Source organism: Doryrhamphus excisus, linkage group LG13 (genome assembly GCF_037039965.1).
Source record: "Doryrhamphus excisus strain RoL-2023G ecotype Guam linkage group LG13, RoL_Dexc_Guam_v1.1, whole genome shotgun sequence".
In the NCBI taxonomy this organism is placed as follows: domain Eukaryota; kingdom Metazoa; phylum Chordata; class Actinopteri; order Syngnathiformes; family Syngnathidae; genus Doryrhamphus; species Doryrhamphus excisus.
The window spans coordinates 5,184,487-5,328,665 of record NC_136369.1 but is presented as its reverse complement, the minus strand read 5'-3'; the positions used below and the strand labels follow the sequence as shown (position 1 = coordinate 5,328,665).

The 144,179-nt window shown below is 39.8% G+C and overlaps 5 protein-coding genes across 8 annotated transcripts; 1 reads left to right on the top strand and 4 right to left on the bottom strand.

Annotated features, from left to right (window-relative positions):
• Positions 1–294: 294 nt before the first annotated feature.
• On the top strand, positions 295–30,051 carry lmo7b (LIM domain 7b). 2 transcript variants are annotated; one of them, XM_058089718.2, is made up of 27 exons: positions 295–466; positions 556–627; positions 4,719–4,789; positions 5,294–5,363; positions 6,447–6,553; positions 6,909–6,939; positions 8,918–9,031; positions 9,106–9,247; positions 9,827–9,968; positions 12,737–12,887; positions 13,445–13,590; positions 13,797–13,980; positions 16,490–17,035; positions 17,518–17,814; positions 21,257–21,371; positions 21,910–22,071; positions 24,921–24,946; positions 25,023–25,130; positions 25,223–25,297; positions 26,344–26,471; positions 26,655–26,699; positions 26,820–26,872; positions 26,938–27,109; positions 27,187–27,366; positions 27,459–27,567; positions 28,309–28,411; positions 29,194–30,051. In XM_058089718.2, the coding sequence occupies exons 2-27, from the start codon at positions 559–561 to the stop codon at positions 29,214–29,216; spliced, it is 3,369 nt and encodes a 1,122-aa protein (XP_057945701.2). In that variant the 5' UTR covers positions 295–466; positions 556–558; the 3' UTR covers positions 29,217–30,051. The 2 variants fall into 2 exon arrangements, with proteins under 2 accessions (XP_057945701.2, XP_057945702.2); XM_058089719.2 differs by lacking the exon at positions 27,459–27,567.
• An 11,874-nt stretch (positions 30,052–41,925) lies between these two features.
• LOC131139404 (BTB/POZ domain-containing protein KCTD12-like) lies at positions 41,926–44,983 on the bottom strand. The gene has a single exon (XM_058089019.2). The coding sequence runs from the start codon at positions 44,867–44,869 to the stop codon at positions 44,078–44,080; it is 792 nt and encodes a 263-aa protein (XP_057945002.2). The 5' UTR covers positions 44,870–44,983; the 3' UTR covers positions 41,926–44,077.
• A 9,784-nt stretch (positions 44,984–54,767) lies between these two features.
• LOC131139395 (high-affinity choline transporter 1) lies at positions 54,768–65,758 on the bottom strand. Of its 2 annotated transcripts, none has more exons than XM_058088997.2 (9): positions 65,519–65,758; positions 64,967–65,169; positions 64,495–64,608; positions 63,531–63,686; positions 63,296–63,444; positions 59,165–59,308; positions 58,865–59,018; positions 57,626–57,843; positions 54,768–57,542 (listed from the first exon to the last, which is right to left on the bottom strand). In XM_058088997.2, the coding sequence occupies exons 2-9, from the start codon at positions 65,148–65,150 to the stop codon at positions 56,868–56,870; spliced, it is 1,794 nt and encodes a 597-aa protein (XP_057944980.2). In that variant the 5' UTR covers positions 65,151–65,169; positions 65,519–65,758; the 3' UTR covers positions 54,768–56,867. The 2 variants fall into 2 exon arrangements, with proteins under 2 accessions (XP_057944980.2, XP_057944979.2); XM_058088996.2 differs by having other exon boundaries at positions 64,967–65,193; positions 65,519–65,757.
• Positions 65,759–67,809: 2,051 nt separating this feature from the next.
• Positions 67,810–72,940, bottom strand: arl6 (ARF like GTPase 6). Its single transcript, XM_058088554.2, has 8 exons — positions 72,795–72,940; positions 71,948–72,095; positions 71,638–71,699; positions 71,498–71,566; positions 71,319–71,413; positions 70,431–70,560; positions 70,262–70,317; positions 67,810–70,112 (listed from the first exon to the last, which is right to left on the bottom strand). The coding sequence occupies exons 2-8, from the start codon at positions 72,065–72,067 to the stop codon at positions 70,087–70,089; spliced, it is 558 nt and encodes a 185-aa protein (XP_057944537.1). The 5' UTR covers positions 72,068–72,095; positions 72,795–72,940; the 3' UTR covers positions 67,810–70,086.
• A 798-nt stretch (positions 72,941–73,738) lies between these two features.
• LOC131139204 (ephrin type-A receptor 6-like) lies at positions 73,739–135,327 on the bottom strand. Of its 2 annotated transcripts, none has more exons than XM_058088551.2 (20): positions 134,821–135,327; positions 122,833–122,897; positions 112,444–112,572; positions 111,878–112,027; positions 111,630–111,791; positions 111,317–111,545; positions 97,693–97,848; positions 96,316–96,657; positions 83,125–83,249; positions 81,241–81,403; positions 80,243–80,348; positions 78,292–78,362; positions 77,365–77,490; positions 76,658–76,843; positions 76,532–76,593; positions 76,230–76,445; positions 75,991–76,158; positions 75,724–75,917; positions 74,605–74,754; positions 73,739–74,442 (listed from the first exon to the last, which is right to left on the bottom strand). In XM_058088551.2, exons 1-20 carry the CDS (start codon positions 134,900–134,902, stop codon positions 74,328–74,330), a joined length of 2,997 nt encoding a protein of 998 aa, XP_057944534.2. In that variant the 5' UTR covers positions 134,903–135,327; the 3' UTR covers positions 73,739–74,327. The 2 variants fall into 2 exon arrangements, with proteins under 2 accessions (XP_057944534.2, XP_057944535.2); XM_058088552.2 differs by having other exon boundaries at positions 75,991–76,140; positions 134,821–135,326.
• Between the last annotated feature and the right edge of the window lie 8,852 nt (positions 135,328–144,179).

Here is a 144,179-nt window from a genome sequence, read left to right as displayed (position 1 = left end):
TAGTATGATAACTACATTGAAATTATATCAAACATATATCAAACAGAAATACTTTAGAATTTTAATTCTCATTTGATTATAACACCAATAATGTATAATGTATTTTTAGAGTAGGAGGACATGTTACAGATTTCAAGCAAATCTTGAAGCAGAGGTAGCGTTTACATTTCTCTTTTGATGTTTTGAACGCACCACTGTGTTATTCCCCTTAAAACCTCTAGGGGGTGACGTCATGTGTTCACTTTCTAAACTTTTTTTCAGCGATTTTTTTTAAAGTGGGCGGAGACCTTAACTTCCAAACATCACATTTAAACGGGACTTGACAGTGACGAAAAGTTTGATGTTCGAACGCTTCCGTGGTGGCCATTGGGACGCCAATTAGTAGGGGAACAGCCCTTGTTAGCTAAAAAAAACATTTGGATGCAGCTTGCATAATTTCACATCACATTGATCGGCATCTATTGAAGTAGGTGATTTCATGCGTAAACGTATTTGTGGCGTGTTTGTCTTGTGTGCTCCAGTGTGTTGTATTGCTTTCATCGTTCTGATCCACAGCAAATGGAGTGGCGCCAGCAAAGCACTTTCAGCTGTGCAAATGCCTTCAATGAAGCTCAGCGTTGGATAGAGGTAAGGTTTTCATGTTTGTGATTTGTGGTTCAAATACTTGAAAACGTGCTTATGGTTGTGTTTGAAATTGCTTGAATTAATGTCAGGTTTTTAGAGACGAACATGTACAGTAAGACAGGTGTGTGGAACAATCATTCATTTCCTTAAAAGAACAACTTGAAACAGTTTTATCACAACAGAGTCATGCAGCCAGTGTGTTTGTGAAGGATGTGGTTGAAAGCATATGTTCTCATGAGTTGGCTGCTGTCCAAGCATTGCGCATTTTGCAAACATTAGACTATGACAAATCAATTCAAATTAACCCTGAATGTCGACTAAGTCTATATGGGATGTGAGTTTTGTCCGAGTGGCTCATAATGAGACTGTGTCCAGTGTTGGCAGTAAGCCTATGCCAATCTTGCATGTTTCCACCTCCTGTCACAAACAAGCATGGATGGTCTGTGCTTGTGGTAGAGGCAGGAAGCATATTGTTTCAAATGATTTGGTAAATGTTACTGTTAAGCAGGGATGTCCAAACCTTTTCTACACAGGCACCACAGGGCTCTACATTAAAAACAAAAATTACTTGCCCGTGGGGAATCCTTAAGGTGAGAACTACTTGCCTGAACTTGCCTCATGTAAAATGAAAAGACTGCCATAATGATATCATCTAATTTTTGTGGCATCACATGAGAATATCAAATAAAGATAAATGATTATCATTTCTTGTGGTTGTTTTCCTACATAGATCATGACGTTGCATGGAAATCTATTTTAAATATTTAAATTATCATTTATCAGTGTTTAATATATTTAGCATTAATATACATATGTTGATAATGGGCGGCACGGCAGTCTAGTGGTTAGCGCGCAGACCTCACAGCTAGGAGACCTGGGTTCAATTCCCACCCTGTGTGGAGTTTGCATGTTCTCCCCGTGCACGCGTGGGTACTCCGGTTTCCTCCCACATTCCAAAAAACATGCTAGGTTAATTGTCCATAGGTATGAATGTGAGTGTGAATGGTTGTTTGTCTATATGTGCCCTGTGATTGGCTGGCGACCAGTCCAGGGTGTACCCCGCCTCTCGCCCGAAGACAGCTGGGGCGACACCCCCCGCGACCCTCGTGAGGAAAAAGCGGTAGAAAATGAATGAATGAATATGTTGAATATGTTGTTAATTAATCAGATAATAGTACTGATGCATTGTATTTGGAGGAATGTCTGAAACGTATGTTAACATACATACATACACAATGAAACATTATTGAATAGACACATTTGTGTACTAGTAAAGTGTTTTTAAATCCAGAAAAAAATGCTCAATGGTCAAACAATAATTTTTGAAGCAAAGGTGAGAAAAATACACAGAGAAATGGAAGCGCTAGATTTTGTAGCTTGTGCAAAATCAGCACTTGGTATTGGATCTAATCGGTGGTGTTTCATTGTGACCACTTCAAATTGTCACAGCAATGTGATTCACTCACCTGTGCCATCATTTGATTTGCTGCCGCTAATAAAATACTTGTTTAGGAGGCACTGGTTCATCACTTGCTGTTTTCCTTCACAAGTTGTTGAAGAATTAGACCATGTTGGCAGGGACGCCATGATAGATGTTTTCCTAGTCAAACCATCGCTGATTGGTTGATCGTAAACAAGAACGGGTGTGGGTAAAACGGGGACTGTGGACAGCGGAACGCGGTCTAAATAAACTATTCTGATTGGTCCATTTCAAGATACATCGTTATTGTCGAGCCCTGCCCCACATACTGAAAAATGAAGGGATAGAAATTTGATATAATGTAAATGAACACATGTAGATACGGGATGTAACAAAAAGTTATATATTTCAAGAAAAAAAACTGCATCTCAGCATTGTGTAGTACAGTGGTTCTCAGTTATTTTCTACCATGCCCCCCCCATTTAGAAATACTATTGAAACTGATACAACCTATATGTTGATCTGTACTGTACAGTTTGAACTTAAAACTGAAACCAGACAAAATGGAGAGCAGAGAAGCAAGGAAGCTTATCGTATTATTTCCTGCTTAACTTGCAGCAGTTTACACGAAATAAACGAAACTAAAACATTTTAAATAGCAGGACACGACTAATATTACAGTCAGTTTGTATAATGTTTTAAAACTGGGCCATCTCTTGAAGGTTTATCATTTTTTTAATAATACATTTTCAGTTTCACTGTATAATGTACATCATGGCTGATGACACTGACAACATTCTTGAAGCCAAACTGCACAAAACTAATTGTGATCGTGGATTCCTGGAGGAACTAATTAGGGAGAAGAATAGGCTTTTGAGGCCCTCTGTTAGTTGCGGGGCTGAACCTTAATAACCTCATTTTTGTGTCCTCATTACTAAGACCCCCTCGCCTTGTGTATATATTATATGGCTCATGTTGAATTATTTCAGTTTAATTTGGACTTACACTTCTTGTCCACATGCATCCTTTTATGAAAGACTCGGACAGAGACAGTATATAAGGATATGTCAGCAGGAATTCTATAACTTGCAGTAGTTTACTCATTTTATTTAGTATTTAGTAATATTTTAGCACTTGGTAAATGCTCTTGTGTTACATCAAATTTTTGCACACAAAGTTCATGATTTGGTACTGGTGTGGTACAGTGCCTTTTGTCTAATTAATATTCTACAATATTTAGCTTTTGCTTCTCTCTTTGTGATAATTTAGATGCAGTAATTTTAATCAATTTGAGAAGTTTTAATCTTAAAGTGCAACTGCCCCTTTTTTTTTTTATTTTACCCATCATTCACAATCTTTGTGAAACATATATTTCTTTCCCTTTACTGTGCATTATAACACAAGAAAATTAATTTCAGCTAGCTTATCGTATTGTTATAATGATAACAGATGAAATTTCTAAACTCTACAAGAAGCAATGAAGTCTGTAAAATTAAATAATTAAAAATAAAAAATAAAAAATCACAAAATTTTTAACTATAATGATGAAAATGGTAATATTAATGATGATTATAATGATGGTAATAATGATAAAGATTATAACAATGATAATGATAATAATAATATTACAATGATAATAATAACAGGGGAAACAAGACAGTGGCATGAACATGATTATATCTTGCAAAAAGGGGTAGGCATTTATAAGCTTTTGCTTCAGCCTACTCCTTTTGGGCTTGGGATCAGATAGTTGAATACAAATGTAAATAATGGAAAGTTATATTTTGATTGATGTAAGAAATGCACTGTTATGATTCATATATTTGCCCAAATAAAGGAAAAAAATGCTGTCATTGGGATACACCTATTTTGACTCTGAAGCCCTGTAAAAAAACAAACAAAAAAAAACTACCAACGTTGCATGGTTTGATATACATGCTGTGATCATGCATTAACAGTACACTGACGATAACATGTAATAGTTGCAGTATCTTGTCGTATTTTATGATTTAAAACACTACCTAAGCGTCATTTCTCTGTGCATTGATAGACATTTAAAACCATGCATGTACGTATCTGTGTTGACATCTGCCTTTTGACTGTAGAAAGTTGCCTGTTGCTTTATTGAAGCAACATCCTCTTCTCCACCTGTTATCAGCTGTCCTGCCATAATGCCTGTGTGTAATATGGAACCCAGTCATAATCACATTGTTTATGTGCTGTTCCAAATCTTCATTCTTTATTATTTACACTTTATTTTCCATATGATGTGAGCCTTTTCATTTGTCTTTCTGTCGGCAAATTGATCATTCTTCACTCCGTTAATGTGTTTGAACTACTTAATGTCATTGTGCTTTTCATATCATTCCATTCAACCTTTTTTTCCGACATCATTATTAATTCTCGGGGACTACTTGGTTCCTGGCCCTCTTCCACGTCCTCTGCATCCACTATGACAAAACCTTTTTCTGCCCATTTTTTTGATTGCAATCAGTGCACAGCTCTTTGAGTCTACATAAAAGAATGCACTGTAAAATATGTGACATTTTCACTAAAGCTGGTTAGACATGTGTTGAATGTTAAATGCACACTGATCTCTAAATCTCACATGATATTCTCTTTGCCACAAGTTGAATTACTGTATTTCTGCTACACATCTCTTTTTGTGTTTTAGGAGGTGACTGGAAAACCTTTTGGCTGCAGCGATTTTCGAGCTGCTCTTGAGAATGGAGTCCTGCTTTGCGAGTAAGTCATGAAGATATGTGTAATCGAAGACAATTTGTCAAACTCTGAGAGTTTCTATGTCAATTTTGAGAAAACTAGGACCACTAGGGTCAACTGCAGGGTTGGCATAAAACTACCAAGGCCTGTCACAATAACAGATCTTTATGAATAATAATTGTCCACATTTTTGGTGGCGGACAGATGAAAAGAGGGTTCACTCTCTGTTCATTCCACAGTATCACCAATGCACACCAGCAGCTGCAGAGTGAACCCTCTTGTCATTCAGCCTGAAAGAAAGATGAGGCGACAAATGATCAACTTTGTTTCGTTTTTATCGTTTGATTTATCGATTATTGTGACAGCCCTAACACTGAGACTGAAACTGGTTCTTTGCATTGATTTGATCCTGCTCATATTTGTATACATTGATCAGTCATGTCATCTTTCCTCAGCAAGTCTTTCCATCATGCCATATAGTTGTATATTATTGAATTTATATCTTCAGCTATTTCATTTTTTCCACAGCTTGATCAACCAGTTAAAACCTGGCATCATTAAGAAACTGAATCGACATTCTACTCCTATTGCTGGCCTGGTAAATATTGGAGTTTTACATGGAAGAATGTATTTAGCACGCTTATTTGCCGTGATGTACAGTTGCTGGGTTTTATAATGTAATTAGGACAGTAAGGTCAAATTGTGCTTGGACAAAAATCAAATTAATGTCGAGTAGAAATGGGTCCAGTTATGTCTGGCTGGCCAATCTTAGACCATCTTGACCTTCACTATCAAACTTTGATGTAGAGGCTCCTACTGAAGAATTTGCCAATTTCTTGTGATTTGGAAGGTAATGGCAATGTTGCCATCCATTCTGCAGATCTCTTGCTCACCCCCATACTGGTTGTAACCGCGAGCCATGATATTTCTCCACCAAACTTGACTGTTTTCTGGGTGAATCTTGGGTTCACGCAGGTTCCAACAAGTTTTTTGCAGTATTTGTGGTGATTGGGATGCAGTTTAATGTCCATCCTCTCTACAAGCTGTGCAACACCATTGTTTAGTTCTGTCCAAATTCTTATTGGCCATTACCTTCCAAATTACAAGACAGGGCAAATTCTTCAGCAGGATGTCACTCCTTCTCAGACCCCAGCTTCCACATCAAAGTTCCTAATGGTGAAGAAGGTCAAGATGCTTCAGGATTTTTTGGCCAGTCTCCAGACATGAACATAACTGAGCATGTTTGGGGTTAGATGATGGAAGAAATCTCCATGAAGTCTAGGAGTGGTGCAAGACCTCTTTCTTTGCCATTCCAGATGATTTTATAAATTGATCATTAGTGTCATTGCTGGGATATGGGCAGAGTCCTACAAGCTCTTGGGAATCTACGGTACGTTATTTTGGCATACAAGACTTTTGTCAAAGCACAACTGTACTGTAGTACCTGCTCACCAGGAAGGTCAGGCATTTCCCCTCTAAAACATTCATTTTGATATAAAAAAAATTTCTGGGTGACAACCAAACTGTACCATTGCACCCGAGTGTATGCACAGGACTTCAATTGTTAAAATGTTCTCTTCACCTATAGAACATGACCACCTGCTCATGTCAACCATTAAATGGACTTGACGGCCTGATGTATTGGGGGGAAAACTAGTGTCTTTTGGGTTTCAATCCACAGGATAACGTCAACGTGTTTCTTAAAGCTTGCGAGAAATTGGGACTGAACGAGTCTCAGCTTTTCCACCCAGGAGACCTGCAGGACCTGTCAACTCGAGCAACACTCAGGTGCAGTTGTCTGTAAACGATGCCTTTTTATAAAAAAATAAAATAAAATCCTAGTGTGTATGTATGCTGCCTCATGCAATGCACAACATTTGTATTTCCAGCACCTTGGTACATTGTTATACAGCCTTGTTTTTTTACTTGTGATATAAAATATGTTGTAAAAAATGCCTTTGCAGCAGGGGTGCAAAAATACACAAAAGCTTTGACACGCTGAAGTTTTGTCATACTTCAGTAATAGAACTGTATTACAATGATGTTTATGTGAAGTGTATTTAAGATCATTGATTTGATGATTAGTATTTCAGATACTAATTACAGAAAGTCATTTTTTTCTTTTTCCCCCTTTTTATTGCAGGAGAAATGAAGGCAATCGAAGACTTAAAAATGTAAGTAATGGTTAGACTTGGTTATGCTCCGATTAGTCTCGTGCTGACGATTTTGATACCGATCATCCATGAGTGAAATCTGCCAATACCCATCACATGGATTATTTAAATAAAAAGAGGAGCCCCAAAAGTTACACGTTGTATTTTTTTCATCTTTATTTTTTTCTCCTTTAACTCACTCAATTCCAAAGACCTATTTATAAGTTTTTATAATCTCAAATGCGGATCCCAACAACATATTTACTGTATGTCTTTCAAATTCTAAATAGTTAATGGTGTAATTCTTAAATTGTTATTTTGATGTGGTGTTTTATGTTGAGTTTGTTTAGATATTTCAGCTGTCACAAAAGTAAAAGAATATTTACGTCAAAGTGAAACTTAAGCTTGAAATGTATCTTTTCACAAAAAGCTGTTTTGTCCTTTTTTTTAGTTAGGAACTGATATTTTACTGAAATTTGCCTATGTTCTAATGCTGATTACTGAACAAGCGGGAAAAGGTAGACACGACCCTTTTTTGACGAAAGACGGGAGTCTGATGTTTCTTACAGACTATATTCTATGTGCCTTGAAAGATCAGTCAAAATTGTCTGGCCGGTACTGGAGGGGGTGTTTTGAAAAATGTCTGGGAGGGAGTTAAGGAGCTCTGACAGGACATCTAGGTTGCTGGGCTCCAAATGAACGATCAAGTGTTTTCTCTAGCTGTCATTTGGAAAACTTGCCATCCTCAAGTGTTTCTTCTTCAAATGCCATATTAAATTAAAGCTTTTTAACATGCTATCCGCAGGACATATTTTGCATGGTATATGTTGCTCGGTGCACATCACTCTCACAAATGGCATGTAAGTACTACAAGGCACACGTTTGTTTGGAGTCACATGCCTATGCAGTGTGATGGAAAGGCAGAGGGCGATGCTATGACAGTACACAAAGAGAATGCTGCAATGATTCAATAGTGCGAGACACAGGTGATTGGTGTTCAAAGACATTTGATTGGAGCATCCCTACTAAACATCTGTCAAAGCTTAATTTAGTCATGGTTTTAAAGCCACACATTTTGTCTCCAATCTGCAACTGATAAATCACCAACAGGGCCCACAATGTGTGCCAGCCATCATTTGCCTTTTTGAAGTAGCTTTCTTTCACAGTTGTAACACGTGAGCTTTTGATTGTGGGGCGCATATGGGTGGACGTGCTGGTATGCATGCACTGTTATTATTTTACATGTTTCAGAGGTTGCATCAGAAGCCTCATTTAAATTCACACAATACTTGGCCACATGCACACAGTAATGAGGCTGTTTGTTAGTGCTCTGTCGTTCTTTGAAATGGCTGTTCTTTTTTTCTTTATTAAACAATTAGGGTCAATTTGTATCCATTGAATTCCAGTTTTATGAAGCTCTTTCGTGGGGCTTTGTTTGCAATTTACACTCTATTTCTTTAATACTACCGAGATTTTAAACTCTGGCAACTACAAAACAAAGGGATGGTCCATTTTTTAATTAAGATAATTCAAAAAGTCAGCTTTTTTCTTTGCAAAAATATGCCCAAAACATGCACATATATTACAGGGATTTACTTTTCCTTTGTAATAGGTGTCTGGTGTATATCAGAGTGTCAGCAGTGTTCAGTACTCCTGGATTGCTGATCAATATTCACACATTTTCCTTTATTCACACATGTCAACAATAATCTTATATATTGGTCTTTCTTGGAAATAAAACAGCACAGCACTTTCTAAGGTCTTTTTCAAGCATTCTTTGTTTTCGTCAAACCTACAACCTTAAGTGACATACAAAATGTCACCTTTAACTGCTGCTTTTAGTTTTGTTTACTGCATGAAGATAAGTTATATAGTAGCGGTTACTACTTTTTTATTTTTTTTTCTTACATCTTTGCAATCTTATTAAAATACTAAATATTTGTAATTCTATGTAATTTGTCATTTGATTCCATATGTATTTGCTCCTTCTGTATTACAGGTTCTGATCACAGTCTACTGGTTAGGTCGTAAGTCCCACCTAGATGAGTTCTACAGTGGTCCTCAGCTCAACTTCAAAGCCTTTGAAGGACTATTAGGATTGGCTCTGTCCAAGGTCTGATTCTTTTCTTTATTTACATCAACGTTTCTCTGGTCCAGAATGACATTAACCCTCCTCTCTTACTTCAGGCGCTAGATGAAGGCACCAATGTTTTTGTGAAAGATGGCATCTACAGTTGTCATCCAGGGAAATGGCCAAGCTATAAGAGGGAGAATTCAGTGGACAGCATCGACTCTGCAGAATCCCGAGCCATCCATACAAACAGTGAAGGTGCTTTTCTTTATGTAATGGAATAGTCTGTGGTCCTCGTGCTAGCCAAGTTGTCCTTACACAACCTGCCTGAAATGAGAATTTCTGGTTTATCCGTTGAGCACACAGTCATCTTGTGAAGCTTCCTTTCTGATCTCCACTACAATATGTCCTTTGGCTCTGACTAAGATGTCGGTTTTCAAAGTGCATTCTGGAAACTGTGGCATTCCCAAAGGTCTTTGTTAGGATGCCTTGATGACAAGTGCACTGATATGAGTTTTATTGGAATTATCTCCTTGCTTCATATACTGTATATTATGATCCTTAAACTCAACAACAAACGTGTTTAATCTGAAGTCACTTTTCCCTAATTGGTCTGTCAGGGTGTATCCTTATTTGGCAAAGATAGAACCCACTGGAGAAAATTACCACTTAACATTGTATGCACACAGAGCTTCCATCAGCGGGATTCAAGCTTTTGTCAGATTTTGTTGAATTTTGTGTCTGAGTCTGGTGTTTTTTTTTTTTTTTGTTTGTTTCATTACTTCAGCTAACTAGCAGAAGATAACCCCTGAACTGAAAATATATTGTCTTCTCCAGGTTGTGGAAGTGATGCAGAGGCTGAACAGGTATTTAGGATGGAGACCACACAACAGTTGGCCAAAGGCCATATCCCAACTCCACTCTTACAGAGGAAACGAGGAGAGGAAAGTGGAAAAGGCTGCTCTACTTCATTTATCAGGTGCAAAATCAGTCCTCCCTACAAAATGTGTGAAACTGTCTTCTTTTCAAGTTTTTGTTCAATATTTGCGTCTAATATCAGCGTTGAAATGCAAATGTAAACCTTATTCATTCAGATACTGTATATTATGGAAGATTCATGTTAAAATACAGGGTTGTTGTTGACAGAATGGTAACATTCCTGGTAGGCTTTATAAACCCAGAGCTCTGTGATAGAATGTTGTAAATTGGGAAGAAATTTAGTTTTTGAGCAGCCTTTCAGTAGCATGACCAGATATGTTGTTGCAAACTTGCTGACTTTGTTGCTAAATTTGGCAACATTTCGAACCTTCTTGGCGACATAATTTCTCAAAGAAAATAGCGACAAATGGAGGACTTTTTCTGGCATCTGAGAGTTTTCTGGACTTAAAAGTGAAAGCATGCACTATTCTACAGTTTCTGTTCTCACCGAGTAGCAGGGGATGCTGCTGATTCTCTTGTGGCCTGGTAGCAATTGGCCAATGAACTGCTTTGCTGGGAATAATGCATTTAGTATGCATTCTGTTTCTTTGTCTAGAATTGTATTTTCATATGTTCATGTACAGTATATATATCCTGTGTGTATCAAGGCTGTTTTTTTTCATATATTGGATATCTGCTTTTTTAGCCCCTGATATCAGTATCTGCATCAGACCCCAAATCCCATATCAGCCGGGATCTAATTTATCATCCCGGGCCGAGTGCCCACAAGTATTTTGTTGTTTTGAACGACAAATCTTGTCAAGGTTTAATGAATTAAATGTACCTGGAGTCGGGTGTAAAATCTGAAGCGGCAGTATGATTAATTGATGTTTCATCACAATTTGACTTGGCAGAATCATGTCTAAGTTAATATGCGTCATAACGATATCTCAGAATTTCACAGTCTGTGAAAAGATGAACATGACTACACAAATATTGGCGACATTTAGGTACCTGACTGTGCCCTTTACTGAAGTTTGAATTGCAGCTGGTCATTCATTTAAACTAAATGTTATACAAAACTGTGGTGAGACCAGCCATGTTGTTTGGTCTAGAGACGCTGCCACTGAGGAAAAGGCAGGAAGCAGAACTGGAGGTAGCAGAGATGAGGATGCTGAAGTTCTCATTGGGAGTAACCAGGATGGATAGGATCGGGAAGGAGTACATCAGAGGCACATTACATGTTAGAGGCCTTGGAGATGAAGTCACAGAGGTCAGACTGAGATAGTTTGGACATGTCCAAAGGAGAGCTAGTGAATATATTGACAGAAGGATGCTGCCAGGTAGGAGGCATAAAGGAAGACCAAAGAGGAGGTTTATGGATGTAGTGAAGGAGGACATGAGGGTAGTTGGTGATGACTGATGCAGAAGACAGGGTTGGATGGAGGAGATTGATTTGCTGTGGTGACCCCTGAAGGGAAAAGCCGAGAGAGAAAGAAGAATTCAGGCATGCAACCAACATATACAGTGCATCCGGAAAGTATTCACAGCGCTTCACTTTTTCTACATTTTATTGAGCGATCGGGGAAGAAGGGCCTTAGTCAGGGAGGTGACCAAGGCCCCGATGGTCACTCTGTCAGAGCTCCAGCGTTCCTCTGTGGAGAGAGGAGAGCCTTCCAGAAGGACAACCATCTCTGCAGCAATCCACCAATCAGGCCTGTATGGTAGAGTGGCCAGACGAAAGCCATCAGACCAGAGAATTTTGTTTCTCATGGTCTGAGAGTCATTCAGGTGCTTTTTGGCAAATTCCAGACGGGCTGCCATGTTCCATTGGGGCCTTGGTCACCTCCCTGATTAAGGCCCTTCTTCCCCGATCGCTCAGTTTTGAAGGCCGGCCAGCTCTAGCAAGAGTCCTGGTGGTTCCAAACGTCTTCCATTTACGAATAATGGAGGCCACTGTGCTTATGTAAATGTGATTTTTTTGTTTTCTATTTTTAATAAATTCAAAAAAAGTAAAAAAAAAAACCTTTTTCACATTGTCATAATGGAGTATTTTGTGTAGAATTTTGAGGTAAGAGATTAATTTAATACAGTTTGGAATGAGGCTGTAACATGACAAAATGTAGAAAAAGTGAAGCGCTGTGAATACTTTCCGGATGCACTGTATATGTGCTTTTTTGTAAACCACCTTGATGTCACCTAGCTTCAAGCACTATGCGCCACCTCTAATATTTCAACACTTTTACACATCTTTCACAATTTTTGTAGAGACTTTCAAATCAACCCTGGCTGGATTTGGTAAGTTTTAAAGTGCAAAGGTGTTATTGCTGTTGTGCATCAATTGTTTGTCTTATTTGATTTTGCTTGCTTCGTTGTGTTTGCTTGACAACAAAAGGAATAATGCTGCAATTACCATACAGTAATTACTTTTTTCTTTATTTTGAAGACTTGTCAGATGATTCTGTGACAAATGACAGGATTGTTTGAGTCAGAATTGTATTCCTCCCTTCAAGAGGTTTGCCGAGCCACCTGTTCAATGCTACTGGGAGAAAACAGACTGCATCTGTTGAACTGTGGCTTCTATGACTCTTATGCAGCTGTACTGCTTGTGCTTGGTAAAGAATGTTGTCATTTGGATTTGCTATTGCTTGTGTATGTATGGAATGCTTGCATCAAAACCCATACACTAGTTGTCAGTGTACAGTGGCGTATCTGCTCGAGTTAGCTTGCCAATTCTGCGTTGCGCAAAAGGGTCATCTTATTGTGTTTACTTGCTGGCTTTATATCCTACGTCAAATTTCATGTTTTTTTTATTTTCATTCCGAATAGGAGCAAATCATTGAGTGATATTCCAATGGTGTATCCTGCACGTAAAGTTTCTGAAGACGATAACCTTGTGGAAGAGCGCGAGCACAATAACAGAGACAAGACATTGAAGAGCCATGTTCCTGCCAGAGACAGTGAGGCTCACTGGCAAGATGTAAGTTCGCTGCAAACAATTAGTGCATTAACATGTTTCCAGGAAAAAAAAAAAACTAATGTTTTTTACTGAAAGTGGACCTATGATACTAGAGTCTGAGATGATCTTTAGTATCCCTGCAGATCCTTAAGTGTCTTAAATATATGAAAAATGCCTATAAAAGGCAGAAACTGAGGTATTGCTTGTGTCCATTCGGTTTCGTTTGTTTTCTTAACCGCAATTTTATAAGGGACTTGCGGGCCTTTATTCCGGAGAAGCTTTAAGTTTTTTCATAAAGAAAAATGAGAAGGCTACCTGAGGAAGGTTGGCAGTTGCAGAGGGAGGTAGCGTGAAATGTGAGCGTGAGAAAGTTGGTAAGGATCACAGTCTACATTGGGCTCATCTTATTAAGTTAATATTTCTAATTAAATTTGTGCTTGAAAATGTGCAGCTAATCTGATCTTTAATGGTTTAGTAGTGGTACTTTTAACAGGACGGAACACGGCTTATAAATGTAACCGCTACACTATTTCATGTGCATTGAACATTTATTTTTAACTGAATTTGTCCTTATTTAGGACTTGACAAAGTGGAAGAACCGTCGCAGGAGCACAAATTCTGATGTGCGTAGGAAGTCGCTTGACCGAGAACACGTCATTAACAAAATGACCAACGGATCTGCGAATGACCATGAAGAGAAGGGAAACCGCATGCAGCTGAAAAGGTAGTCTGCTGTTACAGATGCACTAAAAAAAAAAAGTGCAAACTTATTCTGCAATGTCTGCTATATGTTTTATAACTAATATGAAAAGGCTGCTGACCTCACTTGTCTGTTATGCCACAGTGAACTAGACTAATGTGACACATCCTCCATCTTTTCTGCTGCCTTCATTACTCTGACTCTTCTTCCATTACATACCAATTCTCCAGAGACCAGCTGTCACCACAGAGGCACAGCCTTGCCCCACGCACTCACTCCACTTCTCCTCCATCAAAGTGCTCAGGTTCTTTTTTCCGGCCACATGCTCGAGCTCCTTTGGCTCGAAGTTATGCCACTGAGGTGCCTCTTGGCAGTGCCTCTTCTCATAGCCACCAGAACTTTTCCTCCACACAGGTATGTTTATGTTTCTGTTTTGTTTACTCTTCACTTCAATAATTTACAATGAGTATATTGTACAAACACACCTCACTGATTCTGCGTTCACATTTATTTTCTAATGGTATGGGTTATTTAGGAATTACCATCGTTAATAACAATCAGGAATGGCTTGTTAACATGAACGATGGGAACCAAGTTACAGCTGCCAACTGTTTTCTGGAGATACAGCGCTGATCCACTCTATACTGATATTAACGATATGGTTGGTTTTGATATCGTGCTTAAAGTAAATATTGGTATTTTAAAAATATATATCGTCCAGGCAAAATAACCATGTTAATTCCACCCCCCCCATCACCCAATTGATAAATGAATAAGAGAAAATGCTCCTATTTACTGAGTTGGATAAAGTGGTTGAAATCATCCTAGGGGACTATTATTATTACCTAACAAGTGAATCACTTCAAGGTTTTTTCTATAAGAACATTAAGCAACCTTTGAAATGGTTTGCCGCTGTAATAAACCCACATCTTTGAAAAGTGCCACTCTCACTTCATCTCAAGACTCTGCATTCTCCTTGTTTGACACTGACAGTAGCGGTGCTGCTGTATTCTTATCTATGTTTCTTGTCACTGTGAAAAAGGTTGACACGACGGTGGAGTGATATTTTTTTCTATACCGGTATAGAGTCTTCCAAGTTGATAAGAAAATGAATTATACCGGTATAAATGATATAAATGCAAACAAGTCAAGTCCCCCCCACGGGGGGACTTTGATACATAAGGTGACAGACGATGCTGTCATTGTGAGAAGGAACGTTCGTGTGGGGAAGTATATACACGGCGGACTGTTCTCACTCTTAACACTAAACCACCTCCTACCGAGCTAAGCATTGGGCATTTGGAGTGAGCCTTGAAAGAAGTTTGGGATGGCTCAAAGTGCTCAGTTTCAAAAATCGTGGAATAACTGCCCCTTTGTGATGTCACAGAGGGGTGGACTTCCTTATATGGGCGTGGCTGTAAGCCCGATAAACTCTCTGCTCTCCCCCAAACTCTGCTACTTACTTACTCTGCTGTTTACGGACAAGCTCAGGCAGATATTATATTTATGATTCCAAGCAAGAGAAATATATTTTCATCTGTCAAAGGCATTTCATATGAGACTTTATTTTTTTTTTTTGGGGAGCATGAATGTGAAATATCCGCCAAACTGTTGCTGGTGCCAGAAGCAACACGCTCTCACCGGGAAAGGTACATTAATTTCACCTCACGTCTGGCTTCAGAGCGCCACCGCCTCAATGGTTAAATCTAAAGTTTTCTGTGCTGGTTATTGTGTCTAGCTGCTCTATAGAAATTCAATACTCAATAGAACTCAATACAAAGGGTTGAAACATGAGCATAATGGGTGCCCTTTAATCACAAGCACAGGTATTAGTTTGTTGAAGATTTTGTAGATTATGTGTGCATAGGCTGACATCCTGTTCGAGAAGTTTAAACAGCCACTTTAACTATAAGTAAATGTGCTTTACAAATTGAGTGTATTTCATTATATGGGTTAAGGTTTGTAACATTTTATGTTAATTCTGCTGAATTAAATTTTATATCGCCCAACCCTAGTTGACACCTTTGATAGTTTTTTATTTTTAAGAATTTTTTTTTTCCATTTGCCCTTTGCAACAATTTTGCGTCACTCCCTTTCTTCTAGACACAAGCACTAACATGAAATAGTCGTTTGCATAAGGGAGGGGCAACGGTCGAAAAACTTATGAAGGCTTTTGCATTTTGAAATAATTTTCAGCACATGATGGGTCAGATTTTTTGACATGTTGTATGATACCCCCATAAGCAGTGACTCACGCCCCACACAGTGTCCTGAGCCAGGAAAACGATGGAATTTATAAGGAAACACTTTGTTGTTGTCATAGCCCAGATAATTACAAGTATGTACTATTTTTTTTTTTTTTTTTTTTAATTGATCGCAATGAGTGCGTCTCCACACTGAAAAACATGCACACAACAATGGACAGGCGGGAGCTCGAAGTGATACGGTGGCAGAGAAAGGAACTCCAAGCTATTTTGTGATGTCTGATCTTTTTCCGAGATTTTTTCTGATTCAAATGTATTATACTTTTGAACGCATAATGTTTTTAGAAGCTAAATTCTTTACTTAACTACTTTCCTCAGCACTGAAATTCGAGCAGAACTCTGCTCAGGACACTGAGTCGCTGTTGACTTCACTGCTTATGGGGATGTCAACAACTTCATGTCAAAAAACACGTCTTAGCCCTCCTTGTCCAAGAGCAAAATCAGGTGGGGCACAATGGACACCACAGATCACAGATCTAAATTGGAGTTTGTGTTTGCAAAAAAAAAACCTTTGGGGCATATTTTCACAGATAAAGGGTTCAAACCTGTACACTCTGTACAACATGTATTAAATGGAGTGACTGATGAATTAAGAGCGTCACCACAATTTAAATCCATTTTTGTCGCGTAATGTCTGTTTTCTTGTTGTTCATCATTAGGCATCCTCAGTTGGCACCATGCCTGACTCTAATGGAAACATCGTGGGGGAAGAGACCCATTTTTCATCTTTGGCACTAAATGGAACAACAGTAACCACTCCCACTCAAAACGACCCTTTCAGCTCCCAAACCCAGTTCAAATCCCAAGGAATTCCAGTGCCCTTCCATCCTACAACACATATGACTCAGGCGGAGAATTCAACATCCCAAATGTCTTCTTCAATCACAACAATGCTTCCAAATGAAAAAGAATCATCTCGCACAATGGATTTGTCTGACACGTTGGGAGAGCTCTCTGACAACAGGCATAAGTTCGAAAGAGAGAGCCACAGTTTCCCTCGGGAAAACGCAGAAGACACAAGTAAATCCCAGCCAGCTTCAGGCACCAGGAAGTATTTGGCAAGAGCTGCTTCTTGGTCATGCTCAGCCAGTCTTCCACGTGGTTTCAGGCGATCTGAAGGATCATGTCTCCTCTCGTCCGTCATCACAGCCAGGCCCTTTGGGACCAGCCAGTCCAGGACATCCACGTTACCAAGACTATCTGATGTGAGTTATGGACAATGGTTTGTTTTCCCTTTTATGTTTAATGAGAATGCATTTTACAATGCATAATGTGTGCAATTGTGCACATATTTGGGGTTACCATGAAACCTGTTTCAGTATGTGTTAGAAACGCATATTTCAAACTGAAATGGTAAGTAAAAAAAGCACTAACCTGGCAATTTATTTCACTTTTAAATGTTTGGGTGGATGTTTCATGTTTCACTCATTGAGGTTAAGTGCCCATGTGGTTGCTAAGGCAAGTTAACATAATGAGGGCATTTCCTGTGCGTGCAGATGGCCTGCTTTTGTGATGCTCGTGTGGCTTACCTATTGTTTTCCCTCGTTAATAATATATGCAGCTGCATCCTTGTGAAACTCTTTTGTCTCTTGTGTAGTGTTCTCTCTCAATGGTGACTGGTTAATGCAATTGTCCTGCGTTTTTTTAAATGTAGCTTTCTAAACTTGTACTTGTTTTTGTCACTCAGGTGAAAAGTCTAACAGAGAATCAGGGTCCAACATCGATCAGTGAAAGAGGGGGATGTGTTCCCGTACCCACTAGTTCTTTGCTCAAAAGACAGACAGCCACGGCCTATCTAAGAAGTTGGCACCAGGATCCAATGCAGACCACCAACCAGACCGTTTTAGCAAAGGGAGCATGGAATAGTCTACCTGACCAGACCTTCCAGACCAATGGCTTTCAGCATCAGTCACAAACATATTTGAACATGCAGCCCCGACATAGCCAACTCGAATCTCTTCCACGTAATGTCGACATTCCAAAGGTATGTTTTTCATCAATGCAAAATTTTACTTCTTTAAGTAAAAAAAATATCACTTTTGAATGCAATTACAGGTGTATCTAAAAAAAATTTATATATTATTTTTTGTCACTGAATTCAGAAATTGAAACCCTTATCCAATATTGTTTCACTACACAGAATGAAATAATTCTAGCCTTATTTCTTGCAATTTTGATGATTGTGGTTTATAGATAAAACCAATATTTCAGAAAATTAGGACATTGTGAAAAAGCTCAATATTGGCCGCACGGTGGCCTAGTAATTAGCATGTTGACCATACAGTCAAGAGATGCAAGTCTCAGTGTGGAGTTTGCACATTCTCAGGTTTTCTGCAGGTACTCCAGCTTCCTCCCACATTCCCAAAAAATGTGTTGGAGACTATAAAATATAGGTGTGAATGTGAGTGTAAGTGGTTTTTATTTCCCCTGTGATTGGCCAGTGACCACCCTCGGGTTTACCCCGCCTCCCGGCCGAAGTTCAACTTACACATGATCACATCCTATCAGCCATTTAACTTGAAACACCTGCACACGTTTCCTGAGCCATTAAATGGTCTCTGTCTGGGTCAGTAGGCCACACAATTATTTGGGGGAGCTTCAAAAGGAGTGGACTGAGGCTGAGGCACATCAAGAGGCAGCACTCACGGACAAATTCCACAAATGTCACTAATGTTAAGCCACTCCTGAACCAGAGTCAGAAGCGTCTTACCTGCACTGTGTAGATAAAGAACTGGACTAGGTACAGTGCATCCGGAAAGTATTCACAGTGCTTCACTTTTTCTACATTTTGTCATGTTACAGCCTCATTCCAAATTGTATTAAATTAATCTCTTACCTCAAAATTCTACACAAAATACTCCATTATGACAATGTGAAAAAAGGTTTTTTTGACATGTTTTGAATTTATTAAAAATAGAAAACAAAAAAATCACATTTACACAAGTATTCACAGCCTTTGCCATGAAGCTCAAAATTGAGCTCAGGTGCATCTTTTTTCCACTGATCATCCTTGAGATCTTTCTACAGCTTAATTGGAGTCCACCTGCAGTAAATTCAGTTGATTGGACATGATTTGGAAATATAATAACTGTCTATATAAGGTCCCACAGTTGACTGTGCATGTCAGAGCACAAACACCAAGCATGAAGTCAAAAGAACTGTCTGTAGACCTGCGAGACAGGATTGTCTTGAGGCACAAATCTGGGGAAGGATACAGAAAAATTTCTGCTGCTTTGAAGGTCCCAATGAGCACAGTGGCCTCCATTATTCGTAAATGGAAGACGTTTGGAACCACCAGAACTCTTCCTAGAGCTGGCCGGCCTTCTAAACTGAGCGATCGGGGAAGAAGGGCCTTAGTCAGGGAGGTGACCAAGGCCCCGATGGTCACTCTGTCAGAGCTCCAGCGTTCCTCTGTGGAGAGAGGAGAGCCTTCCAGAAGGACAACCATCTCTGCAGCAATCCACCAATCAGGCCTGTATGGTAGAGTGGCCAGACGAAAGCCACTCCTTAGTAAAAGGAACATGGCAGCCCGTCTGGAATTTGCCAAAAAGCACCTGAATGACTCTCAGACCATGAGAAACAAAATTCTCTGGTCTGATGGCTTTCGTCTGGCCACTCTACCATACAGGCCTGATTGGTGGATTGCTGCAGAGATGGTTGTCCTGGAATGAGGCTGTAACATGACAAAATGTAGAAAAAGTGAGGCGCTGTGAATACTTTCCGGATGCACTGTATCTCTCTGTCCCTTTTTCAGCTAAAAGTACATTTTGCATGTAATTTGGAAATCAACTACAGTTGGCTCAGAACAAGTCCTTGGGTGTACCCCAAGGTTCCAGAGTCTTGGCGCAACACCAAATCCATGTTGCTTGAAGTCCAGTTTCCACACGTAGTCACAGTCATTAATGCCAGAGGTGCGAAAAACTGGTTCTTTGACCATGGTGTTACTGTGCTTGATTGGCCAGCAAACTCACCCGATCTGAACCCTAAAGAGAATCTATGTGGTATTGTCAAGAAGAAAATGAAGACACTAGACCCAACAATGCAGACTGACCTGAGGGCTACTATTAAAGCAACCCGGGCTTCCATTATTCCTGAGCAGTGCCACAGGCTGACCGCCTTCATACCACTCTGTATTGATGCAGTTATTCATGCAAAGGAGACTCAACCAGGTATTGAGTGCAAAGAAATGAGCATACGTTTGTTTGTTTTTTTTATTGATCTTATGTTATATTGTAATGTTCTGAGATGCTGAATTTTGGGATTACATTACCTATAAGTAATGAAGGTAATAATGGTGTAATGGTTTTATTTCATTTGAACATGCATCAGATTCCAATTGAGTGCATCACATAATCAGTTCAGTTCCACATGTCCAAAAGGAGTAGGAAGAAGCAAAGCTTATTAAATCCTACCCCTCCATCTGGTACTTTTACAATCAGTAACTGTTACATTTGTTCACTTCCTGCTTTCATAATACAGTTTAAGGTTTTTTTTTTGATAGTTTGATTCCACATACTGAAATGCTATGGCTTTTTAACGTAGTCCTAGCATATGTGTTTCAGATTTAGTTCTTCCCTGAGATCATATTGTTCCTCTCTTGTAGAGAAGTATGGGATGACATTTTTAGCTAATTGGTTGTTTTTAGCCTTATGCATTATTTTAGCTGTTTGAAGATGAACTATATCAGCAAGTTTAAGTATTTGTGATTTTAGAAATAAGGAGTTAGTATGTTCTCTGTAGGCGGCATTATGAATTATCCTTACTGGCCTTTTTTGCAGTACATTTAGCGAGTGAAGATTGCTTTTATAGTTATTAGCCCATATTTCCACACAATAAGTAAGATATGGTAGAACCAGAGAGCAATAAAGAGTGTGGAGTGATTTCTGATTGAGAACAAATTTTGCTTTGTTCAATACTGAAATATTTCTGGCCACCTTACCCTAAAAGGTAAAATAAATGTGTTCCACTGTGTCAAATATAGAAGATGTACCGGTATATTATTTCAAATATTTTTAATGTAGTTTTAACCACAAATATGACGACTAAAATAAAACTAAGAGTATTTTTTTTTTTTTATGAGCTGTTTTGGGTGCCCTGGAAATATTAGGCCCATTGAGCAAATTAGTTGACCTTGAATAAATCCCCACTGAGAGGGAGCAGTAGAGCAAATGGCTAAGGAGCTTAAATGATTGTATTGTAATTGCAAGTGAGTTTTGTTGACTGCATCTCACCCCCACCATTGCAGCTTCGTACTGTGAGAGATATTCTCCCACCCTCTAGAACATGAGGTGTCCTGCTGAAAGTATTTAGTTTCCACCAGGAAGAGCTTGACATCAGATCAGTGGGTGTCAGCTTTATGTGTGTGTGTGTGTGTGTGTGTGTGTGTGTGTGTGTGTGTGTGTGTGTGTGTGTGTGTTGTTTTTCAGGTGGACTGTAGCTACATGAGTGTGAGTCTTGCTCTTAAACCGAACAGTCCACATGACTTTGGTTTCCAGCCTCATTGGGATGCTACTGGAGCAAGAATAAAATATATTCAGCCAGGTAAAGCATTTATGACGGCATAAAAATGGTTGCTGCTTTTGTACTGTTTTGATCTGAATAAGATAACATTTTAAGAAGGGTAACGCCAGGTGGACGCAAAGTAACTTTTGTTTATTTCGTAATTTCGTAGACTAATCTGAGGCAAATTATTAAAATTAATTTATTTCAGTTGATTAAGACTATGGTTCTCAACATGCACATATGTACGTATATTTTAACAAATGTTTGAGTGGTCTGTGTTGTGGTAGTTGAAGACTGCTTTATTGTGGAGGAATTTAGGAACAACATGGGCACATCAGCGGTACAAACAATCCACCCACAAACACTTTGTGGAAAAGTTTATGGGTGACACACTTTCAGGCGTAGAGGCAACTGCTGGGAATTTGGAACATTAAAATTTGGAGCAGCAACCTTGTCTCCAGCTTGTTTCTCCTTTTTGGTTTGAGCAAATCAGTTCTGAAGCGGGAACCTTGTTTGTGTTGTGCTGTCTGCGCCCTTATCTGTCTTATTTTCTTGACGGCTGTCCCTCCCTCGGCAGGCGGCCCAGCAGAGCTCTGCCAGCTGTGTGTAGACGATGAGATCGTGACTGTTGATGGAGTTGCTGCAGCACACATGAGCTCCGGTGTGTGGGAGGAAAAAATGGCATCTGCCTTGCAATCTGGCACTCTTACCATGGATATTTGTCGCTATGTAAACAAGGGTAAGCTACTGTTTGAAGAAATTTGAGTTTTCGTTGAGCACCTGTGAATCAGTGAAACTCTAATCTTCATCGAGAACCTGTGATTCAGGGGATATGTAGTCCTTGTTAAAGGGGACCTATTTTGCTTTTTCCACTTTTCTGACTTATAAACATAGTTAGGATGTTGTATTTTCTTTTTAAACGATGCCAACATTTCAGATAATGAGGTTTGTGCATTTGGAAGTGAGCCCTAAAAGAAGTTTGGGATGGCTCAAAAAGCTAATTATTAAAAAGCTTGGTAACACTGCCCCTTTGTGATGTCACAGAGGGGCAGACTTCCTTATATGGGCGCGTCTGTAAGCAGATAAGCACCCTGCCCTCCCCTCTGTTAACGTGCTAGCAAAGCCACGTTTGTTTACAATTCCTAACACCACAACCCAACATTAAAACAGACCGTTTTCACGGGAACCACAAAATCCAAAGAAATACAGATGAATAGGTGCAGATTCTGGAAGACCTGTATAAAGCTTTGTGTGCTGGTTATCGTGTGTAGCTGCTCTATAGGAGTCCACAACTCAATACTGTAAAATGAGTATAATAGATCCCCTTTAATACACCTCATATACGTATGCACATAAAAAATGTCTCGGTTGACCCAAAACACATCTGTTCATCAATAAAGATATTAGATGATGATGGTGCACTCTGGCGTTTTGCGTCACAACCAGTTATGCAAATTCGACTATTATAGTCATCCCTCATTTATAGCGGTTAATTTGTTCCAGACTGCGCTAAATTAATTTTCATTAAATTGAATATTTCATAGTTGGAGCTTAGAAAACTGTTTGACTGTCTAAATATGGATTCTAACATTTATTAGAGCCCAGTAGACATGAAGCAACACCCCAGAGTCACCATTACACTCCTACTTCTTTACAATTCTTTGTTTACACCACATTACACAACTCTCTCAACTGCAGGGACTGGAGACAGCCGCAAGCCAGTGAGCTAACTAGTTAGCTTCGAATTTATTAATTCTAAATTTACTAAGCCAAAAACGTACCACTTCCACACAGACTGTGGGGAGAACTTGTTTTTACTTCATCATGTTGGATATGCCATTGCTGACTCCATGCAGCATTAATGTAATGTAATGTACTGTCTCATTAGTGTTTTGTTTTTACTGCCACTTAGTGACCAGAGTACTTATCATTTATTTTAATATGTTTTGACTAATAAAATGCCATAGTCTACCACAAAATGGAGAGAATTTATTTCTGAAAAGCCACAATATAGTGAGGGAGTGATCATCGAAACGCAATATAAACGCTGTATTTCATCCAGCCCTCCTCTTGCCACACAGCCCTAACAGACTGCAGTCTTGTGGGAAACTGGGAAACACGTTTACATGCAGTCAATGTTCCGCTTTCTGAAACATTCGGAATAATCTGTTTACATGCTTTGGCAAACAGGGTTATTCCTGTATACATGGTAATTTTAAACAACTGGGATATCACGATCAAAACAGCGACGCACGGAGAGCATCATGATGCAATCTGCATCATTTCCACTTCTTCTTGTATATAAAAACAATAACATTGACAAGGCGTCTATAAAACGTCTATAAAGGACTAAAAGTTTTTTGTCTTTCACCACATTAATGAGATGGTTAGTTTTCTCCTCGCTCCAAAAATTGGCAGTTTTGCATGCTGACATGTTTTCAAATTCAATACTTCCTGTCAAAGACCCAAGATTCCTCTTGAATGGAACACAAATCAATATTCCTTTTGCTGGGAATATCCCAATGTGTGTATACGTGACATATTATTCAGGTTAGAAAAGGAGTAACCCTGGTGGAATATCCAGGTTTTTAAAAACTGCAATATGAGTAATTTCGGGTTTTTCAAAAGGGTTATTGGTGTTTACATGGCCGTGCGCAACCTGGTTATTGCTAATATTCCGGTTATGATATGATTATTTGACTGCATGTAAACGTAGCCACAGGGGGGTTTGATCAAGTAAAAAGAATATGGTAAAAAAAAACTCTTGGCATGGGTCAGATTTTTTTACTATATGTAGTTCCATCAGGCCAAATGCAAAAAAAATGCATTCATGTTAACCTTTTTTCTAACATCATACAATTGTTTTTTTGTGCGTGTGTTTGTCGACTGCTACGATGGATTCTCCCCATTAAGGCTCTGCAGGTTTCAGCTCATGGGTTTACTTATGTGGTAATTGCTTGCAGTGTGTGAAAAAGCTTTTAAGAATTCTACACTTTTGATGTTAAAACTTTATCATTTTGCTGTGGAGTGCAGCGAATGCTTGAGTAAATCCAATTTCTGTTCATTCACGACAGCACAACAGTTTATTTGAAATGTCATTCCTTGCCGTACCATTCAAACTGGGAGGTATACAGTATTAGCAGATTAGTGTGCCAGTTTATACACTGATTTTCCAAATCCTGACATCTTAATCCCGTCAGTGGCAGATTCAGTCATCGGGCTGTCTACGGTGTTTTAGCCATGGTGATTGGGGTGTTGATACCTTGAACTCGCCTGCTTCCAATTTGACCTGTTTGTAGACCAACCGGATATGGGAGACCTTTTTCTTATTTGTTTTTTTTTAAATGTTGCACTCATTGCTGCATGCTACAGGACAGGGTAGGATATCCAAAATTAAGGAAGGACAAGTTTCTGTTCAAAGATGTTCTGTTTCAAATTGAAAGATGCCCAGAAGACTGGAGGCTGTTATAGCTGCAAGGAATGTTGCCTATATAGTGTATTGACTGCGTGTGGTGTTGAGAGCCGACAGTGATTGTAAGGCTTTTTTTTTTTTTTTTTTTTACACTGACACTTTGCTTTCTCACACAGGTGGTTCAGAATCGGCAATATCTGATGTGAGTTTCCACCATTTCATCAAGTGTGTATGAGTGTTGCTTGATGATCATGTTCAATCTGCCTGTGCATCTCCAGCTCCAGGTGCCATCCATCAGCCCCTCCTCATCCAGCTGGTCGTGGGACCGTGAAGACCACCGCAGGCGTCAAGAGAAGTGGCAGAAAGAGCAGGAGCGCCTCCTACAGGTGAAGACCAGCACTTTGGAGAGTGGCGGAAGGAAAAACATCATCGTATTTGACATGTACTGCATTTACTTCCATGTATTTGCATTGATTAGGAGCAATATGAGCAGGATCAGCAGAGGCTGGATACAGAATGGCAGAAGGCGCAACATGCTGCAGTGGAGGGGGAGGTGTGTAGCCGGCTGAGATTGATATTGAAGCTGCACTTAATATGTATGGCATTTACTTCTGTACCTCTAACATGCTTGTGTATTGTACAGCTTGTAAGGCTTATTTTATTATCATCGGGACTGGTTTAATATGAATATAAATTGAGTTCGGCTGCACGGTGAAGAAGTGGTTAACACGCAGGCCTCACAGCTAGGAGACCAGAGTTCCATTCCACCCTCTGCCATCTCTGTGTGGAGTTTGCATGTTCTCCCGTGCATGCGTGGGTTTTCCGGGCACTCCGGTTTCCTCCAAAACATGCTAGGTTAATCTGTGACTCCAAATTGTCCAGAGGTATGAATGTGAGTGTGAATCCCAGCTGGGATAGGCTCCAGCACCCCCGTGACCGTCGTGAGGATAAGCGGTAGAAAATGAATGAATGATTAAATAAATTGGGTTCCTGCCAATATAAGCAAGTTCATTATTGTACCTATAAAACCAAAAAACACTAAACTCATCACACAGTAACTTAAAATATACTAAAAATATACAAAGAAGTACCAATATGAGTTTTGAAGTTTCCCATTCTGCATTGTGTCTGAGCAAAGCAGTTCATTGGAGGACATGCGGCATAGAAAGTGGTTAGTGCGCAGGCCACACAGTTAGAAGACCCGAGTTCAATCCCACCCTCAGCCATCTTTGTGTGGAGTTCTCCCTGTGTATGCGTGGGTTTTCTCCAGGTACTCCGGTTTCCTCCCACATTCCAAAAACATGCTAGGTTAATTGGCGACTCCAAATTGTCCATAGGTATAATGTGAGTGTGAATGGTTGTTTGTCTATATGTGCCTTGTGATTGGCTGCCGACCAGTCCAGGGTGTACCCCGCCTCTCACCCGAAGACAGGTGGGATAGGCTCCAGCACCCCTGTGTCGTGAGGATAAGCGGTAGAAAATGAATGAATGAGTTCCTGCCAATTTAAGCAAGTTCATTAATTATGGTTCCTATACATTGGAGTTCATTTTAACACCTGGCTCATATGGTTCTGTAAAATAGCATTTCATTGGTTTCAGAATAACATGGAGATTATCACAGGGGTCCATGTGAATGGTTTGACAAACGCTGAAGAGCAGAGGCCTCAAGAACTAAGCACTCATGATGGCTCAAAGAAAGATCAGAATGGAAAGCTCAAGGAAGACTGGTAAAACCTTTATTTTTGTGTTGCTCAAATATATTGCACATAAACTTCATGTCAAATGACTGCACTACATGTAGTGTGTTCAAGGACGTTTACAATGGCTGCCCACTTGCCTGCTACTAACTCTTTTTTTTTTTTTGCTTTTCTTTTTTTCTGCAACTTGCTGCTGCTAATGTGACACCTCAGGGCTGAAGGCTTCTCTGACTTTGCACCGCTTTCTCCTGCACACAGGTCAGAACAAGCCCTGACAGAGTGACTTATCAGCCCACGTATTATTGCTCTTGATATGTTGTTGTGCTCAAATATTTTAGGCAAATGCACAAAAATATTCACCTTCTGCCTCTCCCATAGGACAAAGTCCTTATCTACACCAGCATTAGGTGGTCCACAAAAACAACAAAAAGGTTAGATAGCCTTGTTTCTATCCTATTATGTTATGCTTATGCTGAATATGTTTTGTTTTGTTCAGGTGATGCAAAAACAAGGAAAGGGGAGGCAGTTTCGAAGGCCGAGCAGGAGAGGCAGCAGATCTTGGAGGAGATGAAGAAGAGGACTCAGCTTCTGACCGACAACAGCTGGATACGTCAGCGCAGCAGCAGTTTTTACAAGGAACCCATCTACATCGGGATGCCTCTGAAGAGGTTGGGTCAGTCTGTTGCTTGGCCGTGTGGTGACTGTTGTGCTCTGTCTATTGCCTCTATAACTCCATCGCTCACAGGTATGAGTCTTTGGACATCCTTGAAACGTCACAATCGACCTCCATGGCTGGTTATCCCCGACCACACTCTGCTGCTGCCAGTTATTGTGGTCCAATTAGGAACTCCTCCTCCTCCTCCCGCTACACTACTGGATCCATGGCATCCCAGAGAAATACATCCACAGTCTTGCACCCTGGCAGGTAATCAACACAAACAGTTCAGTTTTTTTTCCAACTGCGTCATGTATTATTTTGCCACTCGGGCCTTACACTATTAACATGTGCTGCCTCAGGATGGTCAGTGGCAGGAGAACTTGCTGTTTGTGTGAAGGCAACCTGAATAACGGGGCAGCCATGGTTATTGAGGCCCTTAGCCTCTACTTCCATTTTGCCTGTTTCCAGGTGAGATGTCGATGACAGCGGGTCATGGTGTGCTCACATAATATTCACTTGGGCTCAAGTGCCACTTGGTTCAGTCTCACCTCTTTACCACTGTAGCGGTGTTCGTCCACATGGTCGTGTATTTCTAGATTAGCATTTTGGACCTGTATTATTTTGCACTGAAGACTACAACCACAATAATAAACATCCATCCATCCATTCTCTATGCCGTTTAGCCTCACTTGGGTCACAGGTATGCTGGAGCCTATCCCAGCTGTCTTCGTGCGAGCGGCGGGGTTCACTCTGGACTGCTCCGCCAGCCAATCACAGATAATAAACATACAGTATTGTTAAATAAATACTGACACTTTGATGTTATTGAACGTAAAATAAGGCTTGTATGACCTGTAATCTGTTTTTTCGGAGGGTGGCATTCAACAGCTGAAGCCTTTTACCCCTTTTGATTGGTGAGGAGCAAAGGGGCTGTGTCTCCTGTCAAGTTTCTTTTTCAATGCCTATTGTGAAAGTGTCACTAGGCAATTGCTTCCAATTTTAGCTGGCCGGAGTTAATTAGTATGTAGACGCAAATATGCATCCACCCTTATATGGCCTGCAGGTGATTTCCTCCAGCAACCACTGGGGCACCCGTGCTATGAGTGCTATTGTAAAGCATCTCTGATTTAAAACTATTACTAGAAATATTAAAAGTAAAGGCACATTATTTGTTGCATTGTACTTTTCTCACTTTTCTTTCCATCTCAGTGTGTGGGCTGCCAACAGTGTCTGGGAAAAACAGAGAATGGTGTCCAGGTTCGCGTCCGACACAAGAAGCCATACTGTGAGCCCTGCTATTTCCAGCTTAAGTGTGAGTATTACATTGGCGGATTTTCACAGTCGCATTTTTGTAGTTGCTGTTTGGTTGACTGTATTTTTCACTTCACACTAAACCATGGGTGTCCAAAGTGCAGCGCAGGGGTCGTGTTTGGCCCATGGCTTGTTTTTCTTTTTAATGGTTTGCATCATAATATACACATTAAAAGGTGGAATGGAATGGGAAAAATAAAAGTAAAAATAACAATGTAACAAGAAAAAGCTGAAAAGTTGACACCAGGGGTGTAATGTAACACCAGATCTTGTGAGATTAAAATGTGACGATATTTCTCATTTAGAGAAAAAATATCTTTAGATAAAAAATATCAGAAGTCTACCAGACTGTGCGCTATGACATTGCTACATTGAATAATAATACACATAATATGAAAGTGATTGGAAATATTCATAAAGCACTTGATGTGTACTATCCTAGATAATCCTTGCAATCGTACCTGCACTCAGTGTTCCCAGCATGATGCTTTTACAACATGACTTTTTTTTTGTTGCCGTTCAATGCTGCCACTGTTAAATGTCCTGCAGCTGCAGTAATTTTACACTTGACCAAAATTACTAGTGAGAACAAAGTGCATATAACTTCTGTCAAAATGTGAGAGTCCAATTTAAAACTACTTCCTGCTTCCACATTTGTGTGTGTGTGTGTGTGTGTGTGGACTCTTTGAATGTCTTCCATTGCAGACTAGATGAAATAATATAATTTTGGTGTGTTTTTTTAAGCAAAAACAACAATTATCTTTATCTTTAACAACATTTTAGCGTCCGGTTCCCCATCCATGTGACCAAGAGAAGGTACTCATGATAGCGGACTAAACTAATGAATGAGACCGTCAGCACTGCCGGAATTACACCTGTCATTCTGAATTGTGGTCACCAGTTGTTCACTTGGAAAATGGATCCTGGCATTCATTTGATCAACTTGGATTAAGTATATAGAATAAATAAATATGTTTAATACGATGTTATTTTATTTGTCACTTGGATGTTTAAATGTGTTATGGAAGATTGCAGATATACTGTCATTGTCTTGATATAGTCCTTGTTTGGAAACGCATGTACTAGAGCACTTTTGCCCCCTCCTAATATAATCTCACTATGTGCACATTGGTATTAATCAATGTTATGACACGCTTTTATCATTAGATGGGCATCTTTACTGCAATGGCCTCCTGTGCACTGTTTTAAGGGTTTTTGCTATTCATATTTTTTGCCACAGGGGGGCAGAATTTCTCCTAAATTTAAAGAGTTACTTAGTGTAAATATCACATATTGGTCTGTGGCATGGGTTTCAACACATTGAATCCGGTAATAACCAAATTGCAATGCAAGTACTGGCTGAAAGAGTCAAAAGTTGTACTTGTAGACTATACTTGTTTGCATTTAACTTGGAAAAAAACATCAATAACCAAAGTAAAGCGACCCACTGTGTTCTCATTTTGGCTGTCTTGCTTCTTTGACCATAATGAAGCAATTGAGGGAATTCAGCTGTTTTGTTTTTTTGTGTGTAATGTGAATTTATTTTGCTTATGTGAGATTCAAAAGTGAATTAAACTGATTTTACTAGCTTTCTTATTGAATGAAATAAGTCCATGATTAAATGCTACTAAATTCTTGGAATATCTTTTGCACTTTATTTTGTCTTTTGTCACACTAATGGTGTGTTCTTAATTTGTCTTGAGTTTTACAGCACCATTATTGACATACACATACAGACCCAAAGCTGGACATTTTGTCGGAATAAAGTCCATGCTATAGATTGCTTTTATAGCCTATAACCTATATCACATGGTTTGTCTGGTATCATGCCCCCAAGTGCCAGTATCAGCTTGAGACCAAAGATGTCAATACATTCCAATATGTACCTTGCAATCTTTAACTTGTTTCATAAAATACAGTGAGCACGATCGTGCATCAGTCACTGACCGTTTATTTTTTTCTTTCATCTGATTGCTTGCTGGTGATACAAAGACAGTTGGAAAACTGCTTGTAGTACTGAACTTTGTACTTTTTGAGAAAAATACAGTCGACAAGGCTGACGGATTATTTCCCTTTTTGCCACATTATCAGAGTGTCTTTAAATGTCTTCCTAATGTTTTTATGCATTATAATTCATGTCGCCATTTTTATACCTGAAATGCTCAAATTTAGGTAAAAAATATGTACAAATTGCTTCTATATATATATATATATATATATCATTGGCCATATTCAGCCATGAAACGGCGTCATTTAATATATTTTGGAAAACATTTGATGGTGAAGCTGCAAATCCTTCACCGAGTGGTACTGTATTTTCAAGACTGTGTACACTTTGTCTGTATAGAAATATTGTGAGTACTGAAGGTAGTTGTAATGCTCAAGTTATTTCCACTTGACTGTGTATTAACTCTAATAATGTTCATATCTTTTGTGGGTGGGTGTTATCAGTGTTTGCAAGCTGCCGAAGCTGTTAACAACAGGGTAGGCAATCCTGCTGGGCCTAACAAGAATAATTAAAGTCATTTGTGTAAAATCGCATCTAGGTTTTGATAAACTTTTCATTTCCAAGAAACAATCCCACACGCTAGAATGCATTCATTATATTACAAGAGCAAACTGTACATGTCATTTGATTCTATTGTTGGAACAAGTCAGATGCTTTGGTGAAGTTTTAGATGAACTACAGGATATGAAGCAAGGCCTGTCGCGTACAAATGGGGAAGTGCTGCTCTTGAGCAGTTTCAGTTCACAATGTGTTGTAGAATTTCATGCTCACTGTGAAACAGCGGTAATTATCAGTCTTTGTGAGCTGTAATGGAAACCTCAAATATTCAGAAGGCTTATGCCGCAAGACCTCGATACACACAACTGTTTGTTTGCTTAGAGTTCAATGCTCATGTTAATATTTTGTACTATGACAATGGTACATGTCATTCTAATAGTCTTATTTGCGACTCTTGATTGATGATATCCAGGTGTAACTTTTTATTAACCAGACCAGTGACATTATTTTTAGCCATCGCTTATGGAGAAACAGTTAAGAGATGGATGACCGGTTACAAGGAAATATTTTTAGTTCTACCAAATAGAGCATCTGATTCCCTAAAGGTAGATGTGTTTGGTTTCTTATATGCTCCATATGATCGGATAACTAGGACCCGATGCAAGGGTGCTACTTACCACCAGACAAGATGGACAACTTCTTGGGGCTCCAGTCCAATTGGGGTGCTATTTAAATTTTTTGCATATTTAAAAATGGCCTCTGGACCTAAGCATGATGCAGGGAGAGAAGCAGTCGTTCTAACGAAATGACAACTTTGCAGATTCCTGATGGGGTTGTGCTGGAACCATGAAGTCTATTGTATTAGTCGTCATGGGAGCCCGCCTCATCCATTCAGTAACCACTGGGATTTTTATTTGGGCTCACTGTCAAACTTGAACAACTGGAACCAATCTAGATGTTGGTTTGAGGTTATTGAATAGTTTAGAGAGTCCATATTTTCCATTGGCATTGTGCAATGCACCCCCATTTAGAAGTTGGTGTACTTCTTGTTTACTACCTATTGTGGTCAAAGAGACTGCTAAACCTCCCCGAAGTCCTTTTGATAACCTTCACTAAGGAAAACTTCGACTAACCTTCAATTCTTCCCCAACTGTACAAATGGTCATCATTGACTATGTCATGTGATCTAATTTTGTTAGTGCTACATGTTCATCTTGTTCATCATGTGTTGGCATCTACACTGAATATTATTATTTGGCAAGTGAGTACTTTCAGACTCCCAAGCAAAATAACTTGTATGCTTATTAGACTTATTAGGATAATACATAAGGTGACGTGTGGAAGGGTGTGGCCAAAGTAGATCAACATCCTGTCATCGGTGTGCATAATTTTTAGGTTTTATAAGGTTTTTTGTATATATATTTTTTTCTCAGCCAAATAGACAGAAACATCAATATTGTAAAATACAATACAGACTCACAGAACCATGGAATGTTTTTAAATCAACAGAAGGAAGTATTCTCCGGTGCTGTCGTTCTAGGACTGCAAACTCCCAGCAGTGGTCACAAGTACAAGATGTTGACTTCTTGAAGGCTCAGAGACCACCAACACTGAACCAGACAAAAGTTGACTATCAGAAGACCGAGTTTATAAATGTTTTATGGACTGATTATAGTATAAGAGTGACATGTGAGGACCAGATGGATGAACTGGCACAGAGCTCTACTTCCAATTTCCATTCAGATGACAGTAAGGTAGAGGTTAGCGATTGGAATAGACTTCAATCAGGGGTGTCTCTTCTAAATTTTGTTAACGTCAATATATTGACATCCAGATAGACAGAGGATGGACTCTGGTTTCATTGTTGCATAGAACATTGGCATGAACAGAGTGAGCCCTTTTGTCAGATACATTTTTGCTGTGTCGGTGAGTGGAGGCGGGGCTGGAGGATCGACCGATACATCAGCTGGCCGATATATCGGGCTGATATTTGCGTTTTTCCCTTGAATTGGTATCGGCCGATACGCACGTGGGTTCACTGATATATTTTTCCACCGCATGATTTACAGTCACGCGTCACGTTGCGTCACATCGATGCTAGATATGCTTAAACTACGACAGAAATGTTTTTCACATGGTTGAGTATTTACTCCTTTTAAAGTTGATAATGCCGTTTAAAGGAGTGTTTAAGAAAGCTGAATCCTACTGAGTTCAGTGTTTACATTTAAATAAATATTTGTTTAAACATTCATTCATTCATTTTCTACCGCTTTTCCTCACAAGGGTTGCGGGGGTGCTGGAGCCTATCCCAGCTGTCTTCGGGCGAGAGGCGGGGTACACCCTGGACTGGTCGCCAGCCAATCACAGGGCACATGTAGACAAACAACCATTCACACTCACATTCATACCTATGGACAATTTGGAGTCTCCAATTAACCCAGCATGTTTTTGGAATGTGGAGAACATGCAAAATCCACACAGAGATGGCAGAGTGTGGAATTGAACCCTGGTCTCCTAGCTGTGAGGTCTGCGCGCTAACCACTTCTTCACCGTGCCACTCTTCTTTAAACATGAGACTTGTAAATTGAGGGATCAAAAGCAGTATCGGCCACAAATATCGGCCCAAGCAAAATCGTCCATCGGCTAAGGGTGATGGAAGAAAATAGGTATCGGCATCGGCCCCAAAAAAAACATACTGGTCGATCCCTAATAGAGAGTGCAGAGTAACACAGTAATTAGTGAATTTGAATATATTTTAATTTGTGCTTTTCTTAAAAGTAATGTTCAAAACTCATCTTTTTCTCGCAGACCCAATCTCATTATATATATATATATATATGTATATTAGTTTTGTGAACTGTCTTGTGACACGTAACCCTAACCCAATGGGGGAAAAAATGGGGAGGGTAGGTCTTTTGAAATACAACGCAGCCATCGCTTCCCATCCCTTTACTTCCCGGGGCTACTTTGGTTGTTTTGATTTATAACTGTAGAGCGGAAAATCCTGACCTTTTTGTTTTTGGCAAAATATGCTGAGAATTTTTAAGGCTTCTGCTAGCTCCCTTGCGTATATTGTCAATACGTTTGATGTTTTGTTTTTTTTTATTCATGGGAGAGGCCATAAAGCTGTTTACTGTAATATAGTTAGGACTCTTCAGTTCAAAGTCTCTTTTTTTCTTTAGAAAACCACTAATTCTGAGTTTCCTTAAAGGGTTTTCCACTATGAAGTTTACCATAATCAGTTTACTCACCCCTTCCTGCCCCAGCCTCACTTTTTAAAACTGACATATCTTTACAAATGTTTGAATTTTCATCAGGATACTATTTATCTCGTGTTCTGGAGTCGCATTTTACGCAGTAGAAATTCAGTTTCCAGCACACAGCACATCAGACATTCAGATGCTGGCAAAGTGACACACATTGAAATTTGAGTAACAGGAAATACTACAAAATGACGAAACGGTTATGTTAAAATAAGCTTTTAAAAGTCTCCTGTGGTTAAGTGTCAGTCTTGTCAGCACAGTGTGTCAAACTCACATCTTCTTTTTGAATGTGGAGGACACAGGAAGCAGATATCTCTCTGCACAGTGCCCACGCAGGGGAACATCTCTCCTAAACATTTTCCAGAAACTCTTCAGAGTACACGTTTAGATGTGACGGGATGGCAGAGTTGTACTTGTGTGGCATTAAGACTTCATTGTTGCGTGCAAATTATAATATTGACATCACAAACCGCATAATAGCTCCATTATCACTAATGGTAATGGTAATGGTTTTATTTCATTTGAACATGCATCAGATTACAATTGAGTGCATCCCATAATCAGTTCACAGTTCCACATGTCCAAAAGGAGTAGGAAGAAGCAAAGCTTATTAAATCCTACACCTCCATCTGGTACTTTTACAATCAGTAACTGTTATATTTGTTCACTTCCTGCTTTCCATAATAGTTTTTTTTTTGTTTGTTTTAATAATGCACCTCATACCGAAGTACAAGGTGATATGAGCATCCAATGACATAATGGGTACCATAGTAAGTGTCAATATAGTGATATATATAGCACATCATGACTGGTTCAAGACTCTTCATCCTTGTATTTAGCAAACATCAACTGCTTGTATTGTTTCTTGAATTGGCTCATCGTTGTGCATTGTTTGAGGTCCTTACTCAATCCATTCCATAGTTTGATTCCACATACTGAAATGCTATGGCTTTTTAACGTAGTCCTAGCATATAAGTGTTTCAAATGTAGTTCTTCCCTGAGATCATATTTCTCCTCTCTTGTAGAGAAGTATTGGATGACATTTTTAGGTAATTGGTTGTTTTTAGCCTTATGCATTATTTTAGCTGTTTGAAGATTAACTGTATCAGCAAGTTAAAGTATTTGTGATTTTAGAAATAAGGAGTTAGTATGTTCTCTGTAGGCGGCATTATGAATTATCCTTACTGACCTTTTTTGCAGTACATTTAGCGAGTGAAGATTTCTTTTATAGTTATTACCCCATATTTCCACACAATAAGTAAGATATGGTAGAACCAGAGAGTAACTTAAGTAGTGCTTTTGTATGATATGAGATGAATCATCTGTATCAAAACAAAGGTAGTAGTTCACAGGGCACAACTCAAAGTGCTTCTGCCACCAAAAAAATAAAATAAAAGTACTCATTAAAACATTTTTGTTATACTGCTGTTTATAGATAAACTGTGACGTTGCACCCTTACAGCAGTGATAGCGGGAATCTGTTATCTGGGCTAACATGCTAAAACATAAACTAAAAAACAACACACAATAAACAGGAATGTTATTTTGCTAGCAGTGATTGCTATAGAGATAAATGCAGACTATAAGTTGCAAGACCAGTGAGCAGTGATGAGAAAAACTAATGACTTCTCTTTCGGCTTTTCCCTTCGGGGGTCGCCACAGCAAATCGATCTTCTGCATCACACCAACTACCCTCGTGCTCCTTCACTACATCCATAAACCTCCTCTTTGGTCTTCCTCTACGCTTCCTACCTGGCAGCTCTAAACGCAGCATCCTTCTACCAACATATTTACTATCTCTATCATGTCCCAACCATCTCAGTCTGGCCTCTCTGACTTTATCTCCAAGGCCTCTAACATTTAATGACCTTTTGATGTACTCCTTCCTGATCCTATCCATCCCGGTCACTCCCAATGAGAACTTTAGCATCCTCATCTCTGCTGCCTCCTGTTCTGCTTCCTGTGTCTCTAGACCAAACAACATGGCTTTGTGTGCTAGTATTAAAATTTGACATGAAAACATTCTAAGATCGGTAGAATATATCCCGGTCACTGTCACCTTGCCGTGTTGTTCTACAGTTGAACGTCTTCTGGGTTTTTTACTTTTTGTATTGCCGTCTGCGTCAGTATTGTGTTTGCACTCACACCTGGTCTAGGTCTCAGTCCAAAACTTTCTTTTAACTGGGAAATAGTATCCAAAAAATTGTCCTGAAAGTGTGCAGAGCAAAATACAGACAAATCTGACAGTGTCTGTTTTCCTCACGTTTGTTGTACTCGCCTAGGTCCGTTGATCTTGGCAAATTGGGTCTTTTGGAAAGGTGAAGGCGCTTACTCTTGCTGCTCCAGTGTTTGAGCTAAAGCCTGCTACTCAACGCTCAGCATAATATCAAATATGTATAACAATCACAGAAATTCAACCGGATGTGACGTTAATTCTGCATTCTGCTTCAGACTCTGGAAAGAGGGATGAAACAAGTCAACATTCAAGCAAATATTAAACATGGAAAGTAAAAATGCACGTCTTTTGGTGTCATGAGCCATTTAAACGCAGATGGAACACAACTGGTGGCTGACATTGTTGAAGGCGATTATTATTGATTATGATTATTACCATTTATGTCAACCCTGCAGTGTGTAATCTGTATGTAGCAACTGCCAGAGGTAGAAATTCATGATATCATTTTGACTACCTTGGATAATGAACTCCTGAGCAACAAATGTTCTTCTACCAAACCAAGTAACTAAGATTGATATTATTATTGATATTATTGAGTTTCCTACCTGGAAATGCTTTACCAAGCCTTGCTGCAGTTTCACTTGGGACATCGTTTGGGGGTCTTGCTTGTTGCCTTCAACCTTTCTGGAAAATCATGCTCTATAAAAATGAAGTTAGATATTTTTGTGCAGTATGTTTTAAGGTTATTACCCATCTGCACAAGGCAGTGGTGTCCAATCATGATAGTATAAGCCTATACACCTCACAATTAATTGTGTGCGTGTTCTATCCGCAGTCACATCATCAGTAAACACCAGTGAAGCTGTGATCAGTTATACAATACACCCATAACACTGCCTGAATGATAAAAGGATGAAATGAATGAATCTCTGCAAAACAACATATACAACAAATAAATCATTATAACATCAATTAACAAGCCATCAAGTCTGAGAAAGAGGCCAGATAAGATGGTTCTTTCATAGAGAGCTGACAGTAAGTGGGTGTACACTTGGTGTAAAAAGGAACCCATGCAGCCACAGCAGGGAAGGAGGATGTCTCCTCTCTTCCTCTCTGTTGCATGCCGCTGACTGATGCTGGCAGCCTTTTAGCTCTTAGTTTACCAGCACAATGCAATCCTCCGCTTTGTCACTGGGAGCTGTACCAATCTCCGGTTTGCTGCTGTGTGCTGAGAGCAGCTCAGTGGAGGCTGGCGACATTTACACCCCTCCTGTCGTAAAGTAAATGCCACACAATGCAGATTTGAGAATTTGAGAGACTAGCTGTGGGCAAGGCATTGTTTTACAGTCTTGTTTATGAAAATTACACCACTAAATTTTACAGTACCTGGTATAGAAGACATCTTTTGAAAGCTTGCACAAAATGTTCATATAAATGTCTAAGTGGATTTTACTCTGTGGACTCGCTACTAATTTATCACTTCTGTCAGTGAAGAGGAAACTAAGCAAAATGAAGTGGTTGTCCATTACGACAGCATTACAACTGTCAGATCAGTCAGTAACATTTACCATCTTCCGCTTTATTTTACAACAAGGGAGTCCAAAGTCTAGACCAAGGGGATTTGTTTATTTTTTTATTGGGCAGCAGCACATTTAAAAAATTAAACAAAAAAAAATCAGTAAAAATGCAAAAAAAATTGCAGTAATTTTACAAACAAAAAAGTAAAAATATAAAGAAAAAAGTTGTTCCAAAAATAAACATAACATGATTTTAGTGGCTTTGAGATATTTAAAAAGACTCGCAATGTTGTGAGGAACAAACAAACCAACAAAGTTGTAGTTTTTGAAAAACTAAATTGTAGAAAAAGTTATGTTGCGAGAATAAATAAAATAAATAAGTCATAATTACATGAAAAAAAAATTACAAACAAAAAAGTAAAAATATAAAGAAAAAAGGTTGTTTCAAAAATAAAAATAACATGATTTTAGTGGCTTTGAGATATTTAAAAAGACTTTTAGAATCAATATATTCTGAGGAACAAACAAAACAACAAAGTTGTAGTTTTTGAAAAAACAAAATTGTAGAAAAAGTTATGTTGCGAGAATAAGTAGTAAAAATAAATAAGTCATAATTACATGAAAAAAATTACAAGAAAGTTGAAAGAGCTGGAAAATAAATTTTAAAAAAGCAGATGCAATTTTATGAGAATAAAGTCAAAATATTAAAAGTTTTTTGTAATAACAAAGAACGAAAAGAAGAATAAAAGTAGTTGATCATTTATTTATTTATTGACAATGGAATTAAATATAAGATAATTACACATACGGTAATTCCTCAATAGTTATACATAACCTACTAAGTAGTATGTTTCAATGATATTGCTCATACAAAAGACACTTAAGCCAAAGTCAAAGCATGATATTAAATAAGGTTCCAGCAATGGGGACGTTTTCCACTTAATCATGAAATAATATTTTCACAAACCGAAGTGTAGAAAACACACTTCTCTATAGTGGAGTTGAAGACCCGAAGCATAGCCTTCAAACAATTCACTTTTCCTCAAAATAACTAGTGAACGGATAACTTTTGTTACAGAAATAGACATCTTACTGCTGGGTTATTTTATCCATAATCGTAAAGATGAAAATTGCCAAGAGAAAGACCTCCTTCTTTGTGTAGCTTGCGATGTACAGTATGTTCACCACTAAGTCTTCGCCAACAGCCACTCAGGAGGGGAGCTTAATGTCAGCTGACCGTCACATGACATCTACAGAGCTGATTATGCAATTGACCCACACTACCTTTGTGGTCAAGTAGCTGTAACGGGCACACCTAAGGCTCTATTGTAAAGCAGGATATGTCAATGGATGCTGCACGCAGGACGAGTGACTAGCATGCAGGTCTCACAGCTAGGAGACCCGAGTTCGATTCCACCCACAGGAATCTCTGCGTGGAGTTTGCATGTTCTCCCCGTGCATGTGTGGGTTTTCTCCGGGTACTCCGGTTTCCTCCCACATTCCAAAAACATGCTACGTTAATTGGCGACTCCAAATTGTCCATAGGTATGAATGTGAGTGTGAATGGTTGTTTGTCTATATGTGCCCTGTGATTGGCTGGCGACCAATCCAGGGTGTACCCTGCCTCTCGCCCGAAGACAGCTGGGATAGGCTCCAGCATACCCATTTTGTAGTTTTCACTTGTCTGCTGAATAACTTCAGCTAGAGAGCCTGGCTGCTTGGCCTGCAAACAGTATTTAGTCTTGTATGAACATCCTTAAAAACAGTGAGAGTGAATGAGACATTTCAGTTAAGTGTCTACATAGCTAGCTTTTGTGTATAGTTTTAGCAAAGAACTCTAATGAAGGAGCGACAGTACGTGCAGTATATCAGAGGCAATTCAGAAGCTATGAAACAGAATCAGAGACATGCAGGTCACAGTTAGCTTGCAGCAGAGCCTGTGAGAGAAGTGTGAAAGATTTAGTCCTTGCAAGCTCATATGAAGGATGCCAGCATGGTGGCGTTGACTCAAAATCTGTAAATGGACTCAGATGGCTGGCTTTTTTTTTCCCTCCTCCCTCATTGAGTGCTTTGCTTTGTGTGTGTGTGTGTGTGTTTCCAGCTTGTAGCTGACAGTTTTCTTGTTTCTGTCTTGAAATAATTTTGCACAAACAATATTCCAAATATTACAGTGATCACAAAAACAACAGACATGCATTTAATTTGCTTCAATGTTATAACTTTTTAATTAAGAAGATTAGTTTTGTTTATTACAGCCTGTACTTTTTAATGTTGTACCCTTCCAGTTGTGGAGTGTAGTGGTTCTACATCAAGCACCACCTCCTTCTTTCAAAAGTCACAGTCGTCCTGCCTATTTCCAGTCCAGATGGTACGATCAGTCAATAGCAGATTTGAGGTCTCTTGTGTAGATACTGTGTGTGTTTGTGTAGGAGGAAGCTGTGGGTATTGGACGGACATTATAGATTGGATTTTGTGCAAATTGCAAGGGAGTGTTTAGTGAACATTGGGGATTGTTTAAAAAATGTGTCCTGTGAAAATACTTTTTCATATAGAATGTAAACAGAATATAAACAGTTTATGGTACATACATATACACAGAAGTTTTGCAAAAAGAAATATTCTCCTCTCTCCTCCGTCAAGCTCTGGTGCCAAGGGGAGATAACGGAACATCTCTGTGCTGCAGAAACAGTCCAGGAAGAGACCTAGGAAGTCGTTTGTTTTGTTACAATGGTTTAAAATCTGCTCTGCATAGATAGATCCTTGTGACTGTACAACAGTGTAACACATCTGGTCCACCCAGCCCAAGCCTGGGGCTCGAACCAGCGTCCACTGAATCATAGTTGAGCAACAGCCAGTGGTGGTTCAAACTAGGGTTGGGCAATATGGACCAAAAACTCATATCCCAATATATTTAGGTTGATATGATATATATCCCGATATTTTTTCTGCAAAGTGAGTTTAGACAAAATCAAAGCCAAATGTCAAGTTCAAATTAAGGAACCTTTTTAGTTCTTCCAGAATCTGCACCTATTCCTGACGTATTTCTTTGGGTTGGTTCACCCAGCCTGGGGCTCAAACCAGGGTCCACTGAATCATAGTTGAGCGATAGCCAGTGGTGGTTCAAGCTAGGGTTGGGCAATATGGACCAAAAATTCATATCCCAATATAGTATTTAGGTTGATATGATATATGATATATATTCCGATATTTTTTCCGCAAAGTGAGTTTAGACAAAATCAAAGCCAAATGTCAAGTTCAAATTAAAATAAATACTTAACATTTGATTTTTTTAATATATCTAAAATTAGCAGCTACAATAAAGTGGGCTTTTTGAAATAAATAGAAAAAGTCTAATATAATCTCTTGTGCTCATTTTTCAACCCTTTGTATTGAGTTGTGGACTGCTATAGAGCAGCTACACACAATAACCAGCACAGGAACCTTTTTAGTTCTTCCAGAATCTGCACCTATTCCTGACGTATTTCTTTGGGTTCCGTGCTTCCCGTGGAAACAGCCTGCTTTATTTTATTCCACCCACGACCCACCTCCAGCTGTGGTTGATCACACTCCCAAGTGCTTAGAAGGACTTCCAGTCTGACATTCATTTGCTTGTTAAGTGTTTTAGTTAAACATAAGTACATTCAATTCAATAAAGCTCTTGAATCCTTGAACATACTACAATATATTATAGCCTACATACCCAAGTTATTCAAAATAATGTGATTATTTACAGTATGTGTATGTGTGATACTGCAACTAACACGTGTCCACTCACCTCCCTTGCTGGGCTTCAATTCCGATGGACTGAATTAGAATGTGTCTGCTTGGCAGAGGATCAGGTAATGTGGCAACTAACTTGGCTTTACTTTATTACTTTTGGCTGTATTTAGGAATACAGTTAATGGAAGCAACACCACTGATACTTCAGAAAAACACTATAATGGGGAAAAGTATCCCAAGTTGGTGTACTCAGAGATGAACTTATTGTAATATACTTTGGTCTGACAAATAACAGAGACACAGATAACAGTTGTGGCAGTGTGTGTTGAGATTGAGGGATGGAGGCTCTGGGGAGTTGTATATTTATTGTATGTTTTTTTAAATAAAGCAGTGTTTTGAAAGAAAAACTAAGTGTGAGAATTTGTTGCGTGTCCGTCCGTCTGCCCAGGGAGCCATGACTCTTTAGTCATCACAGAGTGAGTTGCTTTTTTTTTTTGCACAGATAATAGGCACACAGTAGCATCCCCCCCCCCCCCCCCCCCAATATCCACACTTTAATATTGTTAAGTATTTAAATATCATTTATTATATCAATTATTGTACTACCTTTCAATATGGTTCATAGTGTGACAAAAGTTTTTAATACTTTTTCATACATTTCAGAAGTGAGTATGCCAATTCTAACAATATTAAGCAATGTACTTGATTCACAGATACTTATTGGTAATTTATTTGGTATTTCCATTCAGCATTTCTATTGTATATGTACATATAACACATTTCTGTGAGATTTACAGTCCCGTTTAATTTTTCATTACTCTATTTACTTTAACTTATTTCATTCATTCATTCATTCTTTTTCTACCGCTTATCCTCACTAGGGTCGCAGGGGGCGCTGGAGCCTATCCCAGCTGTTTTTGGGCGAGAGGCGGGGTACACCCTGGATTGGTCGCCAGCCAATCACAGGGCACATATAGACAAACAACCATTCACACTCACATTAATACTTATGGACAATTTGGAGTCGTCAATTAGCCTAGCATGTTTTTGGAATGTGGGAGGAAACCGGAGTACCCGGAGAAAACCCACGCATGCACGGGGAGAACATGCAAACTCCACACAGAGATGACCAAGGGTGGAATTGAACCCTCTCCTAGCTGTGAGGTCTGCGCACTAACCACTCAACCGCCGTGCAGCCTAACTTATTTCATTTTTAATTAATTATTAATTCACACTTATCACATGTATTTTGTTATTATGAAACTTGTTTTTATCTTTACTTTTCATTTATTATTGCACAAGCTCTGTACATGTTTTTCTACTCCCATATTTGGTTTAGAACACAGTGTCACCTAAATACAGGAAGTGAACAAACCATTTAATGACAAAACATAATAACACAAGACATGTTAAACATATTGTGTGAATTATCAATAATAGACATGGAGAAGGGGTAGGATTAAATAAGCTATGCTTCCCCTTACTCCTTTTCATAATAAAACATAACCATGTGATGTTTCTTAATGTAACTAGTTTAACATGTCCCAATCAAATAAACTAGGGGCGTCCAAAGTGTGGTCTGGTGCAATTTGTGGCCTGAGGTTTGTTTATTATTGGCCTGGGCCACCCTGTAGAAACCAAGATTAATGTATATGTGGCCCGCAAAGTCCAAGTTAAGTCAAAGTTACTTACAGGATGCAAGCATAAGCTACCACTGAACTAAGAGAAATGAATAGGAGGTCACTAGACTAGAACAGTACCTACAATGGCGGTGTTAATACACACACAAATGACAGCACAAAATGAAACAGGTAAGTAAATAGACATAGGAAACTTATACTGCGGGTAATAATAAACAACTCTAAAAATGTAACTTCAGCAACTTTTTGTGACAAAATATCTACATATCCAACTAATATAAAAAATAATATAGCTTTATAGTCAAGACACTTAAACGTACTAAAGCAGCTTTGCTGCTTGCATTCTGCAAAAATTCCACCCATTTTCTGTACCACTTATCCTTATTGGGTCACGGGTAATATGGACCCTATGGCTGCCGAATACTACAAAAATGAAATTATTTCTTTATTTGGTTCACCCGATCACCGTGTCGAGATATTGTTATTGTGATCCATGTATCGCATGGTAAATTGAGATCCCCGGTGTAGTATTATTACAAAATTTAAAATGATACATTACATAGAATATCACGATGGGCCCTGCATCTTCTGATTTTTTCAGTTTGCATCCCTCAGTGGAAAAAGTTTGGACCCCCCTTAACAAACCATAACACACTCATCAATCACAAATACAGCCTTAACTAATAGCACTATAAAGCCTATTACATACATTAGATGTTGCATGTAAACCTTAAACTGCAGTATATATTTATTTACATAGCATGACCAATTTGAGTTATTGGAGCCATAGATTCTCCTCCAGATCCTCCAAATTGCAAACTGCCACTTTGGGTCTAATCATGCAGTCACCGGCTGAAAACATACTCGGTGTAGCTGGTCCACATCTTGTCCTCTCCTGGGTCACTGCTGCCATACGAGCACGTCCCTGTCGAGTTGCAGGCCACCATGTGAAAGCCAGCTTCGGCCAGCCGGTCGAAAGCCTGCTCCAGGAAGTTGTACTTGAGGTAGTACCTGGACGTGTACTTGTCCGGAGGTCGGTCCGGGTCTCGGCTCTCGTTCAGAGTGTCCCCAAAGACTTCTTTGGCAAGAGAGATCTTGCTGCACACTGTGATCCTAGCCACTCTGCGGAATTTAACGTCGGCTTGGATGTCTCTTCCGATGGTGTAGCTGCCCCTGTAGCCCACCGTGATGTACCCGGAAGTGGACCCGGGCGAGCGTAGGGTTCTATCCGAGGAAGAGGGCGTAGTGGCCGGACTGGGGATCTCAGTCTCCTCCGGATCCCCATTGTCCTCCGTGTATGAGCCGTCGTTGCCGAGGCGCCTCGACAGTTCTGGCAGCTGGAAGAAGTCAGCCTCCTTCTGCAGCCTCCTTCTTTCTTTGAAGAACTCCGGTAGGAAGAGCTCCGAGTCCCGCAAGAAGTCCAGAATGTAACGGAACAGAAAGCCGTCGCGGTCGAAAAAAAAGCGACCTTTACCGTCTTTTGGTAGGTCTTCGGGGGAATTTTGGCTGAACTTGGCCCACAGTAGAGAGTCGGGTACCGCTGTGAGAGTTTCTAGCCGGGTCACATACACCTGGCCGCCCACGTTCAGCTCCACGATGTCAGGGAAAGTTGAGCTTTGGTTGTCTGTGTGCGCCATCTCTGCTGTTTTTTTGGGCAAGAGAAAAGCCCTGTTACTCTGGACAAATGTTTATATGGCTTCGGGTGAGTGGGAGGAGAAGTAATGACGGCCAACTCGGCTTTAACTGTTCAGTGGGAGACTTGGACTCTTTAAGAAACTCCTTCTATTCAAACTGTTGCTTTACGCCTATATTTATTTATGTTGACCATTGTCATTCAGAAAGATTTATTATAATGGCTGGAGTTTGCATTTGTGATATAGAATGTAAAATAATTAGCAAAAAGAGCATTCTATACTAGGAGTGTAAAAAGTGCGGCCCCGGGGCCATAGCCAGCACACAGCATATTTTTGTTGACCCGGGGCACATTGTAGAATTGCAAATAAGCCTAAAAACAAGCACAAAAATAAATAAATTAAACAAAACCACACATATTTAAGAGAAAAGGCTTAAATGTTGTATAATGTATATTTTTTTAGCCTTTATACAACATGACAAAATATATTAAAATATAAAAGTCACCCCTGGCATCCTTTGATTTTTCAGTATACATACGTAGGTGGTAAAACTTTAATAACTGTTTTATACTACTTTTACCTTAAATAAACCACATGTTGAACCGAATGAAGTTCATGCTGTGTGTTCTCTTGTAATTCTTGTATTACAGTGGCATCTAGTGGACACTAGACGGAGGTGCAGCTGGGGTACTAAGAATATAATACTGTATGTGAAAAACAGTATATACAGTTTATAGTGAAAGTGAGCCACAAAATTGCTTTGCCACTAAATACAATTTCAGTTGTCTGTTCTGCAAGTTTCTGCAATAATATAATGCTGCTTCTCTTTGTCTACCTCTCACAAATAGACACACACACACACAAGTTCTATTAAGCCGAAGTGTCCATTTCATTTCAGTTAAAGGTCAGCTTTTTTTTTTCTCATTCTGGCAGAAGATAATTGGACGAATGAGGTACTGTACAGCTCACCAATTACAATACTGAGGTTAAAAGAAATGACAAGTCACACAAAGATATTTTGGCCAGTGTCTCTTTTCCTTGTAGACCACTTCAACTGAGGGCTGCATACCGAAACGTCAAACATTATTGATCAAACTGCCTTTCTGACCATGAAATTACAATCTAGTCAATGGCACACAAAGAATCAGATATGAGTTCAGCATCAATAAAAAAAAAAAACTACTTAAGATAACACTCTATTTTAATGTTATTTCCATTTAGTAAGCAACTTTCCTCCTCTTCTTCACACCATCCCATGTGGTGCCTACTGTGGATCTGTTTAGACTCTATTTGGGTACAGCCCTCCTCTATACGAAACAAAAGTTATCGTACCTTTAACATAACAAATTGTCATGCAGCTTTTTAGTGGCTCATTCACAATTACCCTGTGATTGACAGGCCATTAATCCAGGGTGGTCGCCCTTTCTTCCTAAGTTAACTGCAATTAGCTCCAGACCTCCACAACCCTGAACAGGATACGTGGTTAGGATGGATGGATTCTATAAAGATGACATGCAGTATTTACTACTATGAGAGAATGACAACAAGGTATGTCACCTCAAGGAAAACAAAACACAGGTCAGTAAACAGACCAAAGTGTACAAGTACTCGTTGGTAACTCTTCTTTTATAGTTCTGCAATGAAGTTCTATTTGTTAAAGCTTTTGTTGTGTACTTTTTTTGTGTATTCATGATTTGAGCCTTCCTGTGACCCCTCCTCCCTTCTGATGTGACACCCAGTCAAACACTGTCAGTCTGCAGTGTACTGGAGTGTGAGTTTTCCACGCTGCCTCTGTGATCTTTCCCCTTCTTGCTCCATCATCTGAGTGATGTTTCCCTTCTCTCGGCCTTAAAGGGGACATATAATGTTCTCATCTCAGTGTTGGAAATGAAGACTAAACATCAAGCTAAACTTCATCCACAATGAAGACATGAGTCGTCGTTGTAGAGTCTGGTACTTTTACTGGACCCATCATTATGGTTAAGTGAAAACTGTCAATAGTAAAAAAAATACACACAATCAATTGCCTGTGCACCTTTTAACCTGACAATGCATAAACCCAATGCAGCTTGTATTAGCATGTCCCATTTTAGCAATAGCGATTTTAGCATATTTTTTATAACATAACTTGAACAGTTTTTGTGAAATAACAATTAAACATTATCTACTCATGTATTAATTACAGCTACTTACGACATTGATATGTTAGTCTGAACACCAGAGGCAAACAGATGTCTGTAGCTTTTTTTGTTTGTTTTTTGTTTTTCTTTAGCTAAAACAGGATGTGATGTAACGGTCCTGAACCTAGCTTTATTGACAACAAGAACGTTACAAAAATAGCATAGCTGAACTAAAGGCAGCTTTTAACATTGTAATTTGCTGGGGTACTAAGTATATAATACTGTATGAGAAGTACATTATATACAGTTTATAGTAAGCTACAAAATTACTTTTACCACTAAATGCAATTTCAATTGTCTTTTTAGCAAGTCTCTGCAATAATAAAAACGCCGCCTCTCTCTTTCTACCTCTCACAGATAAGCTGTAGTGTCCTATACACTTTTTCTGTCATTATGTCTATTATTTTCAGTAATATGTGTGTAAAGGTGATATAGGGTTGTCATTTTATGTCTAGAGGGCTCAAATGTTAAAAAAAAACATATTTAGAAGGATGTAAACAGGTATTCTATCCTCTTGCTATATAAAACTATTCAATTTATAAATTGCTTATTACAGTCAGGTCTGGAACTAGTTTACAATATTAAATAAGGGATGACGGTACTGTATGTGTATGCGCCGGTGGTGTTTGCTGGTCTTCAAAGCTCATTGGGGTCTGACGTACATCTAATATGATTTTAGCAACACTGTCTGCTGCCATTTTGCCTGGGGGTAAGTAGTGATACGAACGATATGAGCAAAACTCAATAACGCATGGATTATGTATTTACTTATAATGTTGTACAAAATGATAAAGTAGCTGTGGAATTAAAACGCTGTGAAATAATTCACCCCGGAGATGAGTCTCCACTTCTGCACCAATGTCAACCCCCCCTTGGAATGTGTTTAACTGGGAAAAGGTGACACTCCCACTCCCAGTGAAGCCAGCTTTCCCAGGAAGTGAAATTTTTTATGTCTAGCCAATCAGTGTCTTACTTTCACTGTGTGCTTCCATGTGCTGAAGCCACTGCTTCAATGGAGATTGGCCATCATATTCTAGTGTACTTTTAATGCAATTTGAAGTCAACACATGTAACAGTCAATTATTTTATCAAATTTAAAGGGGAATTTAGGCTTCCCTTGCCGACAATGAGCAATCAGGGTGCATCAAAAAACACCATTATTGAATTTTGATATGGCTGGGTACTAAAAGTGTTCCAATATATGTAGAAACAACACATACTAAATATTTTTCCAATACATGATTATTTAGGGGTGCCACCATACATCTGTTTTTGTGGAATAAAGTGGTGAACAGTTCAATGGTCTCCATGGAGATTTGAGGTTACCAAAGACTGCAGCTCAAGAACTCTGAGGTGATCTTTATGTTTTTGTTGGTATTTATACTCCTATTACATATTACTAGCAAATTTGTGGTTTTGTCTTTGTAATTTGAATGATTTGTAGTCATATTTATAGGTATTTAGTGCTCATTGCCTCTACTGTAGCTCACATTAGCTAGCTACAGTTTGCTAATGACAGTTAGCTAATAGCTGAGCAAGCATAACATCAACAACAGTAATATAGAGTAGACAGTATTGCTGATGCTTCATATTTATGTTGGTATTTATACTCCTATTACATATTACTAGCAAATTTGTGGTTTTGTCTTTGTAATTTGAAAGATTTGTAGTCATATTTATAGGTATTTAGTGCTCATTGCTTCTACTGTAGCTAACATTAGCTAGCTACAGTTTGCTAATGACAGCTAGCTAATAGCTGAGCAAGCATAACATCAACAACAGTAATATAGAGTAGACAGTATTACTGATGCCTCATATTGCCTACATAATCTGATATACACTTGTCCGTTTATTATTTTAGGCACTGTGCAGCACAACCCACCAGCTCTCCTAAGATGCTGCCCTCAACAACTAGTTCCTTTCAGACTAGCAGTCGCAGCTTGGTCTTTGGTCTGGGCCCCCATTGATAGCCCTATAGGAAATGATGCTGTAGAAGTTCATTGTACTCAACATTTCCAGGTCAACTTTTTGGCAATTAGACTAGAAATTGCACATTTTCCGAAATTTTACAAAAGTTTATGTGTGAGGTGGCATCCCTAAATCTCAATGGATTTCCTCAAAACTTTGCAAAAAACATTTTTATGATCATTAATTTAAAATTTCCCATTCAAATTTGATGCACCTTAATGTACGTATGTACATTATATATTGCTGCTTGAATAAAAAAAGCTTAAAAAAAGCTTTAAAAAAAAGCTTAATAAAAAGCTTTATTCGTCACCTATGAGGCTTGACTCAGTGTATGTGTGTGTGTGTGGTCACCGTCACCTTCTCTCAGGGTTATGTCCTGTACCCTTGTGCTCTTCAATCAGCTCTAATGGATCCTCTGGCTCAGATTCAGCTGGGGCACTGATTATGATACTAAAGACACACACACACACGCAGAGCAGGGTGTGGTGGGTGGCCGATGTGCGTCGTGATGGGTATGACGACCCTCCCAACATCCCTCCCATTTTTCATCCTGTTTGCTGCAGTCATGTCAGCAGCGTAAAATGATGTCAATTCACTAAATAATTCAATACAACTTTAAAAAATATAAATACAACAAAAGTGCTTTATCATCATATTATTGTGTGCACATGAATGTGGAGAGTTCACATGGGTCCCATCCATCGTGCTTCTCTCAGCCACTTCATTCGAGAGTGAACTGGTCCCCAGGGGCTAATGTGTGCTATTGTATGTGTGTGTGTGTGGTCTCTACATTATTCTCCCCAGTGCATTTCTATGGGCTGGGAAAAAAGGCTCTGTGTCGTTTTTGTCTCTATAAAAGCACTGCGCTGTGAGCAAGATGGCAGACCCTTCATCCGATGGATAAAACACACAGTCAGAGAAGCAGGTCTACTGAAATTGCCTCACAGTTTTACTACTTCAGGTCAGCAAAATACTTAGTTGGACAACAGCTTAAATACCTGCACCAGGAAAATGTTACAACAAGATGTGCAATCATACTGTCTGAATATTTGATTTTAATACTATAATAAATAGCAATATGGTCGACGGTGTCAGCGTATTCACCAGACGTCATCATATCATCGAATCAGTCTCAACTAAATTAAGGGGTATCCAGTGAGAGAAATTGGGACACAGCTTTTTCAAATTAAAAATTGAGCAACAAATTCTGTTAATATAAACCTTCAAATAAATCTGGGTATTATGTTATTCTTGTAAAAGTACAACTTTCTTTCTCAGTTGTCTATTTTTGCTGTTGGTTCTTTTTTTTTGTTAAATAATATTTTTAGAATATGGCATAGGCAGCAAATGAACCTCAGTTTGAACACCCTCGAAATGACGGAAAAACATACAGGAAATGAAATGAAAAACAACAGGAACTGCTGTGGCTGTAATGACATATAAGCTCATCGATCAGCTTGCGCTCCCACACATGTAAACATTTTCTGTGAGATTTCTATATTTATAAATAATGGCAACTTTGATTTGAAATCAGAGAAAATGATCCCTGACTTGTCTCGCTGATTGTATAGCGATTGTCTTTTTCCTGCTCTGAGCTCCAATCGGTCTACCTGCAGCCGGTCTGAGAGGTTCTGAGACCGGTTCTATAATTAGGTTCTCTTGGTTGATTCAATTAGAGAAGCCGCTCCATTCATTTAGCTCACGATTCTCCTCAGCTGCTTGGAGAGGCTAATGGACAAGATGGAGAGATATATGGGAAGCAATAAGACATGGCAGTATCTTATGTTGTGATACAGGCAATGCTATTTAACATTTTTATGCTCATGGGTCTAAAACCCTGTATTGTTAGCTAAAACTTTTAACATTTATCCCTCCTATCATTTCATGACATCTGCATATGTCATCATCTTGCTGTGTTTCCAAGTACTGACTTGCAATTACATTACGGGGGACATTACTTAGGAAGGACATAAATAGTGGTCAGTCATCATGGTAGTGGAGTGGAAGAGGAGATATAGACAGAATCTCTTTTATCAAGAAAACACTCAATAATGTTCATGTGTATTCTCAAGGATATACTGAGAAATGTTTACAAAAGGGCATTCCACATACAGTATAGGCTGACATATGTAACGACATAATTTCTGTTCAAAGGAAAGAGAATCAATCTGTCCATACTGCTTATAGCAGGGTTGTCCAAATGTTTTACACCGAGGGCCACATAGTGAAAAATGAAAGGATGGGGTGAAAGTCCAGGGTGAACCCTGCCTCTTGCCGGAAGAGAGCTGGGATTGGCTCCAGCATACCTACCCTAGTGAGGACAAACTGTATAGAAAATGTGTTTCTCATAATACAACTATTACATCAGATTATGATTATTTTTTGCTCATTATAATATTAATTCATTCATTTTCTACTGCTTTTCCTCACAAGGGTCGTGGGGGTGCTGGAGCCTATCCCAGCTGTCTTCGGGCAAGAAGCGGGGTACATCCTGGACTGGTCGCCAGCCAATCACAGGGCACATATAGACAAACAACCATTCACACTCGCATTCATACCAATGGACAATTTGGAGTCGTTAATTAACCTAGCATGTTTTTGGAATGTGGGAAGAAACCGGAATACCCGGAGAAAACCCACGCAAACTCCACACAGAGATGGCCGAGGGTGGAATTGAACCCTGGTCTCCTAGCTGTGAGGTCTGCGCGCTAACCATTCGACCGCCGTGCAGCCCTCATTATATTATGAAATTCTTTATTCTTGTTCATTCGTGTATTCTTGATGAAGTCGCTTGTTTGGGTAGTGGCTAGTTAGTAGCTACATTTCAATAGACCCGGCTACTCTTAGTCCTTTCTGGTCTCTCAATCGATCCATCTGCCTTTGTAAGGCTTTGTTGTGATTCATATCACAGTCACAGCTAACAGATTTAACCACCATATCCATCATTACAGACAGCTATTAGGCCGCATTGAACCGCTGCTGCTGTTTTACGAATTCTGCAATACACCAATGCAGTGGATAATCCAAATAGCACCAGACCTGTTATCATGGTTCCGAATAGGTAGATGCATTCAATGTCCTCCACAGAAAGGCAGTCACATGACACTACTTCCCACAACTGGCCATCATGTACCCATCGAAAAGATCTTGTCAAATGCGTTGAGCGACCAGTCAATCAATTCCATGATTTAGTTTTAAAGAACATTGCAGAGAGAGGCTCTTAAAAGTATGAGACAAGACTAAAACGAGACGTAGAAGCAAAGCAGGGAAGATAAGGGAGGAGAGGGGAAAGATGCAACCTCCTTTGTTGAGAGGCAAAATAGGAAGCATTATAATTATCTGTCTTTCCAAGAAACTCTGATGCAAAAGTCAATTTCAGCTACCGTGCATGAAATTTCTTGACAAGCTTTTTGTACACTTCCAAGAGAGAGATTTCTGCAAATAAAAACAAAACATTTTGGGCACTAATTTTGTGATGCAGCGCAAGGTGGCACAGGGTGGTGTAGCATGGGGTACCCCACCAGGGGTAATTCAGTCCAGTGCACCACTGTATGCAGCCAATTTGGTAGACTAGACTGCGCCGAAATGGGCGTGGCGGCACACCATGGGAGGTGTCCACATTTTCCGCTTGGCGCAGTGAGAATTTTGTGACAAAATAGCTCACCAAAGGTTAATATAACTGTCATGAACAGATGATGCGTCTCATGAGGTGAATGATGGCCTCTGATACGCAGTCCAGTCCAGTGCATTTAAAGGCAATGAGAGGCGTTCATTTGATTGGTTAAGATAACACTCGGCTGTGTTAAACCCTCTCATGCCCTCTCTCCTCTGTCGTTGCCACTGGTGGGAGGCATGGGTGCGCGGCGCAGTCCTGCTCACGAACATTGCAAAGTTGGCCTTCAGTCACGCCTACACTTGGTCTTCAAAATTAGAGCCCCACATGTCAAAACTCTAGACATATGAAAATGAATGTATTGGAATGTGCAGACAGGCTTTCAAATAGAAATACTTGCTTGTAGACACATTGGACGTTATGATAAACTACCATTTTTGCCTTGTATTTGCCTCTTGCCATTATGAGCTGAAATATGGAGGTCTCTTTTAAAAACCTTAACAGTCTGTGGGGACTTCAGGTGATCGGGGAGGAGAGAAGGCCCGGTCGCTCATAGTGTGGAGCTTAGTCCTGGGAAATTTTTTGGTTTTGGAGTGGAGGGTGTCTGGAGAATAGTTCCTTGAGGTTTTCGAGGGCATGTGAAGCCCATGTATTAGATTCTAAATGGGACAGGAGGCCAGTGAAGAGATATCAGAATTGGGATGATGTGATCGTATTTATCCTCATCAGGATCCTGGCAGTGCTGTTCTGGATGTATGTGGTCTCTCGCCATGGATCCCGATGAGTGCATTGCAGTAGTCCAGCCTGGAGAAGACAAAGTCATGGACAAGCTTTTCTGCATCAGCCAGGGTGAGTAGTGGACGATGTTTGGCGATGTTTCTGAGGTGGTTACAGGAGGTCTGGCAGAGTCTTGCAGTCATACCAAATCATTTGTACTTGGTCTGAATTGAAAATAGACTGAAGGGTGGATGTGAGAGTCTTCAGTTTGCATCATGGTCAAAATCTGTAAAATCAACCTTTTTAGACATGGTTGGAATATGAGTGAGTCGAAGCGAAGAAAGGCGAAACTTCATATAAATGTCAAACCATTTGTTGATGACTTCAAATTTAAGACAAAAATCTGCTTCAGCCAAATTATCAATGACTTTTGTAAAGACAACGTAGGGCATTCTAAAAATACCCAGTCGTTGTCAATGAATGACTTGTTTTGGTTCAGGTCCAAATGTTCCCTTCCTGAGAGTCCTACGCAAAAACCCTCCCCCAACCATCTCCTCGTTGTCCGTAAAGCACTAAATAAATGGATTGACTCGGGCAAGCGACAGTTTTCCTTCATAATTGTTAATTATGGAGAGTGCTCAGTGAGGCACTCGCCATGAATGGATATGAGATGCTCTTTCTTCCCCCACCCTCTCCCCTGTCTATTTTATGGGATTGGTCCTACTTCTCAAGGACGCCAAAAAGGACACTTATGATGAAGGAGGAGGTGCAGAGAATGGGTTGGGTAGCTGCGTCATACTTGTACATTACCATTGGTGGATTTTATGACAACAGGCGCCAGCATGCTACACCCCTCCCATCCGAGTGCCTCATAGCTGACCACCAGCAGCCCCGCACAAACCCGAGTGGCTCCTGCTCGGGTCCAAGACGAGAGTACAGCACTTAAGATAATGTAAATAACCAAGGAGAGCTATTTTAAGACACCGTCTTTCACTATGGCCATGAACGGGGGACAAAGATGCAACCCAAGCGATCGTAATTTCACTCACGTTTTCAGACATGTTCTCTGTCTGCCATACAACTGGCCGAAGAGCCGTCACAAAAGAAAGCTCTAACATAACCACTTTTAAAGTCAAATTAAAAATGATAGAGCCTCAAAATTAGACAATGAGCCATTTCAAGATTCCCGACATGCCTCCAAAAATGCAGTATTACTCAAGTGCATAAAACAAGGGAATATATTTTTATATATCAATAATTTGTCTAAAAAGACCATACTGCATTTCTGATTGCACTAAAACAATTAAGAAATAAACAAAAATCAGGCGCATAACGACAATAATATTTTAGATAATATGGAATAACAATATCACACTATACCAAAGTATATTAATATATATTTTTTGCCATTGTAATGGTACACTTTTATTGTTACATGACATCAAAAATAAATAAACATTTAGATAACATCCCTCCATCTTATCTGAATAATGCTAAAGAGCAATTTGTTATCGCTACATCTTTCCCTCCATATTTATACAAACATACACCTCACAGAGAAAATAATCTGTACAAGTCTGTGAACAACACACACATTACACAATGATAACCCAAAACAGCATTATTCTGCCACCATTTGGCTATTTGCAAAATAAAATACACAAACAGCAATTACATTTCTTGAGACAATAAGATGATTGGCGGTTACATTCATATTTAAATGGTCTTTCACTGCAATTTGACCAAATAAACATATCTGTTCACATGATTTACATTAAGGCAGTTGAATAAACACTCTTTTTTTTAAACATGTCATGGACATTTTTACATTGATGCTTAAAGAGAACTAGTCGACTATTTTTACTATTGCTTGTATAATGTAGGTTCTATTCAGCTTGACTGATGAGTTGATCCAGTCATGGTGTGTTTATTTTATCTTATCTTATACTTATATCAGAAATGTACATGCCCGTGCCTGTCACTCTGTATCGAAAGCCATGTCCTCACAAGCACTGATTTTTCAAACGCGTACATTTCTCCGCTACTCTGTTAGAAAAATGTCCGTCCACAAGTGCATCTCTCAAAATAAAAACACATTCAGTGGCTGGCTTGGACATTTTGACCTAACAAAAAGCTGGAAGAAGCAACAACAGCTGACATGGTCTCTCTAAAATCACTGCTCATGTTCAAGGCGCCCAGAAAATATCCCAATTTTTTTTGGTATCACCGCTGAACAAAATGAAACCCACAATTCAAGAACTTTTTGTTGTTAAACAATAGGTTTAAAAACGTGAGATCAGGGAATACATTTTTTATGCTGAAGCAGTTCCCCAAAGAATCTGTTTCTAAGGACAAAAACCTATGTTTGCATGTGTAGGAGAGGCCAGAATACACCTGAAAATATGCGTTTTTAAAATATCTGTATTCGTGTGGACATGGCCTAACATAAGCAGTCAGCAAAGTTACATTTCTTTTTATGGCATCACAATCCATTTCATGTTAAAACCATATTTGCTCCTGGTTCTAACTTCAGTATCCTTGAGTAATAATACTCACGGTTATCATTGTGAACGTGACCCCACATCACCCCACAGTAGAGCAACCCAATATCTAACTAGTTTCCTCACCACATCGGTTCCCCTGTTGCACATCTGATTTTCCTTTGGGAGTTTTGCAAAGGTGTATTTTTCCAACTTGCAAACTATTGTTTGTGCTCTGTCAAACTTAAACTGCTTCATCTCGTCTTTATACTTGTGCAGGTTGATATCATCTGATTGTTGTCTGAGACAAAATTATGATAATAAAATTGACCGCATCTTTGAAAAAGATGGTTATATTACTGAATATCTATTTGAGCGTCTGTAGGAGTGTTTATGGTATTCTCCAGAGAGAGAACCTCATATGCATCAATAAGCTGTTACACTATGTATCCTGATGAGCCTGTTCTCACTAGAATTTAGTACCATTTTGTACAAAAAGTATTGCAAAGAATGATGAATTTTGATTATTCAAAGACAAAAAGCAATAGTAATGTTATTAAAACAATTTTATATAATCATATGCCTTAATTTCCTTTGTCGTCTGCTTTATTGTTAATTATTTTCAAGAATATATTACATATGTGGGATATTGCTTTGTCATTAGACAATTTTTACCACTGCAGAAGATGGTGCATGTGTATGAAGCAGATGTCCAGTTCATGTCCAATTTCCTACCATATACACCAAAGAGGTTTATGGATGTAGTGAAGGAGGACATGAGGGTAGTTGGTGTGAGAGCGATAGATGCAGAAGACAGGGTTGGATGGAAGTGATTGATTTGCTGAAGGGAAAAGCCGAAAAAGAAAGAAGAGGAAGATTAGTGAGACGGTATTACTCCTGAAAAGCCACCCGTATCCCAGTCACCACCAGTCAGTGTGGTACTTCACTGTCCCGTGAGAGGATGTTGGCTCATTGTCTTCTTTTTGTGATTGACAGCTTGACCAGATTTCTTACAGTCTCCTAAAAATCACATCCTGAGGCTTTTATTCTTCATCGTGATGGGAGGAGTCGGGGCTTGACTCCTCCTCTTCCTCTTCCACCGTTTCTTTTGGCAGCGTGTCACGGCGCGTGAAGGCGGCCGCCAAGGTCACACTCAGCCGCGGTTTGACAGGCGCCATCTCAGACAGCCCGATATTGTTGCCACGAGTCACAAGCGTCGTCTTATCCATGATCTCACCGCTGTGCTTGGACACCACTGCGTCGAGAAAGTCGTACTTGTGCGACAGTTTGCCGCTTTCAAACAGGTACTTGGCCAAATATGAGAATGCTACGTTACCAAGAAAGGAGGCAAGCATAGAGGCTGTCTTAAACGGAAACTTTTGGATGACTACATCCTCCATTTCTCCCGTGACGTGGTGCTCGCGTTGCTCGATGGTCCAACCGGGGTAATAAATAAAAGGGGGCAGCTGCAGGTAGGGCTCGCCTCCGCCTATACGCAGCACCATGCCAAACAAGTAAGCAGCCACTGAGCCGTACGTGTTGGTGCCTTTCACAAAGAGCACACTGAGGAGCTGGGGGAAGATGATGACATAAACCAAGTCGGAGCTGAGGTACCATAGTCCGTAAACTGTCCCCGTAACTAGTGCCATCAATGTGGCGAGGCCGCCAAACACAAAGATGGTGACGCGCATCACCCACACGATCTCACGATCTGATGCCTGTGGAGAAAAAGGAGTGAGACACGTATTTAAATCAAAATCATGACGTATGAATGTGTGTGTTTTTCCTCATAAACACTGACCGACTGTCTGAAGGCCAGTTGGTAGATGTTCCTTGCAAACATGGAGCTGGCTGACAGGATGGACGAGTCTGCAGATGACATGACGGCAGCAGACACGGCACCGAGGCCGAAAAAAGAGACAAACGGCGGACAGAGGTGCTGGAGAACAATGGGCAGAATCATATCCGCCTCTTCTTTGTCTTTAGGAGGAATGGCGCCATATGTTGTTTGGTTCCAGTCTGAGTGCGAGAGATGAATCAGCACAATTAAGGTTGAATTACTATGCTTATTAATTCATTCATTTTCTACCGCTTTTTCTTAACGAGGGTCGCGGGGATGCTGGAGCCTATCCCAGCTTTCTTCGGGCGAGAGACGGGGTACACCCTGGACTGGTCGCCAGCCAATCACAGGGCACATATAGACAAACAACCATTCACACTCACATTCATAACTATGGACAATTTGGAGTCGCAAATTAACCTAGCATGTTTTTGGAACGTGGGAGAAACCGAAGTACCCGGAGTAAACCCACGGGGGAGAACATGCAAACTCCACACAGAGATAGCCGAGGGTGGAATTGAACCCTGGTCTCCTAGCTATGAGGTCTGCGTGCTAACCACTCGACCTGCTTACTAAATGATAATAAAAAACAAAAAAAATACAAAAGTATTTGCTTGAAATCCGTGCAAATTCCACACAGAGATGCCAAGTGGAGAATCAAACCCAGGTCTTCCCGATCTCCTGACTGTGCAGCCCATTTTGAATAAATATAGTAAAAATATGTATTTTCTATATTTATAGGATGCAGTAAATTGGGCCTTGGTCAGTTTAAAAGTAGCCAGCACTTCACAAACATTAAAGGTTAATGTAATATGTGCATGTAATATAATAATTTTACTATTTAAAATGTGATTGTAAGTCTAGGAGCTACTTAAAAAAAGCCACTAGTTGAAGAATATAAGATAATACGCAAAGATACAGTATATATATATACTGTATATATATTCAAGTGTCCAGGTGTACACATACAAAGCTGACACTGAGAAATCTGTAGATCAATCCACTAATTTGGTCCCTAGCCTCCTTCTGATGTAATATTTAAAATGGATTTCTGCTACATAATGAATGAGGTGAAGCAGCTGCTATTTACCCGGCTCTCTCAGATCTGTGGGCGACATGGATCCATCCTGAGCGACACAAACCACACAAATACACAAACATATTTCATGCACATGCCAGCTTGTGTAAGAACTTCCAAACCTGTTGAGGCTCCGATGGCTCCAATAAGAACAGAGGGGACGGCCATGACCAGACATCCGAAAGCCGCCAGGAAGGAGAGGACTTGTGCGTATGTAGCAGAGGAAGCAGACAGGACTCTTTGGAAATACACTTGCCAAGGAATACCTCCAAGCATCTGGATTAAAATGACACTCCAATTAGATACATTTGTGAACAGAATTTTAACTCACATGGAAGTAAACTAGCAAACCATCAACAATAGTCAATTCCACAATATGATTTTCATTAAAAAAAAAAAAAAAATGAGAAAGATCACGGTACCAGAAGACAAAAATTGTCAATCCAGACCCAGGTGTCACTGCTGTTGACACTGCCTCTCCATGGCGACTGGTACACTTGCTTGACAGCGGTCACTGTGATGTCTGACACAGCCATGTTGGTCAACGCAAACGGTACACTGATCCACTGCAGGCGGACACCAACAAGTAAAATGAATGCAAGTTAACACGCATTTACCTGCTCTCACAATGCAATGATACATGCTCGATAACACGGCTTATCACATACTACAGTATTAATTAGCCCTGTACCCTAGAAGCCGCCCATGAATGATACGGGAAAAGGCCGAAATGATACTGTGTCAAAGCCCAGGGCAGTGATACTGATAAAATATAGAGTTTAACCATGTCCAGTATCAGCCCCCGTAGCTGTCCACTCAGAGCGCGCTGCTCTAGTATCGTGCCCGTGAAACAACCAATCAGAGAACAGCGCATGAGCGTGAACACACAGTTTACACTGTTTAGATATAATACATGTAATAAACTGAATTTTTTCTGGAAACAAAATGGTCTTTTGATTAAATAGTACGTGATAATAAGCTCATGATTAAATAGTATGTGATAATAAGATCCATATCATGCCCCCGCGTGCCAGTATCAGCCCGAGACCGAAGGTTTGCTGATACAGACAAACCATGTGATAACCTATAATTCTCAACTAGATAGAGGGGAGGAACACACTTTCAAAATGGGCCAAGATATGTGCTGTCCTGTTATGCTCACTTGACATGAGTAGATGGATGGATGGATGGATGGACGGACTTTCTTTATTGTCATTGCACAATAACACAGCAGTGAAATTGCCAACAAAATGTCATTGCCTGGCTCCCGTATAATAATAAATAATAAATAATATGTGGAGAATAAATAGATGACATCAAATATGAACAATGTACAGCGTTAACAGTAATTTGTACAAATAATTTAAATAATTTAGAATAAATAATAATAATATAAGATTTTGGTTGTAACCACACTTTGAATGCTTTGATTATATATAAACTATCATAAATGGCATTCCACATATATTGTGTTTTAACATGTTCGTGACACCAAAATAAGATTTGAAGAAAACAATAACAAAATGAAAGCACTCACTTAATAACACATTTTTTTTATCATATTTCTGTCATAGATAAATAAACAACAATGAAATCTGAGTGAAATGAATCTGTGATTTTGATACGATTTTGACATGGCCAAATAACACCAATAACACTATAATTGCATGATGAGTATGATATAACACTGTCGGTAAGTGACAGCACATTGCAAAATAGTGAGCAGCAGATGACCGTTACTTGAAACCCCCTACTACTATTCTAAGATTTATAGAATATTAATAATAATAATAAATATGGATTTACTTACTGAAACTTTAGGACGAGTGACAGTGAGCAATTTGACATGAAAATGCATATTTTCATCCCAATGTTTGTCGTGAAGCTGCAATCAAACACGATTTATTGTTGCACGCTACAACAGATACCATGTTAGACGCCTTGTGTATCATAAGCTGGTTACGAATTAACACTTTGTTAGCACTACGCATTCTACTACAGAGGATATAAAATGTGTATTAATATACTGTCACATTGTCATATTTCAACGGTCAAACGTTGACTTATTTCAGTCTGCGGAGGCAATATCAAAACTATTGTTGTTTGCTGAAATGCTGACGCATCTGATGCAGTGAATAGCGTCTTTTGTCCAGAACTGGAGCACAACAAGTGAGAATGCATTGACGTGAATATAATTTCTGGGTGGTATCTTCTGGGGTAAATAATGTCACTTGATGCTCCTTCTGCAGACTCAAGACACAAGAAGTGACAGAAACTGTTCCATTCCATTCTCCTCCCCTTATACAGGTCTAGGTTGCGGGGGCATCAGTCTCAGTAGGGAAGCCCAGACTACCTGGTCCTGGACACCTCGTCCAGCTCCACTGGGAGGACACCAAGGGGTTCCCAGGCCAGCTGTGATACATAATCCCTCCAGCATGTCCTTCTCTTGGCTCGGCAGACCCAGAAAAACCTCACCAGGGAAGTGTCTGGGAGGCATCCAGACCAGATGCCCTAGCTGACTCAAATGGCTCCTGTCGATGTGAAGAAGAAGCGGCTCTACTCTGGGCCCCTCCCGGAGGACTGAGCTCCTCACCCGATCCCTAGGGTGACTGCAGCTACCCTATGGTGGAAACTCAGGCGCTTGTATTCACAATCTTGTTCTTTCGGACAGCACCCAAAGGTGGGAACATAGATCGGGAGCATAGAATAGAGTTTTGCTTCCGTCTCAGCTGTCTTTTCAACATTCCGGTACAGCGTCTGAATTACAAGAGACGCTGCACCGATCCGCCTATCGACCTCACACGCTCACATTCCCTCTCTCGTGAACAAGACCCTGAGAAACTTAAACTCCTCCACCTGGGGCAGGACCTTATTTCCAACATGGAGGGTCCACTGCACCCTTTTCCGACTGAGAACCAGGGCCTCTGGTTTGGAGTCTCATCCTAGAAGCCTCACACTCAGATGCAAGCCGTCGCAGTAAACGTTAAGGTCACAATTCGAAGATGCCACCAGGACCACATTGTCGAACTGGACTTCCTTGATGATTTGGTTGTGCCTCGAAATTCTGTCCATAAAAATAAAAAAAAAAACATCCAGCACCCTCGCGAGGGTGTAGAGCTGGTCCAGAAACCGCATTGAACCTCTGAGGTTTGTACCCTTATTCTCTCCAGCACCATGGAATAGAATTTCCCAGGGAGGCTGAGGAGTGTGATCCCCCTATATTTGGAACACACCATCCGGTGACCCTTCTTAAAAAGGCGGACCACCACTCCGGCCTGTCAATCCAAGGGTACTCTTGCTGACTTTCATTAAATGTTGAAGAGATGTGTCAGCTTAGAGCAGGGGTCGGGAACCTTTTTGGCTAAGAGAGCCATGAAGGCCAGATATTTTAAAATGTGTATCTGTGAGAGCCATATACATTTTTTACATTTTTTTTTTGAATGCAATAAAATGTGTGCATTTTTATGTAAGACCAACAGTTTTAGATAATGGGCTCTTATTGTGTAGACCAGGCACACTACTGCACGCCAATGGGGTGTGGCCAGCACACTTTCGTGAGCAGCGCAGTGTCTAATAATAAATCAAATACTTGTTGCCATTAATACAACTTCTGCTGCTGCATAATTTTGCACCGTACTCAGTATATTTCATTCTTTTGGCCATCTTTGCCAGAAGGCTTGGTTCTGCAGCTGGCTCCCGAGCCATAGGTTCCCTACCTCTGGCTTAGAGAGACCCTCATCAACAGAAAAGTTGACGGAAATTGTTAAAAAAAAAAAAAAAAAAGTAAATATTTCACTTTAAACAAACCTCTCTTAGTATCACAGCAAAGCAACAGTATTTTGTACACATAAAACAAAAATGTATCAAATAAAAATGATTAAAAATTATTTTTTGTATAAAATTGTACACTTCTCTGTGCCTGCATTCAAAATGAGTGGAAGGACTGCATTAAAGTTTTGCTGTTTCGTCTGATAGTGCCTCCACAGGTTATACGTATTATTTCGAAACAGCATTTACTTATTTACTTTTGAGTTGATCGCATTATATTTGTTTACCCTTGTGAGGATAAGTGGTAGAAAATAAATGAATGAATAAATGTGAACAATCTTCTTCTACTGCTTCCTCACTGTGACACGTACGCCTCACTGCTGCCCCATGAAGAGCGGAGGAAGTACTGCATGAATAAGCACTTCTCTAGTTAGACTTATTATTTGGGTGATGTTTAATATCTAATATCCATCCAAGAGCATTCTTTTAATTATGATAGTGCTTATCCTGTTCATGGTCATGGGTGAGCTGGAGCCTATCCCAGCTGACAATGGAATGACCCTGGAATAGTTGGCAGTCAAACACAATGCTGGGCAATTTAGAGTTTCCAATTAACCAAACATTCACATTTTGGACAGTTGGAGGAAGGAAACCAGAGTACATAGATAAACCCAACATAAGCACAAAGGGAAAAAGCAAACTCCCTCAAAAAAGCGACATGAATTCAAGTTTGGCCAAATAAGCAATAATTGCATATTACTCAAAAATTGTCAGCATTGACCTACCAGACCCACAAAGATGCAGAAGAGCTGCACAACGTCAGTGTAGGCCACTGAGTAAAGTCCTCCTACCAGTGTGTAAAAGATGGCAATGAGAGCCGAGATGACCACTGACATTTTGATGTTGATGTCCACGATGACACTGAGAGTGGCACCTAAGGTCACAACGGACACAGATGACGTCACTCAGAGACACAGACAGTGACTTTCATGAACTACACTTAGACAGTAGTAAACTTACCGAGAGCGGACAAGATGGCGGCAGACCAGAAAATCTCTCCCATCAATGCAGGTATAAAGAGAAGGCCGCCCATGCGTTTCCCATAGAGCTGCTGGAACGGGTCTAACATGGTTACATAACCTCTTGAGCGCATGGGCTTAGCGAAAAAAAGTCCACCTATGAGACAATGAATGGACATGGTAATGGTAATGGTTTTATTTCATTTGAACATGCATCCGATTACAATTGAATGCATCCCATAATCAGTTCACAGTTCCACATGTCCAAAAGGAGTAGGAAGAAGCAAAGCTTATTAAATCCTACCCCTCCATCTGGTACTTTTACAATCAGTAACTGTTACATTTGTTCACTTCCTGCTTTCCATAATACAGTTTATGACGTTCAATTATTACCTTAACATTTGAATGAATAGGGAAAGTCAATAAATATGTACACAAAAACATAAGCAATTCTCAAATGTGCTGCTTGTGCTTTCACTGTTAAGCCCTGAAACAAAATTGAAAATCTAGAACAGAATATTATCATACTCACTCATACTTTTCTCAGTGTTTGCATTTATTTGCTGCCAGATTTATCATGAATTGATGTCTTAGTTGCAAGACATGAATATATGTACACTAATTGGACACTTTAGGTACACTGTAATGCTGTGTCAAATAATGTCTTGACACTGTCACAAATGCACTTTTTTGATTGGGACTGTATCAATGCATAGCCAAACAATTTATTTATGATATTTTAAAATATCATGGTATGATGCAGTGCATTTTGTACACCACTGCAAACTGTAAGTTAATAAATATGATCTATACAATTCAGCGGCTATTGATTTGGGGCTCAGGAGAGGGTCACGAAATAAAATATTGACAAATGAATTAAAGACACAAGCCAATACATTCCTGTGAGTCTAAACTGGTAAAAACATGCACAAATGGTGTAACTGATAGCAACAAGCATCACTCACCAAGAACAAGACTGAGGGCATATCCAAAGGGAGCTTGTGCCCAAGCCAAACCTTTATCTGGGAGATACACATACTCAGCGGTTCCATTAATATATCCTCCTCCAACCCAGGTTGCTGAAAATAGTTTGAAAAAGACAACAAATTAAGCACATTTTCCAAGTATAGCTTTCCATGTCATTTTCTTGTAATGTCAATTGCAGGTTTTTTGTTGGTCTTGTTTGTGATTAAATAAGACCTGATGGTATTACTAACCACTCCAGTAGTCACTTAGCTATAGTTTGCGGTACTGTATAAGTACATGCATCAAACAAACATGAAACATAAAAAATAAACATTCCTGATGACTGATTTGATACAGTTGGAATTGATCTACTTGCTGGTGTACCTAATGCAATGGCCAGTGAGTACTGTATAACAGAATAACTTAAAAAAAACAGTAACTTCAGTACTACTGAAAACTATAACCAGTTACCTGTCATTGTAAATCCCCCGACGAATAATCCAATATCTCTGCCTCCAACCATGATGGTTTCGCTGCGGTCGGTTCCCTCGGCCTCACCGGAGTGTTTGTTCTTCCATGCCGCCCAGATGCCCACGAATAGGATGAGGAGGTAGAAGACCGCGATAGCCACAAGTCCTTCTGCATGGATGGTCATGGTCGCGCCGGGTCTTGCGCTAAGAACAAGGACGCATGGAGACCTGTCGTGCGCGCACAGAAACAGAGACTCGTGTGCCAAGAATATTTATGCCCCTTTTTTTTAAGCACACTGTATTAAAGTAGTGTCAAAAGCGTATCGGAGCGAATACGTATTCAAATAAAAAACATAATAATAAGCCTAAAAGGCAACACTGGCTCCAATACACGTCAATTACATTTTTTGCTTTATTCTAGTTAACTGTCTGTGCGTAATTTGGCGCATTACGCACGAAAAACGACTTCCACGGCTCATGTTAATTTCAGAAAAAAAATATGCAAACTAACTGACCGTGTCTCTAAACTACTAGAAGAGCATTTTCAACCTACTTGAGAAGCTTCTAGAGGCATGTGCTGGCCACCTTAGACGGTTCCGTCAAGAGCCTGTGAGGAACGCTCCAATGAGACAACAGACAGCGGAGCTCTCCCGGGTGACTTTGTGGGCTTTTGATAGGGGTAGGTGCCGTCAGAGGAATGGTAACACACGTCAGAAGAACCGTAAGTCCCCCCCTCCTCCCCTCAATGGGCACCTTGCACCGAGACACGTCACGCAATGCTGAGATCCACACTTACTTCAAAGGAGAATGAATGGGCTTACAAATGTAACTTTTTTTTTTTTTTACATGTCATTTGAAGACAAAACACAATTTTAAGCCATTTGAGCAAATCTGTCATGCATTTGTCTATGCTCAAAGTCTATTATGTTTTTCTAGCAATTAGCTGACTCACTGGAACCTTTTTTTGAAAAATGAAAAGAAGCCCGGAGAGTCTGCTGGAGGACACATGTAGTTCATAAATGTGACATTTTATAATTTCTTAAGATCATACAGTACATTTTCTATGGATTACTAATATTGGGCATTATCAGAAATTTATTCATAGAACAATGTGATGTGTTTCTACTGTCATATGTTGTGTTGTAAACTCTAACACAAAAGTGCAGTTTTTTTTTTATTAAAAAAACAGCCCAAGGGGCTGAGAAGAAGGCCCAAGCCTTTTTAAATATATATTTTTAATATATTTAAATATATTTTTCCTCATGAGGGTCACAGGGTGCTGGTGCCTATCCCAGCTGTCTTTGGGCGAAAGGCGGGGTACACCCTGGACTGGTCACCAGCCAATCACAGGGCACATATAGACAAACAACCATTCACACTCACATTCATACCTATGGACAATTTGGAGTCGCCAATTATTATTATTTATATTATTATTATTAACCTAGCATGTTTTTGGAATGTGGGAGGAAACCGGAGTACCCGGAGAAAACCCACGCGTGCACAGGGAGAACATGCAAACTCCACACAGAGATGGCAGAGGGTGGAATCGAACCCAAGTCTCCTAGCTGTGAGGTCTGCGCGCTAACCACTCCATCACCGTGCCACCCCTTCATAAATATACTTAATCTAGTATATGCATGCATTTAGATTGTATGTCAAAATATTTTCTTTGGTCCAGTATACATTTATATATAATCTTTCTATTTTCTATATCTACTCTCAATATTGCATTTTCGAAATCCATTATTTCTTCTTTTTCCTTGAACATTACATTACAAAAGCGACCTACTGTCGTTTAAAGAAAACAACTTTCAAACAGCTTTTCCTCAACTTCATCAATGCATTATTTATCTATACAGTTATTATTTCTCTTTAAATAACAACATGGTCAACACAGGATGAGCAGACTTTAAATGACAAAACCCATACTACTATAAAAGCAATGTTCTTTGTCAATGTTTTGTACAGCGTTTGTATTGGATCTCTCTCAATTATGCAGTAAGAGAAGTAAGAATGAATACCCCCACCTAAGCAATTGCCAATCCATCAATTTTCTATGCTGCTTATCCTCACAAGGTTTGCGAGTATGCTGGAGCCTATCCCAGCTGTCTTCGAGAGAGAGGCAGGGTACACCCTGAACTGGTCGCCAGCCAATCACAGGGCACATATAGACAAACAACCATTCACACTCAACATTCAAACCTATGGACAATTTGGAGTCGCCAATTGTAAAATGTTTAAAAGTAGCACCACTGTCACTTTGCCTTCATACAGAATACATGAGCAAGTGGAGCTCCTTAATGTCGTCTTGCATGCAATGTGGGGTAGTGGTGTGAATGCTGACAGATACCCAATTAGGATGAATCCTGGAGAGCAGCAAGGAGAGAAATCTAATGACACATCTGACTTTAAAGTCTTCCTGGCACACACATGAGGGTTGCCTGCCAAGTACAGATGAACACAAACAGGACCATATTGCTGCTCTCAAGGCTAATTGAAAGAAGAGGAGACGAGCACATAAGTGTAGAACAGCTTTAGCACCCACACTGCCACCTGCTGGTAAAACACAGGAATACTGCGATTCAGCACCATGAACAGTTACACCCTTTGCAGAATGTCAAGTCTTATGTATTCAAGTTGAAAATATCTACATAAATGAATATTATTGGGCCTGCTCACACACCAAAATCGCCTTTAAATGTTATTTGAAACAAGTAAATGCATTAATAAAGATATATTTTGACATCTGGTGCAGGCAGCTGCAAAGGTTTGCTGATGCATGTTGACAGATGGATACCACATGAGCCCAATTTGGGAAGGTAGCACACAACCTGTTTTTGGTTTAACAAAGACAATGTACATATATTTTCACTTTTGAGCACAACTTAGAGCAAAAGAGCTGTTGAAGGCCCAGTGGCCGGACATTTAATGAGCAGCTGACGCTGGCAGGGCTGAAGATGTCGGATTGGAGAGTGAGCGAGAACCAAGAGACAAGACATGCACACATTTATCAAATTAACATGACATAGTGAGAGATGACAGGGTAATCATGTCCAAAATAAAACCGCATTTATTCTTTGAAAATGCTCACCGTACACTGACATGAACAAAACACACACAGCTCATCTGATGTTCTAATATTCAACTAATATTGTGCTTACGTGGTTATTGTAATGTCATTTACAAATAAATAAAAGCTATTTAACAAACAATTTGCTGTCCTGTAAGCCACTAAGTGTATCATGTACAAGTGTGTATTTTAATAATGGTGCATTATGCAAAATGTTATACATTTTTATCTTTTTTATGTAATAACACTGCATTTTGTAATAATCTTTGCTGCATTCTGTAGTAACTTGTTACATTTTGCAAAGGTTGTTACAAAATGTAAATGCTGCACTTATTTTATTACAGAATATGGCAAGGTTTATTTAAAATAGTAACAAAATTTAAACAAATGCAATATTATTCTATAACTATAATGAGTATATGTGTAAGTATATATGTATAATATAATGCACCGTTATTACTTAATGTGGTGCTACAAGGTGGTCCTCGGTTTAGGGCGTTCTGAGTTTTTCATGTAAAATTGATTAAAAACTTAATTTTGGTGTGAAAACATGACACTGAACTAGGTACACACCAAAACAACGTCAGCAAAATGACCATATTTATGACCTTTATGACCATATTTAATGCCCTCCATGTGTTCTGTATACAGTGTGAGTGACTTAGGTCATTTAGCTATAAGTTCCGATTTACTTCCATCACAGCTTAGAAACGGAACTCATGTGTAACCCGAGGACCACATGTACTGTGTAAGACTTTGTGCTGCCTAGTGATATGTTGAGAATAACCTGAAAGCAATACGTAATTTGCAACAATTACTGATGATGTATAGTGTATTAACATTACCACATCAGATTTTTTTGTCATTAAACATAGTAATTGCTCAAAAAAAAAAAACATTGTGTGTCTGAAGTGAAAGGGGACTGGATTTAACTAAACACAGAAAATCAAATTTGACTCACTGACAACATTCAGGGTTTAAACACCCACAGCCAAAAACAAAATAACATCATGAAACACATTTACAACTACCCAGATACATTATTGCCATGTGTCCATATTTAATCAGCCTTGTAAAGCCTTGCTGATTGTTAAGAGAAGCTTTCAGTTGAGCCATCAAATAAGGCAAAAACATAAAGCTGTAGTTATTTACAAAACACACATTTAACAACCTAATTATTAACAAATTCTGTCACGTTAAAATACATATAATTAAATGTGGTGGAACTGGGGTGGAAAAAAAATACATTCAGTCAAACATGGTCAAGCTTTTCAAAAATGAAGTAAAACAAATATTAAAAGAGCAGAGCTGCACAAGTATAGCTGTAATGAACAAAACAGTAATAAATATTGCTATGATGCCTTGCAACTGGGTTAACTGTCAGTGAAATATCAATCAGCCGAGTTACATTTAAATAATGTACAAAACTAAATGACGCCAAATAGTGTTAATCTTTTTCACATTGGAAGTGAATACAATATGCAAACATATGCACTCAAATGGTTAAGGGATCATAGAACGTAGAATGTACACGCTGTGCATGATTGGTGTCTTTACTAGATTACAGCAGCTCTATGTTTCTCTGAAAAATAAATGTCCATATGGAAGCTATTGAAGGAACACAATTATATTGGCACAACTTGTTACATTGCTGGTGCATTGTTATTCCAGTTGATTCCTTTATACAGGATGTACACTTCACTGTGTGGCATTGTTTTAGGTCGATGATCTGTTTTGGACGTTTGGGTCTTTTTATTACATTACAAAACAGAATTACACACAGAAGCCAATAATTGATTTATGATAATCTTTGTAATGATTATTAAAATAATAATTAAAATAGAAGCAAATAAGAAAGAAGTAAAATTGCTCAAAATATTGAACAGGTTATGAACCTTGCTGACTTAGCACAATTGGTGTCTGCATTGTTCCGTTCTCACTAGTATTTGAGAATCAAAACTGCATTCCGATTTCAAGTAAACCAAACAAAATGTTTTTGGTACCTTCTTCTGTCAAAGACTTACACAGTCAGTCATCAGTCTTCACACTCATGTTCTCATTGATTTGATTTGATCTAGAAAGAAAATTCAAAGTTATTAAATCTGATCAAAATATATACATATGGTTTGAATTATTATTGGAATGACTTTGAAATACAATACATTTTACTAGTATTGCAATTGTACAACTGAATACACATTGCAAATAAACACTGAAGTTTACCTTGTAACCATTCCACGCCCTCCTGTAAACCTTCTCCTTTTAGGGCATCAGTGGCACTGAAACAAAGAAACACCAACATCGATATTATATTTTTAGGGCTGTCAATTAAAAAAAATAAAGTCACAATTTTAAATTTAAGTTAGACTTAATGGAAATACTATGTTCATACCAGATATGCCAAGGTTTGTCCTTGATATTTTCCAAGCAGAGCAGCTGGGAGACTTTCACTGAAGACAAAGCGTCTCGGACATCCATCTTGTTAGCTAAGAACAGGATGGGAATTCGCCTGTGCTTGATGTCTGTTGTGACAGAAAAGAATGTTGTAAGACCGATGGTATTCATAAATATAATTTAGCAGTACCATTTAGGGGAGCACCGATTGCAATTTTCTGCCCAATCACAAAAAAGCTTCACGTGCTGTTTTCAAATTGGGTTGATATGCTGTAGATTTTTTTTTCAAAAAATAGCTGACAGCATACACCTTCAATATTCTAGTCTTATTCTGTTGAAAAACAAGTACCCCTAAAACAGTGCAATCCTATTTAAATTTCCTATTTAAAAACAATTTAATCCTATTTAAAACCAAAATTTCACATTTTAAAAAGAAACGTTTACAACAGGTTTCATTACAGATCGGATTTGAACCTCTTCCCAAAAATAAAGTATACAGCGACTAAAAATGGCTGATTGTCCAATACCATAAACTCCATAATTTTGTTCCTCTACTGCTCATAAGCGCCAACATAGGCTCTTTGCTCCAGCTAGCATGGCTTTAGTCTTAGCTTGATTGCTAGCTGTCAGACTGGCAGAGCAAAAGGGAACAGCGGCTGACTTTCTGAGCTTTACCCAAATAGTGGATAAGATTGGTTTCATATGTAAGGATCATATGTAATACCTTTCCATTATGGAGATACTTTCAGGGTAAAATGACACAGGCAAACATGAAAATATTAAAGGAATGTGTGTGCCGACAGCCTGTTAATGCCACCAAACATAAGAAAAATCAATCAGCACCCTCACGTCTTTGCTCCACTTACCAGGATAATGAAAAACTTACCAGGATGATTTAATAATGTGTCCAGTTCTTCTTTGGCCACAACCATCCTCAGCTTATCTGCACTATCAATGACAAATATGACAGCCTGGCCCTCCCTAATAACGCAAAAATGTCAGCAACATTAGTTAACACATCAATAATATACACTGCATAAAGTAAAGAGAGTGTTCTGTACAGACTTGTAGTAGTGCTCCCAAAGGTTTCTGTATCTCCCTTGGCCAGACATGTCAAAGACTGTAAAGGAAAGACTACACAAAGACAAGGAAATTCAATTTGAAGCAGTATTGAATTAACAAGTTGTGCTATTTTGAAAAGCTACCTGGATGTCTTGAACTTCTCTATGCTGAAACCAATGGTCGGGACAATGTCTTGTGCCTGGGACTGGGAGACGGTTACAAATTTTGTTATTGACAAGACTTTCATAGTGTGTAGAGTAGAGTTTTACTTTAATCAGAAGGTGCTAGGGTGCTAAATCATTAATATTTGTTAAAACTACATGCCAGCCCAGTCGTAAGTATTTCAATATTAGTCGTAATTGTAAGTGAAATCAAATAACTTTTGCAGTGCATTCTAATTTATTGACATGCATCCGTATCTCTCACTCATACAAACCCAAGAGGTGAACCTACGTTGGATGGCTTGAGTTTGTTGATGATGGTAGTTTTCCCGCTGTTGTCGAGGCCGAGGCAGAGCACATTCACCTCCTTCTTGAAGCCCAGCCATCCTGCCAACTTGTCAAAAAGCCCCATTGGCAGCAACCATCCGTTGTTGTCGGCTCTACAGAAAAATGGAGAATCTCACTGTGTGAACTCTGTAATGTTAGTGCAGGGTCTCAATAGGTATGTGGTTTTAGATCATTTCTGTGTTTTCTGCCACCATACTTCAACACGATAAAAGGAGCAATGCAGTATAAGAAGAAACATACAGATTGCTGTTCATAAGGGACAGCTATTAGAAAGGTATAACAGTAAAGTTCTTAAAGTGACATTTATCCCTCCTTGTATTTGTACTTCCGCTCTGTAAGTGTTATTATCAGCTTCACCTCACAGTCTGTAATAGTAGCAAACTTAATGTTTATTTATGTTAGCCAGGTGTTAAATACAGACAGCAGTGTGAGTATCAACACGAACTCGTGCTTCATTAGCTCGTTATCCGCTAACCGGCTAAAGCGATTGTAGCGTAGCTAACAGTCGCAGTTCCATTTGGTTAATCTTCTATACATGCCACTACATAGGTTAGCATTGAGCTAACGCTTTAGTAGGAACGCTATGACGTCACTTTTTAGTTTAGAATGCTTTTATGCGCAGCGCGGTTAAATGCGTTTTCAAGTCAAAACGCAAAAAAACTTCTGTTGTTGTGAAATCGTTGTCGAAGTATGCAATTAGCGGCACATAAACAGCTAGCTACGCTAACGTTAGCATACAACCTGTAACTCTTACCGACACGCCCGTACTGTTCGGATGCCGTAGATTTTACCTGTGATTGAATCCGTGTTCTTGATGTTAATGTGCACAGAACCGTGGTCTGGACAAGTTTATTCCATCAGCAGCGAATCCAGCGTTTCATTCATGGCTTGTGTTGTCTTTCATGGTGACCATGATACACTCTTACTTATGCTGCATTCAATTGCACTGGTGAGTGTGGGTTTTACAGCTTCAAATCAGTTTACAGAAAGCGGGATTGCCCCCCTCAACTACTTCCGATTTGCGTACTCAGTTTTCAAATTTACACAAAAAACTCCTTAAATGAACAATAAAATGTAAATGTTTTGTAACTACTTTGTTTTGGTGTAGATAAGCAGACTTACCTCAATTTGTTAGCTCGGACTCGTAGGGGTGAAAGGTTTGTAATAAATTGCTCAATGCGGTCAGCTCTGTCTTCATAAATAAATGTGAATTATTTGACTCTTTAATGTATTGACGTCGATGTACGTGTTTCCTCGACTTCGTTGCGGATTCTCAAAGAACTCAATTTTCCTTGGGTCCTTAAAACACACAGTTGTGTTGCTAGGTGACCACAGCGCTTCCATTCAAGCCTGCCACCTGCAGGCCAAATAAAGCTACTTCAACGCTATTCATTGCTCTCATGCAGTGATTCTCAATTATTTCCTGTTATTATTTAAATGATCTTTAAATGTTTTGCATACTATTTTGTGGTCATTAATGTGATACACTGAATGATACAGTCGGTTCAATAAACACATAAATATGTAACATCAAAACAATGTATTCATGCCCGTTGTGTAATAATAATACACACAGTAAGCACTGACAAACTCACCTGACAATTCTTCATGTCCAGAAAACGTGTCAGTCTCTTGAGTAAGTAGTTAAGAGGAAATTGTTATTGTGTGTGCATCCATGGATACATCTGTCAGTGTGTGTGTAGGTGAAATGTGTCTGAAGTCAGTGAAAACAAGATTTAAAATAGAGTTGTTTATTAAGGAAGAAACATACACCTTTTACATGACTTCCAGTACAACACACACTGCAATACCATGGATGTGGAACACATTTCTATAAAATCTTTTGACATTCAGTGGTCTTCAGTTCAATAATAGGATTGTATTTACTATAATGTCAATTCTTCATATTTAATAAACCAGCATCAAATTTCTATAATAAAATAACATGTGACATACTGCCACCTGTTCTGTCCACATTATCTCTGGTCTTGAGGTCTCAGATTCGACAACAAGTCAATCAGAACCATTGGATTGTCACTTGGAAAGAGCAGCGGCATTGACTGGCACTTTAATCAAAACTCAATTTAAACTAATGTTAATATTTGCTGAGCTAACAAGACCGCATTTAGCCAGAACTGGCTGAGGTTAGTTGTTGTTGTTGAGTGGCTGCATTGACAGTGACCAATAAGATGATGACTGACTAGTCTCCACATTGTCAAGCTCCAATTTGCTCTCATCCGCAGTGTGTGACACTTACTAAATCCAACAGTCTGGTGTGCAGTAGTCGAATGTGTACACACACAGTCTGCGTGTGTACCATGGCGTCACACTTGAAAGCCACTCTGTTGGATATGGTGAAACTGCAGGCGCAGAGATTGTATGCTGCTTATGATTCTCCTCTGGTGGCCAATCAGACAGATGCCAATTCTCCTGATGTCACTGAGGAGAAAATAGATTTGATGGAATTGTTAAAAAAAAAGTCAAATAACCCACTCGTAGAGAAAGACGCCATTAAGGTCACCATGCAGGATGGTCCTTGAGATAAGAATAAATCAAGGTCAGGGAGTCAAAGGTTCAAAGATGCCTTGATAGATCACTCACTCTATGCTCATTGTTGCAATGGAATCCAGTGTTGTATAACCCGCTGCAATAAAGTTGTTTTTGTATTGGCTCATTTTGATGGAATCCAGCCAGTCTCCGATAGAGATGAAGAGAGGGTAGTCCGGCATGTCGTCTGGAGAATCAGGGAAACTGAGACAGCAATTAAGAAGATAAGAAGCAGACGGATTAGCAACTATGAATACTTAATATGCTTTGAAGGACCACCCATGACGGTGTGGCATAGTTAAGCTCATGGACAGCATGCGGAAGAAACACACATATTACACATATACACGCACATATAAATGCACAACGATGAGCCAATTCAAGAAACAATACAAGCAGTTGATGTTTGCTAAATACAAGGATGAAGAGTCTTGAACCAGTCATGATGTGCTATATATATCACTACGTATATTGACACTTACTATGGTACCCATTATGTCATTGTATGGTCGTATCACCTTGTACTTTGGTACGAGGTACATTATTAAAAATGAAAAAAAAAAAAACTTAAACTGTATTATGGAAAGCAGGAAGTGAACAAATGTAACAGTTACTGATTGTAAAAGTACCAGATGGAGGGGTAGGCTTTATTAAGCTTTGCTTCTTCCTACTACTTTTGGACATGTGGAACTGGAATCTTGCGTTATCATTTATTAGTGCTTGATACATTAACCTAGCATGTTTTTGGAATTTGGGAGGAAACCGGAGTACGGGGAGAACATGCAAACTCCACACAGAGATGGCCGAAGGTGGAATTGAACCCTGGTCTCCTAGCTGTGAGGTCTGCACGCTAACCACTAGACCGCCGTGCCGCCCTTGTCCATCATTTCATCAAAAATAAAAAGAATATTTTATCTCAGCCAGCAACTCTCAAACTTCTCCATCACGCATTGGCAATTGAGCTTTTTTAAAATGAGCACAATAATAGATAATGCTGTGTTTATTCTATGGCTCACATTATCATGACAGGTGTGATTCGTGAGTAGTAAACTCTTCAGGTTCGAGTTTGACTGACTCAAGGGTTGACAAAGACTCTATAACCTGTTGGGCAATTTGGTCCTGCATTTGTGTGTGTGTGTGTGACAAAGAACGCGAGAGAAGTCTGATACTTACATCTGTGTATCATTCACCAGAGTAAGAAGACCACTGGGGTTGATGATGAGTTTGTCCAGGAAACAGAGCACATTGTTGAATCGCGGACGTTGATTGGGCTCCTTCTGCCAGCAGTGCAACATCAGCTGGTGCAGAGTGACGGGGCAGCCCATTGGAGCAGGTAATCGATATCCTTCCTCCATTGATAGAATGACCTGACAGTGGAAATAGAAGGAGTCTAAATGCTGTGGCTTAACAACAACTGTCCATCTAGTTTCCATATCTTACATCTTGATTGGACATCTCCCAGTAAGGCCTCTCGCCGTATGACATCACTTCCCACATGACAATACCATAACTCCAAACATCACTGGCTGAGGAGAACTTTCCATACGCTATCGCCTCTGGCGCTGTCCAGCGTATTGGTATCTTTCCTCCCTGATGGTCAAAGTAAAACTGAATCATCTTTAAGGATGCAGAACTTGAGATCAGCTCGATATCCTACAACAACCTCAATTAAAACCCACATTCACTGTAGCAGTATATGTTGCCTCCGTGTCTTCTTCCATCACTCTGGACATGCCAAAGTCAGACACCTTACACACCAGGTTTTCATCTACCAAGATGTTACGAGCCGCTAGGTCTCTGTGAACGTAACCCATCTCTGAAAGATAGGCCATGCCCACTGCCACGCCACGCATCATACCAACAAGCTGGAGCACCGTGAACTGGCCATCACGTGTCTGGAGATGGATATAAAAAAAAGTTATTTAAAAGGAAATAGCACAAACGTGCATATGCTGTATATGATTTGGTAATATGTTCAAACCCGTAGGAAAGAATCAAGCGCTCCATTTGCCATGTACTCCACCACTATCATCACAGGCCTGCCTGAGGAAACACAGGAAGTGAGTGAAGGTAGCAGAAGAACACTCACACAACACATATAGCTTACTCTTCGTGACCACTCCCTCCAGTCTGATGATGTTGGGGCTGTTAAACTGCCCCATGATTGATGCTTCACGCAAAAAGTCTCTCCTCTGCTGGTCCATGTAGCCGCCTTTAAGAGTTTTTATTGCTACAGCAATGTCCAGCCTTCCAGGTATGCGCAAACGACCACTACAAACCTCACCAAATTCCCCTGTAATGGAGCACATATATGAACATAACCAGCCATTGTTTGCAGTGTAATTCGATTCCATGCTTACAATATTATTAAAACTTCCTGCTGGTAGTAAAAGGCTGCAGCAACATGTAACATGCCAATTACATCAATTAATTTCATTGTTGATTTGAAGGTGTGAACTGTGGCTTACTACTACTGACAGTTGATTCATTCACACAACTAAATACAGCAGTGAAGGACTCAAGTGTCAAGTTAAAAAGACATTTACAAACTGTGTCCAGAAGATGGCGCTAGATTTACAGAAACATAATAACATAATAATTAGAATCGGTATATTATCTTTTAAACATAGTTTACTACTTAGCGTAATGTGAAATTTAAAACTTCAGATTTAAAACAAAATTATCTATTTGTGTAAATATAAATACGAAAAATAAAGCACCTTTGCATTACTGGATTTCTGAAGTGTCATACAGTATTATTTGGTCAATTGTGGAGTAGTGTAGCAAACATTTGTTAACAATATTTATATTCACCTGTGCCAATAACCCTGTCGATGCATATAGATGAGGGGTCTATCTCTTTTGCAAATTCCTCCACAGCCTGAGTGGGGTCTTCATAAGTGTCTGGGTCCACATAAGTCTTTATCCCAGAGAATGGAACTGGTTAGAGAAGAAAGACAACATACAACTTTGCTTAAAGCTTAAAATGTATAGGTATGTATATATATATATATATATATATATATATATATATATATATATATATATATATATATGTGTGTTTGACCTTGCCCATCTGAATTATTTAGTGCGCTGTTAAACAGGTGAAGCTTCTAGTTTGACTACTAAATGATGGTGATGTGGTTAATCGACCCCTTTTGTATTGCAAAGTGTTTTTGTTGTATTTAAGAAGTGCAGTGAATGATGAGTGGAAACACTGACAGTCGAATGAATGCATTAAAAAATGGCAACATCTAACAGTGGAGCCTGTCAGGCTTCAGTCTGCAGTTGGAATCCCTGCAGCAGTTAACAGTATGCATGCTCAATAGAACCAATGATAGAAATTGAAACTCACTGTAATATTGTCAGTTGTCGCTTTACTCAATAATAGTTTCAAGAAGATACTTTGGCTAGTGCATGGGTAAAAACAAAAATTTAGTACTTCACTGGAGGCATTTATTTTAACCTTTGACCTCTGTGCTGGAGCCTATCCCAGCGGGCTTCGAGCGAGAGGCGGGTTACACACTGGACTGGTCACCAGCCAATCACAGGGCACATATAGACAAACAACCATTCACATTCATAACTACGGAGTCACCAATTAACCTAGCAAGTTTTGGGAATGTGGGAGGAAACCGGAATACTCAGAGAAAACCCATGCACGCACTGGGAGAACATGCAAACTCCCAGGTCTTCCCGATCCCCTGAATGTATGACCTACATGCCGAAACATAATATTACCATGTCCACTACGGAAGCGTGTCCTCCTCTTCTCCTCTGACTTCATCCTGGCTTTGATATATCCCTGACACCTGTGAAGATGAACACTCATTTACTAAATACTGACCAATTTCTGCCGGTTGATTTCCTGGAAGTGTATAAACTAGGTATGGATCTAGTTGCTACAGTTTAGCGGTCTTTGCTATTGCATTTTCATTATTTTCTAGATTTTGACTGTCAAAAAAAATTCATACTGTTTCTCAATACAGGCATATCCAACATTGTAACATCATTCTTTCAACATTCAAAACTAAACTGATAGTCGATTACAGTTGAATAATCTACAAGACACGAGAAATTATATTTCGAATCATGCAAGAACTGCAAATTCGTATTATTGCCAGGCATTAATAAAGGCTTTTGCCACTATGCAGAGGGACCGTCAGAACAAGAATGCAGAAACTGTACATTTATTACCAAAGAAAATTAACTCTCAACCTACAAATCAAACTCTGAAGTCACTAAAATCGATATAAAATGTGTTCGTTTCAGTGGTTTCTTGTTGAAATGAGCTGTTGGCATGAAAAAGAACATCTCAGCATAATAATAACACAAGGCAAGGTGAAATAACACACATTTTCAACAAACACATGACGTTCTGTATATTAGGGCTGCAACGATTAATCATTGATTAACACATTACTCAATTAATTGGCAACTATTTTGGTAATCGATTCATCATTTTTTTATTTAAATATGTAAATATCCTCTGATTTCAGCCTCTCAATAGTGAATATTTTTACATTTCCTTAGTCATCAATGAAAACATACAGTCCCTATTATCTTTGTGTTCTATCCAAAACAAGATATTTGCACTTATTTGGTTTGTCAGTGAAAATCTTCTGTTTCTGGATAAAGAGGTGGAAATTTAAAATATCTGTTATTGATTAATACAAAAAATGTAAAATTGGTTATTAAAATAATCATTAGTTGCACAGCCCTATAGTCTACATAGATGAAATATATTTTTTATTTTGGACCTGAATCAACCGTTCTAAACTACTATTACTATTAGAACTTCCATGATACTGTTACTGTTTGCAATGAGTTAAGTTTAAAGGGGACATATTATGTTCATTTCTGAGCCCTTTGTATTGAGCTGTGGACTCCTATAGAGCAGCTATATACACACAATAAAAGTTTCTCAAGAAAAGTGGTTACTTCAAGACACCTCTCAATGGTAAGTAGCTTTAGCATTTTAGCGTTAGGTTTTCTACAGCGTAATGTATTTTGCGGGACTACCAATGTGTAAAAAACTTGGGAATTGTATACAAATGTGGCGTTCACTTTCAAGGAATTGCTAGCAGGTAAACAGCGGAGCGCTTGGGGGAGGGCAGAGAGTTTCTATATAAGGAAGTCCGCCCCTCTGTGACATCACAAAGGAATGGTTTTACCACGCCTTTTGAAATCGAGCTTTTTGAACCATCCGGAATTTCTTTTAGGGCTCACTTCCAAATGCGCAAACCTCATTACCTGAAACTTTGGCATCGTTTAACATGAGAATACAACATTCTAACTACATTTATAGGTCAGAAAAGTGGGCAAAGCCCCCTTAATAGGCCCCCTTTAAGGGAAATGCCACCCCTGATAACACCACAATCACCTTCAAGTGTAAACAAAAGGGTCTCTTGGTAATTTTTCTATTTTCCTATGAAATGCTGTTCATGAAAAAAAAATTGAACCAGAAGCTCATGGGTGTCAAAAATATGAGTTAACCAGAGGGAGCTAATGGAATGGATCAAATGGCTGGTTTGTGAATTACATGCTGTGTAATTAAGCAGAAAATTTGGTCAGCCATTTGGAAAATAAGAGTCTCTGCTTGGTGGCCAAAAAAAGAGTCCATTAGCAGCCTTCTGGATGTGCGTCCGTGTGTGTGTGTGTGTGTATGTGTGTGTGTGCAAGAAGGCTTCACCGTCCAGTTATCAGGAGGAAGAGCGTAAGGATGACCAACAGTGAGAAGCCACCAACAGATGCCGTGACAACAACCAGCACTTGACCCTGATCAGCGACGTCAGGTGCTGAAAAAAAAGTTCAGTACATCAGAACACAAGGAGATAGTTTTCATTAATACTGTCAGAGACATTTTTGCTTTGTTGTTATTTAAAGCAGTATTTATTTACTATTCAAATGTATAAGATTGATGTTATCTTTCATGATAGGAGCAATTAGTAAAATAAGTCAGTATGGTACAGTGCACTGCAAACTGCAACCACACCAATAAACAGATAATAAATGAAAAAAGCAAAATCAAAATGGATCATTACAATACGTAGTAAGTATTAAGTATTATGTAGTTAGTGTATGTAATGTTGTGGCAAATGTGTGTTCATTCATTCATTTTCAACCGCTTTTCCTAACAAGGGTTGCGGGGGTGCTGGAGCCTACCCCAGCTGTCTTCAGGCGAGAGGCCGGGTACACCCTGGACTGGTGGCCAGGCAATCACAGGGCACATATAGACAAACAACCATTCACACTCACATTCATACCTATGGACAATTTGGAGTCGCCAATTAACCTAGCATGTTTTTGGAATGTCGGGAGTGCACGGGGAGAACATGCAAACTCCACACAGAGATGGCCGAGGGTGGAATCGAAGCCTGGTCTCCTAGCTGTGAGGCCTGAGCGCTAACCACTCGACCGCCGTGCCGCCCAAATGTGTGTTGTGAGTGTTAAATATGTATGGCAAAGTTTTGTGTGTATCCTGCAGCAAGTAGATTTCCAATCAGCAGCGTGTTATATGAGCATAAAAACAATAATATGCATAGCTGCCCAGCCTGAATTGAACAAAGCGCTTATATAACCTCTAAAGAAATAGATCATGCTTGAGGAAGTACTGATGCGTTTCACTGATCCATAGAAAATAATCAGGATTTATTATCCTCAGTCACTTTACATGGTTGCTGATCATACCTTCAGCTGCTGTAGAGAACTCAAAGTTGGAACTGTATGCAGTGTAGCCAGCTGTTGTTCGAGCACGTACATGGAACACATAGACAGTTGAGGGTCTGAGGCCCGATACTACAACACTGGGATTGTTGGTCCTTGTCGACGAGTAGCTCAGCTGATCTTGTTCCTAAAAAAAAAATAATGATGCCAGCGTGGAAATAATTAACGCACATAATGGAAAGCCAAAACCAAAACTTAAATTATTGTTATTTATTCTAAATTATTAAAATTATTTGTACAAATTACTGTTTACGCTGTACTAATAATCGATGCAAATATGTGGGGATCCCCTGTATTATATATATTCAATGATAATATTTCAATAATTGTATTCTTAATTTAATAATAATAGTAACATTAATAGTAATAGTATAACTATTAATAGTAACTATTAATAGTAACTATTAATAGTAACTATTAATAGTAACTATTAATAGTAAAGTATTAGTAATAGTAAAAAAAAAGTAAAATTTGTAAAAGTATTAGTAATAGTAACTGTGATTAACTTGACATTGACTCAATTTTAAACAAAAATTAATTCATTCATTCATTTTCTACTGCTTATCCTCGTGAGAGTCACGGGCGTGCTGGAGCCTATCCCAGCTGTCTTCGGGTGGGAGGCGGGTAGGCGGAGAAAACCCATGTATGCATGGTGAGAACATGCAAACTCCACACAGAGATGCCAGACGATGGAATCAAACACGGGTCTCCAAGCTGTGTCGCCTGCACGCTAACACTCCTTCACTGTGCAGCCAATTTCAGTAATTTAATTCAGCATTTTTAATAATAGTACATTTGTTTGCTCATGAAACATATATATGTATATTTGTATACAGTGTAACTTAGTTTTTTGTACGACCCAATTTTTGTAGGGTTCTTGATGTCCACTGTTGCCCTGCTTGTTTTTGTGATTAACTTGACTTGGCTCAATTTTGAACAAAAATTATTGACAAAAATATGTCTCAGTTTTCATACACCGTCATGGTTACCATACATCCTAAATAGAAATGGCATGCCCAAGCAAAGCACCACGTGTTGGTGATTCAGTCTATGTGAAGAATGTATAGTGGTTCCTGGGACACTATAGACAGATCCTTTCATCATCCTTATTATGCGTGTAGCTCCCTATCTGTGTCCTTTCTTTCTGTCCGAACAAGATCTATCAAGCAACACGGACCCATCCTATCCCAGCCAGCTAGCATTTTTTTAATTTGCACATTTTTTAAAAACCATGATAGAATGAAGCTGTGAAATTCGAAGCGCTAAGTAGCAAGGGACGACTGTATTGTGAAAGGCTGTGAGGTAATCGACAGCAAAAGGCTTCCTGAACTTTTAAATAGTTTTCATTCATTCATTCATTCATTTTCTACCGCTTTTTCCTCACAAGGGTCGCGGGGGTGCTGGAGCCTATCCCAGCTGTCTTCGGGCGAGAGACGGGGTACATCCTGGACTTTTCGCCAGCCAATCACAGGGCACATATAGACAAACAACCATTCACACTCACATCCATACGTATGGACAATTTGGAGTCGCCAATTAACCTAGCATGTTTTTGGAATGTGGGAGGAAACCGGAGTACCCGGAGAAAACTCACGCATGCACGGGGAGAACATGCAAACTCTACACAGAGATGGCCGAGGGTGGAATTGAACCCTGGTCTCACAGCTGTGAGATCTGCACGCTATCCACTTGCCGCCCTAAATAGTTTTCAGTTCCTGAAATTAAAAGTTGCACTTGTTTTTATTTAATTCAGATGTATGTATACTTAATTGCAATATTGAAATAAATAGTTTATAAATATTACAGATTACATTTAATTTTGATCAACAAAAAACGATTATTTAATACCTTCTCGTAGTATTTGACTTCATAGTCCACAATGTCTAAGGGCGGATGTTCCTCTTCCGTCCAGGAGAGGGAGATACTGTTATCAGTGGCCCAATCCTTCCTGATGACACCCACAAGAGCAGGACCTAAAGGACCCATGGAGCACAACGACAACAGAAAAATCTATGAAATATGAATCTGTTATTGTTAGGTTTAGTGTAAAATAATTTTAAATCCAAATCATTAAGCATGCGGGTTGACTTGAGTCAAGATAGCTCAAATGCATGCATGCATGTATGTATGCTCCTTTGAAGGAAATTGTGAATATTGGCAGAAAAGTATAAAGAATAAATCTAAAGAAAAAGAATGACTGAAGTCAGCATCAGACATTATTTACTCTTGAAATGAACTCAAAAGTGATTCCAAACAGTTGAGAGATGTGCTTTAAAAAAAAAAAACAGTCTGAACTATCTTCAGACGACATGAGAAAAGTTTTCAGAAGTCCAAATGGAAAATAAAACACACACAAACACACACCTTGAAGAAAGGGCCTCTGGCACATGCGTACATAACATTAACCCTTAGTCACCTTGGTGAAGATAACAAATGCAATAGCTTAGTCTCAGCTAGGAGGATTCACTCTATAGGATACATTTACATTTAAAGAGCAGTCATTTGGGTATGGATCATTTTGTAAAGTATACCTGTTTCAACTGCCATTGTTGATGTTTATCTTCTGTATGAATTTATGACACTAAGACTACAGGAGTGAGGCAAACACGCTTCACTGATATTCAATATTTACTATCAATTATTTATAAACCCCTCATTTAAACAGAGGCAAACTAAAAGATCCACACTCTGTCTTATTAAGCGAGCTGCTCTCAATACAAATTCACGCCTGGAGTGACATCTTTATACAGTCATCATCATCATCATCATCATCATCATCTGCTAGGTAGAGGCGCTAAAAGACCAAAATCAAAGGCCAGAATGCAGCACTTCAGAGAGGTGGTGCGTCACAGTAAGTCGGGGGCATAGGGATGCAAACGCTACTTTCACATCTTGTCATGAAACCAAGATTTTCTAGCGGAAACTCAACCCGACACGATGCTTCACAGTTCAGCAGTTCCACCATTGCAGCTATTTTTAAAGCAAAATCCAGCAGAGGGGAAGGTGTGCACGGAATGTAGGAGTTTCATTGCTGACTGATGCAAAACTCACAGCCAAAGTGAGAAAATACATTGTATACATTGCTTTGTCCAACATCTATCCAGTGCATAATACATTAAAATACTTTAACTGCAACTATAAACACTTTCCATGGGTCATACAGTATGAGCCTTTATAATGAATACAGTATTTGACAAATGTAGTTAATTAAATTGATAGCGAGACAAAATGAGTCATGACAAATACGTCATTAACAATACAGGACTGAGAAATAACAGCATCCAGTAATTGAACTGCGTTGTCTATTAAGCAATTTTGCAAGGCCACATCACACACATTTGCTGATGTCTTGTATTTTGTATTTTTAACACACACTATTCCTTTTGTAGCGGAAGGTGGCACTAGACATGTTGTGCCAATATCAATCGAGTCGCTTTTAATGCAGTTATTAATGGCTCAAATGTCATGTCTGCGCGGCTTGTGAAATAGAGAAGATTTTTAAATCTTGTGTCAGTAGAGACGTTTTTTTGTCTCTTCGGCAACTGACATTTCAGGCCATTTTAGACGCAGTTGAAACAAGTAAAACAGCACAATTGCAATAACATCCAAACCAGCATAATGATTATATAGTGAGTATATGTAATGATGACATATAAATCCCTCTTTGGCTCCTTACATGTAAAAGAAGATGCATTACAACAACTACATTAAACCAAGCAACTTACTTACGTGGAAAACTTAGTTACACTTTCAAGCCTAATGGAGCTTCTCATTCATTGTTTCTCGATCCATATGCTGAGTCTAATTGTCTCTTTGTTAGATGTTTTTTTTTATTCCAATCACATCCTGAGGGAAATAGCTGCAACACTAAATACTCCTCTATTTCTATCAGTTGCTAATTAGAACAGATTTTAGATTGGTGTTCAATTTGATGCCGTGCAGGATTGGATGTGATCATTTCATCTACGAAAACAGCAGCCTGCTGCAGGCAAGTGCAAAGATGGAGCCAAATCATCATAGTTGCATGCTGAGGAGAGACGACGAACGCTGGCAGGAAGTAATTTTCTCTGTATTGTGCTCATCTAGATGTCTATCCTTCCGTATGTATTCACAATCATCAAAGTCTGTATTTTGAAAACAGGAGGTGAACAAATGAATTTTAACTGATGTGAAACGGATGAGGGGTAGGATTAAATACTATAATCCTTTTTTCTTCCTACTCCTTTTTGGACATGTGATGTACTCAGGTGTAACTTACTGTATGTGTTCCAAACAAATTAAAAAATAATGATAACCATAACCATACCTATAAGTCTCTGGAAGGTGGGCTGACAAAGGATAAGAGCAAGGACCTCCACTGGCCTACACAGAACCCACACAGGCATAGAAAGAACATGTACAGTAACCTCTTGCATCACATGCACATTTCAGTCAATTATCTTTGGAACAAAATCTTCATCCTTATGAATACGACACATAGCATTTTACTACAGTATGCATGTCGTTTGGCGGTGAAGCACCCATCCCGGTTATATGGAACTAGGATGATTTTCTGTGTGACTAGCTTGATAAAAATGCATAACTTAGTGGAGGAGAATCTCTGCCAGATCCACATTACTGGAGGGGATCTTTCATTGCAGAGAACTGCTATGTATGTATTACCATGCATGGATAGAGCTGCACTTGCATTTGATGTGTGGAGCATTAAAGTTCCGTGAGAAGGGCATGTGCATTTGTTAGAAAATAGTATTTTTCAATTTTTTTTCATAATACTCATTAAATTCTTACTGAATGCATTATAATATATTATAATAAAAATATTATATTGTCATAATTACAGTGTGGAAAACCTGTTTACAACCTTGTAAATACATTTTTTAACATTACTAGAGCCATTTAGGCATTAACTAACACTGTCACATTTACCCATATTACCAAACATAATAGCCATAATTATTAAATAAGCTACTACAGTAAAACTCACGCTTGTGTGTGTTGCTATAAATATGTTCCCCAGGGAAGCTCTCAGGCGGGCGGACAGGAAATGACATTAGGGGTTCAGGGTTGAGTTTTAGTATTGCATGGGTTACAGCAGTTACAGTAAAGTGTTTTTATTAGGGATTATTGGACCTGTTGTGAGATCATTCAAACCTGCAATCCAAGACAGTTGTTCTGGCGATCAAGTCTGTTATTAGTGTGTCTCACTGAACGTTACAGTAACATTACTGACACCTACTGATCAGTATAGAATACTACATATCATTCATTGAGTGTTTGAATGCATTTTCTGTATATATGTTTGCAATATGCAATATCCATATTTTTAAAATGACTAACTTTTATAAACCGTCGAATGTGAAGCACTATGTGGCAAGGTATGAAACTATCTGATATATGCAAGAGGTCAGCATCATATGCAGCTCTCTACCGAGTGTTCTGCTATTGTTGTTATAACTGTTCTTCATAAACTACAAATATTCTAGCAAAGAAGCCCCAGAGTAAATTATATAGCTTGATTTCTGGCAAAATGAAAAAAGAAAACACTTGAACCTCCAACTGAACAGTACATAGTTACAGTAGATATAAGGGAAATATAGAAAGGACAGGAGGTGGCAAAAGAGGAAGAACAGAGGGGGGGAGCTGGGAGAGCTGGGAAGACGTCCCATGAGAATGGATCTCTACAGCATCTAAGCATATAAATAGATGCTGTCCTTATTCCCAAAGGAAGGTGGAAGAAAGCAGAAGGAAGCCCACTTGAGAAAAAGCAGAAGAAAAAATGAATCCCCTGAGTAAAGACATCACATTAAACTGAGTATAAATAATAATAAAAACATGACCTGATTAGGGTGGCACGGCGGTCTAGTGGTTAGCGCGCAGACCTCACAGCTAGGAGACCCTCGGGCATCTCTGTGTGGAGTTTGCATGTTCTCCCCGTGCATGCGTGGGTTTTCTCCGGGTACTCCGGTTTCCTCCCACATTCCAAAAACATGCTAGGTTAATTGGTGACTCCAAATTGTCCATAGGTATGAATGTGAGTGTGAATGGCTGTTTGTCTATATGTGCCCTGTGATTGGCTGGCGACCAGTCCAGGGTGTACCCCGCCTCTCGCCCGAAGACAGCTGGGATAGGCTCCAGCACCCCCGCGACCCTTGTGAGGAAAAAGCGGTAGAAAATGAATCAATGAATGTTGAATGAATGAATGACAAAGGTCCACTTTACATCACATGTATGGGTTGTAGTTCCCACCTGGGATGAGTATCTGTCTTAGTTTCCCTGCAGTGCAGTTACACACACGAAGGATACATTGAGGACAGAGAAACATCAGACCTCATTTTCAGTAGTTTGAGGTTCATGTTGACACATCCTTTTATAGTTTATGGAAGAAAGTCCATTGGGCCACAAAGCACCCGTCATTATAAATATAATATGATTTTTTATTTATTTATTAAAGTACAGTAATCCTATTCTGTTTGGTTGTTAAAATATTTGAGGTACACAATTGCGCAAATCCTGACAAAGAATCACTTTGCTCCTGTGCGCCTTTTCACAGTGCAGTGAAATTTGAGGGTTGAATAAAGCGCCACTGAGCAATAACACCAATATATTTACACCAGAGTGCAGTTCATTGTTGGTGCATTCAAGTGATTGTCCTGTGCCCCCTTCTTAACACTAATGCAAGTGATAGAGTATCACAAATCACCACTCTGATAAACAAAGAGAAATAAAAAAAACGGCAGATTTCAAATAGGCTTGTAGCATAACAATGTGTCTATGTATGCATTTTTTTTTCTTTGTTGCCTTCACTCAGACTTTCCAGCTCATGCACTTAACCTGCGTGTGGAAACTGCACAGCATACATCTACATTATTTGTATGCTGACCACATAGGAAAGTCAGAGCAGACAGATCACCGCTCTGGAATCAATACACTTGTCAAACTGTCTTGGGCTCCTTTTTTTTTATTCTGCTTTTTACCATGGACTGTTTTTAATTTATTATTAAACTATTATGCCCTGTGAAATGGTACCTGTGTGTTTTCGTGGCCAAAAGTCATGAAAGGTATAAAATAGGTGTGCTCCGATCAATCGGCCACCGATCAGAATTGTCGTGTTTCTGTGAAAAACACGTGATCAATCTGTGCCTTTCAACACCAATCACAAAAGCTGATCACCTGTGACTTGTACTATTGCAACACGCAGCCTGTAGCGAGTGTCTCACTTTTTCTTATACTGCGCAGGTCAAAACAACCTGTCATCCATAAAAGTGATATAGATATATTGCTATATATACAAAAAAATCTAAACTTACATAGACCTGTGTGAAAAAGTGATTGCTCCCTAAACCTAATAACTGGCGGGGCCATCCATTTTCAATGCCGCTTATCCTCACTAGGGTCATGGAGGTATTCTTATCTTCAAAAAGCACCATTGACTTTTTCCCAGTCTATTCTTCTGTCACATTTTTTTAGCCCTTCAAATAGTTGTACTCAACAAAAATCAAGTGCAATCAAGTGTTGACAATAACTTGCAATGAGTCGCTTACAGCACTGTGGAGGAATTTTGGCACACTCATCTTTGCAGAATTGTTGTAATTCAGTCACATTGGAGGATTTGCGCCACCTTGTTAAGGTCATGTGACAGCATCGCAATAGAATTCAGGTCAGAATCCCTTTTTCACACAGGACATGTAGGTTTGGATTTTATTTCTTCCTTAATGATAAGAAGTTTCATTTAAAAACTGCATGTTGTGTTCAGTTGTGTTGTCATTGACTAATGTGATATGAAACATTAAAATGTGATAAGCAAGCCCAAATAAAAAGAAATCAGGAAGGGGAAAAGCAATTTTTCACACCACTGTATGTTCTCTTGACCATACAGTCAAGTCAAATATGTTTTTCTCTAATTCCGTGTTTTCTTCTCTTTGCTGGAGCCTATCCCAGCTGTCTTCGGGCGAGAGCCGGGGGTACACCCTGGACTGGTCGCCAGCCAATAACAGGGCACATATAGACAAACAACCATTCACACTCACATTCATACCTATGGACAATTTGGAGTTGCCAATTAACCTAGCATGTTTTTGGAATGTGGGAGGAAACCGGAGTACCCGGAGAAAACCGTCGCATGCACGGGGAGAACATGTAAACTCCACACAGAGATGACCAAAGCTGGAATTAAACTTGAATCTCCTAGCTGTGAGGCATGTGTATATCATATATATGTATATGCAATATCTGATATCTATTTATTTAGTAATGTTCTGTACAGACTGAACCTGAATCTGAAAGCAGGAAAATGCATAATCATATTCAAGAGTCAAACTGCATGTTGAGTACATGTTGTACATGCTTAGGTGAAGATGATGGAGTGGCCAAGTTTGTCTCTTCTAGACCTGAACCCAATTGAGCAATTGTGGCATCCATCCATACATTTTCGATGCCATTTATCCTCATTAGGATTGCAGGGGTCGCCAGCCAATCACAGCACACATATAGACAAACAACCATTCACACTCACATTCATACCTATGGATAATTTGGAGTCGCCAATTAACCTAGCATGTTTTTGGAATGTGGGAGGAGTACCAGGTGAAAACCCACACACGCACGTGGAGAACATTCAAACCCAGGTGTTCCCATCTGACTGTGTGGCAAACATGCTAACCACTTGTCCACTGTCTGGCCCTGTGGAGCATCCTGGAGTGGAAATAGATGGGCGCATGCTACCAAACATCCGCCAGCATAGAGGACTGAAAAAGGATTCCAAATACAGCATGTGCAGATCTGGTGAATTCTATGCCCGAGAGAATTAAGGCACTGCTTGATAACAATGGTGTTCACACTAGATATGGACACATTGGACGTACAGTAATTTGTTTACAGTGACGTATTTAGCCTTAACTTGATAAACAAAAATGAACATTTTGTGATGTCTCCATACGGTGAAATGTTTGAATTTATGAGACTTTGGAGGGTTAACATTGCATCACTCTGCATGGAAAACCTTGTTTTGTTTGAATTTTTAATGCTGTTATTCATGTCTTACTTATACAGTTCTATTTTATTTGACAACGAAAAAAAAATCATTCTAAAATTACAAAAAACAGTGCTAAAATGGACACTACCTCAACGAAAGGTAAGTTTTATCATCGCCTCCTATCACCAAATTTTTTTCAATCACAGCCTGGCACACAAGCCTGCCAGCAAATCAGGTGTTCCCTGTCAGTGTAATCTGTGGCTGGCCTCCACCCCCTGCAGACACTTCACTCCTGCCTTTCTCCTTCGATCACAAGTTCCTTTCTCATAAATATACCCCTACCTCTTGTTTCCTTTGACATCATCATCAGTGTCAAAACTCCTTCACGTTGGAAGCACTTAATTAATAAGACAAAGCAATCCACATCACTTCACTGTTACATTTAAATATAAATTACACATTGAATCGCTCATCTAATCAGCCTCTCTTCATTTCCTCAATCCTCATTAATGGAATGAAGCATTTCTCTATCTAATAAACAATTTTCCTAATTACACCCAGTGAATAAAAGGATCACTCATACTACAAAAATCGTGTAGTAAGCACTACTATACAGTGTACTGTATGCTAATAAAGACAGCATTTAGGTTGCTGTCTTACCAGATATGCAAGGATGTAGGTGGTGGAAGAAACGCTTCCTTAGCTTGCTTATATGAATGCCTGAATCTGTGTGTGTGTATGTGTGTGTACAGTATGTCAATTGAGCAGAGGCAGTTTGACAAGTTAATCCTTTCTCAGCATCCCAATAGGAACATCCCCCCAGGCCGCTTCTCCTCCTCTCCAGAGATTAGTTTGCATCCCAAACTTCCTCCTGTCAGTCTGGTGGCCTCAGGATGGCTTGTGACACACATACCTGACATTTGGTTTTCAAATGATGACAACCCATGAGCAGAACATTGCTGTTTGGGAAACTACTAACTCATAAATATGTTGCACAGTTTTAAAACAACAAATTAAAAACCAATGGACCAGAGCCATGCGTGTTTTTGTTAAAATCTTGAATTAGCTGAAAAATTAGTAAAACTGATAAAAACTAGCCCTGTGATTGGCTGGCGACCAGTCCGGGGTGTACCCCGCCTCTCGCTCGAAGACAGCTGGGATAGGCTCCAGCACTCCCCGTGACCCTCGTGAGGATAAGCGGTAAAAAATGAATGAATGAATGAATGAATGATGAAAACTAATCTACAAATATTTATGGAATATGAAATATCATATTCAAAACCTCTGAATTCCAGTTAATTATATCTTCCAAAGTTTTAATGTATTTCAGGCATTATTCTCAAATTCTTTGCAGACTTTTAGCACAATAACCAATACTGAAATGACTGTCAAAAAGCATGTTTCACTTTTTTTTGCATGTTTATCACACTTGGCCAGCCAACCAAAATTCCCTTAAGAGCGCAGTGATCCATCTTCATCCAAGAAGCCACAAAAAAAAGCCACAGCAACAGCCAAAGAACTACAGGCCTCACTTGCCTCAGGTCAATGATCATGACTCCACTATAGGAAAATGGCCTGCATGGCAGAGTTCCAAGACGAAAACCACTGCTGAACAAAAAGAACATTTAGGATTGTCTCAATTAGCCCAGAAAACATCTTGATGATCTACAAAACCTTTGGGAAAATACTCTGTGGTCTGACTATACAAAAGTTAAAATTTTGGAAGATGTGTGTCCCAATACATCTGGCGTAAAAGCATTTCAGTAAAAGAACACCATATTACAGTAAAATACGGTGGTGGTAGTATGATGGTCTGGGCCTGTTTTGCTGCTTCAGGACCTGGAAGACTTGCTGTGACAAATAGCGCTCTAATTTTGTGGTGCGCAGGGTGACGGTGTTGGCGCACCCCACCCAGTGGTAATTTTGTCACGCCCTGTGCGGGTTTGTGCGTGACAGTTTGTTTATGTTCCCCGTTTGGGCTTTGGTTTCCCTTTTGAACACTGATTTCCTCTTTTGCCTCGTCTGCCTTTGTTGCTAGGGTTACCCACACCTGTCCCTAATTTGTCTGCTTATTTAGTTCAGGTGTGCGCTTCTCCCTTTGTGGGATCATTGTTGGTTTGTCCGTCAGCAAGTTGTGTTGCCTTATTTTCCTGCTGCTGCAATTAATGCTAAAAATAAATATTATTTACCGGCATTTGGTCCTGCTCTCTGCATCCTGGGGTCGCACCGCAACATCGACATGCCGCGTCGTGACAGAATGATCCCACCATATGACGACGACCTCGCGGAGAGTGATTTTCGGACCTGGCAGCTTCTCAAAGCCTTGGAAGAGGAGGAGATGGCGAGACCGCCATGGGAACTGGAGGAAATGGTGCGCAGGCTGGGCGACACGCTCGCTTCAATGGCGTGGTTTTATCCCGGACTCACCGACGACACTCCAGACCGGCTGCGACGCCGACGCAAGCCGCGGCTCCGGAAGGCGAAGCCACGCTCGTTCTCTCCTCCATGCAAAGCCAAGGTGCACCCGCCCTCCTGCCCTGCCGGCTTCGACGAGCCCGACGGTGATCTCGAGTTCGACGAGTGGACCCGGCAGTTTTTCAAGGCGTTGGAGCAGGCGTGTGCGATGTACACGCCGGAGGAGCTGGAGGCTATGGTATGGGGGCCGGACTGCACGTTAGTGCCCATGACTTCAGTGTTCCCAGTACCCGCTGCACACCCTCCGACCCGGCGGCGTCGCCAGCGCACGGCACGTCGCCAAGAGGTGTGGCCGCCCTCTTCCGCCTTGCCATGTCACGCCACGGCACAGCTCAACCCTCTCGCTGTTGCCGAGTCGCAGCCCGTCGTGCATTCCCCGACGGCTCCCGTGCCAAGTGGCGAGGCGCCCCGGATTCCTCCAGTGCCCAAGCCACGCAGCCCTAGGTGTTTCCAAGACCCGGCTCCCGTGCCAAGCTGCGTGGCCTCTCAGATTCCTCCAGTTCCCAAGCCACGCAGCCCCAGGGGTTTCCAAGACCCGGCTCCCATGCCAAGCTGCGTGGCATCACAGATTCCTCCAGTCCCCAAGCCACGCAGCTTCAAGTGTTTCCAAGACCCGGCTCCCGTGCCAAGCTGCGTGGCCTCTCAGATTCCTTCAGTGCCCAAGCCACGCAGCCCCAGGTGTTCTCAAGACCCGGCTCCCATGCCAAGCTGCGTGACTCCACAGATTCCTCCAGTCCCTAAGCCACGCAGCCCCAGGTGTTTCCAAGACCCGGCTCCCGTGCCAAGCTGCGTGGCATCCCGGATTCCGCCTGTGCCCAAGCCGCGCAGCCCCTGGGGTTCCCAAAACTCGGCTCCCGTGCCAAGCTGCGTGGCATCCCGGATTCCGCCTGTGCCCAAGCCGCGCAGCCCTAGGGGTTCCCAAGACCCGGCTCCCGTGCCAAGCTGTGTGGCATCCCTGATCCCGCCCGTGCCCAAGCCGCGCAGCTTCAAGCCCAAACAAGTGGCTGCGGCCGGGACTGCTGACCTGGAGGAGCCAGTGACCCTCCTCCAAGCCTCCCTCCTCCCTTCCCTGGTTTCGGCTCCCTCTGATGACGGCGTCTGGGATTCGCCTTCGAGAGGGGGGGCTAGTACGCCTGCTTCCTCGCCGTCTCCGCGTCAGGGCCGGACGCCTGCTTCCTCGCCGTCTACGCGTCAGGGCCGGACGCCTGCTTCTTCGCCGTCTCCGCGTCAGGGCCGGACGCCTGCTTCTTCGCCGTCTCCGCGTCAGGGCCGGACGCCTGCTTCTTCGCCGTCTCCGCGTCAGGGCCGGACGCCTGCTTCTTCGCCGTCTCCGCGTCAGGGCCGGACGCCTGCTTCCTCGCCGTCTCCGCGTCAGGGCCGGACGCCTGCTTCCTCGCCGTCTCCGCGTCAGGGCCGGACGCCTGCTTCCTCGCCGTCTCCGCGTCAGGGCCGGACGCCTGCTTCCTCGCCGTCTCCGCGTCAGGGCCGGACGCCTGCTTCCTCGCCGTCTCCGCGTCAGGGCCGGACGCCTGCTTCCTCGCCGTCTCCGCGTCAGGGCCGGACGCCTGCTTCTTCGCCGTCTCCGCGTCAGGGCCGGACGCCTGCTTCTTCGCCGTCTCCGCGTCAGGGCTGGACGCCTGCTTCTTCGCCGTCTCCGCGTCAGGGCCGGACGCCTGCTTCTTCGCCGTCTCCGCGTCAGGGCCGGACGCCTGCTTCCTCGCCGTCTCCGCGTCAGGGCCGGACGCCTGCTTCCTCGCCGTCTCCGCGTCAGGGCCGGACGCCTGCTTCCTCGCCGTCTCCGCGTCAGGGCCGGACGCCTGCTTCCTCGCCGTCTCCGCGTCAGGGCGCCCCCCGGAGGTTGTTTACCGACCCAACCATTCCCTCCGTCACGTGGAGGGGTCTTGCTGGCTCCGCCGGGCCTGCCGCCATGGCCGGCCCCCTGAAGGGTCCCGTCGGCGACCCACCTCCGGTCCCCCCACCACCCATATCCCTTTGACTGAGAACCGTTTTGGACGTCTGGGATCCGTCCTTGAGGGGGGTGTACTGTCACGCCCTGTGCGGGTTTGTGCGTGACAGTTTGTTTATGTTCCCTGTTTGGGCTTTGGTTTCCCTTTTGAACACTGATTTCCTCTTTTGCCTTGTCTGCCTTTGTTGCCAGGGTTACCCACATCTGTCCCTAATTTGTCTGCTTATTTAGTTCAGGTGTGCGCTTCTCCCTTTGTGGGATCATTGTTGGTTTGTCCGTCAGCAAGTTGTGTTGCCTTGGTCCTGCTCTCTGCATCCTGGGGTCGCACCGCAACATCGACATGCCGCGTCGTGACAAATTTGGTCCATACATATATATATACATATATATTGTGTTGAGTTGTGTTGTAATTGACTAATATTTAAATTTGTTAAATGATCTGAAACATTTAAGTGTGACAGATCAGGAATTGGGCAAACGTTTCACACCACTGTTTCTACATTACAATGAAACCGTTGTTATCATGCTGAAACTGAGTTGCCATTGGGAGGTTTTCTCTTGTTGAGCTTGTTGCTTTAATTTGGTTCCAAAATGTTAACAAAGCCAAAGAAACACAAATTCCGCATTGCATGCTTGATAATTACAATAAGGCTGCAAACAAGGCAATGACTGACCTGAAGCAATTGTAATAGCATCACAGTTTTAATGTTCTGCCTAATGAAAGGATAGCATGCGTATCCCATATACTGTTCATCAACTCTCCAGCTTTTCCAGGGTTTATGCTGATCCATCAATTATTCAATCCATATTTGTCTCCGTAGACGAGAGAGTTAAGATTTCTACTGAACTTTTGGTTCCTAATTCAAGGCCAAGACAAAGCACCATTGAGGATTGCATTCTGTAGCTGACCTCAGATCAGCAGGCATCTGCAAATTAAAACAAAGTTCAGGCCACAATGGCCGAGCCATGTGCCAAAATGGGCTTCACCTTTTGACATCATCAGCACAATAAAGAAACTGATATAGTTCAATAGCATACAATCCTCGGGAGCCCAAATATGGCTCAAAGAAGAAAAAAAGGACATGCTTGCCTGTTCTAATGGAACAGACATCCACCCATTTATCTGTTTTTTTTATCCTGTTAAAGGGAACCTATTATACTAATTTTTCAGCCCTTTGTATTGAGTTACTTACTGCTTGCTCTTCTGACTGACATCAACACGTTTGTCGGCTAGTCCAGCTGCATAGTGGCTCATGTTCACAAAACAGTCCAGTTTAAAATGCCCATTACAGATTAAAATGCATTTCTTTTGCTGGTAGGAAATCAGGAACTCCAACCACTTGTGCCTGATGGTGGCGTATTTAGGAATTGTAAACAAATGTGGCTTTCCCTTATGAGCCAGGGTGGAATTGAACCCTTGTCTCCTAGCTGTGAGGTCAGCGCGCTAACCACTAATTAATATCATAATAATATATTGGTACGTATATAAAATGCCACTCAAACGTACCTACTGTATTTATTTCACATACACACAATCCAACTCAATGTCAATTATATTCCAATTATACAGCAACTAACCCCGTTGATTTTAAATAACAGCCAAACAAATTAAACTTGTTTTACTCACCGGCTTGATGCGTATTAACTGTGACATTTATCAGCGCACGTGCAGCCACGCCCAGCCCAGATACACCATTCACAGCCTCCACAAGGAATGTGTAGTTGGCGGGCGTTGCAAAATCTAGTATGGCCACAGAGATCCCGGTGAGACCCAGCGGCCGCGGGATGAATCTCAGGTCTGGCTCACATGGCTCGCACAGTGTCACACCGCTGTCCCCATCACAGCGCTGGCACAGGACATTGTAGATGATGTCACTGCGGCCTCCTGTGTCACTCGGAGGCATCCACTGCAGGAAGAGGGCTGTGTCATTGATCAATGATACCAGGTTCCTGGGTGCTGATGGAGGTCCTGAAAAGTGAGAGAAAATATCTCATATTATTCAATATTACAATATTATAATATGGTAATAATACCGGGGGGGTCAAATTGGGGCCATGATCATATTTTTATTAGGAGTTATCACATCACTAAGACCAAACTGACCCATGAAAAGCTACTATTATATTATTTTATTTGAACTTGAATTTAGTTAGAAACACGTTTTGGACTAAAATTAGTACATGGGAAACAAATTGTTCAATAAATTATTTTTAATGCAAAATAACAAATTAAAGAAAGGGTCCAAAACTGGGATTAAACCCACTCCCTCTACCCTAAAAGGCAGCAGCTGTCCCATTACAATGTGAGCAGATGAATTCTTCAATTTTATTCTCTTATCTTGGGTGCTGTCAATCATTGTGGCAACAAGCGCACCCATCCCTACACGTGGAGTCTGCGTGTAGGGATGGGGGCGGCTCTGGAAAGACCTACAACTTGGTGAGGTGAAAAAAATTATAAAACATAGTGACATTACCCTCCAAATGATGAAACAAACTGCAATACATACCATTTGTTGGAACTCAACGCTACTCTGAGCAGGTTTTTTTGCAGGTAGGAAGGTGTTAACACTAACAACTTAATAGCGATGTGCAGAGGAGGTTCGTGTAACTAACTACTCGCACTCACAAAATAATACAATGGCCTTTGAGTAACAAGTGATCAAATTTTAAATACATGTGTGAATTTGGATGAAGTATCTTACTTGATGATGAAGTATCGTGCTTGGCAAAGTGAACACAACTAAAGCTGCAAGTGCAAGTGAATATTTAAGAAACGTGTGGGTGAGTGAGTGGGTAGCGGTCAGAAGTCTCTGTTTTATTCCAACATGCTGTGGCTCAGTTTCACAGATATACATATTTGTAAAGTTTGGAATATAATACAGCTGAGAGTCTCTGACGAAGCAATACATTGATACATTATCCCTTACGATACAGCACATACAATATGTTAAAAAACCGTTAAATTATAGACACTAAGAAAGGAAAATAAATAATTTGCACATACTTGTGCAAGCCATGGTAGAGGGGTCCTTGTTAGCTCTGTAGAATCCTTTCTCACAATGACACATGGTGGCAGCCTGGTCATGGCTAGAACTATGTAGAGGACACTGAGAGCATTTCGTGTTCCCAGCATACGGTTTGAAGAAACCAGGCTTACATGCTGAAAAACAGTCAGAAGCAGACAAGGAAGTCAATTTGAGAATGTTCCTTTGTGATTTACATGAAATACATAACTCCAGTTCTTGGACCACTATCACATCCCCATCAGCTTTCTAACAGCGGCTTACATTTCAGGGTGCAATATCCAAGCAGTGTCATGGTGTTACACTGTCTCCCTTACACACCTTGAACATTACCTCACCCAGTTCCAAACAGGAAATTGGAAGGCTACCATGCATGATGATTAGCAGATATGGAGTTTTTACAGTCATGTATTTGAAACAAAAACAAACAAACAACATGTTATTAAGCTTAGACTTTCAGCTTTTAGTTATTACAAAAATATATGTTGACAAAAAAAAATTGAAAAATGCCTCCCATACAATTCCATAAAAGATAAATTGTGAAATGTCTCTCTTCAAATGAGATTCAATCAGATTAATAATGGCCATAAACATACTATAGTAGCTACTCCACAATTTTTGAAGGCAAAAAAAAACAAAGAATACAGCAATTTTGCCAAATGCCAAAGACAATGCCAAAGACAGTGACCTGATCTCAACCCAAATGTGCATAATTTTCAGTTACTTCAGATGAAAATGAAGGCAGCAAGACACATGAAGTAGAAAGTCATGGAAAACAATTCCCAGGGCTCAAGTCTTGAGGATTTTCTCTTTCAAGGATTAAAACATATGGTTTTATTTTTTCTATGTATGTCATATTTTCAACTGAGCCTCTGGAAATTGAGGTAGTCTGAACACAATGGCTGCAATTAAATTAAATACCCATTAAATTAAAGTTGGGAATTCATACTTCAAGTAAATGTTCTTTTTAGTTTTTTTGTTTTTTCAAGTTTCTGCAGTCTGCAGTGTTCGATGATGTCAAGATTCATGACTTATTTTTGGGTTCACCGCTGTGAGGGTTTGGAGCCTTGCACAGGCAAAAACAAAACATCCAGTTAAAAAGGTGATATAAGTCCTAACATTCTGCAGGAGCCATTTTTATTACAGTTTGGCAAAGTGGACGTTCAGCGTTTTTGCTGTAGGAACCCAAATGTTTTGTGTTGACTTATTTTAGACTGTGTTATAATGGAGTCTATAAAAGATATACCATTCACAGTCAGACTAGAGCTTGGATGTCTGATGTAAAATTCATAACAGTCCATCTGAATATTGCAAGGATATTTTACTCTGAGCTACAAATATATATCCCATGATGCTGACAGTTTCTGCAAACATAGGAACAAGGCCAGTCATAAATAATTGCAATAGTTGTGATGATTCACTCTGAGAAAAGTCATGAACACACCAACAAATGTTTTAAAACCATAGTTATCAGCTTGCTTGAAGGATTATTTCATACTTAAAACAACAAAAAGTCCATAAATAATAGTTCGGACCCTTGTTGCAATGCAGTAAGAAAATACATTCCATAACAATTTGTTTTTCATGCACGTAAAAAGCTATTAGCATAATAATAAGCTGATCTAAAGGATTCTTTCACTCAAAATACCCCTGAATGTATAATGGTCCATTTCGCTGAGTCATGGTTTCTTCAGGTTTCCAGCTACACCTTAGTTCAATTTCTCCTAGCTCATTACTACACCAGGTTCTCTGCAATTCTACCAACATATTTCTTATTTTTTCTATCACCTCAACCAGCCTTCCTTTTCTATCGCGTATATTTTTCTCCTTTTTGGGTGGATATTTTCCTTCCGCTTTCCTTTCCCTCACCTTTTCCATCAGAAGATGGAAAAACCAATGCGTATTGATTCCTTTTTCCCTGACTTATCTCAGCTGAGACTAGAGAACTTATAATGCAATCATTTAATATTCTGGTAGACAGTGGTTATTATTGATTTCATTTTTTACATGGTTAATTTAGTCACAATGTGTGTAATGGAACTGCACTAAGATGACAAAATTATAGGCTACAAAATGAGCCAATCAAAAAAGTTGCATTTACATAGCAAGGACACATTTCGGAACACGTTTTTTTTAGCTTTTGAAGACACCCAAAACACCCAAACTGTATTAATCTAAATGACTCCTTCTTTTCTCACTAATGATCACAATCATGGCGGTCTAGTGTTTAGCGCACAGACCTCACAGGGTTCAATTCCCCCCTCGGCCATCTCTGTGTGGAGTTTGCATGTTCTCCCCATGCATGCGTGGGTTTTCTCCGGGTACTCCGGTTTCCTCCCACATTGTGGTAATTGGCGACTTCAAATTGTCCATAGGTATGAATGTGAGTGTGAATGGTTGTTTGTCTATATGTGCCCTGTGATTGGCTGGCGACCAGTCCCGGGTGTACCCCGCCTCTCGCCCGAAGAAAGCTTTGGTTTCTTTACTGTTGCGTCCTTCATTTACACCGAACTTCAACATCAGCTAGCATCCAGAGACCTTCGATTACATTGGCATGAGACAGATGTCATTTATTGTTTGACTTTGCTGATTCTGAGGGCTTAGAGTAAGTCCGACTTATATAGCGCATTAACACGAGGTACACGTTCAGGTTCTTCATCATGAATATACAAGTTTTTGTTTATTTCTTTCAATTTTTTCCCGATTACAGAGTCGCCGAATACTGATTTTTGGCTTGAGCCCTTTAAATCTTGGTTGCCCTTCCTGATGAATACCGATGATGCTTACTAGTGGAGATTCAAACCCAAGGCATCCGCTCGAAAGTCCAAAACCCTAACCACGGCACCACAGCGGGCTACATGATGAATATACACATATGAACTAATCATATTGGTTGTCCATCCCCCTCCACTGTATTGCAAATACAGGTGCTTTCACTGGTGTTTTCCGGCTTCTTCTTTGTTGGCGTTTGTGGCTGATTTCTTCCGGTCGGTGAAGTTGAAATCAAAACTATAAAATAAAACCATTTCAATGATCCGGGGAGAATCGGAATGTTAGTCTCGTTTCCCATTGATGTTTGAGACTTGATACCCAACCCTCGCCATGATGGTAGTTTTCTGCCCTTAGGTTTCTGCCCTGTATTTGATCAGGATGTATTGGTATGATATAGAACATAAACTAGTTGAACCTGGACATTTGTAAGGCCTTGATTCAACAAGAAAAACATAGATCTGGGTTGTTATTTTGACTCTGTAATTGCAATATATTCACTGAACAACTTCTACACAGCAGCGTAACAAATTGGTTGCTGAGTGTAACTTTAAATTAACACTATCTACATGAGACAGTTATTGATATTCAAACAAGCAAATGTATGTATTTTTGGGGGTACATTTGAATTTGGAGATTTCTCAATGCACTGCAGTAAGAATACAAATTCCAAAATCAAGATGTGCACATAAGGTGAAAAGAGAGTAAAATAGAGAGAAATTCAAATCGATGCTTATACGCATAATAGAACAAGTTATTTAATAATTTCACTGACCATTCCAGCATATTCACCGGAATATTACATTGTGTGTACCTTATGTTGAGATTCTGCTAGAGGCAACAAAGGGAGAGTCCTTTTAGCTTGCAGGTGCTTGTTGCACTCTCCTAGAAGCTGCAGCGATCACCTTCAGAAAGCAATTTCAATCCAATTTGTTCAGTTCTTTGGCATTTTGTAAGCCAATGCATTCTTATTCATGAAAGGCACAATTTTTGCACAAAATATGTATTCACAATGCAAACCAATCGTACCATCATATAAAATACATAAATAATGCCAACTATTTACTACCTTAGAAGTTTCTTCAATGAAAGAAAGACGAAAGACGACTGTGTGCTGAGTGCTTATATGGTGAGCGTCCCTAATTCAACAATTGGTCCCTTCTTCATCTTGGTTTTTGAAATATAATAACATATTGGGCTCTAATTTCGTAGACCAGGCGCAGGCGCAGCCCAACGGGGTGTAATAGGAAAACCTCTGATGGAATATTCTCGGTATCTCCTCCACATCCTTTAGTCGCTTAATGGGTCACTTTCTCTGTTTCCACAGAGGCAGTGCATGTTGGCTCATTTGTGATTGGATGGTTTCTGACAGTAGGGGCGATCTGGGCAATGAAAAAGTATCCAGCACAGCAATGGAGATGAGTGATGAGTGGATCTGTCTTACATACTGACACAAGGATCAAGGACTTAAATAACACAGAATCATAAAACTAAAAGAACAATGGTAATGGTAATGGTAATGGTAATGGTAATGGTAATGGTAATGGTAATGGTAATGGTAATGGTTTTATTTCATTTGAACATGCATAGGATTACAATTGAGTGCACATTTTTAGCTAATTGGTTGTTTTTAGCTTTATGCATTATTTTAGCTGTTTGAAGATGAACTATATCAGCAAGTTGAAGTATTTGTGATTTTAGAAATAAAGAGTTAGTATGTTCTCTGTAGGCGACATTATGAATTATCCTTACTGACCTTTACATTTAGCGAGTGAAGATTGCTTTTATAGTTATTACCCCATATTTCCACACAATAAAGTAAGATATGGTAGAACAAGATTTGGGCACTGTCATGTCAAAAGTACTGATTTGGGACTGGTGCTTGAAAATATGTAAATGATGCCAAACCCCAGGTGATATGCTATAAGAATACATCTTCAAAATCCTTTGGTAATGAAGGCAGTCATTATCAATAAATAATAATTATGCTAAAGTGAGTTGACTGACGGATGCAGTGACAACCAGTAATGAGTATAGAACACTACATACTGCTGGAGCCTATCCCAGCTGTCTTCAGGTGAGAGGCGGGGTATACCCTGGACTGGTTGCAATCCAATCACAGGGCACATATAGACAAACAACCATTCACACTCACATTAATACCTATGGACAATTTGGAGTCTCCAATTAACCTAGCATGTTTTTGCATCCTAGAGCGAGGAATCGAACCAGGGTTTTCTAGCTGTGCGCTAACCACTCAGCGACCGTGCATGATTAGAAGAATTATTGATGTATGCATTCTGACATTTACCATCAAACATAGTTCAGATACACATACATACCAGAGTTTTATAATACAGTGACAATACACTGATTAAACATCAGATCACCTACGGGGCCAATCAAGAACATTTCCGCGAATGTAATGACACAGTTGCTAAGACTACTTTGGACGTGAAGAGTTGGAAGTTTTCTCTTGGCTCTTGGTTGTCAGAAACAGATGGAGCCAGAGCGCGTTTAGCCTGGTCTATGAGCTTTGATATGCAGATGGAGAGTTCACACAGAATGAGTGATGCTCCAGTCTGGGAGGACAGCGATGAGTCCTGAGTAAACACAGTCCTTAATGGACAATGACTCAGATACAACAAAAAGAATGTATTGATTTCCTGACTGCTCGTCCTGCTGTACTTTCTAACCCGATCAATGGAGGGCCTCGAGACAGCAAAGGTCATCAGAGAGCAAGCTAAGTAAAAACTGACCTCTGGCTTCTCTGGTCCCCGTCAGGAAAGAGAAAGCAAAGTTGGCTCATTGAATTGTTGAACTTTGTTCATTTGCTTCAACATTCAACTCGGTGTGTTTCTCACAGCCATTTAGAAGGAAGTTGTATAAAAAATTAAGCACTGTATTGCGTTTGCAGTATAAGCGTTGGAGATGATGCTTCTCCAAAAATATGTCAGATTTTAAATAATTACTGCACAAAAAACAACTCAGAGGCTCTTGGCGAGATGATAAGAGGAGGCATAATGCAGACTGATATCTTTTTTTATTATTTATATTTCTGGACAAACAAATTCGGTAGAGAAAAAAAAGGGTGAATACAAAAGGAAAAAACAGGACTCATGAGAAATAATGCAAATAGTTACTCATTCATTCATTTTCTACCGCTTTTTCGTCACGAGGGTCGTGGACTGGTCGCAAATAGTTACTTATTTACTTATTTGTACAGACTGATATCTTAGTATTCAGCTGCTGAACATGAAATATTTGAATGCAAAAATGTGTAATTACTTAGCACACTTGTGGGTTTTGGGTCTTGTTTGCATCTTTATTGGGACTCAACTCGTGTTCCAAAAGCTTCCCCCGCAGTTCAGGGTCTCCTTTGGAATATGATGGCGTGATGAAAGGATGTGGAACAAATAGCATTAGTACTATGAGTACTATGATGTTGCCTTATCTAGGTCATGATATAACCAGGCTATCTTTGAGTAATCCTCTAGTGGCTGATGCTGAATGAAAGGAATGGAATAATAAGGCACTCGATAGAGATGTCAAAACAGTCTAGCTGCATGCTATCAGGGTGAAAAGCAGGGTTTGATAAGTGCTGATACCTTTGTTTAGGCATATGGGAGTGTGAGATGGACGTGTTGGAGAGAAGCTGTGCTCATATTTGGGAGCGCTGGGGTTTTCCCTATTCTCTCTCACTCACTCTCGCTCCCCCTCTCCGGCTCCCGGCTCTCGCTCGTTCCCCACGCTGCCTCTCAGACAGCTTTGATCACTGCTCCCTTTGAAGCAGTGTTCCAAAATGAAAACGAGGAGAAAGCAGAAGTCATCGCAAGTTCACGCCTAAACTTCCTGCAAACTGCATTGCTTTTTCCCCTGCACAAGTTCACAGAGTCCAGTGACAAGTATTGAACTAAATCACTGATTGCAACGCGACAAAGTCTGATTACAATTGACCACATCTTGTAATGTAAATGAAACTAATTGAAATATCAATAGCGATTGTTTGGGGACTCGGCATTAATGATACGGCAATGCCCCATCCAACCCAGCAGTTGGCACTGTTTTTCTTTTTTCAATGCTTTTTTTCTTTTTTCTTACTGAATACGACGTAAGAATTCCACTTTGAATGAACAACAGTGTGTGAAAAGAAATGTCTCACAACAATCATGTAGTACTGTTTTTCTAGTAATTACCTTATTTTGTCCAGATTTTTGGATGCGGTTGGCTGTGGAAGGGCACTCGTTTCAACAGCCAGATGGGCAATAACTTCTATCTATATATTTTTGTGTGCATGACCAGGAAACCGTATTGGAGCAATTATGCATTGCTTCTTTTATATAGAATTCAAACAGTAAGGGATAGGCCAGCAATGACAGCATATTGCCACAATTGTGTGTGATTTTACACAGCACCGTGGATTTAGACCAGAAGAAGTGCAGCCCACACCACATTCTATACATATAATTTAACAACAAATCTAATAAAACAACAAAAACAACATTTTAAGTAATTTTACAAGAAGTCAAAATATTAGTAAAAGAAATGCAAGTAAAAAAATAATATTGTGATGTTATGAGGAAAAATAACTGTATGCTTTTTATTTAATTAGTACAAGAACAAGTCAAAATATTATGGAAATAAAGTTATAATTACAAGAACAGAATCTTCACAAAGAAAGCTAAAATAGTTAGAAAATTAACAACAGAAATGGAAAAAAATATCAAGATGTAAAAGTTGTATTCTAACAAAAAGTCACAATTTTACAAAAATAAACCCTAACCCCCTAACCCTAACCCTAACCCTACCTTAACCCTAACCTCCTAACCCTACCCTAACCCCTAACCCCTAACCCCTAACCCCTAACCCCTAACCCTAACTCTAACCCTAACTCTAACCCTACCCTAACCCTAACCCCCTAATCCCCTAACCCCCTAACTCCCTAACCCTAACCCCCTAACCCTAACCTTACCTCTAACCCTACTGTAACCCTAACCCCCTAACCCTAACCCCCTAACTCCCTAACCCTAACGCCCAAACCCTAACCCCTAACCCTAACCCTAACCCTAACCCTAACCCTAACCCCCTAACCCTAAAACCCTAACCCCCTAACTCCCTAACCCCTAACCCTAACCCAACCCTAATGCCCTAACCCTAACCCCTAGCCCTAACCCCCTACCCTAACCCTAACCCTAACCCTAACCCTAACCCCCTAACCCTAACCCTACCCCCTAACGCCTAACCCTAACCCCCTAACCCTAACCCTAACCCTAACCCTAACCCTAACCTAACCCTAACCCTAACCCTAACCTTAACCCTACCCTAACCCTAACCCCCCTAACGCTAACCTAACCTTATATCCATCGTGAGCGCAGAAATCGATCGATTTGTGCGAACGATGGATCCATCTCGGGCGCAGCGCTATCGATCGATCCAAAGATCCATCGTTAGCGTGTAATATCCTGACTGCGAGGCAGATGTGCTCATGACTTTACTGTGCGTGTTGCCAATTCCAGTAATGTTAAACGATTGCGTCTTCTGGTAATGCTTATTGTATGATACTCTTGTATAAAAACTGTTAACCTAATTTTATGTTCATAATTTTATTATATCATTGCAAGTACCACATGGTTGGATGCTACTTGACTTGCTGTCCTGCTCATTGAAGTGGCTGTCAAGATTCACTTGACACTGGTGCAACTTCGCTACAAAAGAGACTGTCAAACTCCTGTCAGCAGGGGGCACACAAAAAAGGGAAGATAAATGTAGGGCACCGTCTCTCCTCTCCTCAGTAATCACTTGTGACAGGCCTCTGTGGTGTTTAACCACATTTTAAAGTGATAGTGTCACAAAGACACAAACAATAAATGCGAAAGACACAAAGATGAAAGGGAGACGGTACAAACAAAGAGAAAATAAAGGACTCATTAGAGCATGTCCTACATATGAGCAGTATTAATGACCGCTGGTTCTTTCTGTAATAACTGCAGTTAATGCCTCGCCACTGGATTTACACCTGATTTCCAACTGAGCCTGCTGAGACTCTTCTTTAAGTCTGCAAAATAAATGGCAGCAAGTGCACTTCAACTGTAACCATGTAGTCTTAATTTACCTGCCTTCATTACAAGGGTATGCCTGAGCCTTATAAATGAAAAAGAGGGTTGGGGGACTTCTACAAAGGACAAGATGCAAGCTAAATTAGCATTGAAACTAACAAATGAAGGCAATTAGCCAGCTAGCCGCCCACTCTGTCTGCGCATTCTAATTGAGAAACAAGGCCAGCGACTATCCGGAACAACCCAACAGCTGTGGTAAACTTTTCATCTGACTCTCGGGGCACATTAAGTAACGCTGATACAACTAATTAGAGTAGACGTATCCCAAAAAGCCTTTTACAGAAACCGTGTGATATTTATCAGCGTTCTCTGCTCTCATAATAATACTTTATGGATGCAGGTTCTACAACAGCTTGACATTTATTGTGGTGAAAATGGACAAATAAACGGCAAAACAACAAGAGCACGTTAATTTGACGAGTATTGAATTCCCACTGGAACAACATAATTGAGTCAAGAGATGTCCTTAAGTGAGGGAGTTGTGGTTTTGAAATGTCAGAACATGTGATGTTCTTGACATATTGCTGTTGTTTTGGATAAAACGATGATGATGAGAAGCAATGTCAATGAAGGAAATGGAGGAATTCAATAAAAGGACAAGGGAGAGAGTGAGGGCAGAGGAAGTCGTGAGTGAAAAAAAACTGAAGGTTAAACTTGAAAATAGTGGAGAAGTTCGAGTTCAAGTTCAGTTGTGGGAACAGAAGCTGATTTAAGTCTGTCTGTATCCTCCAAAAGTCAGAAGACCGGTAGAATCTGAAAGTTGTATCTTCTTTTCTTTAAGTTCCTCCATCAACAGAGAGAGAAATGTTTTGCCTCCCTATTGGTGGAGATAACTTATAATAACTTCGGGCGAGAGGCGGGGTACACCAATCACAGGGCACATATAGACAAACAACCATTCACACTCACATTCATACCTATGGACAATTTGGAGTCGCCAATTAACCTAGCATGTTTTTGGAATGTGGGAGGAAACCGGAGTACCCGGAGAAAACCCACGCATGCACGGGAAGAACATGCAAACTCCACACAGAGATGGCCGAGGGTGGAATTGAACCCTGGTCTCGTAGCTATGAGGTTTGCGCGCTAACCACACGACCGCCGTGCCGCCCTGGTTGTATTTGTATCCTGTTATTGTATTTGGGCTTCAATCCAAAATAATTAATTCATAAGTGATTGCTGTTTTTCAGGGTTGAATATGGTCTATTAATAATAAAACATAATCCACATTTTAGCAAGATGTACATATTAATTGCCTAAATTAAGCATTTTCAAGCATAAACAGGGTAAATTCATAAAAATACAAATGTATGTAGTGTAATACAGTATCAGTATTGTCATGTGTTCCTTTAACCCTTAGATGCACGAGTGACTGGACCCTACACTCATCCATAAGTGGGTCAAAAATGACCCATATTAGAATCAATGTGTTTTTAAGCCATTTTTGCCATTTTTGTTAGGAATAATGCTATAGCATACTTGACTATGCCAATGCTATAGTATCCAGATTGACAGTATCTCAAACAGGTGTAATACCTATACTGCATATTATATTTTACAAAAACTGTGCTAGTGTTAGCTATTTATAAAGCATGCCCAACAATACATATAGTCATGTTAGCCAGCTAGTGCTAGCTAGTTATAAAGTAGGCTAATTTGTTGATAATACACACACACAATATCATATGAAGATAATACTTACATGTATTAGCACTTGATGTTTAAAATAATCTTCCTCACTTCTGATATAGTCAGTGTGGTACAGTTAATTTATTCCTGACAGCCAAAGTTGATAAGAATCAAGGTTCCTATTGGATTCCATAGAAAATGCATGCGGGTCATTTTTGACCCACTTATGGAAGGTTGGGGTAGTAACAAAAAAACAAAAAATTCTTCAAATGTATAAAAGGTAAGTTAAAAATTTGAATGGCATGATATCAAAAACATGTTTTTTGAGGACTACCTGGAATATGAAATGATAAAAATTTTTCATTACGAAGACATTTCAAGAAAACAACCTGAACGGGTCATTTAACTCATTGACTGCCAGCCATTTCCAGAGAGAAATGCATAGGTTTTGGGCATTTTTTATGAACTTTCAAGACCCACAGAATATTCAATTTCAGGGCTATATAAACATTGTCAAGAAACTTTAGACTCTCTTCTTTTAAAAGAAAAAAAAGTTTGTTTCTAGCCTTTTTGGGTCTTTATAAATCGTTAGTAGAACATAGGGTGGTTTCAGCGAAAACACCAGATTTTGACCAAAAGCCAAAGAAAGAGCTTTTTCTGTAAAAGTAGTGAGTGACGTCCATATTTTTTGTTTTAGTGACACCTTAAGCATCACCTCTTACTTCGGTACATGACAAAAATAAAATGAAAAAAAATTAAATTAAATTAAAAAATATATATATTAGGAAAGCAGGAAGTGAACAAATGTAACAGTTACTGATTGTAAAAGTACCAGATGGAGGGGTAGGATTTAATAAGCTTTGCTTCTTCCTACTCCTTTTGGACATGTGGAACTGTGAACTGATTATGGGATGCACTCAATTGTAATCTGATGCATGTTCACGTGAAATAAAACCATTACCATTACCATATGTTCAGTTGTTTACTTCTATGAAACAACAAAAGCAATACAGAAAAAACAGATTTGGATGACAAAATAACTACATTTATTCACAGATGTGTGATTGTGTGTAAACCATAGTCGTGTGTGCGTGGAAACTATTTATAGACAAACAACATGTCTTCCCTTACAGATCAACGACAGATCCACAGCCAGACAAACTATGTGCCGACGTAAACTGCTTGTATTTTTGTCTCCGCTGGATTCGTCACAATTTCCCTCTGTCAGCGTGCAAATCACCAACTTGTCTTATTCATATCCAAGCTGTTGCTGCCAATTAGAGGAAAATAGAACTGTTGCCCCCTACTGGGACATAAATGCATTGTCTACAAGTCTGAAATTCACACACAAAATGCTTAAAACTTTGATCTGTAACTCCTGCGAAAAAAAGCAAAAGATGTCAATGGATTTGTATTCTACACTGGTCTCAGTAATGTTACATTAATACACTGTCAATGCTAACGTGTGAGTCTTATTTATTATTCAAAGGTGGCTTATTTTCTATTATTATGTCTACTATGTTGGATAATACAAGTGTAACGGTCACTATAGGGGTGTTATTTTTGTGTCTGCAGGGCTCTAATAAAAAACATATTCAGAAAGTCAAAAACAGGCTGTCTGTGCTCGAACGATAAAATATTCAATGTAATATAATCCTACCTGGAAATTCACTTAGCGTGGGTCTGAATGGTAAATGGTTTTTCACTTCTATAGCGCTTTTCTACCTCTACCTGCAAACCTTCAGGTCGGGAGACGACCATTCTACCACTTGAGCCATGCCGCCCCAAATGTGTCTGAAACCAATTAATGGCAATTAACGAGGGATGTAGTAGTAGTGTCGTAAGTTAAATTTTAGGTTTAAAATCCTGGACATAAACCCTCATTTTCAAACTGACAGAGGGTGACCGAGATCCCAGACCATGGCCTTTCTTCTAGGTATTGTGAGTCTTCTCGTCTCAGAAAGTCTGCTTAAGTCTCATGTCCTGGAATACAGACTGGAGGCCTTTACCTTTACTAATTAGGTTATGGTAATGGTAATGGTTTTATTTCATTTGAACATGCATCAGATTACAATTGAGTGCATCACATAATCAGTTCACAGTTCCACATGTCCAAAAGGAGTAGGAAGAAGCAAAGCTTATTAAATCCTACCCCTCCATCTGGTACTTTTACAATCAGTAACTGTTACATTTGTTCACTTCCTGCTTTCCATAATACAGTTTAAGGTTGTTTTTTTTTGTTTTTTTAATAATGTACCTCGTACCGAAGTACGAGGCGATGACCATACAATGACATACTGGGTACCATAGTAAGTGTCAATATAGTGATATATATAGCACATCATGACTGGTTCAAGACTCTTCATCCTTGTATTTAGCAAACATCAACTGCTTGTATTGTTTCTTGAATTGGCTCATTGTTGTGCATTGTTTGAGGTCCTTACTCAATCCATTCCATAGTTTGATTCCACATACTGAAATGCTATGGCTTTTTAACGTAGTTCTAGCATAGAAGTGTTTCAAATGTACTTCTTCCCTGAGATCATATTTCTCCTCTCTTGTAGAGAAGTATTGGATGACATTTTTAGGTAATTGGTTGTTTTTAGCCTTATGCATTATTTTAGCTGTTTGAAGATGAACTATATCAGCAAGTTGAAGTATTTGTGATTTTAGAAATAAGGAGTTAGTATGTTCTCTGTAGGCGGCATTATGAATTATCCTTACTGACCTTTTTTGCAGTACATTTAGCGAGTGAAGATTGCTTTTATAGTTATTAGCCCATATTTCCACACAATAAGTAAGATATGGTAGAACCAGAGAGCAGTAAAGAGTGTGGAGTGATTTCTGATTGAGAACAAATTTTGCTTTGTTCAAAACTGAAATATTTCTGGCTACCTTATGTTGTATATTTGTAATATGAGGTTTCCAGCTCATATTTAAGTATCTATTGTGTCCAATTAGGTGATGGAACTGTGTAAACACATGAGTGGATGCCACATTGTTCTTGCAAGGAACACAATTGCTTGCTTTATCCAGTTGATACCTGCAAGATGAACTTGTAAACATAAAAAAACTCAAAACTCATTCTTACCCTGGCAGGAGCCATCCATCTGCTCGTGGCCAATGCTACATATGCAGTGACCCAGTGGTACCAACCAGTCTCCATCAGCGCCACAGTACAATTTAGGCGTATCTCTCTCCTCAGCATTCTCCACGCAAGCGCCCCGAACCTCCACCAGAGAGGAAGAGTCCGTATGTGGCACAGTGTCGGGAAATTCCGCCAGATTCCGCTGCGTCGATGGGCAGCGTTTGTAGAACACCTGAAGCAAAACAGTAAAATGTGAATTTCATGCAAATTAGATAAAACTGTAATCATATAATGGCACTCACTCCTGTCTACTGACCTTAACAGACACAAGCGCAATACAAGCACCCACATCCTGGAAGGCCAAGTAGAAACCTCTCTGTGTCACTGGCCCCACCTCCCTGACCTCAGTATTGAGTCGAAGAACACGATCACCAAGATCCGTCTGAGTAAAACTCTCATCTGCTGCAATAGTATCAACCTAAAAATAATCGAAAAAGATTTTATTAGTATAGTGAAGCATTTTCACATGACATCTTTAGTCCAATTTTTTTGTCGGACACTAACCTTGGTATAGTCAGTGGGTCGGAAGCGTGTCCCCACAGGGAGTGGTTCATTCGTCTGCAGGTAGAATAGATTGAAGGTTTCCTTACATGTGCCAGACACCCAAGGAATGGAGTTGCAGTCTCTCAAAGTAAAACGCAGTTCTACGTATACCTACATGGAAAAGTAAGCACATACAGTAAATAGCACCAACCAAAAGCACATCATTTAAAGTTCATACAACGTAGGCTGTTTCCATTAGGGAGGACTTCCTGTACCTGTGTGAATGATTTCACATTATGTTTATTGATGAACCTGTACATGTTGACATAGGCTTGGATAATCTGTTTTGTAATACATTACTTGGAAAGCTGCCTCACTTGCAAAGAGTTCATTTTCTGCATCGTAGTCCGGCATTTATGAATTTCTAAGCGGTTGAATTACAGTGTGTATGAATGTATGTATGAGTGTATGAAATGGTAATATGATACACTGACACACCCATCCCACCTTGCCGCTTTGATTATTTTCACACACAAGAAATCAGAATCATGCTTTCTGAGATACTGGAGCAGTAAAACAGTCCAGACCCTTTGTGCTGCCTGTCGCTGGATCCATCCAGATTGAAGCCAGTTGTTTTGGTTTAGCTCCATAACGTGGCAAACTTGGAAGGTGTGGATTGGTCTGTTCTGTTCATCCATCTCAGTAATAGCATCCCACTGTAACATAAAAATATGCAAGGCGTTAGGTTTTTCCATTGGCTCTACCATTTTGATCAGCTATGAGCCAAATACAAATATCACATACTACAGTATTAATTGGCCCTGTACCCTAGAAACCGCCCATGAATGATACGGGAAAAGGCCGAAATGATACTGTGTCAAAGCCCAGGGCAGTGATACTGATAAAATATAGAGTTTAACCATGTCCCGTATCAGCCCCCAGAGCGCGCTGCTCTGGTATCGTGGTCGTGAAACAACCAATCAGAGTACAGCGCACGAGCGTGAACACACAGATATTATTGTTGAAATATTTTTGCAATTATTGTGTTTACACTGTTCAGATATAATACATGTAATAAACTGAACATTTTCAGGAAACAAAATGGTCTTTTGATTAAATAGTACGTGATAATAAGCTCATGATTAAATAGTATGTGATAATAAGATCATCACATGGTTTGTCTGGTATCAGGCCCAGTATTATGCCCCCGCGTGCCAGTATCAGCCCGAGACCGAAGGGCATGATACCTGGCCTGATACCAGACAAACCATGTGATAACCTATAAATATCACACATTATACTCCGTATGCTTGGTGTATAATGAAATAATAGTTTTTGCTATAACCAAAGCAACCTAAAGTAAAGGGCCTCTTGATTGAGTTATCAGATAGTGGTTGGCCTACATCTGAATTCTTCCTATTACTAGCACATTTTGGATAATTTTTTGCTTCCAACTTTGTGGGAACAGTTTAGCGAAGGCCGGTTCCATCATGATGCAACATGGGAGGCATCAGTGTGTTCTTTCCAATGTTAACAAGAGGCAAAATAAATTGAGTCAGTAGTTTTGCTAATAACTACATTATACTCTGTTACACAAAATGTTCAACCCATGCATCTTACTTGTGCAGTGTTACCTGATATATAAAAACAAGAGATTCTGAGTTAACTCCACCAATATTTTCAGGATGTTGCATCAGCCACATCTCATTTGTCTGCTCTGCCTTCACTGTATGACACCCTCAATATTCATAAAACTAGACATCAGGAAGGCTCTTTATAACTCTGGGTATACTAACTGGACCTTTGTCAAATCTGCCAGGAGAAGAAGGACCACTACACCTCAGCCAGGGGACGAAATGTGGTGGTCCTTTACCTAAACTTGGAACGACCATTTAATCGCAGGGTGGTTGTTCACCAGCCACACTTGGCCACAATAACAACAACAACAACCTGCTTGTAACCACATTCAGGACATTTACCAGGGACATAAATAGGAAAACTCCACACCTAAAAAAATTGAACTGAAGAAGTACTTTGGACAAAGGGTGAAATATCTTCAACAAACAAGATGAGTCCAGTTCTCTCAATTCAGTCTTTGTGGAATATTTACTGACATAATGTCTCTACATTTGTATGGTTTAAAAGGGACCTATTGTGCTTTTTTCCACTTTTGTGACCTATATACACTATATGACTAAAAGTATTTGCTCACCTGCCGTGACTCACATTCAGAACCCAAAGGGGTCAATATGGTGTCGGTCCACCTTTTGCAACTATTATGGCTTCCACTCTTCTGGGAAAGCTGTCCACAAGGTTGAGGAATGTGTTTATCAGAATTTTTGACCATTCTTTTAAAAGCACATTGGCAAGGTCACACACTGATCTTGGTGGAGAAGGCCTGGCTTAAATCTTTGCTCCAATTCACCCCAAAGGTGTTCTATCGGATTCAGGTTAGGACTCTGGGCAGTCCAGTCAAGTTCTATCTATGTCTTTATGGACCGTGCTTTGTGCACTGGTGCATAGTCATGTTGGAAGAGGAAGGGGCCCGCTCCAAACTGTTCCCACAAGGTTGGGAGCATGGAATTGTCCAAAATGTAGGGGTAGTGTGGCGCTGGATTTATGCTCTAGTCTCATTTGAGGCGTGGGTTCAAATCCCACCACTGCCACCAAGAGTCCAAAGCAATACTTTGTCAACGTCCTTGACTTTACCCAAGGAGGCTAAGACAAAGGAGACAAAGGAGACCAAGGAGACCAAGGAGGCCAAGACGAAGGAGACCAAGGAGCCCCAGGAGGCTAAGACGAAAGAGCCTAAAGAGTCCAAGCCTAAGCAGGTGAAAGAGGCCAAGGCAGTAAAGGGTAAAGCTGCCAAAGTGTCCATGGATCCTGCACCAAAAAGATATTTAAAAGATATTTAAACAAAATTTTTTTTAAATAAAATTCACTTTTCTGTAAAAAAAAAAAAATGTTTTGGTATCCTGAAGCATTCAAAGTTCCTTTCATTGCAACTAAGGGGCCAAGCCCGACTCCTGAAAAACAACCCCACACCATAATTCCTCCTTCACCAAATGTTACACTCGGCACAATGCCGTCCCAAATGTACCATTCTCCTGGCTACCTCCAAACCCAGACTCGTCCATCAGATTGCCACATAGAAAAGCGTGATTCATCACTCCAAGGAACGCGTCCGCACTGCTCTATAGTCCAGTGGCGGCGTGCTTTACACCACTGCATCCGGCGATTTGCATTGCACTTGGTGATGTATGGCTTGGATGCAGCTGCTCGGCCATGGAAACCCATTCCATGAAGCTCCCTGTGTCTTGTACTTGTAAACTTCCTTTTTCTTATATTAAAGATCACAGTTGACTGTGGAATATTTAGGACTGGGGAAATTTCACGACTGGATTTGTTGCACAGGGACCATCCGTTCAACAGTTCCATGCTGGAATTGACTTCTTGAGCTCCTGACAGCGGCCCAATCTTTCACAAATTTTTGTAGAAACAGTCTGCATGCCTATGTGCTTGATTATATACACCTGTGGCCAGGCCAAGTCATTAGGATACCTGATTCTGAGCATTTTAACAACACAATGTTGTTAAAATGCTGTATTATCGTGTTAAACAATGCCAAAGTTTCAGAAAATGAGGTTTGCGCATTTAGAAGTGAGCCCTGAAAGACACTTGGGATGGCTCTCAATGCTCGAGAGTTAAATTCTAATGCCGGCTCACTGTGACATCACAGTGAGCCTCGTGAGAAGTCACCGGCACCATCCAGGTAGTGACTTCCTTATATCAATGTGCCTGGGTACAAGCTTAGTGGGACCAATCACGGTGGAGTGGGGAACAGGAAATCCAAGGAAACACAATTGGAATAGGTGCAGATTCTGGAAGATCTAGAACACTTTCTGTGTGGTTATCATGTGTAGTTGCTCGATAAGAGTCCACAACTCAATAGAAAAAGCCAAAAATTAGCATAATAGGTCACCTTTAAGTTTAATAAAATGACTAAAGAAAATAGAGCAATCCAACATGAACCATTCTAATCCAAGATTCCAATGGAGGTTAGTTTGCCAGTGAGAATAGTATGGGAGATTGTGGAAGGCTGCACTCAAATCGAGAAGGATAGAAATGGTTACTGCTTCAGAGTTAGCTGAAGGTCATATTCTACCATTCTACCAAGGCAGACTGGAATTGTTCAAAGAGGTTGCTGTCCAAAAGGTACAGGATATGAATACAATGAATATGTTCATATAAGTTATAATTCTACATTTACCTCTTGTAAAAGTGATACCTTGAATGTGAAGGTTACAATGTTAAAAGACGATGCAAAAATAATCCAGATTAATCATGTGCATTAGGTTAGTCCAGAATGACTTGCAAAGAGGCTCGATCAACTAAACCTTGCACCCTGTATAAAATGGTCCTAACTTACATGCAAACCATACATTCTCTTGATTTTATGGTAATGGTAATGGTTTAATTTCATTTGAACATGCATCAGATTACAATTGAGTGCATCACATAATCAGTTCACAGTTCCACATGTCCAAAAGGGGTAGGAAGAAGCAAAGATTATTAAATCCTACCCCTCCATCTGGTACTTTTACAATCAGTAACTGTTACATTTGTTCACTTCCTGCTTTCCATAATACAGTTTAAGTTTTTTTTTTTTTTTTTAATAATGATAATATAGAGGAAAGCCAGTGAAGAAACACACATACAGTAAAAATGAATATCAAAAAAAAAGAGTGTTGACAATACAACAGCTATAGTTCTTCATTTTAATGCATATATGATTAAGATTAAAGCCTGCCGCCTCACTATGATTCAATATGGCTCGCTTTGAAGTTGTGAGTAGTGAATTAAATGGCATTTTAATGTCGGTAATTGACACATCAAGCTCACAACAATGCCACTGAATGTAGAACACCGCAGGGGTTGACAAACATCAGCTGCTTGTCTCAACAGTTAAGTTACCTCTCTCACCATGCAAGCTTTCTCCAGCTTGAGGGTCTCATCTGTCAGTTCATGAAGGACGTGTCTGATGAGAGCATTCAGACTGTGAGTGGCAGTTGTCGCTGCATGGCTCAGTGCATTGTCAGTTTAAAAAGCCACCTTTATATATTTTTTTACATTTACATGATTCATTAGGCAGTAATACATTGGTGACATTTGTGTTGTCTTCCCACCAAGTGACACCAAAACAAAGTGACCAGAGAAATACCAGTTCTGATTATACAGTACTTAACCCATGCCAACATCATTTATGAGATTTTCCTAATGTATATACAGTGGAAATGGTTAAGCCATTGGAAAACTGTATGTACATTAAGGCTAAACTTGCTTGTTTTTAAAGTAGATATATTGGTGGCCTACTTCTTTTTTTAGGAAAAAGACGTGTGCTTTTGATACAAGCTGACTACATTCTTTCCATAACACCAGCATGAAGTCATTTCAGTTCCATTATGCCTACAAATAGCTGAAAATGATGATTTCTTACTCTATGTTCTTCAGTGTTCTAACATGCACCCTTGGGATGTGGCATAGTTCAAAAAGAAAGAAAAAAAAAACAATTCAGGCAGCTAGTTTGAAAGATGAGCTGCATCAGATATGCACAGACTAATCACGCAGCTTATTAACTGTAACACACACCACATTAAAGCACATACTCTAAAACTAAATGTAAATGTAAAAAGTGATTACAAATATGTGCAATAAGCAATAAAACGCAAAGGGTTATGAATCCACTTTTATAAACCTTGTTTTGTCTAAGTAATGCATGACTGTACACTCCACAGACACAATATTAGGCACACGTGTCCATGTACAATATAATGACACTTCTACAAAAATAATAATGCTCAGTATTGACTGACACAACCACGAGTTATTAACTTGACATACAGTTACCGAGTGCAGTAGTATTGATCCGCATATCATTATTTGTTACCCTATCATTATTGAAAATATTGGTGTCACATTCATAACCACAATAACACACACACGAGTAGGTCATACCACATCACATGGGGGTTTAGCTAATTTCCGGTTCATTTTCTTTGCTTTGTTTTTGATGCATTTGAATTTCCAAGAGCTGTTAGAATTGGAAGAATATGCTAGCCGGTGCAAGTGTTCTTGTATATTTTGGTTGAAAAAATATTAATCTTAAACTAGGTGTTTTAATCCAGTAATGGTGTATTATTTCAGCAAAATAAAGTTACTTACAAGACATGACTATGTCAACTTCAAGCAGAAGTTAAAACTAAAATCATGCTGTTTGGTAACAGCAGAAAGGACACGCACCAGCAAATACAAATAGATGGTGTGGACATTGAAAGGGTGAACAAAAATAAATTTCTGGGGATCACAATAGATGAAAATATGAGCTGGAAACCTCATATTACAAATATACAACATAAAGTGGCCAGAAATATTTCAGTTTTGAACAAAGCAAAATTTGTTCTCAATCAGAAATCACTCCACACTCTTTACTGCTCTCTGGTTCTACCATATCTTACTTATTGTGTGGAAATATGGGCTAATAACTATAAAAGCAATCTTCACTCGCTAAATGTACTGCAAAAAAGGTCAGTAAGGATAATTCATAATGCCGCCTACAGAGAACATACAAACTCCTTATTTCTAAAATCAAACATACTTAAACTTGCTGATATAGTTAATCTTCAAACAGATAAAATAATGCATAAGGCTAAAAATAACCAATTACCTAAAAATGTCATCCAATACTTCTCTACAAGAGAGGAGAAATATGATCTCAGGGAAGAAGTACATTTGAAACACTTCTATGCTAGGACTACGTTAAAAAGCCATAGCATTTCACTATGTGGAATCAAACTATGGAATGGATTGAGTAAGGACCTCAAACAATGCACAACGATGAGCCAATTCAAGAAACAATACAAGCAGTTGATGTTTGCTAAATACAAGGATGAAGGGTCTTGAACCAGTCATGATGTGCTATATATATCACTATATTGACACTTACTATGGTACCCATTATGTCATTGGATGCTCATATCACCTCGTACTTCGGTACGGGACAAAAAATTACAAAATTTAAAAAAAAAAAAAAAAAACCTTTAACTGAAAGCAGGAAGTGAACAAATGTAACAGTTACTGATTGTAAAAGTACCAGATGGAGTGGTAGGATTTAATAAGCTTTGCTTCTTCCTATTCCTTTTGGACATGTGGAACTGTGAACTGATTATGGGATGCATTCAATTGTAATCTGATGCATGTTCAAATGAAATAAAACCATTACCATTACCATAAAACAAATTAACAATAACAAAATGAATAGTAACTACAAGGGTTAGAGGTGAAGACTTTGTAGCCGACTAAAAGAAGACAGGCCACATCCTTGACACTTGGTATGCATTGAATTCAAGCCTTTGCTTATTGTAACTGCATGGTTTACTTAGATAAACCCACATTGGATAAATAATTCAGGACTTTGAAAAGTAGTATTAGAGACATTTTGTGAAAATGGTTAAAATTAGGCACTGTGGTGTTATCAAATATCTGCAGAAAAAGGGGTCAGCCCACAAGGACATTCATGCTGTGATGGTTGCTATGTACATCAGGGGTTGAGGCTCCAGCTTTATATCAACTGTGCAAAAGGGAGCTGAATTCAAGAGGGTTAGAGAGAACCTTGAAAATGACCCAAGGTTTAAACATCTTGCCATCCAAAAGAACATTAACCATCTTCACCACATGTGGATGGATGACAGACGTTTAGGTGTTCATCAGATAGCCAATACTTCAGGCATCTCCTGTGAATGAGTATAGAACATTTTGCACAGCAAACTTGGCGTGTCGAGGTTCTGATCAATAGCAGGCTTGTCATGGTTGCAGGCAAACCTGGCACTTTAGGAAATAGATTCACCTAGGTTTCTTGAACGTTTCTTTGCCTCACTTTTTCATAATAAGGATGAGAGTTTGCAGTATATACCACAGCAATCCAAGCACTGCAGCACTAATGGAAGAAGCGTGTGGATCATGGAGATGAAAAAGTACCGTCAAAAGTACGGTGGACCAATTATTGCCATAGTATGCCAGTGGTTTTGCATCAATAGCAGACTATCAGGCTCATTGGTTTTATGCCTGCAATGGACCAATTGTAATTTTTAACCTCTTCATATAAATTTGTTCATATTCTTTCCATAAGCAGGATTTTTGCAGGAATTACACCTTTGACCAATGTGCTACACTCATCTTAAATGTGTTTTGACATTCACGCCTTCTTTTATGAGCTCCTCTGACTTTGTACTGAAAAATTCTTGAAAAGAAGCAGTTTGTGCAATATTGTGCAAACATTCAAATACTGAAAATATTCTACAAGTTGTGTTAACTTTTTTTTTTTTTTTTACAAAAACTCCCAGTGGGTCTGAATTCAAGACATAATTGACATGTGAGCTCATTTTGCAGATATGAAGTAGATAATGTCAATGATAAAGCACTGAAACTAGCTTTACCACCATGAGCATTAAAAGGACATTGTCCGTAATTTGTAATCCATTTTATTACTGACAGCGAACAAGTATCAAAGTGTTCAAACTAATTATACAAATTGCGGTGGCAGCTAATTTATTAATAAAACATGCCTTATTATCCTTACTGTGATGGTGGTTCAGCCTCTAATGCACTGCACTTTGTGTTATAATAATGTGAGCGGCATTATGACAAGAAAGGCATAAAATGTGAACTTTGACAGATTATTCATCAAAAACCTAACTATGAGATATGAATTTGACACACACACACACACACATATCAATAACAACAGCAGAGGAAGACAACCTGGCAAAGAGCGGTGAGATTTAGATTACAACAGCCCAATTTGTCATCATCTCCCTATGGGCTACAGAGAGAAAAACATTATGAAAATAACATTAAATCTCTACAGTTGTGATGAATTATTGATTTGATGTGAATTTGAGTGGTGACGTGTTGTGTTATTGTTCAGCCAATTACAGCCAACGTTCCCCAACAGCGAAACCTCCTGAGTTGTTTTCAAGGGAGTTCTTGGGTTGTTTTTTCCACAGTGGGTACACTATTTGGCCTGAGAAATGCTTCTGTATTTTGTTGCTTAATATTTGGCGTCGCGGCAGTATTTGTTGCAGCCAAGAACGCAAAATGTTATGTTGTTATATTTTGTGTCCTAAATTAGACACAATGTGTAAAAATTGCTGCTTTCTCCCGCCAATAGTTGCACTGTTAACTGTAACTATTAATTAAAAATCCCAGAGTTTTTGAATGTTTAATGCCAGCTGTGATTTGTCCTACTTTGTTTGACGGTCAGTGAATGCACCATTTACCGTTCTCCCGTGCACAGAGGGATGTATTTGGCTGTATTTTCCCCTTTTTCTTTCTCCTCATATTTCAGATGGGAATGGATCCTTGGTGGGTTGCACAGCCACACAGCTAGGAGACCCGAGTTTGATTCCACACACGGCCATCTGCGTGGACTTTGCTGTTCTCCGGGTGCTCCAGCTTCCTCCCACATTCCAAAAACATGCTAGGTCAATTGGTGACTCCAAATAGGTATGAATGTGAGTGTGAATGGTTGTTTGTCTAAATGTGCCCTGTGATTGGCTGGCGACCAGTCCCGTGTGTACGCCAGGGTGTACCTGGACTTTTGCCCGATGACAGCTGGGATAGGCCCCAGTACCCCCGCGACCCTCGTGAGGATAAGCGCTAGAAATTGAATGAATGAATGGATCACTGGGTGAAAACAATGTCCTACACAAAGCACACCTTCATATAGCCTTTGTGTAGTCTTCTCCTTTCCGTGGCTCCTCGAGACTTACAAGAATTACTTCTGTGAGTCATTTTGGATTACAAACCAATAAACTGTCACGAAAATGTGGACTGGCAGTCAAAATATTCAGATAGTTTGTTGGTTTGTTATCAAAGCTCACTTCAGGTCACGTGACAGCGATGGGGGAAGGGGGGAAGGGTGGTTGACAGGTCCGTTTGGCTGTCTATGCGGAAAATAAGAGCCAGTGTTTTTACATAATTTCATTCTAGAAGCCATTTTTCAATTATATTCGGGTATTTTTTGAATATGGCTTCCAGACTGGGAAAATCTGAAAACACCGGCTCATAATTTTAGTATCGATGAGCAATGCAATGCTTTTTTGAAAATGATAACATTCATTTCTTCACGAGGGTCGCCTCGTGAAGCCTATCCCAGCGGTCTTCGAGCGTGAGGCGGGGTACACCCTGGACTGTTCGCCAGCCAATCACAGGGCACATATAGACAAACAACCATTCACACTCATACTTCATACGTACCTATGGACAATTTGGAGTCGCCAATTAACGTAGCATGTTTTTGGAATGTGGGAGGAAACCGGAGTACCCGGAGAAAACCCACGCATGCACGGGGAGAACATGCAAACTCCACACAGAGATGGCCGAGGGTAGAATTGAACCCTGGTCTCCTAGCTGTGAGGTCTGTCCACTAACCACTAGTCCGCCGTGCCAAAAATGATAACATATCTGAATAATTTGAGTGTCATTGCTCTAAATGCAATATACTAAGTTCTATGTGAAGTATTTCCATAATGCCTCATATTAACTCACTAGCAAGATCTCAGTGTATAGACTGGTCATATATCTCATCTCGTTTCATATTATCTACACACTGTATTGTATATAACTCTGGGAAAACGGTTGATTTTGTTAATACTTGGGTTGTTTATATTGTTTATTTTTCTATATTGTGTATTTTGTACTGCTTAACTGATTCTGTACTCTTGCTGCTGTGCAATGCAAATTTCCCCACTGAGGGACGAATAAAGGCATATCTTATCTTATCTTATCACAAAGTTGTCCAAATTATAACATGCCATCAAATACTGTTAGTCATGTGCATTTTATAGATCTGCTAAACTTCTACAGTCTCTAGAGGCCTTTAACATAGATTTACAGCCTTAAATTCGAATGTCACTCACCCCATTGACAGGATAGGTCTTCCAGTCCAGTTCTCCCAGCACTGCTGTGGTGTCCAAAAGAATCACTGAAAAAAGCAAAGTCATGTAAAATGGAAGGGAAGGTTAGAAGAGTCAGAGCATAGCGATACAAGCACAAGAATAGCTGGAGAGTGGCAAAAAGCGAAGAGGTTGGACTCGGAAGTTAAAAAGAAAAGAAATGGAAACGCCAAAGCGGGGGAAAGAACAGACAATACTTATCAAGCTGCCAGTGAGCATAGAGAACGGTAACGCACTTAACAGATTCAACCAAGTGTGAAATAACAGCTCTTTAGAAGGTCCAGGACAATGCAGCTTTAACAGACACCTGACCTCCATCGACAGAGGAAGTTGACGCGCCCATAAAGAGGTCAGGGAGATTTTTCCAAAATATTGATGGATTAAGGGGTACAACACACTGTCTTATTATAGAGGACTGGCTTCATGAACAGAAAAGTCAAAGACCTAAAAATGTTAGTCTGAATCTCCCCACCATGGTTATTTACTGTAACTATGGACTATGAATAAATATGAATAAACTATGAATTTAAAAATGACAGTTTTTTCAACATGGCATTCCCCATATAATTCAATCAAAGCAAAGTAATGCGCCTGAAAAAGGCATCATGGATTTTTTGCCTGCTGTCTGTGTGGAAGATAGAAAGCTGCAGAAAGCATCACTTTATGTCTGAGCGAGACCCAGCAGAATCAGCTCTGCTAAAAATAAATCTGTTCATGTCAGTATGAAATGTATAGAGCCACTCTGGCCTGCGTATGCAACTTTTACAAACGTACATTAAATTCAGCGTGATCGTTTTCAAGCCATCTCAGTCCATTTCTGTGTTGGTACTCAACCAAACTGTAGCGTGGAAAACATTTTACAATCTAACCTTCCGAAGCAGTTTGAGATGATTGTGGGTTGCGCATTTAAGCATTTTAAGTGATAATCATCATTTAAAGCAACTTACTGCAAATTAGAAACTTTCAGTCCCTCTCAGGTCATTGCTACAAATGGTCTTTGCAAATTAGGCTTGTGTTGCAATTACCTGGAAGTCCACCACTTGGAATCCAAATGACGTTCAACGTCACGGTGTTGACTATTATTATTAGGGCTGTCAAAAAAAAAGAACTTGTTAATGGTGGTAATAAACGTAATTAATTACCTTAAAATCTATATTGTAATTCATGCATCTTTATCATGGCAAGCCACATGTGATGGCATGCGGAGGCACAGAGACGCTCATTTATTCTGACCTGAACGCATCCATGTGCAGTGACCTGTAGTGATGTTCATGGCTCCTATGTGGATTTCTTATTTTATTAATTCATGTTTCTCATTAAGGGTATACCAAAAAAGAAGAGATTAATTCATTTTGGTTAAAAAAATATTTTCCAATTTACTTTGAAATGCGGCTGCACGGTGTGTGGTTAGCGCACATGCCACACAGCTCGGAGACCTAGGTTTGATTCCCCCCCTCGGGCATGTCTGAGTAGAGTTTGCATGTTTTCCTGGTGCATTCCAAAAACATGCTAGGTTAATTGGCGACTCCAAATTGTCCATAGGTATGAATGTGAGTGTGAATAGTTGTTTGTCTATATGTGCCCCACCTCTCGCCCAAAGACAGCTGGGATAGGCTCCAGCATGCCCGCAAGCCCCATGAGAATAAGAGGTATAGAAAATGGATGGATGGATTTGGAAATGCATGTTCGACCCATGTATTCATATTTATGTTGTTACAGTAAACCTCGGATATATCGGACTCGGATATATCGGAAATTCGCTCACAACGGACAGATAAAAAAGAAACAATTTTTCTGTAATGCATTTCCAATAAAAATTCATTGCATATATTGGATTTTTTATAACGGATTTCGCCTATTTCGGACAAAATTTCCAGTCCCGTTCCAATCTCCCTCGCATATATCGGATGGCCACATCGTGGCCTTTGATCCATCTTTGATCCATGTTCACAGCCAAAGCTGAAGATTATAACATCTTTGTATGAATTACAGACATGTACATGAGCATGTACAACGAAATAAAAAAAAAACTCAAATCTGTAGAAATGCCTTCTTGTTGCTATTAGCGAGGTTTAGAAACCAAACGATAAACGTAAGTGCAAACGATAATGACGTCACATGCTATTGAAATGTATGGAAACTTGCCGACTTGTCAATAGCATGTGACGTCATTATCGTTTGCGTTTACGTTTATCGTTTGGTTTCTAAACCTCCCTAATATCAACAAGAAGGCATTTCTACAGATTTGAGAATTGTTTTTTTTTTATTTCGTTGTACATGCTCATGTACATGTCTGTAATTCATACAATGATGTTATAATCTTCAGCTTTGGCTGTGAACATGGATCAAAGAAAGTTCCCCCATGGCATTGCGTGTAATGAATGTGGCGGACATTTTCCGGTATACGCATATAACGGATTTCGCTTATATCGGACAAAACCAGTGGGAACAATTGAATCCGATATATCCGAGGTTTACTGTATTAATTGAATTAAAGACACCACATGAGCTGAAAAGTCATGGCGTATAATAAATGTTTCTGCAACATTGTACAAGGTTATTTAAAAAGAATCAACACATTACGTGGTGCAATATTGAGGAAGTGGAATAGTAAATTGTGTTCTACTGACAATCAAGTTGTATTTCATGTCTTAAAAGTGCCTTACAAGTGTCCAAAACACGTATCGGAAAATCATGGTCCACTGAGTTGATTGGTGTCGTTATTCAATGTTCAAGCACCCCTGTGGCAGCCATTCAAAACTTTGAAAACTCATCTTTCAAACTGACTCATTCCATGATGATGCATGTGAACTGAAGCAATGCTTCATGAAATCGTTTCATTCTTGAATAACCCTTCATTATTGGCGACATGCTGACAAACAGAAACGGTCTGAACGCACTGACTGCACTCAGACCGTAGATATTTATAATACAGCTATATACCGAGCAGAAGCGGCAAACCTCTGAGAGTTGTAACTCTGAACCATCTCCAAACTTTCAGAGATTATTCCTCGTCGCCACAGTAACAGTCAAGATATTTGACCCGAGGTGCTGAAGTCAAACATTTGAGATTATTCCACACTTTGACATTGACAATGGTTATAATAGTTGATACTACATACAAAAGTGCTGTTTTCAATATTTGATACTTTCTACTATTGAGGAGTCACAGAGTATGGTTGTTCTTTTTGAGAGCTGGCAACACATTGAAGTAATCAGCTGTCTAGTCAGAAGATTATATCCACTGGACTTGGGGTTTGACCTAAAAAAAAAAAATCACTTTTGCCAATGACAAAAATTCCAAAAAGGGGCTAGGGGCCTCTGTTCTGTGCTCCCCCGTACTGTTGTGTTAACAACTTATTTTTCTTAATGCATGAGTACATACAAGAGTGCTCCCAAGCCTTCTGCACTCCAGTCACGGCTCAGGTTTGAAGAGACCCACTCTTTCACTGAGTCCTGTGAGCCAATTTGATATGATGAATGTGCAATTTCCTTTGTCTCTACACAAACAGTTAATTCCAGTCTCTATCAATAAAGCAAGTCCCACTTTAGTTGCGGACATCATAGAGCGGAGACTCACATCTTCAGATTACCTGCCACTCCGCCGTTACAACTGTTGTCCAGTGTCGACTAACACAATGGTTGTCCGGCTAATAAACCTGGCTTGAGGCTAAATGAAGTAAGCAGTAAGTCAGTGTTTACCGAAATACCATCCCATCCGCCGTTCATTAGCTTGTAAATAAGGGCTTACTTATGATGACAGAGTGAGTGGTCTTGGCTCAAAAGGACCAAAAATGTAATATTTTGTGCCATGTTTGGCAGCCTCACATTTCTTGCACTTGAACTTAATAATAATAATAATAAAATTCATTCATTTTCTACCGCTTTTTCCTCACAAGGGTCGCGGGGGTGCTGGAGCCTATCCCAGCTGTCTTCGGGCAAGAGGCGGGATACACGCTGGACTGGTCGCCAGCCAATCATAGGGCACATATAGACAAACAACCATTCACACTCACATTCATACCTATGGACAATTTGGAGTCACCAATTAACCTAGCATGTTTTTGGAATGTGGGAGGAAACCGGAGTACCCGGAGAAAACCCACGCGTGCATGGGGAGAACATGCAAACTCCACACAGAAATGGCCGAGCGTGGGAATTGAACCCTGGTCCCCTAGCTGTGAGGTCTGCACGCTAACCACTAGACCGCCGTGCCCCCCAATAATAAAATTATTTTTTTAAAATAAAACAATACATATATATATTTTATGTCACAAATATTGGTTGAGGATTTTTGGAGAGAAAAAGTATCAGTAACTTTATCACTTTCTCTACTTTCCTTTTATATTCTAATTCATACATTGAAGCTATACAGTACCGTACTACATTGGGTACTGAGTAGTGTGAGAGTTTGTGGTGTGCAGTGATGTAGATCACCTCATCATACTGAGAGGTGTTTCTAATAGCCACTTTCCTTATTACTTATTATTGCTTCTTATTTAACTACTAGTCAGAGAATAAAAATATTACAAATATCCATCAATTTTCTGGACCACGTATCCTCACAAGGGTCGCGGGCATGCTGGAGCCTATCCCAGTTGTCTTTGAGCGAGAGGCGGGGTACACCCTCTTGACTGGTCTCCAGCCAATCACAGGGCACATATAGACAAACAACCATTCACACTCACATTCATACCTATGGACAATTTGGAGTCGCCAATTAACCTAGCATGTTTTTGGAATGTGGGAGGAAACCGGAGTACCTGGAGAAAACCCACGGAGAACATGCAAACTCCACACAGGCATGGCAGAGGGTGGAATCGAACTCGGGTCACCGAGCTGTGAGGCCTCACTCGTACAGCCACATTGAAGACAATTGCACATTATACTCAATGATGATAAAGATTATGATTTTGTCATGTTTATTTGTTTGTTTGTTTTTTATCTGTCATGGCCAATCATGCAAATTTGACAATGACGGAATTATGTGAACCCATCACCACAACACACAGTTTGTAAGCCACACCCACATTCTTACAATTGACTTTCCAAAAAAAAGCTATGAGATGCTGTTTGGCTGTTTGAGTTCAGAAAATGATGCAGAAAACAGGAACAGAAAACAACAAAAATATTTTACATGTTGTATGCACATGGAAAAGAAATCCAGCACTGAAGTACAACAGCAAAAAAATTCAAAATGTGTTTGTTCTTTTACTTTTGGAGAGAGTTAGGCGAACTTCTACTCACCCATGATCAAGGCATGGAAGATCAATGCAATTAAGATGGTAACGCTCTCCCAATTTATATACCTCTTCCAATCAATTACATCCTTTATACTGCAATGACCCCATTCTTTAAGAGCTATCAGTCAATTAAAATAGCAGTGGGAGGATTTGGGCTCCCTAAATACAGAGATAGTGTGGAACAGTCTGTTTCCATTACACACTATGAGAAACACTCACTGAAAATGATCATTGAAGTCTGGAATTGATCTCTTCTGAACAGGCCTCATGTTTAAAGGACATCCCTAACTACTTTGTTCAATAAGCAGTCTGAAACACACAGAGTGTCACAAATATTTCATCCAATAATTGTAAATATGAACAATCAGGATGTTATTATTATGCATTTGTCCTCAGCTTTGGAAGTAGGGATGTCTACATGGTCTTGGGATAAACCTCCTAAAATTAATTCATTCATTTTCTTCACCGCTTATCCTCGCGAGGGTCGGGGGCATTGCTGGAGCCTATCCCAGCTGTCTTCGAGCGAGAGGCGGGGTCCACCCTGGATTGGTCGCCAGCCAATCACAGGGCACATATAGACAAACAACCATTCACACTCACATTCATACCTATGGACAATTTGGAGTTGCCAATTAACCTAGCATGTTTTTGGAATCTGGGAGGAAACCGGAATACCGGGGAAAACCCACGAACGCACAGGGAGAACATGCGCCATCTTGTTCAAAAAAGCAAATTTGAATATCCAAACCTCAGCAAATGTAAGAACGCCTTGTCTAACATAAGTGACCTGGGATTCTTAGACTGTGATGCAAGTCGAGTTTTGATGTAAATCGGATCTTATACCTAAATTATACCTAGAATGAGTCGTTCACACAGTACACAGAGGACATGATGGACATAAAATAAAATAATAAATCACTAAATACTAGAACACATTCTATCTCAATAATAAAACCACTGCACTATGTAGTTATTATTGTTTTTCAGCAACATGGGACTTATATATTGTGTAGTTCAAGAGTTTTGTGATGTTTTGTCATATGAGTCCTGACTGTGTGCATGGCTGGATGCAGAGAGGACAGTTGAGTTTGCTCAACTGTGAGTTTGCTATGTTGTTTCGGCACGGTTTGGCCGACAGTAGCCTTTTTGGTTTTGCAATGAAGAGACTGATTTTGCAATTATGGCAAGCCAATATTGAACACTTGGGACTCAAATTTCCTAGACCAGTCACAGGCACGGCGCACCGTGCTGATGGGGTGTGGCCAGCGCATTTTGCAATTTGTGAGCAGCGCAGTCCGGTGCAGCGCCACGCACCCACGCCTCCGTCCCTCCCACCGGCAAGTGGCAAAAAGGGAGAAGAGAAGGCGTGAGAGGGTTTAACACAGCCGAGTGTAATCTTAACAAATTAAATGAACACCTCTCATTGCCTTTAAATGCATATAAAAATCAGTATAACATGTTATCATGAATGAACAGCATATACTATATAAACCTTGTTGGAGTTTTTTGGAGGTGTTTTAATCATGGTTTTTGCAGGTGGCAAAGGTGGTCCCATTTCATGCAGTGATGAGCTGCCTCTTTTTTACCTGTTTTTATACCTTTAGAATGCACGGAAAAGAGAAAGACATGTGTTCATGTCTCACATAAATATAATGGATGAAGAGGAATAATCCCCCAAACGTGCAGTTTTCATTTAGTTTGTGTATGTCAGCCAAAATATATGTCCACACATTGTATCATACCTCAACATTTGCATTTCAAAACAAGGGAAATTTTCCAGAAAATACAGGATAATAAGAGAAATCCTCAGAAAGACTGCCAACACACAATACACTGCAATACATTGTCCTTGCCAATTGCTGTTGCTCAAGCGTGGATAACGTCACCACTGTAGCCTGCAGTACCGTAGAGGATTTTTTTTTTAACTAAATGTCAAATATAGAAAAAAATTTAACTATACAAATGGAAGGCAATGGTAAAGAAGGGGAAAATATGTGACTTTTCCACAGACAATGTGAGCATTTTCAGGTATGCTTTGTGTGTGTGTATTTGCGCTGGAGAGTCATGTTGTCTCTTCTTATTTGGCTGTAATTATACTATATTATATATGTATTATGCTGCACAGTGGATGAGTGGTTAGCACATTGGCCACACAGTCAGGAGATCGGGAACACCGGGGCTCGATTCTCCGCTTGGGCATCTCTGTGTGGAGTTTGCCCGTTCTCCCAGTGTGTGTGTGGGTTTTCTCCGGTTACTCCGCTGTCGCTGTGCCACATATTTTTCGGTACACATACGCATACTGAAATACTGAACTGTGACCCCTGTTGATATAAATACATGTATTGATGCACCCCACATACACACACACACACATACATACTGTATACACACACACTGCACTAAGGAGCTCCAACTCCTCATAATAATAGCTCAAATAGCTCATAATAACACAGTGAAAATCTGATACAAATATTCAACAATTCCACAAAAACCAGAGTTAGGTAAATAGATTTTCAGACATGTGTGCCATCTCTTAACTTGATGTACATTTTCAGTAAATTCGATGCTGTTATATTTACAAATATATGTCATTTATCTTTCTTTCAAAAAAATACAGTGAAAATGGCATGTTTAGACATGGTGATTAATCATGATTAATTAATCTGAACGCTATGATTAATCTGATTTAAAAACTTTAATCAACCCTAATTCTATTCTATTCTATTCTATTCTATTCTATTCTATTCCATTCCATTCCATTCCATTCCATTCCATTCCATTCCATTCCATTCCATTCCATTCCATTCCATTATATTATATTATATTATATTATATTATATTATATTATATTATATTATATTATATTATATTATATTATATTATATTATATTATATTATATTATATTATATTATATTATATTATATTATATTATATACTGTAAAGTAGTGTTTCTAAAACCTACAGTAGGATACAAAAGAGGCATTCATCATCCTACTGTGGCTTTAAGCAGGTGTTTACATGACCAGATGTTTGCTGTTGCTGGCCAAAGTCTGATTGGGCTCAAATATAATATGATTTAATTTAACAACTGCAGCTGCAACTTGCAAATATGCCGAACTGAATCAAGAGGCCAGGTCTTTCTTTCAAAGAAAAAAAGTGTTTTTCATACTTTTTGGGGATAAAGTAGTATCCTGCCTGGATAATGTCTTATATGAAACACTAGAATCGTCTTATGTTTCTTTAAGTTTAACACGGCCAAATGAGAATTTATTTTTTTGGCAGCTAAAGGTCAACAACATTATTGAATTCAGCCGATTATGAGACAGACAGTATGACAACCTCGTCTTAAAGCGATAGTCTGCGTTATATTGTTTTTACTGTAACAAAATAAGAATAATACATATATATTGTTCATTTTCTGGAGCAATAGATTTAACTGTTTGGCACATATGCATGACAGACACATTTTAAATATTATGTTGATAATTTTATAACATAATTATTTCAATTAACATTTAAAAAATAATAGCCACTTAGGGAAATTAAAAGCCAGCGCTCCGGCTGACAGACTGTGTTGCATCAGTATTGTCGGTGACCACACAAATGATTACTGTGCTACAATATGCAGTGACATGTTCAAATACCAATTTAACCTTTTATATTTGAAAATAGTACTTTCAAAAACATTTGCATGTAGTACATTTATTAAGTTCTACACAAATTGTTTAATCAGATTTTATTAAACTACGGTTCCATGACCAGTGTAAAAAATAAACCCAATGGTATACGCTTGGTGGAGTTAAAGGGATAGTTTGTATTTTTTGACATGATCTCCTAAGTCCAGTTCTTGTGTGGAAAACAAACACATACACAAAAATTGAGAGGCAGCAGTGCGCAGGGATATGGCGGGGGACAAAATATAAAGCCGAGCAATTTGTGAGACCTGATTTTTTTCAAGAAGGCATTTGTGTGATGCAAATGTATTACTCTTTTGAACGCATATTGTTTTGAGAAGCCAAACTCCTTCCTTGTGAAACCCCAGCGACTACCTAGCACTACTATGTACGTATGACCAAAATGGACTGGACTTTGGAGACCAAGTGGTGGGACTACAGTGCTCATGGGGATGTCATACAATTTTATGTCAAAAAAATCTGAACTACCCCTGGCAAAGAGGTCAAAATAGGGTGGTCAAAAAGTAATGTTGACTGCCAAAGATGTCTATTTCAGACTTGTAGGCAACGTCTTTCTGTCCCAGTAGAGGACAGTTTTGTTTTCCTCCGATCGGCAGCAACAGCCCGGGTATAAAGAAGATGGAATTTGCTGAAATGCGTGCTCGCAGACGGAACTGGTGACTAAATAGACAAAAATACAGACACAGAGTTTGTCTGACTGTGGATCGCAAAGAATAGGGGTGACATTGGTGACGCTGTTGTTGTTGTTCGTCTACAAATAGTACACATGAATACATGCACAAAAACATGTATAGTTTACACACGCGCACACATCTGTAAATAGTTAATTTTTTGGTGTTATACTTTGTGTTATGTTCTAAATCTGTTCATAAATGTAGTTATTATGTCATCAAAATATTTTTTGTGGTGTTTTTGTTGCTTCATAGAAGTAAACAACTGTTCAGATGTTTGAGGTGTCACTAGATGTCAGTCAGCATATTGTTTGAATTTGCCTCTCAGCAGAAAAAGCTAATTTTCTCAGATTGTTTGCGTGAAAATCAGGTGTTTTCGCTGAAACATTTATGTTCTACTACCAATTTATAAAGCCCAAAAAAGAAATAAACTTTTTATCTGAAGAAGAGAGTCTAAAGTTGATTTACATTGTTGCAATGTTTATGTAGTCCTAAAACTCAATATTCTGTAGGTCTTGAAAGTTCAGCCAATATGCCCCAAAACTGAATTTTTATGTGGAAAAAGAAAAACCGGACGATGATCTAGACTGCCATCCATTGTGAGTCAAGTCATAATGTGTGAGGCTGTGTTATTTTGCCATGTCAAGTACATTACACAACCTCATTAGTTTTATATTCAGTTTTACATTGAACTTTTATTCAAAGTTGTTAAGCCAAATATACTGCACCTACTTCATATTCAAGACCCGCTCTTAGCACCTAGTCAGTATTGCCTCTTGGTGGGTACATTTCAAACTCGTCACGTTGTAGTTTTATCAAGTTTTTCCCATAAGTCTTCCCACCCCTTCAAGCCTGTCTCCAGCACAGGCAAGCAGGCAGGCAGGCAGGCAGACACGCATCCTGTGGGGAAAACTCAGCGCACTTACATAAAGTGATGCACACACTAAGATAAAGTGAAGGAGACTCTGACATTTGGCTAGTGACAGGAGCTGTCTGTCCTCTTTGAAAATGTGTATCCTAAACATCAAACATCGGGCAAGGAATATTAATCTGACCTCTGTCAATGTGTGAAGTGGAAGATTTGAAGATGAGATTTAAATGAAGGAGACCGTTTACCCATGAGACTTATGAGCACAAGCCAGAGTAGATACCATCATTATTACATCCTATATTTCCTCATATATATATATACGTATATGCAACTCATACTGCTCATTTGACTGGGAATACATTTCAAAAAGTGTGCAATTATCCTGTTACATTTGAAGTCCACCTCCTCAAGCAGAGATGGGATTGTGATGTTTCTTTTTAGTCCTGCAGTGTCAGTTTGTGGGAGATCCTTCTGGGACTGCAGAAGTCAACTTGTCTGATATCAACAACAAAAAAAAAAAAGGCACAGAGGTGGGAAAAAGGTAGGTCCAACGCAACGGTAGAGCTGACAAGTTGCCAGAGGCTTCCGTTTACACGAAAACTCAGCGCTCCCAGTCAATGGAACAATATTTCTGTGCCTTCAGACTTAGAGGTGGAGAACAATGTCATCTTGCATTATTTAGCTCTGAGCCTCCATGTGTGGACCTTCTAGCACACCAACTATTACAAATATTGAATAGATTCAAAGTTATCCACTGTAATCAGATTGTTTTTGTTTTTTAGAATGGTTATGGAACCGTATTTTTATGAGAACAATATAATAATGACTCATGCTATCATTGTGATCACATTTTATACCTTTTTCTTTGAAAATGTTACATAAATCGTATAAATTTCCCAATATTTTAGTGAGTGCCTTTAATTTTTTTACTATGTTGTCATATAACTGCTGAAATATTGACACTTATTTTAATATAATTTAATTATTGCTACACCAGCAGAAACATAGAGCATCTCTGGTAGGATTATACAACATAACATTGATCATGAATTACTTATGTGCATATGTTTTCATGTTTTTTTTTCATTAACAGAATATTGGAAATGAGGAAAATTAGGTCATGCATGTATTTTTTTTACATTTGATTGATTTAAAATTAAATACATTTCATGTTTTGAAAAAATGTAAATATGCCCTTATTAAGGGCATAAGGGCCATATGCCATATGCTTATTTGCAATATATACATTATAAATGTAGTTTTTATTATTGATTTGATGCAACACACACACACACACACACACACATATATATATATATATATATATATATATATATATATACGTATATATATACAAAATATGCGTGGTGCGTTCATGTGTGTATGCTTTCACTGTTGATATTCATTTAATGATTTAATGGTAAACATCTTTAAAGCCACTGTTGTTTAAAGCAATCAAACATGTCCTCACCATGGTTAGAGGTTCCTGGGTCAGACAGGATACTTTTGGTGAGCAGGACCAGGAGAAGGTAGTATTTCCCAGAGGACAACATGGTTGAGTCAGACAGGTGCGCTCAAGAGGCGCCAAATCACAGAGCCCTCAATAGACCCTCCAAAATAAAAGCTGCGTGATTGTCATGAAAACAATCTGCAGTATCCACACCGACAAGGTCACTGTCTGGTCCACATCAGTTGTTTTCATCGGTAAGATTTCATCAGTAGCTCCAGGAGGTGAGCAGAGAGGCGATGGAGATGAGCTTCCATTGCGCGTATACCAAAGAAGAAACACTTCGGCTGGAGCAACTTCCAAAATAAAAGAAAAGGCGGGCTCGTGCGGAGTCTCGGCGAACTTTGGCGATGGACGCTTCGGGATAAAGTCAATATGGATTGGATTTCGATGTCTTCATTCCAAGAAAGGACAGACAAGCAAGAGGCACAACAAGGAAAGAGATCCGGACATCCCGCTTCACTTTCAGCTCTCTCTCTCTCTCTTTCGCATTCGCTCGCTCTCTTTCTCTTTCTCTCTTTTTCTCTGTCTTTTCTCCAACAGACAACAGGAGACCACATAAATTCATGATTTGTTCGTTATCTTCATTTCTACTTTATTTCTGCTTAAATGTATTACATAAACACACGAGTCTAGACACAACGTGTGTGTTTCTATTTTTGGGAGAATGGGGGTGAATGTGGAAGTATGAAGCCAGACACATGCATTCTATGGTGCATCTTATATGACTGCATTGGATGATGTGCTTTCAGGAGCAGCAATGCAATGTGTCTGGGGCTCAGATAAACAGATTGGATGCAAATAAATACACAATAACACACATTGTGCAAGCATACAAACGCACACACACACACCGTGTCCTTGCTCTTTTGCAAGTGTAGAATTAGTCACCTGCAGCACATTCATGCATTGTAAATGTCATCATGCTTTCCAACACGGATTGATGAAACAAAGGAATCATCCATTATTCAATTCCGGGAAGTTGTTGTGCTGCTTTTGTGTGCAAACAGTCATGGTGTGGTCATCCAGGAGTAAAAATGCAGCTCTGCATGTTTAGTGATGCATATGATTCTATCACCAGCATCAGCACACCATGAAGCTACAGCACAAAGTACATGTACACACACACACACACACACACAGAACTATGTCATAACGTTTACTGGATGTTTGACACCTTCGCCCCTCCACCTTCCAACTTGCGATGCCCCAGAAGTGGTCAGGGGTTCAGGTCTTGTGGAGACGTACTTGGCTACTTCCCCACCTTCACCTACAACTTCCTCAGGAAGACTATTTGGTGCCATTATCATGTTGGAAAACTGCAATGCGAAGGGAGAATACTATGCTCTGCATCAGAATGGCGCCATACTGATGCGCCATTCTGATGCGCCATTCTGATCAACCTCTGATCAACCTCCATGTGCAATATTAAGGGCTCTATATGCAATATACTAAGTTCTATGTGAAGTATTTCCATAATGCCTCATATTAACTCACTAGCAAGATCTCAGTAGACTGGTTATATATCTCATCTCGTTTCATATTATCTACATACTGTATTGTATATAACTGTATTGTATATAACTAGTATATAATAAGCTTGTCTTCCCCTCCACGCCAAGTCGAGGTGCACCCGCCCTCATGCCCTGCCGGCTTCGACGAACCTGACGACGATCTCGCGGAGCTCGACGAATGGACCCGGCAGTTCTTCAAGGCGATGGAGCAGGAATGTGCAAGGTACACGCCGCAGGAACTGAAGACCATGGTGTGGGGGCCGGACGGCACCCTAGTGCCCATGGCGTCAGCGTTCCCGGTACCCGCTGCACACCCTCCGACCCGGTGTCGCCGACGCACGGCATGTCGCCAAGAGGTGTGGCCGCCCTCTTCCGCCTCGCCATGTCACGCCACGGCACAGCTCAACCCTCTCGCTGTTGCCGAGTCGCAGCCCGTCGTGCATTCCCTGACGGCTCCCGTGCCAAGTGGCGAGGCGCCCCGGATTCCTCCAGTGCCCAAGCCACGCAGCCCCAGGTGTTTCCAAGACCCGGCTCCCGTGCCAAGCTGCGTGGCCTCTCAGATTCCTCCAGTGCCCAAGCCACGCAGCCCCAGGGGTTTCCAAGACCCGGCTCCCGTGCCAAGCTGCGTGGCGTCTCAGTTTCTTCCAGTGCCCAAGCCACGCAGCCCCAGGTGTTTCCAAGACCCGGCTCCCGTGCCAAGCTGTGTGGCATCTCGGATTCCGCCTGTGCCCAAGCTGCGCAGCCCCTGGGGTTCCCGCCCCCCGGAGGTTGTTTACCGACCCAACCATTCCCTCCGTCACGTGGAGGGGTCTTGCTGGCTCCGCCGGGCCTGCCGCCCCGGCCGGCCCCCTGAAGGGTCCCGTCGGCGACCCACCTCCGGTCCCACCACCACCCATCCCTCTTTGACTGAACAGTTTTGGACATCTGGGATCCGTTCTTGAGGGGGGTGTACTGTCACGCCCTGTGCGGGTTTGTGCGTGACAGTTTATGTTCCCCGTTTGGGCTTTGGTTTCCTTTTTGAACACTGATTTCCTCTTTTGCCTCGCCTGCCTTTGTTGCCAGGGTTACCCACACCTGTCCCTAATTTGTCTGCTTATTTAGTTCAGGTGTGCGCTTCTCCCTTTGTGGGATCATTGTTAGTTTGTCCGTCAGCAGTTGAGTTGCTTTTTCTGCCGCTGCTATTATAGCAAAAATAAATATTTACCTGCTATTGGTCTTGCTCTCTGCATCCTGGGGTCGCACCGCAACACAGACATGCCGTATCGTGACAATAATGTCAGTGTGTTGAGTCATTTTAAGTGGATTGTAAATCTGTACAGCTATACAAGCTGAACACTGACTACTCTAAATATTTTAACATTTCATTTCTATATTACTGTCACGTGGCTCCTTGGCCACGCCTACTCTGTTGCGATTGGTCAGGTCAAGAACCAGTGTTAACTTAAAAACACACTGACATCATGATACATCAAGAGTACAACACATACATTAGCCTGAAAAGTTGGACATTTCGCTAACATATATAAATATAAAAACATACAAGCTTTTATATTTATTTTTGCTTTCGCTACATAATATATCCCTCAATTCCTGTTTCTATCTGCTGTTTGAGACACTCTGAGCATGTGGTTTTGGACTGAAATGGTCAATTTAAAGTCATTCAGCTCCTGCTGAGTCAAAATAGCATAACATAATTTATCTAATTCTATTGTTGCTCTTAGAGTGGCTGAGCAAATGGATATTTTGACATGTCCATTCATTCACAGCATGGTATCCAAAAAAAGTTGTTCAGTCCCATGTTACAGTATGTGAAATGGATCTTTGTGGTTCAGTGTTGATATTTTTCCACATTGATTGTCAATGTGGACAGAGGTCAATTTTATATATAATTGTCATTGTGTGTAATATTAAAATCAAATAGTATACAGTATATTAACATACCCAACTCAATTGTGCTTTAACTTCAAATTCCATAAGTGTTCCCATTGCAAAAAAAAACATTGATTTATTTCAATGTTGCATATTCTGACTCAAACAGGAGAGATTTTAGATGTGTTAGTAATAATGCACTGAGGAGACAAACTCCAACTGCAAACTCCAAGGACTGCAGTATTTATCGTTTTGACTCAATTCCAAAATCCTTGTATTTGTATTTTCTTTTGTGCTGTCCACTTGATCTCATGACACAATTATGTTTTTTTTGTATTTGTTGTGTATTGGTAGGCTAATTGTGTCAGAAATTCTGTGACAGATCAACCTTATACGTATAACATTCAAACCGGACTATATTTTAGAGCATTGAAGCGCTTGGTGGTTAGGGAATTAAACTTTGGTCATACCGTTTTTGTAACATTCATTATTGTATACCCACACATGCCAACACAGTTGGCATTCAGTCAAGGTGTGGGTACACAGTAAAGGTCTAATTATCGTGGTTCTTGTGGTGGTCTGTTTATATTCTGGAACTGTAATTAATGAGCCTGTTCTATCAAGAATTGGGCACAAATTCAAATGCAAAAAGGGGTGCAAAATTATACAGTGATATGAAAAGGTTTGGGCACCCCTGGTAATTTAAATCACTGGTTGTTTGGATCAGCAATTACAGTTAAATATCTCATATGGCAGACAAACACAGTGATGTATGAGAAGTAATTATTTAAACAAAAGTTGGCAGGTGCAAACATTTGGTCACCCTTGCTGTCTTATTGATTTGAATACTTTTAGCACTAATTATTAGAACACAAAATGTGTGAAATGTGTCAAAACAACGGTCAAATGACCTGAAAGCAATGATTGTTCAACATCATGGTCTAGGGGAAGGATACAAAAAGCGAGCTCAGAGATTTCAGCTGTCAGGTTCCACTCTGAGGAGCATAGTGAGGAAATGAAAGACCGCAGGCACAGTTCTAGTGAATATCAGATAAGCAGAGGCGAAAGATGGTGAGAACAGTCATAGTCAACCCACAGACCACCTCCAAAGACCAACAACATGATCTTGGTGCAGATGGTGTGACTGTGCTTTGTTCAACTATTCAGTACACTTTGCAAAAGGAGATGCTATATGGGAAAGTCATTCTGGAGAAGCCTTTTCTGTGCACATGCCACAAAAGGAGTCGCTTAAGGTATGCTAAAGCACATTTGGACAAGCGAGCTCCATTTTGGAATAAGGTGCTGTGGACCGATTAAACTAAAATGGAGTTATTTGGACATAAGTGGCGGTATGCAAAGTGGATGAAGAACACAACATTCCAAGACAAACACTTGCTACCCACAGTAACATTTGGTGGTGGTTCCATCATGATGTGGGGCTGTGTGGTCAGTGGAAGCTATGGGATTTATTTCTGCAAAAGTTATTATTGCACACTTTCTGTAAATCCTATAAACGTCCTTCCACTTCGTATCTATCACTGTGTTTGTCTGCTATATGATATATTTACCTGAAATGGCTGATCCAAACAACCAGTGCTTTATAAAGGAAAATCTTGAAAATGATCCGGGGTGCCCAAACCTTTTCCTACCACGGTATATATGTTGTAGAATGTTGAAGCAGCACACAAGACAGAACCTACCATGAGAACAATTTAAAGAAGAAATATACAGTCCTGTATACTATACACTCAAGCTTATTTTAGCCCGTAAAAAAGCAATATATCCTTACTGCCTCATTTTCCAGTGCTTGACAGCCACTCTATATATACTCACCAGACGCCTTGTAGTTCCATCTTGACACTGCCATGCACGTTTGACTATAAATTGCTGCTCCAGAATTACACATGCATCTCCACCTGCCTATTGCATATATGTTTCTCACACACTATTGTGTGAAAACAGTTTCGGACAGACTGCTTTGCTGTAATTGAGCACTTCACGATATGTCTGTGATGTCTTAAGAGTATCATAGAGCAAGCAACTTCATTGAAAAGTCAATCAGTACATTTGCAGTTCTACGAGGCTGTCTATGCACAGGGAGGGAATTATAAGGGAAAATGGTCTCAACCTGGTTTCCCACAGCAGTTGTTGTGTTAATGTACTGTGAAAAAGGGTCATCAGTGGTTTAACCCAAACTAATAAAATCTAGGAGTGTGAAGTAAAAAATCTGGTCTTAAGTAAATGTCTTTTAAAATATTACACAATACTATATACAAGTGTGTCTTTTCTGCTTATAGAGTGTTCATTTTATTAACCTCTATTATTATTAACACGTACATACAGTATGGGGCCACCAACCGGGAGAGGCTCACTATACCAAAATTTTGATAGAGGTTTTTTGGAGTGCAGGCAGTGTGGGTTTAGTTCACACTCTGTTGATGGTGTTAATGTGAGTGTGATATACGGTGTGTGGCCTGTAATTGACTTTCAACAAGTCCTAGTCCACCTCTCATCCAAAGTCATCTGGGATAGGCTCCAACCCACCCTCGCCCCATCCTGTAACAATTTGGGTGACCTTATATTGCTGCATATTTTTATAAGGGCATGATATTTGCCCAAACATAACTACTGTATCTGCAGGATGCAGTATTGTGTATACGTAAATATTGCAAGATATGGTGTTGGGTCTGTGACTCAAGATGGATGAATAAACAAGCAATGCTGGGAAGTAGTCCATCCACATCTTTAATATCACAAGATTCAATATTCCAAAAGGTAAAATGCAATACTTTGTTAAACGGCATATTGTAGAAAACCGAGACAGTGTACAAGAACTGAGGCAAAATTTTGGTGAAATGTTTTGTTGAAAACTTTGTCAAGCGATGATTGATTGTACAATGGCATGGAAATGGGAGATTTTCAGCAAAAACATGTTCTTTAAAGTTGCACATAACTTTGCACTCAAGCCATTCATTTATTCATTTATTCTACCGCTTATCCTGTTGAGGGTGAAAGGTGAGTTGGCACCTAACCCAACTGACTCAGTTTCAAACCAACAACCACCTGCCATTCAAACCACTTGCAAAATAAGTGGTAATAAACCTTTAACATTTGCAATCTTTGTTAAGTTTTACCTGTAACAACAACAAAATTCCACTAACAGAAGTAAAGAAGTATGACGTGTGTAGACCTACTGTGCAATAATAACACTTAACTGTGTAAGCTGCTTTCAGTGGTTCTTGTATTTGTGGGAAATCAAATCAAAACAAAGCAAATTTTAACATGAAAAATCCCATCAGAGTTCTCATATCTGCATCAGTGTTGTTTGCTCAATACCGTTTAAGCCTGCACTGAATTAATGCCATCAATCATTTGTGATGTATATTGTTTTATTCTATATATTGATCCATATATTGTTCGATAAAAGGCATTTTTTCATTTCATGAACCATTTCCCATTATTTTTTGACTCTGAGAATAGATAAGATTCTTTCCTGTATTCTCCATCTGTGACCAAAGTCCCTCTTCTTACGATATCATGTGTAGCCCATTGTTGCCAACTTGGTGACTTTCTCGCCAAATCTGCTAATCTGCCATCTTTCCAAACCCTCATGCTGACTTATTTTCTCAAAAGAGAATAGCACCAAATGCAGCCACTTTACCTGGCATCTTCTGAGATTTTTCTGAATTTGGAGACTTAAAATTAAAAGCATGTATTGTTCTGCGGTTGATGCTGAGAGGTCCGCCCTAGACGCATTGTCTAGATGCATTGCATTTCTAAAAGGAACATAATATTAGAATATCCCATGCTATTTCACTGCTCTGATGTCACCATGTGAAGAGGCAAACATCAGAATGAAGTGGTTGGAGTTCTGACCAGCAAGAGAAAAATATGGAATATGGGTTTTGTGAACACAGGCACACCTGGACTTTCCGCCAAACTGTTGCTGATGTCCTTTCAACGTTACTTGGTCATGTTGAAGAGTCAGAAGCGCACACTGTAAGTAACAACTTCATTTATCAGTGTCCTAACTATGTTTATTTTGTGTAAGTAAGCGGTTGTCTGTGTAGCGTTATAGAGTGTAAATACAGGAAGTATCTTATCTGCATGCATGCAAACTACAAGCCCACATGTGTCTGGAGTTGCTAATAGCCTTTTTCCACCACAATTGGTGGATTTTTAAACATGGCTCGTCCTGCAAAAAATATTTAATGACCAAATCTATACGACCAATGTTTTGTCAAGATTGTCTGCACTCCATAAAAGCAGACCTACGTTACCACTCTGAGTTAATACACGGCAAGTCAGGGGTCTCTAGCTGGTACATCATGAGCTACCAGTAGCACCTAAACACGTTTCAGTTGGTTCTCCAAAGGGTTTATTCATTTACTGTATTATCAACTCCTATACCAACAAAATTAGACAGTGGGGTTCGGCAGTTGTCTGGAAGTCCTCAGGAGTGTAAATAAATTAAGGAATTAAAACTTGTCTTATGGGCAGAGTATCCACTGTGAAAATGATGATATTACCAAGGATCTGTTCTCTATGATCCCAACCAAACCATCTATAACTTGGTTTAAGTCATTAGATTCATATATAAATAAATTTCTTTGGAAAAATAAGCCAGCACTAATAAGCCTAAAAACACTACAAAAATCTAAAGAATGTGGGGGCTTAGAACTGCCAAATTTCTCCAATTACTTCCTGGCAAATAGGCTACAGTATATCTTAAAATGGATAAAACCTAACCCCTTGGATCAGTTATGGCTAGACATTGAACAATCATTTAGCCAAGAAATCCCCATCTTTAACTTACCTTTCATAAGTCAAATCCTTAGGAAACACGATTGTTTTAAAAGCATAAATATTAAAACCACTCTGACAGCTTGGTGGGAATTTTTAAAAATAACTAGGTCCTTGCTCACTCCTTGCCAGTACACTCCGATCTGGAATAACCCTGATATATTGCTTAAAAAAAACCTTGGATTTTACAACATGGCATGACAAAGGAATAAGTTGCTTGGAAAATATCGTAAGGGGGGGAAAGTTTGTGTCATTCACTTACCTTGTTACACAGTATGGGTTAAGCCACAATACATTTCTTGAATACTCACAAATGAAATCCATAATTAGAGCTAGGTTTCGTAACATATCTTGGGAAAGCTATCCCACCATTGACCAATTCTTAAACGTATCCACTCCCCAAACATTATCCAAGTTGTACATTCTTTTGTCAAAGTGTGACAACACCGTTGGGGTTCCAGTCTCCAAATGGAACCTAGATTTATCTACAAGCTGTGACCCTGAGTTCTGGAAGCAAATATGCCTTAATTCGTCCCGTTTAATAAAAAATCCCAACCTACAGTTGGTTCAGTTCAAAACCATTCATAGAGTACACTACACAGGGCAGAGAATGTTTAAAATGGGTCTAACCGACTCTAACATCTGTGTACACTGCCCAGATCATGTAGTAGATGATTATTTACACTCCATGTGGGCATGTGCCCCCATTAGTAATTTCTGGCAAGCAGTGTGCGAAGACCTTTCTTTGGCACTTGGGACCTCTATTCCTTCCTCACCTGTATTATGCTTGTTGGGTGATCTTTCTGCAGTCAACGTAGAAACAAATCACACACAACTCCTCATCACAGCGTTAAGCATTGCCAAAAAAAACATTCTTATCAATTTGAAATCCAAAAAAAAGCCTTTTACAAAAATCTTCTGTTAGATCATATAGCAATTGAGAGAATGTCTGCTGAATCCAAAGAACAACTGTCAGAATTTCAATCTATATGGGCTCCAATAATTAATCTCTTAAACTAATCTCTTAATCTAATTCTCGAAGGGCTGAGTGTGCCTGTCTCTGCCCCTGGCGGTCCCGTTCCTCTGGCTTGGGGCATGGTCTTGGTCGCCGGGTTGCCCTGGCGTCTGGGGTGTGGG

Excerpts from the sequence above, each read along its gene's own strand:
- arl6 (XM_058088554.2), bottom strand. The coding sequence starts at position 72,067 with ATGGGGCTTTTTGACAAGTTGGCAGGATGGCTGGGCTTCAAGAAGGAG. Across the intron at positions 70,561-71,318 it reads CACATTATTAAATCATCCTG|ACATCAAGCACAGGCGAATT; the intron begins GTAAGTTTTTCA and ends CTGTCACAACAG. Across the intron at positions 70,113-70,261 it reads GGGCGTGGAATGGTTACAAG|ATCAAATCAAATCAATGAGA; the intron begins GTAAACTTCAGT and ends TTTTCTTTCTAG.
- lmo7b (XM_058089718.2), top strand. The coding sequence starts at position 559 with ATGGAGTGGCGCCAGCAAAGCACTTTCAGCTGTGCAAATGCCTTCAAT. Across the intron at positions 628-4,718 it reads AAGCTCAGCGTTGGATAGAG|GAGGTGACTGGAAAACCTTT; the intron begins GTAAGGTTTTCA and ends TTTGTGTTTTAG. Across the intron at positions 17,815-21,256 it reads GTAATGTCGACATTCCAAAG|GTGGACTGTAGCTACATGAG; the intron begins GTATGTTTTTCA and ends GTTGTTTTTCAG.
- LOC131139204 (XM_058088551.2), bottom strand. The coding sequence starts at position 134,902 with ATGTTGTCCTCTGGGAAATACTACCTTCTCCTGGTCCTGCTCACCAAA. Across the intron at positions 122,898-134,820 it reads CCCAGGAACCTCTAACCATG|TGATTCTTTTGGACACCACA; the intron begins GTGAGGACATGT and ends TGCTTTTTTCAG. Across the intron at positions 83,250-96,315 it reads AGTTAATACGCATCAAGCCG|GTCCTGCTCTTGTGGGTGTC; the intron begins GTGAGTAAAACA and ends TGGGTCCTTTAG.
- LOC131139404 (XM_058089019.2), bottom strand. The coding sequence starts at position 44,869 with ATGGCGCACACAGACAACCAAAGCTCAACTTTCCCTGACATCGTGGAG.
- LOC131139395 (XM_058088997.2), bottom strand. The coding sequence starts at position 65,150 with ATGACCATCCATGCAGAAGGACTTGTGGCTATCGCGGTCTTCTACCTC. Across the intron at positions 63,687-64,494 it reads TGCCCTCAGTCTTGTTCTTG|GTGGACTTTTTTTCGCTAAG; the intron begins GTGAGTGATGCT and ends ATTGTCTCATAG. Across the intron at positions 59,309-63,295 it reads TCTGCATCTTTGTGGGTCTG|TGGATCAGTGTACCGTTTGC; the intron begins GTAGGTCAATGC and ends GTCCGCCTGCAG.